Genomic DNA, 144,179 nt, shown 5'->3' with positions numbered 1-144,179 from the left:
GAACTGAATCCTCCAGCCTACTGTCTAGCCAACATAATGTCAAAATTTCAGCAATGGGTCTCTCGACAAATAGTGCACTATGGCATAGGTCCTGTTCTTAGCATGCATTTATTGTAATTTCCTGCTTAATACAAAGTCCTAAGCAATTGGAAAAAGCACGGTAATTCCTGTATATAAGAAGAGTAAAAAAATGGACCCACAACATTACAAACCAATATCCTTAACATTGGTTTGCTGCAGAATTCTTGAATGTATTTTCACTTTGATTTCCACGAGACAGAAAAGCTTCTGTTCACAAATCAGCACAGATTTAGAAATCATCGTTCGTGTGAAACTTGACTTGCCCCTTTCTCACAAGATATCCTGCAAATCACGGATGAAGGGAACAGGCAGATTCCACATTGTTATTTCCAGAAAGTGTTTGCCACAGTGCGCCACTGCAGACTGTTGATGAAGGTCTGAAATTACAGATTAGGTTTCAAGATATGTGAATGGCTCGAGATGGCTTCTTGTGTAGTAGAAGCCAGAATGTCGTCCTTGATGGTGAGTGTTCATCAGAGGCAGGGGTATTGGGGTTCTTCTCAGGAGTGCCCCGGGGAAGTATGATAGGACCACTCTCATTCCCTATACAGGGTGTTACAAAAAGGTACGGCCAAACTTTCAGGAAACATTCCTCACACACAAATAAAGAAAATACGTTATGTGGACATGTGTCCAGAAATGCTTAATTTCCATGTTAGAGCTCATTTTAGTTTCGTCAGTATGTACTATACTTCCTCGATTCACCGCCAGTTGGCCCAATTGAAGGAAGGTAATGTTTACTTCGGTGCTTGTGTTGACATGCGACCCATTGCTCTACAGTAATAGCATCAAGCACATCAGTACGCAGCATCAACAGGTTAGTGTTTGTCAGGAACATGGTTTTGCAGTCGGTGCAATGTTTACAAATGCAGAGTTGGCAGATGCCCATTTGATGTATGGATTAGCACGGGGCAATAGCCATGGCGTGGTACGTTTGTATCGTGACAAATTTCCAGAACGAAGGTGTCCCGACAGCAAGACGTTCGAAGACGGCTAAGCGACTGGGGAAGACCTAGAACGACGAGGACACCTGCAATGGACGAGGCAATTCTTCGTGCAGTTGACGATAACCCTGATGTCAGCATCAGAGAAGTTGCTGCTGTACAAGGTAACGTAGACCACGTCACTGTATGGAGAGTGCTACGGGAGAACCAGTTGTTTCCGTACCATGTACAGCGTGTGCAGGCACTATCAGCAGCTGATTGGCCTCCACGGGTACACTTCTGCGAATGGTTCTCCAACATTGTGTCAATCCTCATTACAGTGCAAATGTTCTCTTTACAGATGAGGCTTCATTCCAACGTGATCAAATTGTAAATTTTCACAGTCAACATGAATGAGCTGACGAGAATCTGCACGCAATTGTGCAATCACGTTATCGACACATATTTTCTGTGAACGTTTGGGCAGGCATTGTTGGTGATGTGTTGATTGGTCCCCATGTTCTTCCACCTACGCTCTATGGAGCTTGTTATCATGATTTCATACCTGTGCAGCTAGAACATGTGCCTTTACAAGTACAACACAACATGTGGTTCATGCACGATGGAGCTCCTGCACATTTCAGTCGAAGTGTTCGTATGCTTCTCAACAACAGATTTGGTGACCGATGGATTGGTAGAGGCATACCAATTCCATGGCCTCCACACTCTCCCGACCTCAACCCTCTTGACTTTCATTTATGGGGGCATTTGAATGCTCTTGTCTACGCAACCCCGGTACCAAATGTGGAGACTCTTCGTGCTCATATTGTGGACGGCTGTGATACAATACGCCATTCTCCAGGGCTGCATCAGCGCATCAGGGATTCCATGCGATGGAGGGTGGATGCATGTATCCTCGCTAACGGAGGACATTTTGAACATTTCCTGTAACAAAGTGTTTGAAGTCATGCTGGTACATTCTGTTGCTGTGTGTTTCCGTTCCATGATTAATGTGATTTGAAGAAAAGTAATAAAATACGCTCTAACATGGAAAGTAAGCGTTTTCGGACACATCCACATAACATATTTTCTTTCTTTGCGTGTGAGGAATGTTTCCTGAAAGTTTGGCCGTACCTTTTTGTAACATCCTGTATAGACTGGTGGTCCAAGATATTATGACCTGCTTAATAGCTTGTTTGTCCATCTTTGGGACAAAATACATCACTGATTTTGCGTATGAGGGATCAGACGGCTTGTTGTTAGGTTTGAGGAGGTATGAAACATTAGATGTCTGCACACAGGTCTTGTAATTCACGTAAATAACATTTCACTGATTTGCATACGTGGTAATGATGCTCAATAGCGATCCAGATGGGTTCTTTAGGTTTACATCAGGCAAATTTGGCCACCAAGACATCAATGTGACGTCACTATAATGCTTTTCAAACCTGTGTAGCATGATTCTGGCTCTGAGACACAGACATTTACACTGCTGAAAGATGACATCGCTGTCGGGGAAGACATCAAGCATGAAGGGACATAGGTGATTCACAGCTGTCGGCATGTCTTCGATTACTACATGCAAGTGCAGGAGAATGTCTCCCAAGCATAATGCTGCTCCCACCAGCCGGCATCCATGGTGTGCTGCACATTTGGAGCCGCCATTCTCCTCAATGATGGTTTTTGTGGAGACACCTATCAACCTGGTGTAGCAAAGAGCCAACAATTCCATTGATTGATGGTTTAATCCGAATGGTCCTGTGCCCACTGCAATCACAACTGATGATGTTGTTGGGTAGACATGTGAACATGTAGGAGTGGTCTGCTGTGGAGCTCCGTGTTCCAGAATTTACAATGAACAGTGTGCTATGGAACACTTGTGCGTGCACCAGCATTGTGCTCTTTCAGCAGAGTTGCTACAAATCACCGTCTATCCTACATTGCAGACAGACATGCCCTCAAACCCCAAGTACTGTGAAGCGTCATGGATGTCTAACCATTTAGCACCTAGTGATAGATAGCACATGAACATTTGACCAGCATTGCTGCTTTTGAGATGTGTGTCACAGGCTCAGCATAATAATAATCTGCCATTTATCATAATCACTTATCTCAACTGATTTCCCCATTTGCAGCCCATATCTTCCCTAAAGTGAGCCCCCATCTGTGTCTGCTCTATTTACATATTTTTGTTACCGCATCACATGCCCGCAATGCCACCAGGCAGCATCCAACTCGCAGTGGGCAGTGGTCATAATGTTTTGGCTAATAAGTGTACATTAAGGATCTGACAGCCAACGTGGCCAGCACTATGAGGCTGTTTGCTGATGACGCTATTGTGTATGAGCAAATGTCGCCATTGAGTGACTATAGGAGGATATAAGATGAATATAATGGAAGGAAACATTCCACGTGGGAAAAATTATATATAAAAACAAAGATGAGGTGACTTACCGAACAAAAGCGCTGGCAGGTCGATAGACACACAAACAAACACAAACACACACACAAAATTCAAGCTTTCGCAACAAACTGTTGCCTCATCAGGAAAGAGGGAAGGAGAGGGGAAGACAAAAGGAAGTGGGTTTTAAGGGAGAGGGTAAGGAGTCATTCCAATCCTGGGAGCGGAAAGACTTACCTTAGGGGGAAAAAAGGACAGGTATACACACGCACATATCCATCCACACATACAGACATGGATATGTGCGTGTGTGCGAGTGTATGCCTGTCCTTTTTTCCCCCTAAGGTAAGTCTTTCCGCTCCCGGGATTGGAATGACTCCTTACCCTCTCCCTTAAAACCCACTTCCTTTCGTCTTCCCCTCTCCTTCCCTCTTTCCTGATGAGGCAACAGTTTGTTGCGAAAGCTTGAATTTTGTGTGTGTGTTTGTGTTTGTTTGTGTGTCTATCGACCTGCCAGCGCTTTTGTTCGGTAAGTCACCTCATCTTTGTTTTTATATATAAGGATATAAGATGAATATATCTAAAAAGAAAGATGATGAAACTTACCAAACAAAAGCGCTGGCAGGTCGATAGACACACAAACAAACACAAACATACACACAAAATTCTAGCTTTCGCAACCAATGGTTGCCTCGTCAGGAAAGAGGGAAGGAGAAGGAAAGACAAAAGGATATGGGTTTTAAGGGAGAGGGTAAGGAGTCATTCCAATCCCGGGAGCGGAAAGACTTACCTTAGGGGGAAAAAAGGACAGGTATACACTCGCACACACACACACATATCCATCCACACATACACAGACACAAGCAGACATTTGTAAAGCAGACAAATGTCTGCTTGTGTCTGTGTATGTGTGGATGGATATGTGTGTGTGTGTGTGCGAGTGTATACCTGTCCTTTTTTCCCCCTAAGGTAAGTCCTTCCGCTCCCGGGATTGGAATGACTCCTTACCCTCTCCCTTAAAACCCATATCCTTTTGTCTTTCCTTCTCCTTCCCTCTTTCCTGACGAGGCAACCATTGGTTGCGAAAGCTAGAATTTTGTGTGTATGTTTGTGTTTGTTTGTGTGTCTATCGACCTGCCAGCGCTTTGGTTTGGTAAGTTTCATCATCTTTCTTTTTAGATATATTTTTCCCACGTGGAATGTTTCCCTCTATTATATTCATAGGATATAAGATGACTTAGACAAAATTTGTGATTGGTGAGATGAATGGAAGCTTATTGTAATTATAAAAAAAAAATGTAGCTTAATGCAGATGAGAAGGAAAAAAAATCCCATGATGTTTGAATACAGCATCAGTAGTATGCTGCTTGACAGTCATGTCAATTAAATACCTAGGCATAATGTTGCAAAGCAGTAAGACATGAAACAAGCAAATTTGGTTGTAGGGAAGGCAAATGGCCAAACTGGTTTATTGCAAGAATTTTAGGAAAGTGTAGCTTATCTGTAAAGGACACAACACTAGTGTGACCCATTCTTTAGCATTGCTTGAGTGTTTGGGATCTGCATGACATTGGATTAAAGGAAGACATTGAACCAATTCAGAGATTTATCACCAGTAAGTTTGACCAGCACATAAGTATTATAGAGATGCTTCATGAACTCAAATAGTAACCCCTGGAGGGAAGATGATATTCTTTTCACAAAACACTATTAAACTATTTAGGTACCTCGTACTTGAAGCTGACTGCAGGACGATCCTACAGCCACCAATTTACAATTCATTTAAAGGCCACAAAGACAAGAGAAATTAGGGCTTGTACAGAGGCATATAGACTGTCGTTTTTCCTAGCACTATTTGTCAGTGGAACAGGACAAGAAATTACTAAGGTGGCTTGTGGGGTATGTACGTAATTTTAATCAGCACGATAGATACATTTTTGTACATGTTTACTTTCAAGGAACTTTGTTGTGCTGTTCTTTTTTAATAAAAACAAATACAAAGCTCGTGTGGGGTATGTACATAATTTTAATCAGCATGATAGATACATTTTTGTACATGTTTACTTTCAAGGAACTTTGTTGTGCTGTTCTTTTTTAATAAAAACAAATACGAAGCTCGTGCTTATTCACTCCATTCCTGGCTGATGAAAGTGTCTATTGTAATTATCATCTTTCTCATGTTCCCAGTACCTCGGAAGCTCTCTGTCAATTGTATTTCTTTTTATTTGGCATTTATGGTGTAGACATCTTGGAATTCACGAGCATCTATTCTGTTATCAGAAACATTACATTCTCTTCAGACCATTATGCTGCTCAAAGATCTTGAGTTGAAGACAAAAGTTCGCTGATGAAACACCAGAATTTAGCTCTTTCTCTCCTGCTCTCACCAATGCAGAGATAATGGAGACTTCATTTGACAGTTCATCGAAAGACTGATAATGGGCAGAACACGAGTGAACACCTGTGAATGCTAACCAAATGCAACAGAATGGTGTCTGCTTGTGCTCAGCTACTGTTCAGAGCCACAGAGAATTCTTGTTCATTTGTGTCCGCTCCAGTGAAAAATGAGTTTCAGACCTGCAGTCCAGTCTTTTAAGTTTAGCAGACAGATGGATCGGTCATATTTTGGGCCAGTATGGTATACAGATGTCTGACACATCTCATTTCGAATGAGGCTATTTGAGGGCTGTGCAATGTGATGATAGGATCCTCGAACCTACTGTCCTGTCATATAGTCGACGTTTGGATGATCATTGGTTGTGTTACAAGATGACAATGCACAAGTACACCATGGGATACGAATGATGGAGGAAATCAAAGTCAAAATGAGGGCAGCTCAGTCTGTATTATTGTAAAATATTAGGAGAGAGAGAGTCACGGACATGATATGCAAGTTGAGATGGTAATCACAATAAGAAATACTTTTTTGCTGTGGCAAGATGTTTTCACAAAATTCCAGTCTCCAACCTCATCCTCCAAATGCAAAAACATTTTCATTTTCATAGCACTCACCTTCATAGGGAAATATGATTGTTATAATAAAACACAACAAATCAGAGATCACACAGAGCAATTAAAGTGTTCCTTTTCCCCACACATTGTTCAAGAGTGGAACGGTGGAGAAAAAGTATGAAAGTGGTTTGATAAATCCTCTGTCAGGCACTGAGCTGTGAAATGCAGAGTAGTCATATAGATGCAGACATTTCATATCCCATAAGCACGGTGGTTGTGGTGGTCTAGTGGGTAGCGCACTAGACTCCAATCAGGGGGTCCTGGGCTCAATTCCCAATAAAACATAAAAGGTGGGGATTTTTCCTTGTTCCAGTGACTGCAGGGTGGCCCCAGGTGACGCCAACCTGTTATCAGATGACTCCTGGGGATATTTCCCAGGGGTAAAAGGAAGCTGGGGTGATAGGCCATAACCCTCTCCCTCCTAGTGCCACGGTGAACAAAGGCTGCACCCTACCTGCTGTCAGGACAACAGCCCAGTCACTGCCTGCCATCATAGACCTTACTTTAACTTCTATGTTGTATGCATCTGAACAATTACTTTAACACAGAACAAATACGGAATGAACAAGACCAGAATAATTAACATATTCTGTTGGATTTTCTGTTGCGGCTATATCATAAATTAAACAACAACAGAAAGACATCTTCAATCAATTTTCTAAAATTCATGACATAAAAGTATTGTATAAATCATTAAAATTCTACTGTACTCTATCGAAATTGTAATACTCCTGGGTAGATGCCAACGTTAGCATGCAGCTAGAGCCAGTGTGGACATAGTTTTTAGGCTGTTGTCCACATCCGACTAGATGAATAGCAGACTGGTATGCACACCCCACATCAGTTACATGATCCTCAAACATTTTGAAAACATTCTCACACTTTCACACACGATAATATTAGATACATACAGATACAGGGTACATAACTTTCATCCTGGTGTGGGTTGGAAGGGAGGGGGGGGGGTGGGGAGGTGGCACGGAAAGGGCATCTGGCCACAATTTACCACTAATACTACCAAATCCACATTAACATGCTGAGACTGTGATAGCAGGGGATAAAGACTAAGAAAAAGAAAAAGTAAAATGTATCAAAGTTGTGAGGTAAAAGTCTGTGCCCACTGCCAGAAGAAAATTCACTCCAGATTTAATGTTGTAACAGTGCATATGGAGTACATGAAATGATCACATTTACAGATCAATACTGCAAATGCTTCTCAGCTAGCATGTATCGACCCGTGCTAAAACACACACATTAGTATGTGGTGTAGCCCTCACTGGTGACAATGCAGGCACTGACTGTGGCATGCAGTCGATAGTACAGATGGCAAATACTGTCCTGAGATAAATTATGTCACACATGCTCAATCTGTTCACATAGTTATGTAAGAGTTGTTGGTTGACAAGTTGCACGAGTCACTTCTCATCCCATGTTCCCACATGTGCTCGGTTGGAGACAAACTCGTAGAACATGCTGGCCCAGGAAGTCACTGCTCATCTTTCGGAGAACACTGAGATTCGTGATCAGCGTGTGGGTCAGCACTGTACTGTTGGAACAGTACATTACCTTCCAGTTGCAAGAATGCAAAAATAACGGGTGTAACATCATTCTGCATGTACCAAGTGCAGAAACACAACAGACGAATGAGAGTTGTAGTTTATCGCACCCCAGACCATAAGGCCTGGGGTGGGGCCACTGTATCTTGGACGAATGCACTCTACAAGAGAGTGCTCACCAGATTTATGTCATTTGCTGATACGACCATCACTTGTGTGGGAGCAGAATCTGCTTTCATCACTTACGACCATGGCGTGCCATGGCATCCTCAGAGAGATCCTCTGATGGCACCACTCGAGCCATGCATGTCAGTGCTGAGGCACGATTGGAAGACGGGATAGATGTGTGCACGTCCGTAACGCAACTGGCAATAACTGCTTCGCAACAGTTTGTGTTGACACATCTGGGGCTCACAAGACCTTTTATCTGTGCTGTGGTAGCCGTACGATCTGCAACTGCTGCCCTTTCAGTACAACAATCCTAGTGAGCATCTGTGCTGTGTGGATGTCCAGAACCTCGACTACGTGTGTGAGAATGTTCACGTGACTACTGATACTAGCAATGTTGCATAACTGACGCAGCACATCCAACTTGTGTGGCAATTCCCCCGAAAGGACCATCCTGCCACTCGGAAGCCCACAATTTGACCCCTTTTTAAACTCACTCGTTGGCTATAAGAATCACAAGTGTGCCTTCCTGGCATGGTTGCCTGCTTGCTTCACATGTCTGCATCACACTGGCTGTGAGCATTTCCTATTAAAGGGTAGACACATATAGCACTCTGATAGCTATGCCATTACACTATCTGTTGGCGGATGACACTGAAACCATTGCCAGTACATCTACTATTCCCAGGTGACATGTGTTGTCATCAGAACAAAATTGACATTGTATTGCCAGGTGTACAATATAAGCTGTATCAGCAGAAACATGTGACTAAAAAGATGCTAGCCTTACATTATTCTTGCAGATTATCATTATCTTTGATGTTAATATGACAAGAAACATGATAAATGCAATATCGAAAGTGAAGTTCATGGGAGAGATCTATGAACCGTTCAAAGTAAAGACAGGAGTGAGGCATGAGGAGAAAATAATCAGGACATGGGACAAAAGAGACAGATGGGTGAAGACTGAACCGTCGCCCTCCGAGTGCCGTGCCAAACAAAGACTGCACTCTACGTGTAGTCAGATCATGTCACACACCACACCATGGCTTGCGGAATATATATGCACATGTAGATAAAATGTCTGGCCTTTGCTGATGATATAGCCATCATAACAAATAACAGAAAAGAAGACAAAAAAGCTCTACAAACTATTTATCAAATCTCAGTCAAAACGCGACTACAAATCTTACATGAAAAAAACTTGTACATTGACACAATGTGAAGAGACAGACACCCACTAGTAACAAAGTATGGAACGATATCACATGAAGAAAGTTTCCAGTGCCTGGAAGAGATTACACAGAAAATGGGACTGAACTCAACATCCAATGAAAAAAGAATCACAAAACTACATAAGGTATTCAGACTTATATGGAACAATTATAACAAAAGAAGTTTTTCCATCAATGCCAAATTAAGACACTGTAGTACAGTAGTTACCACAGGCCTTGTACACCTCAGAACAACAGCCATGAAGGTAAGAACAAAAATCAAAGAGATGGAAAAACAGAAGGAAAGATCTACAGGCCAGTTCAGAGAGAGGGGATCTGGATAGACATATTGACAAAAGAACTGTACAAATACAAACAGAGGATTAAAAACAACACCAGGTAAAGAAGGACAAAGTTCTAGAGACACATACAAATTATGCACAAAAACAGACTTACCAAGAATATTTTTAATATAGTTATGACTAATAAAGTGAAAACCAACTGGGTATAGGAAACCGTGGAGGACCTCAAGAAACTAAACATCTCCGCAGAAGACATCACAGACAGGAAAAAATACAGAGTAAATAACTGGAAAACAGAAATTTCAGCAGATATTGAAAGAAGGAAACGGGGAAGAACGGTACAGAAGAGAGGAAGAAGAATCACAATGAATATATGAGAAGTTTTTGAAAGACAAATGAAAGAGACAGAAAAAAACCTTGAAAATTGATGGTGCTTTACTGCTCTCCTAAAGGGGGTATTAATTAACAATAATTCAATATAATAATAATAATATTTGTTGTACTTTAGAAAACATCAAACAACAAGTACAAAAAATACTGGAACAAAATAATGTGCAATCAGCAGAAGAAGAAAAAAAAACAGTAATGGACTCAAACATCCCAGAGCAAACAAACAAAGAACAACACGCATCAATTAAACAATCAGAGGAAAACGAAATCTTAAGACAGCCAACAGAACAAGCACAAATAGAACATGAAGTGACACACATGTTAGATATAGAAGAAAAATTTCAGCTGACATATATAGAATACAAAGACACAAATACAGACATTAGACCATTCTTGCAAAGACCGCCAAATAACCTACAAGTCGAAACAACGTTAAAAACTATCAACACAATCATACACAACAAAATAAATGAAAACACAACTATGGAAGAGTTACAACTACTGGTTTATACAGGAGCACTCACTACACTAAATATACACACTAGGCAGAGATCAGAACCAACCAACACACACAAGAAACCCACAAAACCAGCATGGCAACACAGGCTACAGATCAAAATAGAAAAACTGAGAAAAGACATCGGACAGCTAACACAATTTATAAGAAATGAAATCTCGGAAAGAAAATGAAAAAGGTTGGGTAAAATCTCACAACAAGAAGCGACAGAGCAATTAGACGAAAAGAAGCAGAAATTACAAGCATTAGCCAAATGACTCAGAAGATACAAAAAAAGTGAAAATAGAAGGAAACAAAACCAAACATTCAACACAAACCAAAAGAAATTTTACCAGACAATAGATAACAAACACACTAAAATAGACAATCCACCAAACATAACAGACATGGAACACTTCTGGAGCAACATATGGTCAAACCCGGTACAACATAACAGGCATGCACGGTGGATACAAGCAGAAACAGACACATACAAGATGATACCACAAATGCCTGAAGTGATAATTTTGCAACATGAAGTCACCCAAGCAATTAATTCTACTCACAATTGGAAAGCCCCTGGAAAAGATAAAATAGCAAATTTCTGGCTAAAGAAGTTCACCTCAACACATTCACATCTAACTAAATTATTTAACAGTGACATTGCAGACCCATACACATTCCCTGATACACTTACACGTGGAATAACTTGTCTGAAACCTAAAGATCAAGCAAACACAGCAAAATATCGCCCCATAACATGCCTACCAACAATATACAAAATATTAACTTCAGTCATTACACAGAAATTAATGACACATACAACACAGAACAAACTTATAAATGAAGAACAAAAAGGCTGTTGCAAAGGAGCACGAGGATGTAAAGAGCAACTGATAATAGATGCAGAGGTGACATATCAAGCTAAAACTAAACAAAGGTCGCTACACTACGCATACATTGATTACCAAAAAGCTTTTGATAGTGTACCCCACTCATGGTTACTACAAATATTGGAAATATACAAAGTAGATCCTAAATTGATACAGTTCCTGAACATAGTAATGGAAAATTGGAAAACCACACTTAATATCCAAACAAATTCAAATAATATCACATCACAGCCAATATAGATTAAGCGTGGAATATACCAAGGAGACTCATTAAGTCCTTTCTGGTTCTGCCTTGCCCTGAACCCACTATCCAACATCCTAAATAATACAAATTGTGGATACAATATTACTGGAACATACCCACACAAAATCACACATTTGCTATACATGGATGATCTAAAACTACTGGCAGCAACAAATCAAGAACTCAACCAATTACTAAAGATTACAGAAGTATTCAGCAATGATATAAATATGGCTTTTGGAACAGACAAATGTAAGAAAAATAGCATAGTCAAGGGAAAACACACTAAACAAGAAGATTACATACTGCATAACCACAGCGACTGCATAGAAGCGATGGAAAAAACAGATGCCTATAAATATCTAGGATACAGACAAAAAATAGGAATAGATAATACAAATATTAAAGAAGAACTAAAAGAAAAATATAGACAAAGACTAACAAAAATACTGAAAACAGAATTGACAGCAAGAAACAAGACAAAAGATATAAATACTTATGCTATACCAATATTGATCTAGTCATTTGGAGTAGTGAAATGGAGTAACACAGACCTAGAAGCGCTCAATACACTTACACGATCACAATGCCACAAATATAGAATACATCACATACATTCAGCAACAGAAAGATTCACATTAAGCAGAAAGGAAGGAGGAAGGGGATTTATCGACATAAAAAACCTGCATTATGGACAGGTAGACAATTTAAGAAAATTCTTTATAGAACGAGCAGAAACTAGCAAAATACACAAAGTAATCACTCATATAAATACATCGGCTACACCATTGCAATTTCATAACCACTTCTACAACCCCTTAGATCACATAACATCAACAGACACGAAGAAAATAAATTGGAAAAAGAAAACACTACATGGCAAGCACCCGTATCATTTAACACAGCCACACATCGATCAAGACGCATCCAACACATGGCTAAGAAAAGGCAATATATACAGTGAGATGGAAGGATTCGAGATTGCAATACAGGATCAAACAAAAAACACCAGATATTACAGCAAGCATATTATTAAAGATCCCAATACCACAACAGATAAATGCAGACTTTGCAAACAACAAATAGAAACATTAGATCACATCTCAAGCAGATGTACAATACTAGCAAATACAGAATACCCCAGAAGACATGACACTGTAGCAAAAATAATACATCAACAGCTTGCCTTACAACATAAAGTTATAAAACAACACAGTCCCACATACAAGTATGCACCACAAAATGTACTGGAGAACGATGAATACAAATTATACTGGAACAGAACCATTATAACAGATAAAACAACACCACATAACAAACCTGACATCATACTCACCAATAAAAAGAAGAAATTAACACAACTAATCGAAATATCCATATCCAATACAACAAATATACAGAAGAAAACAGGAGAAAAATTGAAAAATACATCCAACTGGCTGAGGAAGTCAAGGATATGTGGCATCAGGATAAAGTTGACATTATACCAATTATACTATCAACTACAGGAGTCATACCACACAATATCCACCAGTACATCAATGCAATACAGCTACATCCAAACATATATATACAACTACAGAAATCAGTAATTATTGATACATGTTCAATTACCCGAAAGTTCCAAAATGCAATATAACACATACCATACAGTTGAAAGGAAGTGACGCTTTATCAAGGTCCACGTCACTTTCCATTTTTAACCAGACTTAACGTCTGAGGAAGTAAAGAATAACAATAATAATAATGACACTGTCTCTGTCTCAAGAAATTGATCTTCGAAGATCAGCTGAAGTTATCTCCCATGTCTTACTCTGCCTCTGTCCATGTGAATAACAGTAAAATTTAGGCTTATTTGGGAAAACAGCATCAAAGAAATTGTTTATTACAAATGGAACAACAGTATTATAGATTGCACATGACAAAGATTTATTGTCACAAATTGATGTTATCACCACTCTTGATAAATCCTGTTAATACAGTCCAATAAAAAATAACAACACCCGATAAATCTCTGTACACACGCCACATTACCACAAGTGAAAACTACATGGAGTGGAAACAGAGGGAGATACTACGACGCAAAATTGTTTCCATCTTATGACCTTCTTGTTGTTGCTGTGGTAGTCTGAAGATTGGTTTGCTGTAGCTCTCAATACTAATCTATCCTGTGCAAGCCTCATCACCTCCACCTCTACGTATCTATTACAACACCCACCCATTTAAACCTGCTAGTTGTCGTGAAGTCTTGATCTATTTCTACAGTTTTTATACCCCTTCCCTTCCAACACACACACACACACACACACACACACACACATACAAGCCACCAAGGAAGAGCCTACAGCTTTGATTCAACCTCCCCCCAGTCATACCCTCATACCTCCCTAACTATGCTTTGTTCATTACTCCATCTTCCACAATCACTATGAATTCCTCCATCCTCCACGAGATATATACATCCTAAGCACCAATCCTGTAAAACTGTTGTCAACCTTTCTGCCACAACTCTTAGCCCTGCAGAAGTCTTGGTACTTTCTAAAGGCCTCACCTTTAGCCCAAAACCTAAATTCAAGTGTGCTGGACTTGTAAAGGACCTTCTTTCCTTACCTAATCTCTGCAGCTGAAATTTCTTCAATGTGCATTAGAGAGGTATGAGGGTATGACTGGAAGAGGGGGGGGGGGGGGGGGTGAATCAAAGCTGTAGGCTCTTCCTTGGTGGCTAGTGTGTGTGTGTTGGAAGGGAAGGGGTATAAAAACTGTTGAAATAGATCAAGACTATGCTCCAGACTGAACGCGGAAAGGCATAATCAGTCTTAAATGATGATGATGATGCATCCCACTAATAACAGCCAACAAAAACCTCACATAGAACCTTGCTTAAAACAGTTCCAGCCTCCCTCCCATCCTGAACCTCCCATTCCAGCCAGTCATCTCTTGGTTATCTTTCAGGAATTCGTCACTTCTAACCCGGCCTTACTTTCCTTTCCTAAATTCTCCCTAGTGAGACCAACATCACTCCTATGTAACACACACCTACCCATATCCTGAAAATCAATCCGTGCCTTATCATCTTCCCTACAGATAAAAGCTTCATCACAGTGTTCATGAATCATAGTGACTATGTGGCTGAGAGTCTTCACCAACTTTCTAACACCTCTGCATACAAACCTTACAACCATGATCACATCCTTGAATTCCAACAAGACTCCAGCAGCTCTCCAAGACCTTATGTCCATCCCATAACCTGACTCCTGGATCTATCTCCCTCCTCACACCACTCCTTCCTTTTTACCTATTCGCCAAACTACACAAACCCAACTACACAGGTCTCTCCACTTGTCCAACTGTGGCTGGGTACAATCCTCCCACTGAACATCACATGCAAACCATTGTCTGTAACCTCCCATCCTACAGTGAAGACAATGCTCACTTCCTTCACCGCCTTTCTGCATTTCCTGTTTTGCTACCACATGACTCCTTGCTGGTTACTATGGATGCAACATCATTTTACAACATCCCCCATGCCCGTAGCCTCACTTTCCAAACATCCTCCTGATACCAAACCCACCACCTCTTTCCTAATCCCCCTACCCAATCTCATCCTGACCCACAATTATTTCACTTTTGAAGACCAAGTCACAGGGTGAAATGCCTAAAGCTCGCACCACAAGTATGAAGTGCTATTGATTTGCAGCTTTGACAGAATGGATTGGTTGTCAGGGACTCATTATTGTTACCCAATCAACAGATTGTAAAAATTCTTTCTTGTGCAGATGTACACTTTTTAAATGAAACTGTGCTTACTGACATTAACAAACTAAAAATATGGTAAATCAGAATGTCAGTGGGGTTTGTTGCAGGATTCTAGTACAAGTTGTCAATGAGATACAATATTTTTAAAAGTTTCCACACCAATACTAGTTTGTGCCACTCAATCTGGGTAGTTGCTAGGTATGATGTTATCAACCTCTTCAACCAGTTATGTGGAAGTCATAGCCTAACTCTTAGCAACATAACAGATGAAACAAGTAGTTGATCCACATGTTACCTCTTGCACAATCGCATGTGGAAATGGCATTAATCGGGCAAGTGTCCTATGCATTCTCCATTGATATAGGTTTATCCCTTTCTATAAAGAGCTGCATGGAATTGATCAAAAGAATTGTGTTAACTTCCATACATGGCCATTAAGACAGGATACTCCAGATGTATCATGTATCTTGTTTAGTGGTGAAGGAAATTTTAACAATCGTGGCCTGGTAAAATGCTGAAATAAGCACAATTGGTCTGTTAAAAATTCTCTTTGGCTGTGACAGGTGGAATGTCAGCATCCTTGGAGTGTAAACGTGTGGTGTGGGGCAGTGAACCATCAGCTCATAGGCCCGTTTTTCTTAGAAAGAACACTGGATGCGCACAAGTATCACAGCCTCCTAACAAATCATCTTCCACGGATGCTAGAAGAGATTCCTCTGCAGACAAGGAGCAACTTGTGGTACCAATACGATGGCTGTACAACCCACAGTGCATGAAGTACAACATGGCTTCACAAACTGTTTACAAATCATTAGATTGGATGTAGAGTACCTGTATCTCGATTGATCCATTCGCCAAATTTCATGCCTGCAGACTTTTTTTCTATGGGGAAAGCTGAAAGACTGTCTACAAGGGCATACCAACTACATCTGATGATATGCAATGATGTATTACTACAGCCTGTCGGATTGTCCCTGCTGAAATACTGGTTTGTGTGCAGCAGTCTTTCCATACCAGAATGGGAGCATATACTGGTGCTGCCAGTGGTCGTTTTGAACACAGCCTGTGATGGTCAATTGTCTCATTACTGGTCACAATCCACATAACTAGTGTATGGACTTGGACTGTTCTTTGGTGTGTGCTACCGCAGTACATTGTTGTACCACACATTATGGTTTTTCCCCATTCAATGCTCATGTGGAGTGTGGGAAGAATGATTCTTTAAATGGTTCTGTGCATGCTGTAATTAATCTTGCCTTCATGGTCCCTATAGGAGTGATACATATGCGGTTATTGTATAATCCCTAAATACCTCACTTAATACAGGTTCCTGAAATTTCATAAGTTAGGTTTTGTCATATATTTGGCGTCTATCTTCACTTGTCTGGCATTTCCAATTTTTAGTAGCTTCTTGATGCTCTCCCATGCATCAAATAAATCTATGATCAATCATGCTACACTATTTTGTATACATTCAATGTCTGCCATTAGCCTTATTTGTTATGGGTCATACTTAAGCAATATTCTAGAATGGGCCACACAAGTATTTTGTAAGCAATGTCCTCTATAGACTGATTGCATTTTCCAGTATCTTACCAATGAATTGAAGTCTGCATTCTGCTTAGCCTACAAGTGAGTCTATGTCACCATTTCATTTCATCCTGATATTTGAATGAGTTGACCAATTAAAACTGTGATTATTTGATAATGTAGTCATACAATACTGTCTTTTATTTGTTTTGTGATGTGCTCCAATTTACATATCTTTGGATGTTATGATCTGACTCAAATTTGTGCAGATATTTTTTGGGTAATAATTCATTATAGACAACTCTATCATCCAGGAAAAGTATGAGGTTCCTTATAATATCGTCTTCCAGAACATTAAGGTACAACATTAATGTAATGGTATAAATTACTATAACGTATAAATAAGTTCATAAGTGTGTAAAATACATTGAACTATTTGTTACAACAAAATATTGTACCGGTATACTCAGCAAGATGTTAAATCAGCAGATAGCTACATTTTATGTTCAACATTTTGTGTACAGCATATATGCTGGAAAGGATTTATACCCAAATTAAATAAATCTGAAGAAATGGTAGTGTGTATCTGGAAAAAAAATCCGTAAAAAACCATACAGTCCAATTTGCTATTATGTCACTGTTACTGAAATATAATACAAAGTAACTGAATTCGATGAACATTCTCAGAGTGCAATATGCCTCAGAGTGAAATGCACAGTAATGTCAACATTGTTTTTCAAGGCTATGTTTGTGAAAATGGATGAAAGCAAACCACACATTTTGTTCTCAATCTGCGGAAGCATTATGCACTGTGAAACACTGTACTGCTGTTATACATAAAAGCTGTCTCATTGTCAACATCTTTCCCCTGCTGGCTGTTCTACACTTCTCATCACTGATTCAACACATTGTAAGATATTTTATGCTGTATGACACCACAGTCCAGTCTGGTTAGGACAGCATAAAAATAATATATGAATTTCAGTATTGAAACTGGAACAGCAGAACAGCTCTCATCACACTGGATATCAAATCGAGGTTGGATTACAGCCGTGGGTACATCATTTCATGCTACTCAACTGTATGTCATATGTCAGAGTTCATCAACTGTAGTGGCTGGCGACTGGTGGCATACCCATCTCTTGGCATCCTGTGAACAGACGTTCTCCACAGGTGACAGATTTGAAGAAAATGCTGGATACGGCAACAGTGGAACACTCTCTGTATCGAGGTAGCTCAGGTGATGTGTAGTCTTGCATTATCTTGTTAAAAGATAACATCACGGAGCCCTTGAAAATAGGGCACAGCGATAGGCCTTAACAAAACACAAATGCAATGGCTGCTGTCCAAATTTCTGGCTATGTGAACCAGAGGTTGTGACATGAATCCAGTTGCACCCCATACCATCACATCACGTGCTGGACTCACATGAGAATGACAGATACAATCTGGCCAGGTCTGTTGGCATCAGAGCCTACACACACATGTACATCAATTGTGACGATGTTGCAGAACCGAGACTCATCCGATACGATGACACAGTGCCATTCCTGTGCCTGGCATTGTTGTCAGTTGCACCGCTGTCAGTTCACCTCTCTCTAGAGCTCCATTAAGGGCTTGACAGTCTGTGCTGCTCCAGATGCCATCACATTGTCTGTGTGGATACTTGTCTCACTGTATACAAGCCCACTTCCTGACTAAATGTACACAACTTCACTGCAGGATCACGTACGCATGAGCGAACACTTGTCTGCCCTCTCAGGTGCTAGTTGGGTGGCACTACTGAGGCCCTGCAAGGCATTTAGCATGGCCCTCCTGAACCTACCAATTCTATGTTGGCACAAAATGAGATTCTGAGCAATGCAAGCAGCAATATAGTGAAACAATAAACCAGATTCTCAGCAGACAATGAGCCTGCCACTGCCAAATCTGGAATGCTGATAAACATTTCTCCTTCTTCCATTATGCTTAACACGGTCTTCGTGTAAACAACCAACACTGAAATAGAATTTCTGAATGAGAAACCTGCTCCATATGCTTTTCTTGCATACAGAATATGCATGGGAGTGCTGAAAAGTAATGCCTCTGAATTTTTTATTCTGTTCTCAATATCGGTCGAGGTATGACACGTCACACATATTACTTGGTTAGCTTTTCCACTTCACTGACTCGTGGCACACCCCCCTCCCGCAAACAGATGGTGTCGCAATAGGCAGCCCACTCTGACCAGAGATTGTGAATATGTTTACGGTGCACTTCGAGGAAGAGGCCCTGATGTCATCCAAATGGAAATCCATCTTCTTCTTCTTCTTCTTCTTCTTCTTCTTCTTCTGTTATGTGGATAACACACTTGTCATCTGGCCTCATGGAAGAGACAAACTTCTTGACTTCTTTGTACATCTGAACTCCACACGCCACAAAATCAAATTCACTATGGAGACCAAAGAAGAAGGAAGACTACCATTCCTGGACATCATAGTCAGGAGAATAACGGACAGCACCCTGTGCCACAGCGTGTATCTGACTCTATAAAACACATAAACTCAGTTCTCCCTATGGCACTGTGAATAATTTCAATAACAAAAAGTGAGATGAATGTTGCAGCGGATATTTAATTTCCTCTGTGGCCTTGCATTCAAGATCAGTCTTACCTGAGAGTGCAACATTACATCTTTGGTTAATTTAATTATATGTTCATTAGATTTTGGTTATAAGGCACGTTTTGCTTCCTAATGTTTCATCTCCAAATGCTGGAAACAATCCATGGAGGAAGAGGAGTATGTAAGACATTGGTGGACCAGGTTGGAAGAATCTGTGAATTTCAATACTCTGTAGAAGAGCTCAATCATTTGAAAATAACTTTCAGACCTTGTGGCTATTCTAACAGATATACATAGGGCACTACATTCTAAAATATTTGCATCTGTCACTGAAAAACAAGCATCTAGAGGAAAAGTTCTCTTGCCATTTGTAAAAACTGTCGCAGATCATGACCTCCGAGTGCTATGAAGAGAAGGTATTGACGCAGTGCTTAAACCAAACTGAAGACCACAACAGCAGCCATACTCAAGTAAATTGCTATGCAGTAGTTTCAGTGAATTTGACAATGATGTGGCTGCTTTCATGGTGGCCCAGTCATATTGTGGGGTAGGGAATGCCAGTGACAGGGCTGGAATTGTAGGTGACAGATGGATTTTTGGCAAAGCCTTGTATCAATACCTCCTTAATTATTGAGCTGAAAAACTGTAAAAAACATTCATACAGTAAAATCACACAAAAAAATTTCCTATTTCTGCAGGTATTGTGCCTTCTGGTTCTTTTTCATTACAAAAACATATTGATTCATGTTTATAAAGTCACAACTATGTCACTGTGATTTGTGTAACACACATTCTAGAACATGTTCCAGGAATGTCATGAAACAGACAGCTTTAAATAATTACTCTAGCTCAGCTTTCAAGACTTGCATGCCAACAACAACACCATCTATCCAATCTGTTTTTATTTTACTTTCATGTAAAGATTTCTCCACAAAGGATATCATCTGCCATGTAGGCAGTGCAAGAGGAAATTCCACACTAACATTTGGGTAATCAAGTGGATTCTGTGTCTTGTCAGAACCAAGTACAATCAACCCAATTTCATCTTTACCACTGGTAAATATCTGGAAACATATTAAATGGTAAAAATAAGTTTTGTTTATAACAAGTTGTATACCAATAAAAACATCACACACAGATACTCTTTATAAAATTATTTAATTGGATAGATAAAAAATCTACTCACCAAGCAGTGGCAGAATACACACATAAAAGACTGTTGTGATAGGCATGCGTTTGGAGCCAGTGACTCCTTCTTCTGGCTGAAGGGTTGCAGGGGAAGCAAGAAGGGTGAAGGAAAAGGACTGGAGAGGTCTAAGAAAAGGGGTAGATTTTGAGAAAGTTACCCAGAACCGTGAACCGTGGGTCATGGGTGACTTACCGTACAGGATGAGAAGGAAAGACTAATTGTTAGGGACTGCATCGGGCAAGATTCGGAAACCTGAGAGCTTAAAGGTGGAAGACAGGGTAATATGCAAGACAGAGATTACTACTAAAACTGTACATGAGTTCATAAGAGTGAGAAGCTAAGTGTATTGTATGCAATAGCTGTGGGAGGGGGCAGTGAAAATAGACGATAAAGACAATGACATATGTAAAAAGCTAAAACGGAGTGAAGCAAAGAGTAATTACAGTGAAGAAAAGCTGAGACAGGAGAAATTAACGTAAATTAAGGCGAGGTGGGTGGTGAGAACCAAGGACACGTTGTAGTGCTAGTTCCCAGATGCGGAGTTCTGAGAAACTGGTGTCTGGCGGAAGAATCCAGGTGGCATGTGTGGTGAAACAAGTGCCGAGGTCACGTATGCCATGTTGTAGAGCATGCTCTGCAACAGGATATTGCGAGTTTCCAGTATATACACTATGCCTATGCCCATTTATCCTAACTGATAATTTGGTGGTAGTCATGCAGATGTAGAAAGCTGAACAGTGTTTACATAATAGCTGGTATATGACATGTGTCATTTCTATTTTTCGCCTGATCCGCAGTTCTGGGTGACTTTTCCAAAATCTACACCTTTTCCTGGAACTCTCCAGGCCTTTTCCTTTACCCTTCTTCCTTCCCCTTCAACGCTTCTGTCTGGAGGAGCCATTGGCTCCGAAAGCTTGCCAATCACAACAGTCTTTTATGTGTATGTTCTGCTGCCGCTTGGTGAGTAGATTTTTTATCTATTCAATTAAATAATTTTATCAATAATTTATTGTTTTTGTAAAAAACAAAGATGAGGTGACTTACCGAACAAAAGCGCTGGCAGGTCGATAGACACACAAACAAACACAAACATACACACAAAATTCAAGCTTTCGCAACAAACTGTTGCCTCGTCAGGAAAGAGGGAAGGAGAGGGGAAGACGAAAGGAAGTGGGTTTTAAGGGAGAGGGTAAGGAGTCATTCGAATCCCGGGAGCGGAAAGACTTACCTTAGGGGGAAAAAAGGACAGGTATACACTCGCACACACGCACATATCCATCCACACATACAGACACAAGCAGATATATATATGTCTGCTTGTGTCTTTATGTGTGGATGGGTATGTGCATGTGTGCGAGTGTATACCTGTCCTTTTTTCCCCCTAAGGTAAGTCTTTCCGCTCCCGGGATTGGAATGACTCCTTACCCTCTCCCTTAAAACCCACTTCCTTTCGTCTTCCCCTCTCCTTCCCTCTTTCCTGACGAGGCAACAGTTTGTCACGAAAGCTTGAATTTTGTGTGTATGTTTGTGTTTGTTTGTGTGTCTATCGACCTGCCAGCGCTTTTGTTCGGTAAGTCACCTCATCTTTGTTTTTTACATATAATTTTTCCCACGTGGAATGTTTCCTTCCATTATATTTATTGTTTTTGTTGTTATAGTTACTCATTATAACCTACTTAAAGTACATCATGTACCCTCCTCTCCACAATTCTTCGAACACATAGTTTTGCCTTTTGCAAAAAATCACTGCGTTTCTATATAACATACTTGGAGTCAAAGTGTCCAACATCTATTACAATTATAAACAGAAGAAAGAAAGTCATTGTATTTATTGGCAGTATTACGCAATCAAATATTTTGAAAGAGTTCCAGTGGTATAAATTTACAAAATCTTACAAATAAATATATACGTTTATTCTTTAAATCAATTCTTAGCAATAACATAATAGTATAAATTGCAGAATCAATATAGCCAATTTTAATGTAATGAATGCAATACATATACAATATAACAGTGGTAAGTTATAACAAATGAGAGAGAGAGAGAGAGAGAGAGAGAGAGAGAGAGAGAGGCATTTAGACAATGTTTCATTACAGTGTGAAACTTATTAGAATTAAAATGAAGCCATAGTGAATTATTACATTCCAAAAATAATAATTATTGTGTTCTTTCACCCCAAAATATAACATTCATTAGGTAATATATACTTTTAATTTCAGAAATTTTTACAGCTCTGAACTTCACTGCTTCGATGAATTTATTACATGTGTCAATGAATGAGGGTTGATAACACTGCTTTAGTCATTCAATTGTTCGTCATGTGATATTCGCAATGTTCTTAATAACTTCTTATGTAAAGTTCTATCATCAAAAAGATAATCTACATAAGTTTTAAAAGTTGCGAATCTTTAAACAACAACTTGAAAATGGGTGTATCAGTATTTTGTATACATTCTAGCATTGCTAGATTTACTTTTAAATTTTAAAGTATATGAGCAGATTGAGCGACTTTCCATCCAGAAAATTTACTGTTGGCAAGACCTCACTACAAAGAAAAATGGCCTTTCCGGAGTCAAATGCTAAAAAATTCATAAATACCAGCATTGTAAGTGATACAAACAGGTATTAAGCAATGGGCATAAATATCGTTCTGCTTGATGAGAAAAAAAGTAGGTACATGAAAAAGTAAATTGGGTGCAAGGATTGAACATAAACTGCAAAGGTTAAAAAAAAAAAAAAAAAAAAAGAGGGTCACTGCTCAAGAATTGAGAACTGTCCCCCCCCCTCCCCCACCCCTTCCTTTTACAGGCTTACTTTCACTTTTCAGATGAGACCATGTCCCCCATATGTGAAGAAAATAGCCAATATGTAAAGAGAATTACAGATAAAGAGTTTTCTAGAATGAGATTTTCCCTCTGCAGCATAGTGTACACTGATATGAAACTTCCTGGCAGATTAAAACTGTGTGCTGGACCAAGACTCAAACTTGGTGATCGTAACCCCAGACCTGTGTTGCCGTTTTGGGAGGTAGATCTTGTATCTGGAAAGAGGAGATGACAGATAGGATACTATGGGCGAGCAGCTGCCATCAGTTTTTGATGGTGCAGAACCCACAATAGTGGAACTGCTGCCCAGTCCAAAGGCACCTATTACCAGTCTTACCCCACAATAGTGTATCGAATCCAGAAGTAATGTCGAAGCTGATAAAAAGTCATATGAGAGATTCCTGTAATCTAGGTGTGACTGCACCAATGCTGCATACAGCCGTATCAAAGTAGAGTGGACCACACCGCTGAGGCATAGAAGAGCATTCAGGTGCGACCTACATGTCTGCTTTAGTTGACAAAGACGGGGAAGCCATGTCAACTAGGCATCAAAGACCAGTCCTAAAAAACACAATGACAGAAATGCATAACGTAGGTCATGGCAGCCAAAAAATGGATGCTATGAGTGAAAGCCCAGGATTGTGCTTGGTGTATTGCTCCCTGCATTCTGCCTCCAGCAATAGCCGTCACGGATGAACAAAAACGATGGGGACACCATATGTCATGCAGCTGCCGCCAGATCATTGATAGCCACAAAAAGGAGAGTGACACTCAAAACAGAACCTTGTGCAAGCCCCTTCTCCTGCAGGGGGAGATGCTACAGGAGGCACCAACCTGTACCCAAAAAGTGTGACATGGAAGAAAGTTCTGGATAAAAATCAGGAGTGGGCCATGGAGGCCCCACTCCTTTAAGGTGGCAAGGACGTTATGGCACCATGTGGTATCATAAGATATACACGCAGATCAATGAAAACTGCAACAAGGAACTGACGCTGAGCAAAAGCTGTTCAGATAGCACACTTCAAGTGGACTAAATTATCTTCAGTAGAGCGCCCTTGGCGAAAAGCACCCTGGATCGAAGCCAAAAGATCCGGGGATTCAAGGACACAATACAGCCTTCGACTAACCATATGTTCAAGTAACTTGCAGAACACTGAGTAAACAAGCTGGACGACAGCTGTCCGTTTGAAGAGGCAATTTATCTGATTTCAAAATTGGAATAACAGCATTTTCTCGCTACTGGGAAGAGAATTCTGCATTGCACCAAGGATGGTTAAAGAAAGGCCAGGTACACTGATGGAAAAATTTGCAACACCAAAAAGTAATTAATGTAGAGTAATGAAATACCAGGAATATATTTGTTGAGACAACGTATGTAAAGTGATTAATGTTGCAGGATCAATGTGAGTGTGAGATAAGCCACTGCAAGACATTGCTGAAGATGCCACTAAGTGAGACAAGTTCATAGAGAATTGCAATAGAAGGCAAAATCGTCAAAAAAAAGGGAGCCGGAGATGCCCAGTGGGAGACAGGCCATTATAGGGTTTATGGTGATAGCAAAGAGAATGACACTCAGAATGGAACCCTGAGACACACCATTTTCCTGGATAAAGGTGTCCGACAAGGCAGACCCTTCATGCACCTCGAAAACTCGGTCTTTTAAAAATGTCTGAAGGAAACAGGGTAGGTGGCCACGGAAGCTCCACATGTGAAGAGTATGGAGGGTACTAGCTCTCTAGCAGGTGTCATAGGCCTTTTCCAAATCGAAAAACACAGCGACAATCTGGGATTTCTGCAGAAAACCATTCATGACATGGGTGGGCAAAATAATGAGACGGTCCACTGCAGAATGCCCTGTTGAAGGCCACACTGTGCATTCATCAAAAATTGTGAGACTCGAGCCACCATATCATCCGGGCATGAATCATATGTCCCATCACCTTGCGAACACACTGGTAAGAGAGATGGAGTGGTAGCTAGTAGGAAGAGTGTGTGTGTGTGTGTGTGTGTTTTTGTGTGTGTGTGTGTGTGTGTGTGTGTGTGCGTGTGTCAGAGAGAGAGAGAGAGCTAATTTCAGCAAGAGCTGGATTTCCATCAATAAACTGAGTTGAAGTCTGCTGTTGTGGTCTTCATCCAACTACTGCTTTGGTGCATCTCACCAGCCTATTCCAGCCTTTGTAAGCCTCTTCATCTCTGCATAGTATTTCAACCTAAATCCACTTAGAATGGTGAACCACCATTCAGAGAATAACTTTTTAACAACACAGTTTGACTTCTGTAAAGGCTTCTATACTGAGAATCCAACATAATGTCTCACAAATTCAATTCCAGTAGAATTAAATAGTGGAAATTATCCCCTCTGTCATCTTGCCAAAGCCTTTGACTGTTTAGAAACCAAAAATTCTGTGACGGGGAGCAAAAAAAGTATGGCATTAAAAGTCTTCCCCTTACATGGATTGAGTTGTACTTTAACTACAGAAAATGGAAGGCCACATTAACAAATGATAAGACAGGAATAAGATTAAACTCAAAAAAGGAGAACATAAAATATGGTGTGGCACACAGTGTTTGCTGCCAAGTCCACAAAAATGATTTACTTGGGGCACTGGAGGGCTTTGGAAAAACTCTAATGTTTTGCAGTGTCACAAACTTATTGATGCAAGATCTAAACTCATCCATACCAGAAACATCCAGGAGAATAACAGAACAGGCTTGTACTGATCAACAGATACCAGCTTAATGCCTAAAAACTTGTATTGTGCAGTTCTAAAGAAATAAAAGTGACTTACAGATACGAATATCAAAAGTAGGGATAAATGGGTAACTAGGCTCCCGTGTTCTAAGTTCCTGGAAATGCAGATACCACTCACATGTGAGACCAGCATGTGAGTCAGTTAACCGAGAAGCTCAGTTCTGCCCATTTTGTGCTTAGAAATCTCTTACTGTATCAAACTGGACAAAGGATTGCTAACACACTTTCACTCAGTTTACTCATATGGCATAATCTTCTGAGGTACTTCAGCTAAGCGGAAAAAAATATTTATTCTACATCTTGAAAAAGCTTCTTCAGGGACCCATGGATTCTCACACTTACATGCCTATAGAAGTTATATTCCCTAATGGTATATGTGATTAATAACAAGATTTAGTTTAAGATGAACTCAGCAATTCAGAACTGCAATACTAGAAGCAAAAATAATTTCCATATATAAAAACCTAAAATCAGGTTTGCCACAAGTTTCTCCAATTGAAATTCCCTGATATTTCTCTGATTCCACAGACACGTTTTAGAATTTTTCCCCGACAAATTTTGAGGTCTCAAGGGGAGGTAAAGACATAAGTCGACAAAAGAATGTATTTGTGATTAATAACAAGAGTAATTTTTAGATGAACTCAGCAATTCAGAACTGCAATACTAGAAAGAAAAATAATTTCCATATATAAAAACCTAAAATCAGGGTTGCCACAAGTTTCTCCAAGTGAAATTCCCTGATATTTCTCTGATTCCACAGACACGTTTTAGAATTTTTCCCCGACAAATTTTGAGGTCTCAAAGGGAGGTAAAGACATAAGTCGACAAAAGAATGTAAGGGCTTTGTATTTCTCCCCCATTTTGTTTTAGGGCGCAAAAACAACTAGGGTCATATGTGTCCATGCCAAAACTGTGAAACACAAAGATGAAATGAGGAGTTAAAAATGATTACATGTCAATGTTTAATGACAGAAGATAGGACAGCTACAAACAGGGACGTGGAGAAAGCTCTATGAAGTACGCAATAGGGAAATGGAGGCCCAGAACTAAATATTAAATGGCCTTCACTATATTGCTACAACTGATAAAAAGTAAAACACGGTCGACAGCCCACGGATTGTTCACTAAAATGGCCAATAACTCAGATGGCAAACCCAAACGGGAATGTAAACGGTAAAAAAAAAAGGGCATCCCTTCAGGAAACGGCAGACAGTTAAAAGTTGGGTGCAATGTGCACAAAGTAGTAGGGGAGCACCACTTAACAAATGGTGATGGCTAAAAAAGCAGTGCCCAATATGCAACCTAGTTAAAATGACCTCCTTGCCGCAGGAGGACTGAGAGGAGGTTGTCCAAGCCACTGGGAGAGGCATAATAACCCAGAGCTTATTCCTATGAATGGAGGACCAGTGGCGATGCCAAAGTGACACCACCTCCTGACAGAAAGCAACAAGAGATCATCAGAGGGAATGCAAGAATTATTGGGCTGAAGTACAAGGAATGCAGCTTTGGCAGCAGTGTCAGCAACCTCTTGGACCGATATGACCTGGAACCCACATAAACATCACAGTGGCTCCATAAAAAGTGAGCAAGTGGAAGCTTTCCTGGAACGGGTGCACTAAGGGATGGCCATGTCATAGGCTTTCTCCAAATTGAAAAACACAGCCAGCCTGGGATTTCCACAGAAAACCATTCATGACATGGGTAAACAAAGTGGGTGATAGCCAGAAGGAAGTTGTTTGTCCTTACCGGGCTTTGGTGTGGGTATGACAGTGGCTTCACGACAGTGGCTGGGAAACATGCCCTCTGCCCAGATCCGGTTGTACGTATTAAGCAAAAAGTGTTTGCCCACAAGAGAAAGGTGCTGCAACTTTTGAAAGTTAACAGTGTCTGGTCCAGGGCGGAGGATTGAGATGATGTGAGAGCATGATCTAGCTTCCTCATAGTAAAGGCAGCACAGTAACACTCACGATTCTGAGAAGAGAAAGGCATTGTTCGAGTCTTCTCTGCTCATTTCCAATAGAGGTAGGCAGGACGATAGTGGGAGGATCTCAAAATTTCTGCAAAATGGCGACCGAAGGTGTTGGAGATAGCAATAGGGTACACGATGATAGTGTCTGCTACTGTCAGGTCGAAAATTGGGGAATGTATCTTGCACCCAGAGAACCGTCGGAGGTTGGTGCACACGATGGAAGAGGGGGGTGTAACTGTTAAAAGAACTAGTGAATGAAGTTCAGCTGCCTTTTTGGTTATCCCGAAGAATGCGAATTGCATTGCAGCTGGCTTCAGTCCACCAAAGGACTGGGACACAGCATGGTAAAGAGGAAGTGTGAGGAATGGAATGTTCTGTGATGGTAAGAATAATGTTTGTAAGAAATTCCACCTGGTCATGACAACTGCGGAAATCGTGTTCGTTGAAGGTCACCAGGGAGGAGTAAAGTCTCCAGTCAGCCTTAGTGAGCTGCCATTTCGATGTGCACGGAGGTGGGGTAGGAGTTAGCAAATGGATAGCACACAGTAAATGGTCGCTCGAGTAGGTGTCAGAAAGAACGGACCGTTCAAGATGATGTGCAGGACGGGCAGTGAAGAAGGAAAGGTCCAAATGGGAATAGGTGTGTGACGAGTCTGAAAGCAACATGGGTGCTTCTGTGCTAAAGAAGAAAAAGTTAAGTTGATTAAGAATGGCAGCGAAGAGGGCACCTCTCGGATAGGTTCTGGAAGAGCCCCAAATGTGATGGTGTGCATTAAAGTCCCCAAGCAGCAGAAATCGGCAAGGAAGCTGTCCAATAAGCTGGAGGAAGTCGAACCTGGTGACATCGAATGACGGAGGGATGTAAATGGTAGAAGGGGAAAAGCTCAAGTGAGGAAGGAAAAGACAAACTGCAACAGCTTGATGACAGGTAGTCAGGGAGATGGATGGGTTGACTATGAATGTCATCCCATAAGAGCAGCATGACTCCCCCATGAGACAGAATGCCAACCTCGAGCGGAAGGTCAAAACAGACTAGGAAGAAATGTGAAAGCTCAAAGCAGTCATGAGGATGAATTTTGTTTCCTGAAGACAGAGTACAAATAGAAGCTGCGATTCTAAAAGCAGTCATAAATCCTCTTTGTTGGATCAAAGGCTGCAAAAGTTCCATTGGAGGACAGTCACGATGAGGACAATAGGAAGGGGTGTCACCTCGGCAGCTGCCGAGTGCCAGTCTGCGAAAACTCGCTGCTACAGGGCACAGAGGCAAGAGGATCCTGCTCCATGTGGTCCTACAGAAGTGTCGGCTTTCTTCTGCTGTCGACATGAGGAATCCAGGGCATGTTGTCTGTAGTTCAACAATGCCTAGATGATCAATACTGCAGTTCGATTACATCTGCATTATTACACTGTGCCAAGAAGGGCTCTCAACAAGGGTAGTGTCCAGGCATCGTGGAGTGAACCATGGCAATGTTGTTCAGACATGGAGGAGAAACAGAGAGACAGGAACTGTCAGTGACATACCTTGCTCAGGCCACCCGAGGGCTACTACTGCAGTGGGTGACGCTACCAACGGATTATGGCTCTGAGGAATCCTGACGGCAATGCCGCTGTGTCGAATAATGCTTTTTGTGCAGCCACCTTACATCACATTACGACTCAAACTGTGTGCAATGGGCTGCATTATGTGCAGTTTCACTCCACACATCCATGGCTAGGTCCATCTTTGCAACTGCAACACCGTGCAGCACGGTACAGATGAACCCAATAACAAGCTGAATTGGACTGTTCAGGATTGGCATCACGTTCTCTGCACCAATGAGTGTCACATATGCCTTCCGACGATTGTCAGAGATGTGTTTGGAGGCAACCCGGTCACGTTGAACTCTTAGACACACTGTCAAATGAGTGAAGCAAGGTGGAGGTTCCCTGCTGTTTTGGGTGGGATTATGGGGGGCTGATGCACACTGTTGGTGGTCATGGTAGGCACCATAACAGCTGTGCTATAAGTGAATACCATCCTTATATTAGAACAAATAAGCCCTCGGTCACAAATATTAAGTCAAAATTGACCAGGTTTCGATGCTACTATGAGCGTCGTCTTCAGAATTACACTAACTGTTCTAGAACATATTATGTATATAATACATTAATAAAATTAAAGTTTGTACTGACTGGAAAAGATGAAGTACAAACTTTAATTTTATGAATGTATTATATACCTAATATGTTTTAGAACAGTCAGGCTAATTCTGAAGACGACGCTCATAGTAGCATCGAAACCTGGTCAATTTTGACTTAATATTTGTGACCGAGGGCTTATTTGTTCTAATATAATTCTGACACGGGCACTGAACCTTAGCAGCTATGTTCAAAGTTTTATGAATGCCATGCTCCGACCAATAGTGCAGTCATATTGGCAACATATTGGCGAGGCATTCGTCTTTGTGGATGACATTTCGCATCCCCATTGTGCACATCTTGTGAATGACTTCCTTCAAGATAATTACATCACTCGACTAGAGTGGCCAGCATGTTCTCCAGACATGAACCCTATCGACCATGCCTGGGATAGATTGAAAAGGGCTGTTTATGGGCATGTGACTTGCCAACCACTCTGAGGGATCTACGCCGAATCGCCGTTGAGGAGTGGGACAATCAGGACTGACAGTGCCTTGATGAACTTGTGGATAGTATGGCACGACGAACACAGGCATGCATCAATCCATGAGGACGTGCTACTGGGTATCAGAGGTACCCGTGTGTACAGCAGTCTGGACCAACACCTCTGAGAGTCTCGCTGTATGGTGGTACAACATGCACTGTGTGGTTTTCATGATCAATAGAAAGGGCGGAAATGATGTTGATCTCTATTGCAAATTTCTGCACAGGTTCAGGAACCGAGGGGATGCAAAACGTTTTTTGATGTGTGTATGTATGTATGTATGTATGTATGGGATGGGCATCAGTTGTTTGGTAAGTGGTGCTTAGGTGTGTGTGTGTGTGTGTGTGTGTGTGTGTGTGTGTGTGTGTGAGAGAGAGAGAGAGAGAGAGAGAGAGAGAGAGAGAGAGAGAGTGGAGGGGGGGAAACTGTGGTTGGTAAGACCTTTTTCCTTTTTGTAATGTAGTGGATTTGTTTACGGTTCATTGAGGTAATTTATGTTTGATTAATTTGGTATTATTTTTTGGGGGTATTTATTTGCTTATATCGGTGGGTTTTATGGAGTGTGGTCTGGTGTTGTTGATTTGTGGCAGTTGGTAGTATTGTGCACCTTGGTTGAGCTATATAGGTCAAGTGAAATTTGCAGTACCAGGTTTTTGTGTCTGGTTTCATGGTATCTCTGGCTATGTTTGAGCCGTATAGACCAAGTGAAAGTTTCAGTGTATGTGTGGGTTTCTAGTATCACTGTCTTCATTGGAGCTGTTTAGTTCAGGCAAAATGTATGATACCAATAGCTGTTATTCGCAGTTTTGGGGTGGGATGATTGTTGAGGGTTTGTTGAGGATTTTGTGTGCATAATTTTTGGTTTGATATTTATTTTGGAATGGTGTCATCATCCTTATTGTTGTGTGTGGTGATTGACACTGCCCAAAACCCCTACTTTGAGCGGTTCCCCCATTAGTTTCACTTTATTTCTGGTGTTAAATATTCCACTTGTTAGGGCCTGTTTATGTTTGTTCATGGGTGTAGTGATAGATGTCGTGGTCTCCATATTGAAAACGCTTGAAATAGGACTGTCACCATCTTGAAGATGCCACGGGTTAAAGCAAATAAGAGAACAAGAACTTTTGGTAATCCCCTGCTGCCTATGTCTGTAAAATATGCTAACAACAAATTATGGCTAGTGCTACTCTGCTCGAATTGATAATTATGAAATTACTTGTAGATTTGTTATGTCAGGGGTAAAACAGCGATTTTGAAAATATCCACTGCTCGTCCTATACTATTTAGCTGCTATTTTTATATAATACTTCAAACAAAACATTCATGTAATGGGACGCAGACTACTGTCAGCTCTCTATATATGGGTAAAGTCAGGATCTATATAATAGTATTAGTATGCAGAATTTACGTTCTGGAGCCCAGGTATTCTTATAAATTATGGACACCTTGTCTCATGGGGTATTTTTTTACTTCATTTTTAAGGATTTGGGGATTTTTGTTTGCCTGTCCGTCTCTTGTCATACTGTTACACTTTTCTAGCAGAATATAAAGCTGTAATCTGAACCGTACGGAGAGGTGCACAGTCTACATGGAAATATGCCATTGGTACTTGAGGGAACATAGATATATTAATGCTTAAATTCACATCATTGATTTTCCACAATAGTATTTGTTTTATAGTCAGTTATAAACCAGCTTTTGGCATTCTGTGTCATCCTCAGACAATTTCTGATGATGTCCAAAAAAGCCAAAATCTGATTCATAACGAACTGTAAAATAAATGACTTTGATCATGCTGAGCACCACAGCTGAGACCAATATTAATGATTATATGTGTTATTACATATTTATCATGTTGCAGTTGGTTTCATTGATTGAACATCTTCAAATTGCCCATTTGTGTCATGACTTTACACATGTAGGCCACCTGAATATGTTTAGTGAACAAATCTGGTCATAACACAATAAATGTGTAATAATACAGCTTAGATGGTTATTAATATGAAATAAATATTATTATGGCACATCAATCATGTGTATTTCCAGGGTTGCCACATGTTCTGGAAATCAGGGAATTTCAAATGTATCAGGGAATTTTGAAAAGAGCACTGGAAAAATCTTGTTTTTGTCTCAGTAGATGAAATGGTTTGTTTACTGAGATGTCATGTGTCATCACTGGCTGGGTGCAGCTGAGTACGTGCGTAACTTCCGTACTCCCTTATTCTTACTGCTTCTCCCCTTTATACCACTCCCCTCGAATTGCAATCAGTACCACCACCACTTCTTGCCACTAGCCTAGCAGCTATCGACAAGAGACAGGGAGGCAGGAGGAGTGGTTATTTGAATCTGATTCTCAGAGATTGTTGACGCAGCAGCCAGAGGTGGTGATCACGTATACACGAGTTGTGTCTGGGTGACTGTCTGAATATCTGTGTGCTCTTGTTTTCTGACAAAGGGTATGGCGGAAGTTTAGTTGTGAGAATGTTATTGTCTTTTTTACATGCCTGGATGTGGCTCAGCAATCATCTTTACCGTGAGTTGCTACTATCCTCATTAGCGTTGATTCTCAGAGTATTTGTGCAACTCACCAGCTACACAACCGGCAGGCCGGAAAGGACAGAAGGAAGAGTCCCTTGAAGACTTGCTACATCCCTCCAGCCAATCAACACATGAGTCTCCCTCTGCCAACTGGAAAGGCTCGAAAAAGTCCACCAAAGGCAAATGGTCTTCTGTTTCGCTGACCCAAAGATCCTCTTTGACGGTGTCGCCATGTGATACCTTCTCCTGGCCGGCCACCATTTCGCCAGTGTGCCCCACCAACCTTTCTTGTGCCCTGGATTCCTCATGTCGACAGCAGAAGAAAGCCGACACTTCTGTAGGACCACATGGAGCAGGATCCTCTTGCCTCTGTGCCCTGTAGCAGTGAGTTTTCGCAGACTGGCACTCGGCAGCTGCCGAGGTGACACCCCTTCCTATTGTCCTCATCGTGACTGTCCTCCAATGGAACTTTTGCAGCCTTTGATCCAACAAAGAGGATTTATGACTGCTTTTAGAATCGCAGCTTCTATTTGTACTCTGCCTTCAGGAAACAAAATTCATCCTCACGACTGCTTTGAGCTTTCACATTTCTTCCTGGTCTGTTTTGACCTTCCGCTCGAGGTTGGCATTCTGTCTCATGGGGGAGTCATGCTGCTCTTATGGGATGACATTCATAGTCAACCCATCCATCTCCCTGACTACCTGTCATCAAGCTGTTGCAGTTTGTCTATTCCTTCCTCACTTGAGCTTTTCCCTTTCTACCATTTACATCCCTCCGTCATTCGATGTCACCAGGTTCGACTTCCTCCAGCTTATTGGACAGCTTCCTTGCTGATTTCTGCTGCTTGGGGACTTTAATGCACACCATCCCATTTGGGTCTCTTCCAGAACCTATCTGAGAAGTGCCCTCTTCGCTGCCATTCTTAATCAACTTAACCTTTTCTTCTTTAGCACAGAAGCACCCATGTTGCTTTCAGACTCGTCACACACCTATTCCCATTTGGACCTTTCCTTCTTCACTGCCTGTCCTGCACATCATCTTGAACGGTCCGTTCTTTCTGACACCTACTCGAGCGACCATTTCCTGTGTGCTATCCATTTGCTAACTCCTACCCCACCTCCGTGCACATCGAAATGGCAGCTCACTAAGGCTGACTGGAGACTTTACTCCTCCCTGGCGACCTTCAACGAACACGATTTCCGCAGTTGTCATGACCAGGTGGAATTTCTTACAAACATTATCCTTACCGTCAGAACATTCCATTCCTCACACTTCCTCTTTACCATGCTGTGTCCCAGTCCTTTGGTGGACTGAAGCCTGCTGTGATGTAATTCGCATTCTTTGGGATAACCAAACAGGCAGCTGAACTTCATTCACTAGTTCTTTTAACAGTTTCACCCCCCTCTTCCATCGTGTGCACCAACCTCCGACGGTTCTCTGGGAGCAAGATCCATTCCCCAATTTTCACACTGACAGTAGCAGACAATATCATCGTGTACCCTATTGCTATCTCCAACACCTTGGGTCGCCATTTTGCAGAAATTTTGAGCTCCTCCCACTATCATCCTGCCTACCTCTATAGGAGATGAGCAGAGAAGACTCGGGCAATAACATCTCTTCTCAGAATCCTGAGTGTTACTGTGCTGCCTTTACTATGAGGATGCTAGACCACGCTCTCACTTCATCTCAATCCTCCGCCCTGGACCAGACACTGTTAACTTTCAAGTGTTGCAGCACCTTTCTCTTGTGGGCAAGCACTTTTTGCTTAATACATACAACCGGACCTGGGCAGAGGGCATGTTTTCCAGCCACTGTTGTGAAGGCACTGTCATACCCACACCTAAGCCCGGTAAGGACAAACAACTTCCTTCTGGCTATCACCCACTTTGTTTACCCATGTCATGAATGGTTTTCTGTGGAAATCCCAGACTGGCTTTGTTTTTCAATTTGGAGAAAGCCTACGACATTTGTTGGAGGACTGGTATCGTTTGTACTCTCTACACATGTGGCCAACTGCGCCATCTCCTTGAGGAATTTTTAAAAGACGAGTTTTCTATGTACGTATGGGGTCTGCCTCCTCGGTCACCTTTATCCAGGAAAATGGTGTACCTCAGGGTTCTGTCCTGAGTGTCGTCGTCTTTGCTGTCACCATTAACCCTACAATGGCCTGTCTCCTGCCGGGCATCTCCGGCTCTCTTTTTGTTGATAATTTTGCCATCTACTGCTGCTCTTCATGAACCTGTCTCATTGAGTGGTGTCTTCAGCAATGTCTTGATCGTCTTTACTTATGGAGCATGGACAGTGGCTTAAGTTTTTCTACTGACAAAAACATTTGTATGAATTTCTGGTAGCACAGCTGGTTTCTCCCACCATTTTTACATCTTGGGCCTGTTGCTCTTCCATTCATTGAAACTACAAAATTCCTGAGGCTCCTGCTTTATACAAAACTATCTTGGTCCTCCCACTTCATGCTCCCTGCAGCTTTTTCGATGGGTGTGAACCCTTCACCATCTTGGCTTCGTGCGGCAGCCCATCTTCACCTTGACCTTCATTCACTTTCTAAAGACACTGCACCAGGCTCGGTCTATTGCCTTCAGTTTCACGACCTATGCATGGAATTTTGCAGTACTATCTTTGTGTACACTGATGGCTCTTGGACTGACCATGGTGTCAGGTGTGCCTTCAACGTCAACCAACATTTTTTGGTACTGACGTCCGGCACATTGCTCAGTATTTACAGCAGAGCTCTTCACCCTGTATCAGATCATCGAGTACATCTGCTGACATACTCTTTTCACTGTGTCACTGCTCAGACTCTCTTGGCACCCTTCAAAGCCTCTGTGCAGTGTAGACTGTCCATCCCTTAGTGCACCGGTTCCAGGAAAGCTTCCACTTGCTCACTTTTTATGGAGCCACTGTGATGTTTATGTGTGTTCCAGGTCATATCGGTCCAAGAGGTTGCTGACACTGCTGCCAAAGCTGCATTCCTTGTACTTCAGCCCAATAATTCTTGCATTCCCTCTGATGATCTCTTGTTACTTTCTGTCAGGAGGTGGTGTCACTTTGGCATCGCCACTGGTCCTCCATTCATAGGAATAAGCTCTGGGTTATTATGCCTCTCCCAGTGGCTTGGACAACCTCCTCTCAGTCCTCCTGTGGTGAGGAGGTCATTTTAAGTAGGTTGCATATTGGGCACTGCCTTTTTAGCCATCACCATTTGTTAAGTGGTGCTCCCCTACTACTTTGTGCACATTGCACCCAACTTTTAACTGTCTGCCGTTTCCTGAGGGGATGCCCTTTTTTTTTTTTAGAGTTTACATTCCCTTTTGGGTTTGCCATCTGAGTTATTGGCCATTTTAGTGAACAATGCGTGGGCTGTCGACTCTGTTTTACTTTTTATCAGTTGTAGCAATATAGTGAAGGCCATTTAATTTTTAGTTCTGGGCCTCCATTTCACTATTGCGTACTTCATAGACCTTTCTCCACGTCCCTGTTTCTAGCTGTCCTATCTTCCGTCATTAAACGTTGACATGTAATCATTTTTAACTCCTCTCTTCATCTTTGTGTTTCACAGTTTTGGCATGGACACATATGACCCTAGTTGTTTTTGCACCCTAAAACAAAATGGGGGAGAAATACAAAGCCCTTACATTCTTTTGTCGACTTATGTCTTTACCTCCCCTTGAGACCTCAAAATTTGTCGGGGAAAAATTCTAAAACGTGTCTGTGGAATCAGAGAAATATCAGGGAATTTCACTTGGAGAAACTTGTGGCAAACCTGATTTTAGGTTTTTATATATGGAAATTATTTTTGCTTCTAGTATTGCAGTTCTGAATTGCTGAGTTCATCTTAAACTAAATCTTGTTATTAATCACATATACCATTAGGGAATATAACTTCTATAGGCATGTAAGTGTGAGAATCCATGGGTCCCTGAAGAAGCTTTTTCAAGATGTAGAATAAATAATTTTTTCCGCTTAGCTGAAGTACCTCAGAAGATTAAGCCATATGAGTAAACTGAGTGAAAGTGTGTTAGCAATCCTTTGTCCAGTTTGATACAGTAAGAGATTTCTAAGCACAAAATGGGCGGAACTGAGCTTCTCGGTTAACTGACTCACATGCTGGTCTCACATGTGAGTGGTATCTGCATTTCCAGGAACTTAGAACACGGGAGCCTAGTTACCCATTTATCCCTACTTTTGATATTCGTATCTGTAAGTCACTTTTATTTCTTTAGAACTGCACAATACAAGTTTTTAGGCATTAAGCTGGTACCTGTGGATCTATACAAGCCTGTTCTGTTATTATCCTGGATGTTTCTGGTATGGATGAGTTTAGATCTTGCATCAATAAGTTTGTGACACTGCAAACATTAGAGTTTTTCCAAAGCCCTCCAGTGCCCCAAGTAAATCATTTTTGCGGACTTGGCAGCAAACACTGTGTGCCACACCATATTTTATGTTCTCCCTTTTTGAGTTTAATCTTATTCCTGTCTTATCATTTGTTAATGTGACCTTCCATTTTCTGTAGTTAAAGTACAACTCAATCCATGCAAGGGGAAGACTTTTAATGCCATACTATTTTAGCTTCCCCTCTCAGAATTTTTTAATCTAAACAGTCAAAGGCTTTGGCAAGATGACAGAGGGGATAATTTCCACTATTTAATTCTACTGGAATTGAATTTGTGAGATATTATGTTGGATTCTCAGTATAGAAGCCTTTACAGAAGTCAAACTGTGTTGTTAAAAAGTTATTCTCTGAATGGTGGTTCACCATTCTAAGTGGATTTAGGTTGAAATACTATGCAGAGATGAAGAGGCTTACAAAGGCAGGAATAGGCTGGTGAGTTGCACCAAAGCAGTAGTTGGATGATGACCACAACAGCAGCTTCAACTCAGTTTATTGATGAAAATCTAGCTCTTGCCGAAATTAGCTCTCTCTCTCTCTCTCTCTCTCTCTCTCTCTCTCTCTCTCTGACACACACACACACACACACACACACACACACACACACACACACTCTTCCTTCTAGCTACCACTCCATCTCTCTTACCAGTGTGTTCTCAAGGTGATGGGACATATGATTCATGCCCGGATGATATGGTGGCTCGAGTCTCACAACTTTTTATGAATGCACAGTGTGGCTTTCAACACGGCATTCTGCAGTGGACCATCTCATTATTTTGCCCACCCATGTCATGAATGGTTTTCTGCAGAAATCCCAGATTGTCGCTGTGTTTTTTGATTTGGAAAAGGCCTATGACACCTGCTAGAGAGCTAGTAACGTCCATACTCTTCACATGTGGGGCTTCCGTGGCCACCTACCCTGTTTCCTTCAGACATTTTTAAAAGACCGAGTTTTCGAGGTGCATGAAGGGTCTGCCTTGTCGGACACCTTTATCCAGGAAAATGGTGTGTCTCAGCGTCCCATTCTGAGTGTCATTCTCTTTGCTATCACCATAAACCCTATAATGGCCTGTCTCCCACTGGGCATCTCCGGCTCTCTTTTTTTTTGACGATTTTGCCTTCTATTGCAATTCTCTATGAACCTGTCTCACTTAGTGGCATCTTCAGCAATGTCTTGATTGTCTTTACTCGTGGAGCATCAACAATGGCTTTCGCTTTTCCACTGACAAAACTGTCTGTATGAATCCCACGAACGCTGACTGCAAATTTGTATGTCCGTCTGGTTATTTGACCTGTTGTGCTGCCATTCACAAACAGCATTCCAGGAGGTGTTTTCCTACAGGATAACACTTGCTCACATACTGCTGTTGTAAGCCAACATGCTATAGTGTGTCAACATATTGCCTTGGCTTGCTCGATAACCAGCTCTACCTCCCATCGAGCACGTATTGGACAACATCTGATGACAGCTTCAACCCATCCACAAACATCATTAACTGTCCTTATATTGGCCAACCAAGTGCAACAGGCATGGAACTCCATCCCACAAACTGACACATGACACGTGTACAATAGCGTACCAGCATTTGCATTTACATTTGCAGTGGCTTGTCTCACACTCCCATTGATCCTGCAACGTTAATCACTTTACATACGTTGTCTCAACAAATATATTCCTGGTATTTCATTACTCTACATTAATTATTTTTTGGTGTTGCAAATTTTTCCATCAGTGTACCTGGCCTTTCTTTAACCATCCCTGGGGCAATGCAGAATTATCTTCCCAGTAGCGAGAAAATGCCGTTATTCCAATTTTGAAATCACATAAATTGCCTCTTCAAACGGACAGCTGTCGTCCAGATTGTTTACTCAGTGTCCTGCAAGTTACTTGAACATATGGTTAGTTGAAGGCTGTATTGTGTCCTTGAATCCCCGGATCTTTTGGCTTCGATCCAGGGTGCTTTTCGCCAAGGGCGCTCTACTGAAGATAATTTAGTCCACTTGAAGTGTGCTATCTGAACAGCTTTTGCTCAGCATCAGTTCCTTGTTGCAGTTTTCATTGATCTGCGTGTATATCTTATGATACCACATGGTGCCATAACGTCCTTGCCACCTTAAAGGAGTGGGGCCTCCATGGCCCACTCCTGATTTTTATCCAGAACTTTCTTCCATGTCACACTTTTTGGGTACAGGTTGGTGCCTCCTGTAGCATCCCCCCCCTGCAGGAGAAGGGGCTTGCACAAGGTTCTGTTTTGAGTGTCACTCTCCTTTTTGTGGCTATCAATGATCTGGCGGCAGCTGCATGACATATTTTGTCCCCATCATTTTTGTTCGTCCGCGACGGCTATTGCTGGAGGCAGAATGCAGGGAGCAATACACCAAGCACAATCCTGGGCTTTCACTCATAGCATCCATTTTTTGGCTGCCATGACCTACGTTATGCATTTCTGTCATCGTGTTTTTTAGGTCCGGTCTTTGATGCCTTGTTGACATGGCTTCCCCGTCTTTGCCAACTAAAGCAGACATGTAGGTCGCACCTGAATGCTCTTCTATGCCTCAGCGGTGTGGTCCACTCTACTTTGATATGGCTGTATGCAGCATTGGTGCAGTCACACCTAGATTACAGGAATCTCTCATATGACTTTTTATCAGCTTCGACATTACGTCTGGATTCGATACACTATTGTGGGGTAAGACTGGTAACAGGTGCCTTTGGACTAGGCAGCAGTTCCACTATTGTGGGTTCTGCACCATCAAAAATTGATGGCAGCTGCTCACCCATAGTACCCTAACTGTCATCTCCTCTTTCCAGATATGAGATCTACCTCCCAAAACGGCAACACAGGTCTGGGGCTACGATCACCAAGTTTGAGTCTTGGTCAAGCACGCAGTTTTAATCTGCCAGGAAGTTTCATATCAGTGCACACTATGCTGCAGAGTGAAAATCTCATTCTAGAAAACTCTTTATCTGTAATTCTCTTTACATATTGGCTATTTTCTTCACATATGGGGGACATGGTCTCATCTGAAAAGTGAAAGTAAGCCTGTAAAAGGAAGGGTCGGGGGAGGGGGGGGGGGCAGTGCTCAATTCTTGACCAGTGACCCTCATGTTTTTTTTTTTGTGCAATTTGGGTTAGTTTATGTTCAATCCTTGCACCCAATTTACTCTTTCATCTACCTACTTTTTTTCTCGTCAAGCAGAATGATATTTATGCCCGGTGCTTAATACCTGTTTGTATCACTTACAATGCTGGTATTTATGAATTTTTTAGCATTTGACTCCGGAAAGGCCATTTTTCTTTGTAGTGAGGTCTTGCCAACAGCAAATTTTCTGGATGGAAAGTCGCTCAATCTGCTCATATACTTTAAAATTTAAAAGTAAATCTAGCAATGCTAGAATGTATACAAAATACTGATATACCCATTTTCAAGTTGTTGTTTAAAGATTTGCGACTTTTAAAACTTACGTAGATTATCTTTTTGATGATAGAACTTTACATAAGAAGTTATTAAGAACATTGCGAATATCACATGACGAACAATTGAATGACTAAAGCAGTGTTATCAACCCTCATTCATTGACACATGTAATAAATTCATCGAAGCAGTGAAGTTCAGAGCTGTAAAAATTTCTGAAATTAAAAGTATACATTGCCTAATGAATGTATTATTTTGGGGTGAAAGAACACAATAATTGTTAGTTTTGGAATGTAATAATTCACTATGGCTTCATTTTAATTCTAATAAGTTTCACACTGTAATGAATCATTGTCTAAATGCCTCTCTCTCTCTCTCTCTCTCTCTCTCTCTCTCTCTCTCTCTCTCTCTCTCTCTCTCTCTCTCATTTGTTATAACTTACCGCTGTTATATTGTATTTGTATTGCAGTCATTACATTAAAATTGGCTATATTGATTCTGCAATTTATACTATTATGTTATTGCTAAGAATTGATTTAAAGAATAAACGTATATATTTATTTGTAAGATTTTGTAAATTTATACCACTGGAACTCTTTCAAAATATTTGATTGCGTAATACTGCCAATAAATACAATGACTTTCTTTCTTCTGTTTATAATTGTAATAGATGTTGGACACTTTGACTCCAAGTATGTTATACAGAAACGCAGTGATTTTTTGCAAAAGGCAAAACTATGTGTTCGAAGAATTGTGGAGAGGAAGGTACGTGATGTATTTTAAGTGGGTTATAAAGAGGAACTATAACAACAAAAACAATAAATTATTTGTGATTGGCAAGCTTTCGGAGCCAATGGCTCCTCCAGACAGAAGCGTTGAAGGGGAAGGAAGAAGGGTAAAGGAAAAGGCCTGTAGAGTTCCAGGAAAAGGTGTAGATTTTGGAAAAGTCACCCAGAATTTCGGATTAGGCGAAAAATAGAAACGACACATGTCATATACCAGCTATTATGTAAACACTGTTCAGCTTTCTACATCTGCATGACTACCACCAAATTATCAGTTAGGATAAGTGGGCATAGGCATAGTGTATATACTGGAAACTCACAATATCCTGTTGCAGAGCATGCTCTACAACATGGCATACGTGACCTCGGCACTTGTTTCACCACACATGCCACCTGGATTCTTCCGCCAGACACCAGTTTCTCAGAACTCCGCAGGTGGGAACTAGCACTACAACGTGTCCTTGGTTCTCACCACCCACCTCGCCTTAATTTACGTTAATTTCTCCTGTCTCAGCTTTTCTTCACTGTAATTACTCTTTGCTTCACTCCGTTTTAGCTTTCTACATCTTTCATTGTCTTTCCCGTCTGTTTTCACTGCCCCCTCCCACAACTGTTGCATACAATACACTTACCTTCTCACTCTTATTAACCATATACAGTTTTAGTAGTAATCTCTGTCTTGCATATTACCCTGTCTTCCACCTTTAAGCTCTCAGGTTTCCGAATCTTGCCCGATGCAGTCCCCAACAATTAGTCTTTCCTTCTCATCCTGTACCGTAAGTCACCCATGACCCATGGTTCTGGGTGACTTTCCCAAAATCTACCCCTTTTCTTAGACCTCTCCAGTCCTTTTCCTTCATCCTTCTTGCTTCCCCTGCAACCCTTCAGCCTGAAGAAGGAGTCACTGGCTCCAAACGCTTGCCTATCACAACAGTCTTTTATGTGTGTGTTCTGCCACTGCTTGGTGAGTAGATTTTTTATCTATCCAATTAAATAATATTATAAAGAGTATCTGTGTGTGATGTTTTTATTGGTATACAACTTGTTATAAACAAAACTTATTTTTACCATTTAATATGTTTCCAGATATTTACCAGTGGTAAAGATGAAATTGGGTTGATTGTACTTGGTTCTGACAAGACACAGAATCCACTTGATTACCCAAATGTTAGTGTGGAATTTCCTCTTGCACTACCTACATGGCAGATGATATCCTTTGTGGAGAAATCTTTTCATGAAAGTGAAATAAAAAGAGATTGGATAGATGGTGTTGTTGTTGGCATGCAAGTCTTGAAAGATGAGCTAGAGTAATTATTTAAAGCTGTCTGTTTCATGACATTCCTGGAACATGTTCCAGAATGTGTGTTACACAAATCACAGTGACATAGTTGTGACTTTATAAACTTGAATCAATATGTTTTTGTAATGAAAAAGAAACAGAAGGCACAATACCTGCAGAAATAGGAAATTTTTTTGTGTGATTTTACTGCATGAATGTTTTTTACAGTTTTTCAGCTCAATAATTAAGGAGGTATTGATACAAGGCTTTGCCAAAAACCCATCTGTCACCTACAATTCCAGCCCTGTCACTGGCATTCCGTACCCCACAATATGACTGGGCCACTATGAGAGCAGCCACATCATTGTCAAATTCACTGAAACTACTGCATAGCAATTTGCTTGAGTATGGCTGCAGTTGTGGTCTTCAGTTTGGTTTAAGCACTGCGTCAATACCTTCTCTTTATAGCACTCAGAGGTCGCGATCTGCGACTGTTTTTACAAGTGGCAAGAGAACTTTTCCTCTAGTTGCTTGTTTTTCACTGAAAGATGCAAATATTTTAGAATGTAGTGCCCTATGTATATCTGTTAGAATAGCCACAAGGTCTGAAAGTTATTTTCAAATGATTGAGCTCTTCTACAGAGTATTGAAATTCACAGATTCTTCCAACCTGGTCCAACAATGTCTTACATACTCCTCTTCTTCCATGGATTGTTTCCAGTGTTTGGAGACAAAACATTAGGCAGCAAAACGTGCCTTATAACCAAAATCTAATGAACATATAATTAAATTAACTAAAGATGTAATGTTGCACTCTCAGGTAAGACTGATCTTGAATACAAAGCCAAAGTGGAAATTAATTGTAAGCTGCAACATTCATCTCACTTTTTGTTATTGAAATTATTCACAGTGCCATAGGGAGAACTGAGTTTGTGTTTTATAGAGTCAGATACACGCTGTGGCACAGGGTGCTGTCCATTATTCTCCTGACTATGATGTCCAGCTATGGTAGTCTTCCTTCTTCTTTGGTCTCCATAGTGAATTTGATTTTGTGGCGTGTGGAGTTCAGATGTACAAAGAAGTCAAGAAGTTTGTCTCTTCCATGAGGCCAGATGACAAGTGTGTTATCCACACAACAGAAGAAGAAGAAGAAGAAGAAGAAGAAAAGAAGAAGATGGATTTCCATTTGGTTGACATCAGGGCCTCTTCCTCGAAGTGCACCGTAAACATATTCACAATCTCTGGTCAGAGTGGGCTGCCTATGCCGACTCCATCTGTTTGCGGGAGGTGGGTGTGCCATGAGTCAGTGAAGTGGGAAAGTTGACCAAGTAATATGCGTGACGTGTCATACCTCGACCGATATTGAGAACAGAATAAAAAATTCAGAGGCATTACTTTTCAGCACTCCCATGCATATTCTGCATGCAAGAAAAGCTTATGGAGCGGGTTTCTCATTCAGAAATTCTATTTCAGTGTTGGTTGTTTACACGAAGACCGTGTTAAGCATAATGGAAGAAGGAGAAATGTTTATCAGCATTCCAGATTTGGCAGTGGCAGGCTCATGGTCTGCTGAGACTCTGGTTTATTGTTTCACTATATTGCTGCTTGCATTGCTCAGAATCTCATTTTGTGCCAACATAGAATTGGTAGGTTCAGGAGGGCCATGCTAAATGCCTTGCAGGGCCTCAGTAGTGCCACCCAACTAGCACCTGAGAGGGCAGACAAGTGTTCGCTCATGCGTACGTGATCCTGCAGTGAAGTTGTGTACATTTAGTCAGGAAGTGGGCTTGTATACAGTGAGACAGATATCCACACAGACAATGTGATGGCATCTGGAGCAGCACAGACTGTCAAGCCCTTATTGCAGCTCTAGAGAGAGGTGAACTGACAGCGGTGCAACTGACAACAATGCCAGACACAGGAATGGCACTGTGTCATCATGTCAGACGAGTCTCGGTTCTGCAACATCGTCACAATTGATGTACTTGTGTTTGGAGGCTCTGATGCCAACAGACCTGGCCAGATTGTACCTGTCATTCTCATGCGGGTCCAGCATGTGATGTGATGGTATGGGGTGCAACTGGATACATGTCACAACTTCTGGTTCACATATCCAGTAATTTGGACATCAGTCATTGCATTTGTGTTTTGTTAAGGCCTATCGCTGTGCCCTGTTTTCAAGGGCTCCGTGATTGTAGATTGTATTTTATTGGTCCTGTTGTCTACATAGCAGCTTATGCATAAGACATTGGACAAGTCAAGTTATAAATATACAGGCTGAAAGTAATTTCAAAGCATACATATTTAAGCTTACAATAATACACTTTACACACAAGTATTTATATAACACATTTCATAAATTTAAATATTCTTCAATGGAATAAAAGCAGTGATGCTGTAAATATGACTTTAGAGATTTTCCAAATGTATTGACCTCAGTGATAGCTTTTATGTTTTCAGGAAGTTTGTTATAAAGCTTAACTCCCATGTGAAAAGTACCTTTTTGGCACAGTGCTATGCTGATTTGAGTCATATGTAAGTTCCTGTTTTGTCTGGTAAAGTGCTCATGTATATCACAGTTTTTTTTAGCCTCTGGTCCTTGCCTATTACATTTAATTTAAAGAACAAAAGGGTTTCCATAATGTATACACACGGTAATGGGAGAATACCAGATTTCTTAAACAGGGGTTTACAAGAGTCTCTAGGCTTGCACCCAAACAAGATTCTAATGGCCCTTTTTTTGTAGTTTAAAAGTGCTATTAGCTATTTTAGAGTTTCCCCAGAAGGTGACCCCATATCTAAGACGAGAATGAAAGTACGCATGATATGCATTCAATACTGTTTTCTCACTACAGCATGATTTTAATGAACAAAGAAGATAACGTGTTTTGGTCAGTTCTGCATTGAGACATTCAATATGCTTGTTCCATCTGATGTCACTCTGCAGCCAAAGTCCTAAGAATTTGGTTTCAGTACTGTTACCAACTGGTTCGTCATTGATAGAGACTGATGGGATAAACATGTCCTTGTTAGGAACATTGTGGAATTTAAGAGCAACGGTTTTCTTACTGTTTATTACAAGCCGATTACTCTGTGCCCAGCTGCTAAGTTGTTTCGTGACTGTGTTTACTGTCTGCTGTAACTGTTCATCGTCATCTCCTTTTAGTAGAATCGTGGTGTCATCTGCAAATATGATTGATTTGTGTGCATCAATATTTAAGCTTAGATCATTTATGTACAGAAGAAACAGAAGGGGTCCCAATACGGATCCTTGGGGTACACCACATTTTATTTGTTTATAGTCAGATAAGTGATTAGATATAGTTTTTAGTTCAATATTTGTGTGCTTGACGCACACTGCCTGCATACGATTTGTCAGGAAGGAACTGATCCACTTGTTGGACAGACCTCGAATACCATATCTTTCTAGCTTTGATAGCAGAATTTTATGGTCCACCATGTCAAAAGCTTTTGACAAGTCAATAAAGACTCCTATTGTTTCCTGTTTTTTGTCCATCAGGTTTAGGATGAAATTGATGCACTCATAGACAGCAGTTGTCGTTGACCTCTTATTTCTGAATCCATGTTGTTCATTACATAGGATGCTGTTTTTATTTATAAATTTCATAAGTTTCTCATACATAACTTTTTCCAGTACTTTAGAGATGCAGGAGGAAATTGTGATGGGTCTGTAGTTATTTACATTGTCTTTATCCCCTTTTTTATATACAGGAATAACTTTTGATGTTTTTAACACATCAGGGAAAGTGCCTGCCTGAAGTGAGCAGTCGCATAAATGTGTGAGTACTTCAGTTAGGTTTGATGCGCTCTTCTTTAACACTGTTGCAGGTATACCATCAATACCTGCCGATTTGGAATTTTTTAGTCCTTTTATTGCTTTAGCTACTTCATCTTGTGAAACAGAACCGATGTACATTGATCCTCTACATGTACTTATTTTATATTCATTTGCCTGGATGCTCTTAAAGTTTGATTGTAACATATTTTCAGCAACACCTGTGAAAAAGTTGTTAAATGTGTTAGCTACTTCTAAGGGGTTTGTTACTTTTTTATTTTTATGTGATAGTGTTATATTTTTCCAAGGTTGTTTGTATTCTCCACATTCTTTTTTTATAACACTCCACATAGCCTTTGATTTATTAGCTGAATTATAAATGATTTCATCATTATGCATTATTTTTGCTGCTTTTATTACTTTTCTTAATATTTTGGAGTATTTTTTATAGTATGCGCGTACTACAGGTGAGGAATTTTTCGAGTTACATATTTCATGAAGTAGTCTTCTCTTCTGGCATGAAACCCTTATTCCCTTTGTGATCCAGCTGTTTGTTCTAGAGTTTCCCCGTATGGTTAATGTTTTCAGTGGGAATGCAAGTTCAAAGAAATGGGTTAATGTATCAATGAAAGTGTCGAATTTTTCATTAATATCATTCATTTTGTACACTCCTAGCCATTTTTCTTTGTGTAATAAGTTGTTGAAGTAGTTCACATTATGCTGATTATAGCTTCGATATGCTGTTCTAAAAGACATGTTGTTAATAATACTGCCTTGTACTTTTATGCTTAATATTTGAGCAAGATGATCACTAAAACCTGCATTGAAAATTTTTAGTGAGGTGTTGTGTAAACTCTTATTTACTAGAAACTGATCAAGAGCTGTTTGACAAGTTTCTGATACTCGGGTAGCTGCTTTTACTTCAGCCTTTAAATTGAAGGACGTTGCAAGGTTCAAAATGGTCTCCCTATTTCCACTATTCATGAGGAAGTCAATATTGAAGTCACCACAGATTATAAATTCACAATCCATTTTATTTACTTTATTTAGCAATGACTCCATTTTGTTTAAGAAAAGTTCAAAATTCCCAGACGGTGATCGGTAAACTGTAGCAATAACCAGGTTGAACTGAGTAATTTTTATAGCTGCAATTTCATAATCCTTTTCGACATTTGCCCTAGTTAAGTCAGGTAGTGTAATAAAATCTACATTATCCTTTGTGTAAATTGCTACCCCACACTGTTTGCTGTTTTTCCTGCAGTAGTAAGCAGCCAAGACAAATTTGTTTATTTTAGTATTCTGGATTAATTCTGGGTTAAGCCAGTGCTCAGAAATGCATAACACTGAGATATCATTAAGTTCATGTGTTAATAGAACGTTAATTTCATCGATCTTATTACGCAGGGATTGCACATTATGGTGATAAATTTTTAAATCGGGCGTATTCACAATTTGGTAATTGGGAATCATATTTACAGCATCACATACCTCTAGTTTAAATTAGGAATGTCAGCAGCGTTGTATTTTTGTTCTTCTTTCTTGTTTATTTTGTTTTCCTCGCTGTTGGAAGGATGTTCAGGAAGCTGATAAATTGTTCTATCCCTTACAAGTCTTTCTTTGATGTTATCTTTTAACAAGATAATGCAAGACTACACATCACCTGAGCTGTACTGAGCTACCTCGATACAGAGAGTGTTCCACTGTTGCCGTATCCAGCATTTTCTTCAAATCTGTCACCTGTGGAGAACGTCTGTTCACAGGATGCCAAGAGATGGGTATGCCACCAGCCGCCAGCCACCAGTCGCCAGCCACTACAGTTGAAGAACTCTGACATATGACATTCAGTTGAGTAGCATGAAATGATGTACCCATGGCTGTAATCCAACCTCGATTTGATATCCAGTGTGATGAGAGCTGTTCTGCTTTTCCAGTTTCAATACTGAAATTCATATATTATTTTTATGCTATCCTAACCAGATTGGACTGTGGTGTCATACAGCATAAAATATCTTACAACGTGTTGAATTAGTTATGAGAAGTGTAGAACAGCCAGCAGGGGAAAGATGTTGGCAATGAGACAGCTTTTATGTATAACAGCAGTACAGTGTTTCACAGTGCATAATGCTTCCGCAGATTGAGAACAAAATGTGTGGTTTGCTTTCATCCATTTTCACAAACATAGCCTAAAAAATAATGTTGACATTACTGTGCATTTCACTCTGAGGCATATTGCACTCTGAGAATGTTCATCGAATTCAGTTACTTTGTATTATATTTCAGTAACAGTGACATAATAGCAAATTGGACTGTATGAGTTTTTACGGATTTTTTTTCCAGACACACACTACCATTTCTTCAGATTTATTTAATTTGGGTATAATTCCTTTCCAGCATATATGCTGTACACAAAATGTTGAACATAAAATGTAGCTATCTGCTGATTTAACATCTTGCTGAGTATACCGGTACAATATTTTGTTGTAACAAATAGTTCAATGTATTTTACACACTTATAAACTTATTTATACAGTTATAGTAATTTATACCATTACATTAATGTTGTACCTTAATGTTCTGGAAGACGATATTATAAGGAACCTCATACTTTTCCTGGATGATAATGAATTATTGCCTGAAAAAAATCTGCACAAATTTGAGTCAGATCATAACATTTCAATTTGGTCCAAAGATAGGCAACTGAGTTTAAGTTTTCAGAAATGTAAATTGGAGCACATCACAAAACAAAAAAAGACAGTATTGTATGACTACATTATCAAATAATCACAGTTTTAATTGGTCAACTCATACAAATATCTGGATGAAATGAAATGGTGACATAGACTCACTTGTAGGCAAAGCAGAATGCAGACTTCAATTCATTGGTAAGATACTGGAAAATGCAATCAGTCTATAGAGGACATTGCTTACAAAATACTTGTGTGGCCCATTCTAGAATATTGCTTAAGTATGACCCATAACAAATAAGGCTGATGGCAGACATTGAATGTATACAAAATAGTGTAGCATGATTGATCATAGATTATTTGATGCATGGGAGAGCATCAAGAAGCTACTAAAAATTGGAAATGCCAGACAAGTGAAGATAGACGCCAAATATATGACAAAACCTAACTTATGAAATTTCAGGAACCTGTATTAAGTGAGGTATTTAGGGATTATACAATAACCGCATATGTATCACTCCTATAGGGACCATGAAGGCAAGATTAATTACAGCATGCACAGAACCATTTAAAGAATCATTCTTCCCACACTCCACATGAGCATTGAATGGGGAAAAACCATAATGTGTGGTACAACAATGTACTTTGTCGGACAAACCCACAGTGGTTTATACAGTGTGCATGGAGACATGGAATCAGTTGACAGTAGCTGGGTAATGGTTCATATTGATTCCCATTTCCCTGTTGCAGTAGGTGATCTTATGCCTCTAATTATTTTTTCATTGCTATCTTAACTTGCATTCTTCAATTCAGTTTATTAACCCTTCTTATCTCTTTGTATTAGGGCAAATGTACAGTTAACTTTTGAGGAATTTGTATTTTCAATTTATCAACTGGAGTTTTGTTTCATATGCAGCAGCAATGTTACAAATTATTTGTTTCAGTTTCTTTAGAATAATTTGCTGTTTCACGGGTGCTTTGAAGGAAATAAAAGATCTCGAAAGTGTCTTAATGACAACCGATGGCCTCATGTTGACAAGACAGCTGGTTGCCTTGCAGAGGGCAGGGCTTGACGGTCTGAACATCAGCTTAGACACCCTGCAGTCCCAACGCTACAACCAGATCACGAGGAGGAAAGGCTGGGAGCGTGTCATGGTTGGCATAGATCTAGCCTTGCAACTTGAATACGACCCTGTGAAGGTATTACTAGTGCAGCTGTCATCGCATGCAGACTTTCATAAACAAAAGATATAAATCTGTTGTTAAGAATATCAATACAAGAATCACCATTTTAAAGCAGTATGCCCACACCCTCGCCCCCATCCCCGCTCCCACCCTCACCGCTGTCTCCACACTGCAGCTGTAAGTGAAGGAAGGTATATTAAGACAGAAGAAGTAAATTTTAGCTGACAATGCTAACAGTTTCGTAGTTTATACAACATAAAAAGGATGCCTTGCAAGTTTACCAATTAAAAATCTTATATTTTCCTCCCAAGAGAGTCTTATGAGACTCAAGATCTTTACAGTTTCTCTTTTTTTCTTTTGTGTCTTTAGTTTAAAATAAGTTTCCACTATTGTGGTGTTGTTTTGGTAAAAATACTCGATTGTTTGGAAAAATTATTCTTAATTCTGTAGTCACATTTTTGTTGTGTCTAAGTACTACTGGTTTCAGTAGCAAGTGCCAGCATCAGTTCATCTTATTATCAAACATTTCTGTGCAAAATAAAAGCTGACCACTGTGGCCGAGCAGTTCTAGGCACTTCAGTCCAGAACCGTGCTGCTGCTATGGTCGCGGGTTCGAATCCTGCCTCAGGCAGGGATGTCCTTAGGTTAGTTAGGTTTAAGTAGTTCTAAGTCTGGGGGACTGATGACCTCAGATGTTAAGTCCCATAGTGCTTAGAGCCATTTGAACCATTTTGCAAAATAAAAAGCTTCTGTACAACTGCAAACTAGACATACCATTTTCAGGGTGCAGTTCACATCTATTGAAAGCACAACAGTGACCTTTACTTTTAGTAGATAAGACACCTACTGAGGTAAGTGACTTGATGACTGCACACAAGAAGTTGTCATTTATTCCATATGTAGCTACCATGCAGACTCATATTTTGTATTAGTTTGTCCTTACTCTTCCAAAAGGTTAAACCTTGTCTCTGCAGCCACAGCTTCCTCTCTTCAGCAGTTGTCTTCATCTCCATGTGTGAAGAAAATCCCATTCATTGATCATATTGTTTAAGTAGGATGTTCTCAGTCATCCCCTTGTTTTCTTACCTACGATCTTGCCTTCAGAAATGTTTTTTAAAAGATTATCGTCTCCAGTTTAGTGTCCAGTGTATTTTGCTTTGCCCTGGCCTATAACTTTCAGTGGTTCTTTCTTCTCTCCTATTTCCTTTAATTTTTCTGTCAATGCAGATAGTTCTTGTACTTCTCCTCCAGAACCACATTTCAGCAGGTCTGAGGCGAGCTTCCTTTGGCTATTCTAATGTACAGATTTTGCATCTGTGTGTCAGAACACTCCACACAAAGGTCTTTACAAATATTTTCTTAATGTGGAAGCTGATATGTTTATTCAGTTGCAGCTTCTTCTTATTTTGGAAGGAACTCTTCACCTGTGCTATTCTTTTCTTGAATGCCTTGAAATATTGATTGTTTTCTTGCAAAATGCTACTGAGATATTGAATTTCAGTTCCTTTCTTGAGTTGCTCATTGCCTGTTCTTGTGTCAGTCCTACCTCCTCCTCCTTTCTTGTCTGTAGCCATAACTTTTGTCTTCTTTGTATTCATTTTTAGCTTTAGTTTTACCACTTCTTGATTTAAGGCCTGAAACATTTTATTTAGTTCCTACTCTGATTTACTATTGTGATGTCATCAATCTGCAGTGTATATGCATGCAATTAAGTTTCCATATCGACATCATGCTCCAAAAACCACCTAACTGTGTGTGGCAGGGGGTACGTCTCATGCCACCAACTGATCCCCTCTGCCTTGTTCCACTTGTGAACAGTGCTTGGGAAGAATGACTGTCAGTACGCTTCTGTATTATCTCTAACTTCTCAAATTTTCTTCTCGTGATCATTTCGTGAATTGTATATGAGAGAAACTATTATGTTGTCAGACTCTTCTCGGAAACTACTCTCTCGAAATTTGGGTAGTAAATCTTTCCGTGATGCACAACTGCTCTCTTATGGCATCTACCACTGGAGTTGCTGAGCATCTCTGTAATGATCTCACAGCGACTAAATGATCCTGTGACAAAACACTCCGCACTTCATTGGATCTTCTTTCTCTCTTCTGTCAGTCTTACTGGGTAAGGACACAGGGGTAATTTACATTCACTTAAGATTCTTCCTGTGAATCTTAGTCTGGCATCTGCTTTTCTATTGCTGTTTTATGTGGTCATTCCACTTTAAGGTTGCTCTGGATAGTTACTTCTAGATATTTTATGGTAGATTCTGTTTCCAGCAATTTGTCATTAATAGTGTAGTTGTACAGTATTGGATTTCTTTTCCTGTGTGTGTGTGTGTGTGTGTGTGTGTGATATGTTACATTTATTTATGTGCAGGGTCAACTGCCAGAGCCCACATCATTCACCAATCCTCTGCAGGTCATTGTGCAAATTGATACTGTCTTCTGTTATTGCTACTTTCTGATGGACAAGTGTAGTACCTGTGAACAATATTAAGGAGCCTCTGACACTTTCTACTGGATCATTTATATACATTGTAAATGTAATGGTCCTATCACATTTCCATGGCGTATTCCAGAAATTACCTTTTGATTCTGGTCATCTTTTCTTTGTTGTTGTTATTACTTCCTTGATGAACATATTAAGGAAGTAAGGTGATAGAAGGCACCCGTCTCTCACTGCCCTTCTGGTTTTCCTTCTTTCATATCCGGTTCAGTACTCTGACTTTAGTATATACTCAAAATTAATCATCTGTCCTTCCACTTTGGACATTACTTTAAGGAATGATGATATAATGGTAATCTGTTTATTAAACAATATTTTAACGATACACTATGCTTTCTGATCATATAGTGGCTTGATGATGGAATTTGATACTGAAATTAGTAATCATTAGACAAAATAAAAGTGAAGCTATAATAAAAGAAAGTAATATTTTGGATCATGTCAGTTGTTGTTCCAAACAACAGCACGTCAGGAATAGGTTCAAATGGCTCTGAGCACTATGCGACTTAACTTCTGAGGTCATCAGTCGCCTAGAACTTAGAACTAATTAAACCTAACTAACCTAAGGACATCACACACATCCATGCCCGAGGCAGGATTAGAACCTGCGAACGTAGCGGTCATTCGGTTCCAGACTGTAGCGCCTAGAACCACATGGCCACTCTGGCTGTCCAGGAATAGGTACTAAATTATTTGTCCGCTGATAACCTCACAGCCTAGAACACTAAAACACAAATGTTAATTGTTTGTTATGTGCCCTGGTAGAGTTTACAGCTGTTTACAGTTCACGATTGGTTGTTGGAGATTGGACATTACTCACATAGTGTATTTAGTGCACAGTGCAGAAAAAGGCAGTGTCCAGAAAAGTAAACAAGTGTAAAGGCAAAAGTTTCATGACAGGATGTTGTGTCACCATACTTGGAAGACAATTATAGCCAAAGACAGAAATTTAAAAGAAACTGGCTCATTTGAGCTGCGGAGACCTAGTCGAGGATTCTCAGTAGATAATTGTTAGCACAGTAGAATTTATAAAGAGACAATGTCAGTTCTTGTCAGGGAAGGTTGATTGGTAAGTATCTATCAGCTTTCTCGTAAAACTCACAATTTGAAGAATACACATCAAGGAAAAGGTAGAAGTCCAACAGTGTCAAATCTAGACAATAATATCGATCATCCAACAGTTTTGCAAAATCCCCAGTTGTACTTTACTTACTTACTTACTTACTAACTTACTCAGATTTGCTGTGTACCATACAAGGAACTGGTTTCCACTAGTTGACTTGATCAGCTGCCAAGTTCTCACCTTCCTCCAAGTTTGTGTCCATGGATTGAAGATTCATTGCAAAAGTTCCAGGTGTTAAAAGGTCTTCCTGTACATCTGTATCTGTCCATTGATTTCAACAACAGTGTTGATTTTGGGATTCTTCCACCTTACATGCGTAGAACATAACCTGCAATCCTCAGTCTTCTTTCAACAATAATTTTGTGCAGGCTGTGTAGACCTCTTATTCTCAGCACTTCATCGTTTGTAACTTGGTTGGGTTAACATCTTCAGAATTCATCTCTAGCATTGTTGGTGAAAAACATGGAGACTGTGTGCTGATTTTACTGACATTTTCCAAGTCTCACACATATAAACGATAAAGGAGTGTAGTCAAAGCTTTGTTGGCATATTACAGACCTAATTGCCATATGGACTGATTTTCCAGTTCTGCTGGTGATTTCTGCATCTGTGACCTCATTATTACATATAAAGCTACCGAGATATGGCAATCTGTCAACATCTTGTATTATCTTCTATTGCACTGTAATCGGGGAAGAGACGAGTAATTTCCACTTACTTTGCACATTCTGTTTACCTTATCCCTATTAATTTTCAGCCCTACACAATAGGGCATTTAATGAGAAAGCATATAAAAATTAACTTAATGCCTTCCAAGGAGACGGTCTCTACTTAGTCTCTACTCCTTCAAGCCTGACTTTGTAAGTGTAGACCAGACATGGCTTAAATTCAGAGAAATAGTATCGACAACAATTAAGAGATATATACCAAATAAATTGAAAGGATACCAAATAAATTAAAAGGGTGGTGCACAAAATATGTCAAAACTCAGCTGCAGAAGCAATGAAAAAAAGCATGTCAAAATTTAAAAGAATGCAAAATCTCCAAGATTAGCGATGTTTTACTGAAGCTCGAAACTTAGGGTGGGTTTCAGTGCAAGATGTGTTTAACACTCTAAGCGCCAAGCCCGTAAAATTTACGGGCCTGGGATCGCGCGAAAATCACCAAGCCCGTAAAATTTACGGGCCGCTACATTTAATTTCATTCAAAACACTGCAACGTTATTTCTACGGGTTTGGCCAGCGCTATACGTTTTTCAGATGTTTATTAACAAAATGCGTCCATAGATGTCACGGCAGCGCTGTAATTCATGTTAAAACTTATCTTTGCGTTCTCAGTCTGTATATCATTCAGTTGTTTGTCATCATGTTTCGGCGCGGTTTATCAGACGCAGAAATTGCGGATTTGATCAATCATAGCGACACTCTGGATAATGTAGAGAGTGATTCAGACGATTCTGAATGCAATGGTGTGTTTGAAGGTACGTATTTCCGAATTTTCCACGTAATTGTGCAGTACGCACATATCTGTTGAACATGTGTAAACGATGTATGTAGTTACACATAATGTGATATTCTTTTTAGAAGACGAGATTGATGACAGTTTGTCTTCAGATGAAGACGAGAATGATGTTGAAGGTGTTGCTTCAAATCCAGCAGCTGTGCCGTATCCGAAAGACAGTGAGTGGACTGCAGTTGACACCTACCGACCTCTGCCTGTCAACACGACACCCAGGCAGATACTAGTGGATATTGATGAGTCGAGTTCTGTACTGGATTGCAGTAAAGTGTTCCTTACTGACAGTGACGTAAATGAACTCAAGAGACAGACAAATTTGTATGCATCACAGACAATACAGAAGAAAAGAAGAGGAAATAATCTGAAGCCCCATTCAGTTTTGAGTTCGTGGAAGCCAGTGACTATAAGTGAGATGAGGCGTTTCTTGGGTATTATTTTCCACATGTGTGTTTCGAAAAAGCCAAAAATTGCGGACCATTGGAGCACTAATCCTGTTCTTAGTTGTAACTTTTGTCCCCATGTCATGAGCCGTTTGCGTTTCACTCAGATACTGTCATGCTTGCATCTTGTTGACAATTCAAATCAGAAAAAACCAGGCGAAGATGGATTTCATCCACTTTACAAAGTTTTGCCATATTATAATAATTTGAAGGAGCGATGTATCCAGGCATATCGTCCCTCAGAAAAAGTGACAATTGATGAAGGAATTTGCCCATTTCGAGGTCGTGTGAGTTTCCGTGTTTACATGCAAAATAAGCCTCATAAGTATGGACTGAAAGTATATGCTGTTGCTGAAGCCAGTAGTGGCTATGTTGTAAATTTTGAAGTTTATGCTGGTAAGCATATTGTTGACAATTCTTCGTCTGCGGTTATTTTGCGATTGTTGTCTGACAGCAGCTTGCTGAACAAAGGCCACACTGTGTATTTAGATCGATTTTATTCCAGTCCAGAGCTATTTCAGCAACTGGCAGAGAAAGGCACTGGAGCTGTTGGTACTGTGAACAAATCCAGGAAAGGATTGCCTAAAGATTTAGTATCTGCTAAGCTGAAAAAGGGCGAAATGTCTTTTCGGCGTAAAGATAATGTATTGGCAATGAAGTGGAAAGATAAGAGAGATGTGTATACATTGTCTACAAGGCATCAAGCAACATTTGGTACGCATACTAAGAGAAATGGGTCTGTAGTATTGAAACCACTTCAGGTACTTGATTACAACCTCAATAAAATTGGAGTGGATATTGGAGACCAACGCCTGCAGTACAATCCGTTCCAGCACAGAACTGTGAAATGGTGGCGAAAATTATATTTCCATTTGCTGCTTATGGGAGTATCAAATGCATTTTGGCTGTACAATGCAGTGCACAGGAAGAAAATTACAATAACAGACTTTATAACAGTGCTTGCAGTTCAGCTTGTTGAAGACGACACACTTGAATTCATTCCAAGAAATGAAGGAACTGTAGGTCGGCTAACAAAGAGACATTTTTTGCAGCACATACCTGCAACTACTAAGAAGTATGCTGCTCGTGTGTGTCACGTGTGCAGTTCCAGGAGCAAGAAACAGAGTGGCAAGGCTTCTCGCAAAGAGACACGATACGAATGTGAACAGTGTGGCGTTGCACTCTGCCTGGAACCTTGCTTTAAAATTTTCCACACTAAAAAACAATATGATTCTGTGTGAAATTTATATGTAATACTGTATACTATCAGAAACATGTAATGTAGTGCCACAATTTTGGTTAAAAATAAATCACAATTGTATTCCCTTATTCGTATGACTTTTTCTAAATTCTTAAAACATCTAAGTGATTTCTATAACTGTACCTTAAAGCTGTGCATTGTAAAGTAGTTTCTTTCACTCAGAATTAAAGTAGAAATGTGCAGCTTCAAGATGGTACCAAATTTGCCACAATCCAAACAGTAGATTTGATGCAGTAATTTTTTTAATATTGGTAAAATTGCCCGGTTTCTAGGGACGGGTGCATAAAATAGGCCTGGTACAGAGAGTGTTAATAGTTCCCATAGTGAAACTTCGTTTTGAAATCTGGAAGAAAATCCAAAGAGGTTCTGGTTGCATGTGTAGTACACCAATGGCAAGACACAACCAATACCTTCACTGCGCAATAGCTGTGGTAATATTACTGATGACAGTGCTACTAAAGCAGGGTTACTAAACACGGATTTCTGAAATTTCTTCACCAAAGACAACAAAGTTATTATTGCAGTATTCAAATCAAGAACAACTGCAACTGTGAGTAACTTAGTAGTAGCTCTCCTCAGTGTCATAAAGCAGTTATGTTTCTTTCAGAGAATGCTGATACAATAGCTCCATTAGAAATCATATATAGCCCTGGAGATTCTAAAAGGTATCAGATAGATTATATAATGGTAAGACAGAGATTTAGGAACCAGGTTTTAAATTGTAAGACATTTCCAGGGGCAGATGTGGACTCTGACCACAATCTATTGGTTATGACCTGTAGATTAAAACTGAAGAAACTGCAAAAAGGTGGGAATTTAAGGAGATGGGACCTGGATAAACTGAAAGAATCAGAGGTTGTACAGAGCTTCAGGGAGAGCATAAGGGAACAATTGACAGGAATGGGGGAAAGAAATGCAGTAGAAGAATAATGGGTAGCTTTGATGGATGAAGTAGTGAAGGCAGCAGAGAATCAAGTAGGTAAAAAGACGAGGGCTAGTAGAAATCCTTGGGTAACAGAAGAAATATTGAATTTAATTGATGAAAGGAGAAAATATAAAAATGCAGTAAATGAAGCAGGCAAAAAGGAATACAAATGTCTCAAAAATGAGATCGACAGGAAGTGCAAAATGGCTAAGCAGGGAGGGCTAGAGTACAAATGTAGGGATGTAGAGGCTTATCTCACTAGGGGTAAGATAGGTACTGCCTACAGGAAAATTAGAGAGACCTTTGGAGATAAGAGAACCACTTGCATGAACATCAAGAGCTCAGATGGAAACCCAGTTCTAAGCAAAGAAGGGAAAGCAGAAAGGTGGAAGGAGTATATAGAGGGTCTATACAAGGGCGATTCACTTGAGGACAATATTATGGAAATGGAAGAGGATGTAGATGAAGATGAAATGGGAGATACAATACTGCGTGAAGAGTTTGACAGAGCACTGAAAGACCTGAGTCGAAACAAGGCCCCTGGAGAAGACAACATTCCATTGGAACTACTGACGGCCTTGGGAGAGCCAGTCCAGACAAAACTCTACCATCTGGTGAGCAAGATGTATGAAACAGGCGAAATACCATCAGACTTCAAGAAGAATATAATAATTCCAATCCCAAAGAAAGCAGGTGTTGACAGATGTGAAAATTACCGAACAATCAGTTTAATAAGCCACAGCTGCAAAATACTAACACGAATTCTTTACAGACGAATGGAAAAACTAGTAGAAGCCGACCTCAGGGAAGATCAGTTTGGATTCTGTAGAAATACTGGAACATGTGAGGCATTACTGACCTTACGACTTATCTTGGAAGAAAGATTAAGGAAAGGCAAACCTACGTTTCTAGCATTTGTAGACTTAGGGAAATCTTTTAACAATGTTGACTGGAATACTCTCTTTCAAATTCTAAGGGTGGCAGGGGTAAAATACAGGGAGCGAAAGGCTATTTACAATTTGTACAGAAACCAGATGGCAGTTATAAGAGTCGAGGGACATGAAAGGGAAGCAGTGGTTGGGAAGGGAGTAAGACAGGGTTATAGCCTCTCCCCGATGATATTCAATCTGTATATTGAGCAAGCAGTAAAAGAAATAAAAGAAAAATTCGGAGTAGGTATTAAAATCCATGGAGAAGAAATAAAAACGTTGAGGTTCGCCGATGACATTGTAATTCTGTCAGAGACAGCAAAGGACTTGGAAGAGCAGTTGAACGGAATGGATGGTGTCTTGAAGGGAGGATATAAGATGAACATCAACAAAAGCAAAACAAGTGATATGGAATGTAGTCGAATGAAGTAAGGTGATGCTGAGGGAATTAGGTTAGGAAATGAGACACTTAAAGTAGTAAAGGAGTTTTGCTATTTGGGGAGCAAAATAACTGATGTTGGTTGAAGTAGAGAGGATATAAAATGTAGACTGGCAATGGCAAGGAAAGCGTTTCTGAAGAAGAGAAATTTGTTAACATCGAGCATAGATGTAAGTGTCAGGAAGTCATTTCTGAAAGTATTTGTATGGAGTGTAGCCATGTATGGAAGTGAAACATGGATGGTAAATAGTTTGGACAAGAAGAGAATAGAAGCTTTCGAAATGTGGTGCTACAGAAGAATGCTAAAGATTAGATGGGTAGATCACATAACTAATGAGGAAGTATTGAATAGGATTGGGGAGAAAAGAAGTTTGTGGCACAACTTGACCAGAAGAAGGGATCGGTTGGTAGGACATGTTCTGAGGCATCAAGGGATCACCAATTTAGTATTGGAGGGCAGCGTGGAGGGTAAAAATAGTAGGGGGAGACCAAGAGATGAATACACTAAGCAGATTCAGAAGGATGTAGGTTGCAGTAGGTACTGGGAGATGAAGAAGCTTGCACTGGATAGAGTAGCATGGAGAGCTGCATCAAACCAGTCTCAGGACTGAAGACCACAACAACAACATATAGCCACTCATTTGATAAAGATCCATACCTAGAGACTGAAAAGTTGCTCAGGTCACACCAATGCTCAAGAAAGAAAAGAGGAGTAATCTGCTAAATAACAGACTCATATCACTAATGTTGATTTGCATTAGGATTTTGGAACATATATTGTGTTTGAATATTATGAATTATCTCAAAGATAATGATTCATTGATAAATAGCCAAGATAGATTCAGAAATATTGACCTTTTAAAACACAGCTAGCTCTTTAGTCACGCAAAGTAATAAGTACTGCCGACTGGGGCTCTCAAATTGATTCCATATTTGTAGATTTCCAGAAGACTTTTTGAAACAGTTCCTCACAAGTATTTTCTAATCATATTGTGTGCCTATGGTGTATTGTCTCTGTTGTGCAACTGGATGTGTGGTTTCCTGTCAGAAAGGTCACAGTTTATAGTAATTGATGGAAAATCGTCAAGTAAAACAAAAGTGATATCTGACATTCCTCAAGGAAGTGTTATAGACCACCTGCTGTTGCCGATCTACATTAACAATTTAAGAAAGAATCTGAGCAGTCCTCTTAGATGATGCTATCATTTACAGTCTTGCATATCATTTACTGTCTTGTAAAGTGATCAGATGATCAAAACGAACTGCAAAATGATTTAGGCTACCTATCCATATGATGCAAAAAGTGGTAACTGACCTTAAATAATAAAAATTGTTATGTCATCCGCATGAGTAGTAGAAGGCATCTACTAAATTTTGGTTACATGATAATTCACGCAGGTCTAAAGGCTGTGAAGTCTATTGAATACTTAGGAATTACATTTACAAATAACTTAAATTGGAATGCTCACATAGATAACGCGGTGGGAAAGCAAACAAAGGACTGTGATTTAATAGTAAAACATTTAGAAGATTAGGATTACTAAAGAGACTATCTACAACTATACTTGTCTGTCCTCTTTTGGAGTATTCTGCATGGTGTGAGATCCTTACCAGATAGGACTGACAAAGGACATCATTTAAAAGTTCAAAGAAGGGCAGCTCATTTTGTATTATTGGGAAACAGGAAAGTGCATGCCACAGATATCGCATGTGAATTGGGGTGGCAGTCATTAAAGCAAAAGCATTTTGCTGGAGCAGGTTCTTAAAATTTCAATCATCAATTTTCTCCTCCGAATGTGAAAATATTTTGTTAGAGCCCTCTTACATAGGGAGAAATGATCATTGTAATAAAATAAGAGAAATCAGAGCTTGTACGGAAATATTGAAGTGTTTGGTTTTCCTCAAATGCTGTAGGGGAGTGGAATGGTAGATAAATAGGTTGAGGGTGGTTCTCTGAACCCTCTGCCAGCAATTAATTGTGAATTACAGACTAGTCATGCAGATATAGATAATGTAGATAGGCTTTCAATATTGTGCACTGATTCTCTAATTTTATACATTGCTCAAATACTTTCGTGGCGCTTTGGAGTGACCCCTTCAAAATAACACTTTACCAGTGTTCTTAATATGTATTTTGGTAACCAGGTTGATAAGAAGTTACAACAATACTCTCTTATTACTCCCCAGTTTTGGGTTTTATTAATGAACAAAATCGCCGCAGTGTTCCATAACAATTACGGGCTGAAGTTTCCTGCTGATGGAACCAATATGATTTTCTGTGTTTCTGAGCATACAGGTTGTGTATGCTGTTTGGAGCCTGTTGTATGCTGAATCAAATGTTTTTATTGTTGTGATCTTCCATCTGAAGATTGGTTTCATGGAGTTGCCCATGCTAGCTTATTCTCTGTGACCCTCTTCACCTCTGGGTAACTACTGCAGCGTACAATAACTTGAACTTGCTTACTGCAGTCAGTTTTTGGTCTCCTACAGTTGTTACCCCCATTATATTCACAGATGACCACATATTGTGGAAATTGCATATTGTAATGTAGGATGCAACAATAAGGTACAGAAAGTTTCTGTTGAAAATTACGAATTATTTAGGAATAAAGGAGATGGCTCACCAAAAGGCAGAAGCACTGTCTCATCGATAGGCACACGAACAAAAGGTATGTAGAATGAGATTTTCACCGTGCAGTGGAGTGTGCACTGATATGAAACTTCCTGGCAGATTAAAACTGTGTGCCGGACCAAGAGTCAAACTTGGGACCTTTGCCTTTCGTGGCCAAGTGCTGAGCTATCCTTGCACGACTCACGACCCGTCCTCACAGCTTTACTTCCACCAGTACCTCGTCTTCTACCTTCCAAACTAAAAGGTACGTTACTTGGTGAGCTTCCAGAATGCACTTTCTTTTTCTAGCTGTAGGGAAAACATGTGCGCGCGCCCACACACACGCACACACACACACACACACACACACACACACACACACACACACACACACACACACACACTCTCTCACATGCGCATGCATGTCTCCTTATGCTGTGGTCGCTCAACTGCCAGCTCTTTACTGGCCCATGGTGAGTGTTCTGGAGTGAGGTGGGGCTTTAGAGTGGGGTAGGATGGGGTGGGTTGAGGCAATGTGAGAGATGGAGAGAGATGGGAGGGGTTTGGAGGGAAGCATTTAGTGGCTCGTGGGAGAGTGGGGAGCCATCTGTGGGCTAGCTAGGGGTGCAGGTAGGGGGGTCAGGTGCCAGACAGCTGGGCACTCATAGACTAGGGTGTGACGTGAGATAACACCACACAACTAGCTGATTTGCGAGGGGGGGAGAGAGGGGTGTGTGTGTGTGGGGGGGGGGGGGGGGCTGGGAGTTAACTTGGATTTAGGCCAGGAAGCAAAGGATGTGCTGTAAGTATGGCTACGAAAGTTGAGTATTCTTAAATAAGATCAGCTGGTGCCAATGTATTGGAAAGTAACTGGCACACAAAGTGCAATTGTGGCTCCTTTTTCTTCAAAAGTTTTAAATAGTCTGCAGAGCAAATTGAATTAGGAGGATCAGGCATTTGTGTGGGTCTAGGAAAGTAAATTGTAGAGCCAGATAAAAGGCGCACAAGACAGGAGGGGTACTACTACTCATCACTGCTGTATCGTGCTACTAGTACATGTCAGTGTGAGTGCACCGAGAGTGGTGTTGCCGTACATGCGTCTTTAAATTGGTCACCGACTGATCATTGCAGGCTGGCTGCTGGAGGCCGTCTCTGGGAGCCAAGCGTGCTGTGCGGTCCCTGCCGTGCCATCTGCTGGTGACTCGCACATATATTAGTGTGGAACAGTGCTGACTGACTCTCTGTGTGATTCTAGTTTGTAATGTGCACATCAGTGTTCTGTGTCTTGTTGAGTCCTTAGAGGCATATTGTTTGGAGGTTATTATTAAAGCCATATTTGTGCGACTTGGATCACACTTCAGTATTTATTTATTTATTTATTTCTTGTTCCATAGATCCAGTTAGTGAGTCAATCACAAGGATATGGAACGTGTCAAATTGTACAGGTTTCAATTTAAACTATACAAGGGCAATTCAATGGCAAATTGTACATAGTTTAAGTAAGACATACTATAAATACGGTAACAGATACAATATCAGCTAGATAACATAACAACCATTTGACAGAAAAAGGAGTTTCAAATAAAGGTTAAAGGCAAGAGCACAAAGTTAAATCAGATATTAGGCCTACAAGAGTAAATACATGTACAGCCAATCTGTTGTTACAAAAAGTGAGCTAATTCCCAAATGCACAATTAAATCAATTGAACTACTTCTAGACACAATAAGTTTAGTGATGGTATACATTTTCTTTCAGGTATTCATCCACAGTATAATAAGATTTCTCTGTCAGGTAATCTTTGAGAACTCGTTTAAATTTTGGCAGTTCTGTATGAACACATTTGATATGTAGTGGTAGAGCATTGAACAGCTTAATGCTGGAGTAGTAAACTCCTTTTTGTACCAGAGTGAGACGTTTCATTTCTAAATGTAGATTGTTTTTGTTTCTGGTGTTATAACCATGGAATTTACTGTTGTCTTGGTAGATGGAATAATTTTTGCACACAAAGGTCAGCAAGGAAAAAATATACTGTGAGGCAGTTGTTAGGATACCTGCAAGAGTGTCTTTGATTAACCCCACACGTTATTCTGATTGCTTTTTTTTTTGGATGGTGAAAACTTGTTTTGCAAGCGGTTGGTTCCCCCAGAATATGATAGCATATGACATCAATGAGTGGAAGTAGCGAAAGTAGGCAACCTTAATAGTGTCAACTTCAGCCACTGAAGAAATTACCCGTAGTGAAAATGTTGCCGAGCTAAGTTTTTTACATAGATGAAGAATGTGAACTGACCAATTACATTTACTGTCTATGTAAGCACCCAGGAATTTTGTTTCTTCAACTTTCTGTATTGGTTGATCTCTACATTTTATGTCAATTTCATTGGGATTACTTTGTGATGTATGGAACCTCATATAATGAGTTTTATCTGCATTGAGTGAGAGACCATTTGAGGAGAAACAATTTAAGATGTCATTAAAAACAGTAGTTGTAGTTTTTTCAAGATCATGATCAGTCAAATCGTCAATTAGAATTGTGGTATCATCGGCAAACAGGGTAAATTTGCTGTTTGTCTCAGAACAAAGAGGAAGATCATTAATAAAGATGAGGAAAATCAGTGGGCCCAAAACGGAGCCTTGAGGCACACCACACGTTATCATGCCCCATTCAGACGAGGCAATTTCTCCAGAAGAGCCATTTAGCATTACAGTCTGCTTCTGATCCTGTAGATATGATTGTAGCCACAAGCCAACAGTACCACCTAAACCATAGTATTCTGCCTTTTTCCAAAGAATTTGGTGGTTTACACAGTCAAAGGCTTTCGTAAGATCGCAAAAAATACCCACTGGAGACATTTTTTTGTTAATGGCTTCCAAAACTTGGTTGCTGAAAGAGAATATTGCCTGTTCAGTACAAAGACCGGCACGAAAACCAAACTGATTTTTGCTTAAGATACTATGGAATTTGCGATGGTCTACAATCCTCCTGTGCATGAGTTTTTCTAGAATTTTCGAGAAGGTAGTTAATAGGGATATTGGGCGATAGTTTGTAACAATGCTTTTATCCCCTTTTTTAAAGAGAGGAATCACTACAGCCAACTTAAGTCTGTCAGGGACAATCCCATCTTGTAGGGATGCATTGTATATGTTGCATAAGGCGGGACTAACAAATTTATAACAGTGTTTCAGTATTTTACTAGAAATATTGTCCACACCAGCAGAATTTTTGTTTTTTAATGATCTAATTACTCTTATGACTTCGCTTACAGTAAATGGAGATAAGGATAACTGTGGGATTCTGTTGCTAATAGCTTTCTGTAGGAGGGACAATGATTCTTCCATAGAACCATTACAGCTTGTCTTCTCTGCTGCTCTCAAAAAGTGGTTATTAAATATTTCTGCAACCAACTCAGGTTTCTTTATGATACTGTCCCCTGTTTTAATCTCTACCTGAGACATGTTCCCTGTTGTCCTGCCAGTTTCCCTCTTTATTACATTCCTTATAGTTTTAATTTTATTTTCTGAGCTTTCAATTTCTGATTTTATGCACATACTTTTAGATTTATTTATAACCTTCTTGAGAATGCTACAGTAAAGTTTGTAGTGTTGTCATTTCTTTGGATCATTACAAGTCCTGAGAGAACTGTATAACATCCTTTTTGTTCTACAAGATGTTGTTATCCCTGTAGTGATCCAAGACTTCTTGGCATTGCCTATATGACTATTTCTAACTACTTTTTTTGGGAAAGATGGACTCAAATACAGACATGAATTCATTTAAAAATGAATTGTACTTTTTGTTTACATCTGTTTCCCTATCAACTCGGCTCCAGTCTATCTCTTTTAGGCTATCACTGAATTTTTTAAGGCCCTGTTCATTTATTATCCTAAAAGATTTCCAAGAATGCTCGGAACTGTTGCACACACTGATGTAATTGAGCCTAAGCAAGTGACCACCATGATCAGAAAGGCCAAGGATTGGATGTACAGTGATCTCATTCCATGTAGACTTATCTATAAATATATTATCTATCAGACTTTTACTGTTAACAGCAACCCTAGTTGGGAAATCTACTATTGTCATCAGATTATAAGACTCCATTAAATGTACTAAATCAGCTTTACTATTGCTCTCATTTAGGAAATCAACATTAAAGTCACCAGTAATTATCAAGTTCTTGGACTTTGAGTACAGTATGGATAATAAAGAATCTAAGTGCTTAAGAAATACATTCAAATTCCCTGAGGGAGATCTATACAGTGCTAACACTACAGCCGTGAAGTCATTTACAGTAATCTCAACACCACATACTTCAATTTGTTGCTCTATACAATGGCTCTTTAAATCTAATGCATTGTAAAATATGTTGTTTTTTACATAAATTACCACTCCACCTTTTTCCATGATGGTTCTTGAGTAATGCGCTGCCTGACACACAGTATTACTTGGTTAGTACATCACCACAAACATATGGACCGGGACTGTACATGCTTTGACAGTTTGCTACGTCTCTCTCTTCTAGGACTGACATGGTAGCTGCCTTGCATTTCTTAATGACTCTGACCTTGTCAACCACAAACCGAATCTTAGTACAGTCATGATTTCCCTGAAGAGATTACATGACAGCAGAGACTTGTAAAATTGTGTTACCCATTTCTCTAGCCAGTGAAGATTCATTCTATACCTTCAGATACAGTGTCATTTAGGAGTAGAACAGCAAGAAATACGTAGCTCCTCTAACAGTAATGACAGTTTATCACCTCCCAACACTACATGTGCCAATGTTTCAGTGCATTTTTGAATATGTTTGTTAACAGATTCATCAACACAACAAAAATTTACGATCTCAGTAGCATCTTATTTTTTAACTCATACTTTACTATTCATCAGAATCTTCATCGCTGCTCTTTGATTTGTCAGAGCTCCCTGCTGTACTTTGTTTTATTTCATAGTCAGAATTAGTTGAAATACCACCTACCGTATTTACCCAAATCTAAGCCGCACTCAAACCTGAAAAATGAGACTCGAAATAAAGGAAAGAAAAAAAAAAAAATTCTCGAATCTAAGCCACACCTGAAATTTGAGACTCGAAGTTCAAGGGGAGAGAAAAGTTTTAGGCCGCACCTCCAAATCGAAACAAAGTCGGTCCATTGTAATATGAGACACAATTTAGGTCGAATGAATGACGATACAGCTACAGTAGTTTGGTTCGAGTCGTAAGCTTAGCAGTTAAGCTTTACCAGGTAGCCTTTGCTATGCGTCAGGCGCTCCATCCGTATTTATACTGGTACCCTTCCTTTTTCATGTGCTTCATCTGGTTTGAATCAATCGCTTATTTTGCTTTGATCTGATAAGTGCCGTTTTCCTTGTTATAGGCGTTTATGTCACTCTAAGCTGAAAATGCATTACTGTACTGTGTCATGCATTGTTTGTCGCATTCTGATAGTGCGTGTTTGCGGCCTGTCATCACTCGTGGCATGGCTTGCTTTTGTGCACGCTACCGCTGCCTACAATTTAAAAAAAAAAAAAAAAAAAAAAAGAAGAGAGAGAAATCATCTCATTAGCAAAACAATGGCAAGAGACTACTATTTGTTGTTCCTTACACTGCTGCTTTCTTTGATAACGATCAACAAGAACCAAATAATAGACTGCGTATGATAGAACATGTTCTGAACGAGAGTTAGGTGAAAATTTTTCTCCATTTGAAAATCTTTGCGGCCGCTTCTTTAGTACATCAAATTCTGCACAGAAATTAGAGTCATCTTGGATATAAAAATCTAGTCAGTTGCCGTGCTTCATTTCTGACTGTATCACTATTAGGCATAAGAATAATATGAATATAAACATGACACGATACGTATATTCTTCCGCGTTTGCTGTTGTCTCACTCTAGTTTCGTAGTTTATTAGGCAGACAGGATTTAAATAAGATAGCAGCAAACACGAAAGAATACGTGGCAAAATGTTTATATTCGTATTACTCTTATGATGAAGAGAATACTGCATGTGATTCACATTTCATCAGGTTCCTATTAGCAACCGTCTCTTCTCACAGGTAGGAAAAAATTCAGAACATTGAGTTGGCCATATTGACAAACATCCCAAACAGTCTTGCCGGTCGGATTTTCGTAATACATTGAAGTTCTGCTACATTCGAAGATGAACAATACGGAATTTGTATTTACTTCGTTGGATAATGTATGAAAATTGTCTTCCACCTTTTTTTTTTTAATTTATTTACTGACGCAGAGGTTTTGGCGCCAGTATTTATTTTTGTGCCTACGAAGCATGCCTGTGTAGCGCTACATATATTCCACGGCAGAAATTAGTTGTTTCAGCACCTACTGACATTTTTCAGAACTTCCACTTGCTTTGCACTCGATTCCAAGCCGCATGCGGTTTTTTGGATTACAAAAACCAGAAAAAAAGTGCGGCTTAGATTTGAGTAAATACGGTACATCCTCTCCTTTGGATTCAACTTCTTAAGTATTATATTTCAAGTCAACACCTGCTAATCTGTGAGACCGAAATGATGAGCCATACTACTCTATTTCACTGTACCTGTATGTTTCATTTGTATAACATTTTATTCCATCATAGATGCTGCACTTATAGTTTCATATATGCATTGCAGCAGCAGACACAATAAAAGTAGCAATCAGCAGTCCTTAGTTTGTTGAATGGGTAACAAATATGCCATTGTCCCAGTTCCACATATCCCCAAAATTTGATTCTGCCAAATTCTGTACTCTCTGAAATCGAATGTTTAATCCAAAGATGAAAGTGAACAAGTTTGATGCAGTATTGCTAATATTGTTTATTACTCATCTTGCTGAATGAAGTGCATACCGTATCCTTTCTGAAAGGTTTGGAGAAGTAATGCACATACCAGTTTTCTAAAAACTTACATTGAGATTGTGCTCTCCTTCCTCTTGTACAAATTAGTAGAGCCCTTCAGATTACTCCACAATATGCCTCTTGGCAAGGTGGTAACGACAGTATTATGAAAAGGATAGATTGGCACTCACTGTATAGTGTAGATGTGTTGCTGGCAGGGGGGGGGGGGGGTGGGGGTGGGGGGTGGGGGGGAAAAGGAACACCACCTATTATTAAACACGTAAGCTTTTGGTGCAAACCCCTCCCCCCCTTTCCCTCACACACACACACACACACACACACACACACACACACGCACACGCACACACATGTGCGCAAATGCAGATCACACATACATGACCACTGTCTCCGGCTGCTAGGGCCAGACTGGGAGCAACTGTGCATCATGGGAGAAACAACGGTCGGGTGTGTGTGTGTGTGTGTGTGTGTGTGTGTGTGTGTGTTTTTTGTCCACTTTGGAAGAAGACTTTCTGATGGAAAGCTTACGTGTTTAGTAGTCTTTTTGTTGTGCTTGTCTGTGACCTAACATCTCCTGTATACAGTGAATAGCAGTGTATCTTTTTTATAATATGGTCATTACTCCAGCCTAGATTTCTATTGTTTGTTTCCTTTTAAGACCTTATAAAGACAGTTACTGACAATTTCTTTTTTCTTATTGGAGAAAAGTAAAACCATATGGGGGCCAGACGTAGATTGTAAATGAATATGGAATAGAGTATTTTTATTCTCCCTGTATGCAGTGTCAATAACGTCACCTCACACACTTCATTTCTGGCAGCACCTCCTTCTCAACACATGACTGTCCCCCGCCACCTCACCATAGTCTTCAAGTTATATCCTATAGCACTTCTGGGTGGACAAATAGATGAAGGATGTAGTTTAAAACAGTATAACTAAACTTAAAAGTCAAACTGCCCTTTTATAGAGACTGCCATCATTATTTAAACATACTAAACAACATCAAAACAGTCAAAAGAAATTTTTTTTCAAAAGAGCGGAAAATTGTAGTGAAATTCATGAGAGGATTGTTTTAAATTGTTATATCTTAAATCAATAAGTATGTCAGCATTTCCCAGGATTTTCTGGCTTAATTAAGACTAGGTCATGCCACCACAGTGGTCAGACAGTGGACTTGACTTCCAGAGGACAACGGACCCGAATCCCATCGGGCCATCAAAATTTGGGTTTTCCTTGATTTCCCTAAATGATTTAAGACAAATGCTGGGATGGTTCTTTTGAAAAAGATGACATTCGGCTGAGGAAGCTAATTTCTGTGGCATGTCTGATGACACAGTGCTGGTGGAAGCACGAGTATTTCAGAGCACACCATTCATTGCACATTGTTAAACATAGGGCTCTGCTGCAGACAACCCCTGTATGTTCCCATGTTGACAACACAGTTGAATTACAATTTCTGTGGCTCAGGAGCATTGAGATTGGGCAGTGAATCAATAGAAATGTGTCATCTGGTTGAATCATTCGAGTTTCGCATTACACCTACTTGACGGTTTTGTGCACATACACTGTCAACAGAGTGAATTGGTGCTTGCAAGGTGCACTTTGCTACAGACTTAGGCCAGTGGGAGCAATATTATGCTATGGAGGACATTCACCTGGTCTTCTATGGGTCCTGTGGTAGTAACTGAAGGCTCCATAACAGCTTTGTTCTGTGTGAACGTTATTGTGCACTGTCCGCACCCTGTCCCTAATGAAGGTGACATGTTTCAACAATATGACTTTCAGTGTCACGAGGCCAGAATCAAATTCACCCCTTCTGAATCTGATGGAATACATCTGCGATGCTATCAGATACCAGTTCTGCACCCAGAAACCACTGATCTCCAATTTATGGGAATTACATGACCTGTGCTTAGACATGCGGTGCTGCATAATGCTGGGAACATACCTCACATAATGCTGGGAACATACCTGAAATTTGTTGAACTTGTCCCACACAAAATCACTGCTGTATTGTGTTCCAACAGTGGACAAACACATTATCAAACAGGAGGTCATAGTGTTTTGTCTCATCAGTTTATATATTCAATGCTTGAATGAAAGGTGTGCTCTTTTCCTTTTTTCTGCCATTGCGTGTATGTGTAAAGCAGGATGTTCTACCATTTGGGCTTGTTTATATGATGGCTGTCAGTATTACCACCTGCAGAGATACTAAATGCTCCTTTTGTGAAGACCTTTTATCTTGAGAACACTTTCAACTTTGTTTCACAAATGGCAGCACAGTTTCATGTAATTGTTAAAATAATACTTTCAGCAAAAGATGTGTGCGTTGGAGTGGGGAAAAAGATTGGAGATGTATGTAGTTTAATTTTCATAAATTGTTAAGAAGGTTAACAGCTTGGCATGCTAAGATAAATTCAGACATTCTCTAAAAAGAGAGAAAAAGATTAATATAACAGAATCAGTGAGGTATACAAATATAACAACAGACTTGTAGAACCATTATTTTGTAGGTTAGATTAGATTAGATTCAGCTTTTGTTCCAAGACCCAAAACATGAGACGATTCTCATGGGTGAGTAACATGCCAGAAAGTATAACATAAAAAATATAAAACATTTGAATACCCTGATCATTTGTCAGGAGATTGTCAAACTAGGTGAATACAATACAAACTGGAACAGCTAATATTTTCAGAATTGATACGCTGTCAGACTGAAACATTGTTATGCACTATTAATAAATTTATCAAACAAAAAGTACATAATCTTGACTGTTATGACAAAGTGCTCTCAGAACTGAAATCTAACAGACATTCTTATTTAAGCTGGCCTAACAGCCACTGTTAAGATATTCATCTATTGAGTAGGATGAGTTACCTATCAAAAAGTCTTTCAAACTCTGTTTAAACCATGCTTTATCTGATACCAAGTTTTTAATGGTGTCTTTCTTCAACAGATAAATTGTGTTGTAATGCGAGGTTTTAATGAAGATGAAGTGTGCAGTTTTGTGGAGTTAACAAAAGAGAAAAATGTTGATGTAAGATTTATCGAGTACATGCCTTTCAGCGGCAACAAATGGAATGATGGGAAGATGGTCTCATTTAGTGAAATGGTCCAAATAATTAGAAAGCAGTGGCCTAATTTTGATCCTCTGCCCAATGGGCCCAATGATACCTCAAAGGTACGTGCAGTATTACATATGAACATACATTGAAAATAATTTAATGTTTATGACTTACTACCAATCACAATAATACTTCACATCTGCTGGTGGTATGAGAGATGGACTGGTTTAGTTACATATTTCTCATCCCATTCAGTAAGTCTGTCCTGGCCTGGGTTTCTCTGCAGCTTTTCTACAACTCTTCCCATTTCCTAAACCTTGACAATCCTTTTCTTTCTTCCCTTTTCCATCCCCTTATTGTTTCTGCCAGAAGAAGAAGCCACTGGCTCCGAAAGCTTGCACATTTCCATAACTTTAAGGGGAGTTAGAAGCGGAAAACATTCTTTTTCACTTTTTCGGGTTTTTACCTGATTATAAAATTTGCAATTTTCCAAATAAAATGATATGTATATTACTTATAAACTTGCGTGGGAAGTATTTTATTTTATTTTCTAAAATATAATCTACACTAGTTGAAAATGTTAAAATTTTTACACGCATTACTTCAAGACCTAATAAAATCTGTAATTTTTTATATACAGGGTAGTCCATTGATCGTGACCGGGCCATATATCTCACGAAATAAGTGTCAAACGAAAAAACTACAAAGAACGAAATTTGTCTAGCTCGAAGGGGGAAACCAGCTGGCGCAATGGTTGGCCTGCTATAAGGCGCTGCCATAGCTCAAACTGATATCAACTGTGTTTTTTTAAATAGGAACCCCATTTTTTATTGCATATTCATGTAATACGTAAAGAAATGTGAATGTTTTAGTTGGACCACTTTTTTCGCTTTGTGATAGATGGCGCTGTAATAGTCACAAACATATGTCTCATAATTTTAGACGAACAGTTGGTAACAGGAAGGTTTTTTAAATTAAAATACAGAACGTAGGTACATTTGAACATTTTATTTTGGTTGTTCCATATGTGATACATGTACCTTTGTGAACTTATCATTTCTGAGAACGCATGCTGTTACGGCGTGATTACCTGTGAATACCACATTAATGCAATAAATGCTCAAAATGATGTCTGTCAACCTCAATGCCTTTGGCAATACGTGTAACGACATTCCTCTCAACAGTGAGTAGTTCGCCTTCCGTAATGTTCGCACATGCATTGACAATGCACTGACGCATGTTGTCAGGCATTGTCGGTGGATCACGATAGCAAATATCCTTCAACTTTCCCCACAGAAAGAAATCCGGGGACGTCGGATCCGGTGAACGTGCGGGCCATGGTATGGTGCTTTGACAACCAATCCACCTGTCATGAAATATGCTATTCAATACTGCTTCAACCGCACGCAAACTATTTGCCGGACATCCATCATGTTGGAAGTACATCGCCATTCTGTCATGCAGTGAAACATCTAGTAGTAACATTGGTAGAACATTATGCAGGAAATCAGCATACATTGCACCATTTAGATTGCCATCGATAAAATGGGGGCCAATTATCCTTCCTCCCTTAATGCCACACCATACATTAACCTGCCTAGGTCGCTGCTGTTCCACTTGTTGCTGCCATCATAGATTTTCCGTTGCCCAATAGTGCATATTATGGCGGTTTAGGTTACCGCTGTTGGTGAATGATGCCTCATCGCTAAATAGAATGCATGCAAAAAATCTTTCATCGTCCTGTAATTTCTCTTGTGCCCAGTGGCAGAACTGTACATGACGTTTAAAGTCATCGCCATGCAATTCCTGGTGCATAGAAATATGGTACGGGTGCAATCGATGTTGATGTAGCATTCTAAACACCGACGTTTTTGAGATTCCCAATTCTCACGCTTTTTGTCTGCTACTGATGTGTGGATTAGCTGCCCCAGCAGCTAAAACACCTACTAGGGCATCATCATTTGTTGCAGGTCGTGGTTGATGTTTCACATGTGGCTGGACACTTCCTGTTTCCTTAAATAATGTAACTATCCGGCGAATGGTCTGGACACTTCAATGATATCGTCCAGGATACCAAGCAGCATACATAGCACACGCCCCTTGGGCATTTTGATCACAATAGCCATACATCAACACGATATCGACCTTTTCCGCAATTGGTAAATGGTCCATTTTAACACAGGTAATGTATCACGAAGCAAATACCGTCCGCACTGGCGGAATGTTATGTGATACCACATACTTATATGTTTGTGACTATTACAGCAGCTGGCTGGAGTGGCCGAGCAGTGCTAGGCGCTACAGTCTGGAAACGCGCGACCGCTACGGTCGCAGGTTCGATCCTGCCTCGGGCATGGATGTGTGTGATGTCCTTAGGTTAGTTAGATTTAAGTAGTTCTAAGTTCTAGGGGACTGATGACCTCAGAAGTTAAGTCCCATAGTGCTCAGAGCCATTTGAACCATTTTTGACTATTACAGCCCCATCTATCACAAAGCGAAAAAAGTGGTCCAGCTAAAACATTCATATTTCTTTATGTACTACATGAATATGTAATAAAAATGGGGGTTCCTATTTTAAAAAAATGCAGTTGATATGAGTTTGACCCATGGCAGTGCCATCTACCAGGCCAACCATAGCGCCATCTGGTTTCTCCCTTCAAGCTAGACGAATTTCGTTCTTTGTAGTTTTTTCATTTGATGCTTATTATGTGAGATATTTGGCCCGGTCACTATCAATGGACCACCCTGTAGAAAGCTGTGGATTGCTGTGTTATAAAGGTTAAATTATGTGTTTGTATTGGTAGCACTGTCAAAAATAGTATCGTATCTTTTCATAGTATAAACATGCTTTGTACATCGAAGTGTTAACATTTTTCTGAGGAATAGTGACGAATAGACTGGTAAATCTCTCAAAAAGTATGACTCCAAAATGAAGTGTTTTTAAGAAATGTGGGTTTCATGGTAATAAATTTTTGAATAAAGAGAAACATTGTGTTCAGCATGTGGTGTGTGAAGTTACAGACAATGAAATACTCGCAAACTCATGAGTATCTAGAGAAACACCCATTAGTGCTTCGAAGATTAAAATAAAACATAGTGATAACACAGTTATCTCAAAACAAAACTCATGTAAATGGTAGGTTAGGTTATATTCTGATACATCTACACATCGTAACAGGGGTGTTATGTGAATGTGTGTGCTGTATGTATGTGGAGGGCCAGTTAGTTTACATGAAGACATTGAGGTATCAAATGGACTAGCCAGGAAACTTATCATTAATTCTGCCAGTTGTAAATATACTCATTCATTTTGGAGTTCTGATAAGTGTAAAGATAATTATTTTGAAATAAATGTTAGGTGGTTTTATGGATTGAGAGCTATTGGCAAAGGACACACTGCAGCAGAAACAATGTGTGTCGTGATGTATATGCCACGCCCACTTTGTAAAATGGACAAGTATGCAGGATTTATTGGAGCTGCTGTGAAATCCACTGCATGTGAGTCAATTAAGGGTGCTGCAAATGAAGCTGCTGAAATAAACGATGGTATGATTGACATATCAGTAGCTTTTGGGGCACTTGGTAGAAGCGCAGCTGAAGTTCTAAGAATTCTGTTGCTACAGTGACCAGTGGTGGATACTGGAAAGCTAATAGATTTCCAGATTTTAACCAAACATTCTTATAAGTATAAATCAGGGAATGAAGAAGGGCATATCTGTGACAGAAATTATGAAGGACAACTAGTCGTACGGAGGCCTGTGCAGCTGTTGAAATTTATAATCGATCTGTAAACTAAAGGGGAGTGTGTTACACTAAGTTCTTAGGTTGTGCAGACTCAAATGCATATAACAGTGTAGTAGCCACTCAGCCTTATGGTGACAAGCTTATCACAGAACTGGAATGTGTTGGTCATGCCCTCCTGGATCTGGTTCATGGTGCAATTACCGCAATGCCCAGTACTCAAACAGGTCATACAGCCATAAACATTATATCCCAGCAGCAGTTGTGGATATCATAAAACCTGTTTACAGAGACCTGGCAATCCTGAATTATTGAAGAAGTGTCTGCATTGTCAGACTCAAAATCCCAATGAGTCGTTCAATAATCTTATAGCGTCAGTGTCGTCGTAACTGCTGTCTGCGTCACGTCTGCTGTGCAGCGAACTATGCTGATTTAAGTATTAACTCTATTTTTCTTACTTGTAACTTCTTCTTCCGTGTGTTTTTGCTTTTAGGAAGCTTTAATTGTCGAGTGCTAGTAATAGTGTTCCATAGATTTTGTGTTTGTTTTGAATACAGTCAGAGAAAGTCCGTTTAGTCAGCCATAGTACCAGTAGTGCTAGTGTTTGTTTTCAATACAGTCCAGAGACAGGTAGTGCTATTTTCATTGTTTTCTACAGGAAGTGTCTAGTAACCACAGTTTAGTCAACTATCAGCCGCCTTTAGTGAATTAGCAGTCTAGTTATAAGTTGATTAACTCTCTACAGTAAATTGATTTCTTAAGATGGATAGGATGTGAGACTGCTGTGTACGGACACAGGAGGAGCTGGCCACTGTTCGCAAACAGCTGAACGTGTTGATGGCCGCGGTTAGCCGTCTTCAGGCAGTGGTGAGTCTGGTGCGTTGCATGGTACACCCCAGGTGTTACATGCTTCACCCACTGACCCTGCTGTCGACACATCTTTGCGGATACCGGGCGCGGTTGTGCCACCCTCTTCCCAAGGGGAGTGGCGGGTTCAGCGGCATTCGCGGCGCACAAGGTGGAGGGTCAGTGTGGAGGCTGGCCGTGTGGCATCGCCCGTTCTGCCTGTGAGTGGACATGTGGCCACTCCTTCAGCAAGGTCCGAGCAGGCACATGGGGGGAGGGGTTTATTAGTTATTGGGAGCTCCAACGTTAGGCGGGTGATGGAGCCGCTTAGGGAAATGGCGGAAAGGTCGGGGAAGAAGGTCAGTGTTCACTCTGTCTGCTTGCCGGGGGTCTCATCCGAGATGTGGAGGAGACCGCGCCGGCAGTGATAGAGAGCACTGGGTGCACCCGACTGCAAATTGTTGCTCATGTCGGCACCAATGACTCCTGCCGTCTGGGTTCAGAGGTCATCCTCAGTTCGTTCAGGCGGTTAGCGGAGTTGGTGAAGGCGGAAAGCCTCGCGGGGTGGAATCTGAGCTAGCTATTTGTAGTATCGTTCCCAGAACCGATAGTGATCCTCTGGTTTGGAGCCGAGTGGAAGGCTTAAACCAGGGACTCAGACGATTCTACGGAGATCTGGGGTGCAAATTTCTCGACCTCCGCTATCGGGTGGAGAAATGTAGGGTCCCCCTGAATAGGTCACGCATGCACTACATGCAGGAAGTGGCTACAAGGGTAGCGGAGTATATGTGGAGTGCACATGTGGGTTTTTTAGGTTAGAGAATTCCCTCCCTAGGCCCGACAAGACACCTCCTGAGATGCGGCAAGGTAAGAGTAGACAAAATGCAACAGGGAATAACAATATTAATGTGCTAATAGTAAACTGCAGGAGCGTCTATAGAAAGGTCCCAGAACTGCTCTCATTAATAAGCGGTCACAATGCCCACATAGTACTAGGGACAGAAAGTTGGCTGAAACCAGATGTAAACAGTAATGAAATTCTAAACTCAGATTGGAGTGTATACCGCAGAGACAGGCTGGACAGTGAAGGGGGAGGCATGTTTAAAGCAATAAGAAGTGCAATAGTATCGAAGGAAATTGACGGAGATCCGAAATGTGAAATAATTTAGGTGAAGGTCACGGTTAAAGCAGGCTCAGACATGGTAATGGGATGTCTCTATAGGCCCCCTGGCTCAGCAGCTGTTGTGGCTGAGCATCTGAAGGATAATTTGGAAAATATTTCGAGTAGATTTGCCCAACATGTTATAGTTCTGGGTGGAGATTTTAATTTGCCAGATATAGACTGGGAGACTCAAACTTTCATAACGGGTGGCAGGGACAAAGAATCCAGTGAAATTTTTTAAGAGCTTTATCTGAAAACTACCTTGAGCAGTTAAACAGAGAACCGACTCGTGGCGATAACATATTAGACCTTCTAGTGACAAACAGACCTGAACTATTTGAAACAGTTAACGCAGAACAGGGAATCAGTGATCATAAAACGGTTACTGCATCGATGATTTCAGCCGTAAATAGAAATATTAAAAAAGGTACGAAGATTTTTCTGGTTAGCAAAAGTGACAAAAATCAGATTTCAGAGTACCTGACGGCTCAACACAAAAGTTTTGTTTTAAGTACAGATAGTGTTGAGGATCAGTGGACAAAGTTCAAAACCATCGTACAATATGCGTCAGATGAGTATGTGCCAAGCAAGATCGTAAGAGATGGAAAAGAGCCAGCGTGGTACAACAACCAAGTTAGAAAACTGCTGCGGAAGCAAAGGGAACTTCACAGCAAACATAAACATAGCCAACACCTTGCAGACAAACAAAAATTACGCGAAGCGAAATGTAATGTGAGGAGGGCCATGCGAGAGGCGTTAAATGAATTCGAAAGTAAAGTTCTATGTACTGACTTGGCAGAAAATCCTAAGAAATTTTGCTCCTATGTCAAAGCGGTAGGTGAATCAGAACAAAATGTCCAGACACTCTGTGACCAAAAAGGTACTGAAACAGAGGATGATGGACTAAAGGCCGAAATACTAAATGTCTTTTTCCAAAGCTGTTTCACAGAGGAAGACTGCACTGTAGTTCCTTCTCTAGATTGTCGCACAGATGACAAAATGGTAGATATTGAAATAGATGACAGAGGGATAGAGAAACAATTAAAATCACTCAAAAGAGGAAAGGCCGCTGGACCTGATGGGATACCAGTTCAATATTACACAGAGTATGCGAAGGAACTTGCCCCCATTATTGCAGCAGTGTACCGTAGGCCTCTACAAGATCGTAGCGTTCCAAATAATTGGAAAAGGGCACAGGTCATCCCCGTTTTCAAGAAGGGATGTCGAACATATGTGCAGAACTATAGACCTATATCTCTAACGTCGATCAGTTGTAGAATTTTAGAACATGTATTATGTTCGAGTATTATGACTTTTCTGTAAACTAGAAATCTACTCTGTAGGAATCAGCATGGGTTTCGAAAAAGACGATCGTGTGAAACCCAGCTCGCGCTATTCGTCCACGAGACTCAGAGGGCCTTAGACACGGGTTCCCAGGTAGATGCTGTGTTTCTTGACTTCCGCAAGGCATTCGATACAGTTCCCCACAATCGTTTAATGAACAATTTAAGAGCATATGGACTGTCAGACCAATTATGTGATTGGATTGAAGAGTTGCTAGATAACAGAATGCAGCATGTCATTCTCAATGGAGAGAAGTCTTCCGAAGTAAGAGTAATTTCAGGTGTACTGCAGGGGAGTGTCGTAGGACTGTTGCTATTCACAATATACATAAATGACATTGTGAATGAAATCGGAAGTTCACTGAGGCTTTTTGCGGATGATGCTGTGGTATATCAAGTGGTTGCAACAATGGTAAATTGTACTGAAATGCAGGATGATCTGCAGCGAATTGATGCATGGTGCAGGGAATGGCAATTGAATCTCAATGTAGACAAGTGTAATGTGCTGCGAATACATAGAAAGAAAGATCCCATATCATTTAGCTACAATATAACAGGTCAGCAATTGGAAGCAGTTAATTCCATAAATTATCTGGGAGTATGCATTAGGAGTGATTTAAAATGGAATGATCATATAAAGTTGATCGTCGGTAAATCAGATGCCAGACTGAGGTTCATTGGAAGAATCCTAAGGAAATGCAATCCGAAAACAAAGGAATTAGGTTACAGTACACTTGTTCGCTCACTGTTTGAATACTGCTCAGCAGTGTGGGATCCGTACCAGATAGGGTTGATAGAAGAGATAGAGAAGATCCAACAAAGAGCAGCATGCTTCGTTATAGGATCATTTAGTAATCATGAAAGCATTACGGAGATGTTAGATAAACTCCAGTGGAAGACTCTGCGGGAGAGACGCTCAGTAGCTCTGTACGGGCTTTTGTTGAAGTTTCGAGAACATACCTTCACCGAGGAGTCAAGCAGTATATTGCTCCCTCCTACGTATATCTCGCGAAGAGACGATGAGAATAAAATGAGAGAGATTAGAGCCCGCACATAGGCATACCAACAATCCTTCTTTCCACGAACAATACGAGACTGGAATAGAAGGGAGAACTAATAGAGGTACTCAAGGTAGCCTACACCGTCAGGTGGCTTGAGGAGTATGGATGTAGATGTAGATGTAGACCAAAAAATGTTTTTCTTGTAATGAAGACACTAAAGTGGGGGTCAGTCATGCTGTTATTGCTTTTAATGATGGCAACATTGGTAGCGTGAAAGTGCTACAACATATGGGAATTAATTCTGGAGCAAACTGCATCAGAGAATTTGAATGGATGGACAAGGTTTGCAATGGTAAAGCACTGTATGCAGCACAGTTGGCCACTACGGAGTCCAGAAAGAAGAAAACAAGAAAAAACTTAAAAAAGGTCAAGAGGATGATATACAGTATGGTGCAGGGTGCTTCTGAGTGACTAAAAATAAAATGTTAAGCATATATTGAGTTACAGTCTATTAAAACTTTAAAAACTCTTCTTGAAAATTTAGATTTTCTCTTGCATTTTCCCTAAATCTCAGAAACTACTTCGAGTAGCGAATTAAAATTTTCAGGGAGTAATAACATACGTATTCTGAGTCTTCTGAACTAAAAGAAGAACATAATATTATGCATAAATAAAATTATTTAGAATAACATACAAAAAAGTACACAAAATTTTAACTGTGTAATTAAAAAATTGCATTTCCAAAAGCAGTGGCTGAAATGCAATTATTGTAAGACTCAGAACATATAGTTTAATGTCCTGTAAAAGTTTCTTGTCAATGGCTACAGTTGTTCCTGAAATACGGGGAAGTTAAGTCACCAAATTTAACATTGTCAGGATAGGGCGTTCAAACTCCCCTTAATGCACATTTTCTCCTTCCTCCACTTGGTGAGCAACACATTTATAGTATTTACACAACAGCAGTAGCTATTTTCTTCCAATTTCTTTTTGCAGGCATACCATGTCCCGGGCTTCAAGGGACGTGTGGGATTTATAACCTCAATGAGTGAACACTTCTGTGGCACGTGCAACCGTTTACAGATAACAGCTGATGGCAATTTGGAGGTGTGTCTCTTTGGGTATTCAGAGATATCTCTCAGGTGAGTGATGAAACATAGAATAATCATGTCCAAGTGAAAATTCATGCGAGGAAACCATAAAATTACTAGAAGACTGACAGAGTGATCAGTATTTTACCTTCAGGAGGTGAAATTCCAAAACTTCTTATAGACACATTCGTTCCTCTTGTCCTCACATTAGTCACGGAGTCCGAGTGACCTTTGAGACCTTCAGAAACTTATCCCTCTTTCCTCTCTCATGAAGGAACTGATATTTCCAAATGCTGAGTATAGAATAATACTTTCAAACTGTTTGCCATGCACATTAGGTATGTGGTTGGTATATGGAAGAGATAAACTGCAGTTAAATCCAGCAGGTATGAAATGAGTAATCTTTTCTTGAAGTTTTCAGCTTGCACCCTCCTCCCTCCCAGACATACAAACCAGATACCTCTAGCTAAATAATTTGTGAGTATATATAATTTGCCTCTGTCAGCATCATGTTACACTAACCTATTTGTGAGATTAAATTAAAGGAAAGTAATCAGAACTGGAAATTATGTAAAGACATTTTTGGCTATGTCCCTGTGTTGTATTAAAGTTAACACAGTATTTCTGTCCATGTGATGGTAACTATGATTCGCCAGCCACCGTTGCCGAGCGGTTCTAGGTGCTTCAGTCCAGAACTGCGCGACTGCTACGGTCGCAGGTTTGAATCCTGCCTTGGCTCAGATGTTAAGTCCCATAGTGCCCAGAGCCATTTCAACTGTGATTCATGATTATCAGAGTCTATATGTTCCAAATAAAAATTGGAACTTCATGTGTATAAATGTACAAATTATTAGACAATGGGACCAACAACTGACACTTTTAAATTGATGACTAGACTAAGACTTGGCGATAAGTTTGTTTCAGGACATGGTAAGGGGGGTGAGGGGTGGGAAGAATCAGCTCTCTCTTTGTGAGCATACCAGAAATCCTTTATCAACTGAAGGTAAAATAAGATATAAAAATACAGGGTCAAACAATTAATTTAAGTATCTTAAAAACCAAATGACTAATAAAATTGGAAGCTAAGAAAAGTAAGTTCATAGTAAGTAGGGTGAAACACAGGGGGCTGCAACATATTGCCATTGTTGTTTGACTTGTCTATCAAAGAAAAAAGAAATGGATCAAAACAAAATAAAAGTGAGAATGGAAATGTATCAGAAGCAAATAGGAGTAAGCAAGGAACATATTCTTTAATTAAAAAAAAAAAAAAAAGACATGTGAGGCAGATGTTCCTACAATTTTATGTTCAAAGCACAGCAGCCTGTGAAAGCAAAATATTTATGACATTGAAAAAAGAAAATCAGTGAGTGAAAAGTGTGTGTAGGTGAATTGTGGTGAAAGACTGGATATTGGAACTTCTGTTATGCTGCCCAGTATTAGTTGACTTGGTAGTAAAGGAGCAAGTTTGCAAGGGCGGATAACTGTTTGGCTACGTAAAATAGAGTGGGAGTATGGAAAAGCTAGTCCAAGATAGGATGAAAAAGATAACAGCAACTTAAAAAATGAACCCCATGAACCCCATTCCCATCTAGTGAATGCAGTGGTTGACAATATCTTGTGACATTCACCTATAAGGCTCAAACAATAATTGCTAAATAAAAATACAAAATGTTGACAAGACTGTATCTAAGCTGTCACTCTCTTTTGAAACAAGGGTGTTTAAACCAACAAACACGCAGGAAAGCAGGGACAACTCACACACTAGAGAAGGATGGGCAGTATCATTGAAGGAGTGAGCATGAACCGTGTGGAATATGTGTGGTAAAAAAAAAAAAAAAAAAAAAAAAAAAAAAAAAAAAAGAAGTAATGATAGTAAAATTCCAATCCCGGGAGCGGAAAGACTTACCTTAGGGGGAAAAAGGACAGGTATACACTCGCACACACGCACATATCCATCCACACATACAGACACAAGCAGATATATATATGTCTGCTTGTGTCTTTATGTGTGGATGGGTATGTGCGTGTGTGCGAGTGTATACCTGTCCTTTTTTCCCCTTAAGGTAAGTCTTTCCACTCCCGGGATTGGAATGACTCCTTACCCTCTCCCTTAAAACCCACTTCCTTTCGTCTTCCCCTCTCCTTCCCTCTTTCCTGATGAGGCAACAGTTTGTTGCGAAAGCTTGAATTTTGTGTGTATGTTTGTGTTTGTTTGTGTGTCTATCGACCTGCCAGCGCTTTCGTTCGGTAAGTCACCTCATCTTTATTTTTATATATAGAAGTTTATTATTTTATTTACCGGTCTTGCAGTTTCCTTGATTTCTTGCAAAGTACAGTACAATGAAAACCTACCATATTGCATAACAAGTAGATGAGTATAAACTTCAGAATAGCATCATCGCCATTAAATGACCTATGTTTTCTTTACTAACAAGAGAAGGGACAGAAGCAATAAACACAAAATCAGAACTGCTTTTGCTTGATTACAGCAGGGACAATAATTTTTAACATCTACATTTACAACAGATCATATTTACAAAATGTTTTCGAAATTTGCTCTGTTTACTCAAATGAAAGTATTGCACTGCTCAATCATTCATTTACACTCAACCCCGACTGCTGCACATGCTGTGGGGTGTGTCATCTGGTTATGTCATATGTTCAGTGTTTCTCACCAATTTTTGGGGTATTTTGAAATGTACAAAAAGGAAAATGCAGAAAGTTATCACATTTTGCTGCACATTACCTGCGTCACAGAAAAATAGTGTATACAAATCTTCTCAGATTTGCCACTGAATAACTTTGTCCAAGCCTCACAATATTTCACCAACACAACTGTTCGTCATCTTCAGGTAGTGGTGGGTCCTGTCATCACTGCTGCAAGATGTGGCTGGTGATATTCGCACAGCAGAATTGAAATTTGTCAGGCTAGAAGCAGGAGTACGAATGTGTGGACAGGCACTCCCAGTTGGATGGAAATGCCATTCATAGTAGCCTTCTGCTTATGTGTTGTGGGCAATGACTGCACTTCTGGACACTCGTGTGGTTAAGAGCTGAATTAACTCTCTGCAAGGTACTGCATCAGGTCATACATCGGAGGATCTGGTTTCTACTGTTTTAATTTCATGGCAGTCAGTGCTGGATTCTGGGCAGTGCTTAGTCAAAATTCCATATTCCTGTTGGTAAGATTGCCCACCGTATGGATACATGCCTCATTCTTAAAAACACAGTCGTAGAGTGATGATGCTGAGGATACAATTTCAGTCCTCTTGGGAAACGTGTGGTGCCCTGTATTCAGGCAGTGCTCTGCTACCATTAATTTACTGGGTGGCATTTTTGTCAGCGCTGTTGAACACAGTGTTCTTGCACAATGTGAGGTGTCTGCCCTATATAAGGTTTCCCATAATGGCATCAGATCTTATATATGATCTGTGTTTTCTGAGGTCAAAATTGTCTTTAACTGAACACAAACGATTCCTTAGTTTTGCTGGTAGACGAAAAACACACTTGATTCTGTTTCTCTTAGCGATTCTTTTAATTTTGAAAACATGCCACTGAAATATGGCAAGAAAGCCATTTGCAGTGCTTGTCTAAGTATCTTCATTTACATCCCTACACTGAACTTGCTTTGCTCAGAACACATTGCAAATCTGTTTACAAGAATAAACATTCTGCTGGAACACTGTTCTTAGGTGTTACAGTTCACCAGGCAGACTGTCGGTATCTGAAATCACGTGTGCTCTATGTGCCAGGGAGTGTAAGACACTACCACATTGTGCAGGGTGACGGCAACTTTTGGACCTCAAATATAACTCTGCGTGTATCAGTTTGCAGTAGAGACTAAGCCCCAGTGCTATGTCAGCTTTTCTTCTAACCGTGACATCCAGGAATGGTAAGCTGCTATCTTTTTGTACTTCCACAGTGAACTGAATATTCAGATGGAGCGAGTGCAAATGCTGCAGGGACATAGGTAGTGTCTGTATTATGTGGGCCACACCACAAATGTCTCTTCAGCATTCTGCCAGAAGGAGGAATGTTGGATATTTACTAAGGGAAATAGAGGATCTCCCATGGGAACACTGTCCACTTGATTAAAGTAGTTGGTGTTACATAAGAAATAGGATGAGGTATGCACATGTTTAAACAGCATCACAATTTCTTTCTCAAACTTGCTGCTAATAACCTCTAATGAGGGCTGCAGGGGCACTTTTGTAAGTAATGATATAACATTTGAGCTAACTAAAAGATCTGAAAGTTCTAGTTTAAGCATCTTCAGGTATTCTATGAAATCCTCTGAATTCTAAATATGATGGTCATAGTCATCCACATGATAAATTTCAAAGCTGTCACGTGGAAATTGCCAGTTGCATCTTGCAGCAGTGATGGTGGAAATCACCACCACCTGAAGATGCCAAAACGTTGTGTCACTGAAATATTGAGGGAGGGACTTGCATAATGTTATCTGGTGGGGAACCCAAAGTGTTTTTGCAACAGATCTATTAGGCAAGCCTGAAAAGTCACATATACTCCAAGCAGTAAGTACCTGTTATAAAATGGTCACATTAGTGAGCTTGGCAATTAATTAAGAGTTTATCAATAAATTTGGCTTCATTTTGCAAGAAATTGTGCTGTGTTCCAGTACTCCCTCTTCAACAAAACTAATGTCAGTTTCTGCTCCACCTCTTCAGCCCGAGATCCTATGTATACTCTTGAGCATTTGTGTAAGATACCTGTTTATTTATAAAAATAAAAGTAACTTCTATCATGACTTTCCCATTCTTGTCCAGTGGGTTTGTTATCCTGCTGTTGCCTACTGCAGACTACAAGATTACTGTTGAAGATTTCTGCAAAGTTTTTCTTCCTTTTTAGTGTACCAACATTTCACTGTGTGGTAATTGCCTGGTACTGTTTAACGGGTGTTTTAACTGTTGTTTCAGAGATGCAATACGAAGCAAATGCAGTGAGGATGACTTGCTTTCCATGATTGGGGCAGCAGTGAGAAGAAAGAAGAAACAACATGGAGGTAAGATACATTACAGCAAATGTAACTCTGTAGATAGAAAGAAAATTTCTGCTTAACAAGTCATAGCAAACATAAGAGCAAAATAGAATGAAAAGCAACAGTGATAGAACCTGTGTTTTTTGTGTAAACTTGAATTTAATTTTTTATTTAGTATTCATTCTGATTAATGCCCATTGGTCAACAGTATATTTCAGCCCTAGAATTTGGTTCTGCAAGGTCCACCAGATAACCATATATGGCTGTTGTAACTCCTTTATTGGACTTCAGAAGTTTTCCAGCAACAAATCTTTTTTTTTTTTCTTTCTTTCTTTCTTTTTTTTTCTTTTTTAAAAAAAAGCTAAAATGCAGAAAACATCATAAAGCAAACACTCACAGAAAAGCATCAGTGTCCTTGAAACAATGGAAACTCCAGTAGGAATATCAACAATGTTGGAAAAGACAGATTACTACTTACTGATGAAGGCTGTGGCTGAAAGCTTTATGTAAGTGTCTTTTAATTCTTCCCATCTGCAGCCTAAGGTATCTTCTTTATGGTAAGTAACAGTCTGTCTTTTCCTTCATTATTCATTAGTGTTCTTTTTTTTTATTGCTGTTTAGCAAGCATCGTGTGGTATATAAGGGATGTGAATAGCGTCAGATGTTGAATCATCACTCTGGAGGATATGAAGGTGCTGCATATTGGTGTGAGACAGCATTATCTGATGAGAGTTTGAAAGAAACCTCATTGTGGATGTCCATTTGGTCCCCTGGTTAAACCTTGCAACATCTGTATTTTTGGAGTATTTGGATCTGACAGTGGCCTGATGTTGGAAAGTAAGGGCTTACTCATCATCAATGTTCCAGTTGACTACATCAGACCACTACAAGGGAGCATCACTGTGTAGTGTACTGAGTACATTGTAACCTGTTCACGTCTGTGACTGCCATCTGAGAACAAGTACAGTAAACTCTTGTGCAGCTACACTTTTGGCTAGCTAGATTGACACTTGACAAGTTTCAATTTGCGTGCACCTGGAGCCAAGCATTTGCTGGTGTTTTTTGGCAATCTACTGCTAATCAGTGCACTGGTGCGTGTCAAAAGTCCAAGTATCGTCAATTCGTGCGTGTGTTGGTTGAAGCTCTAGTGCGTTTCTTATTCGTATTGCATGGTTTCATGCCACTGCCATCTATTGGAACTCCTTGGAAGTACAGTACATACAGTATTGTTCTATGGAGCGCAACGTAGGCCTGTCGAAACTGACAATTAGAGTGCGCCGCCTAACTCTTTCCACTTGTTGTCGGTACATCAAAGCTGAGTGTTTAACAGTGAATGTACAACACCCTGTTGTGTTGCCACGTGGGCTTGGGTAGAACAGAGGAAATGGCATAGATGTATCGAATGCTTTCATTTGATGGCTGCCACAGCCTGGTTTCAAAAATCAAAAGTTTGTCTAGTGCATCTCGAGTGTTGTCAAGTTGTGCATTTGTGTGTGTCTGATTTGAGGTTTTGTGCTCCCACTATGTGCCTTAAAGTGTCCAGAGATAAAAGGGGCCAAAAACCATAAAGGACTCAGTCGAGTGTCTGTAAAAAGAACACTGAACGTGACTAAGGGCACATAACATAAAATGAATGTGATCTTGTTGGAAAAAGAGCATCACACTTTGCAGAGAATTGATGCTGGTGAGCCACCCACAAAAGTTGCTGCAGAGTAGGAGTACAATTACTGATCGGAAGACAAATCGATCAGGAATTGAAAAATTTTTGTTCCATCCAAGCATTGGGCAGCGCAGTGAAATCTTGAAAAACAATGAGAAAAGGTGCACATCCTCAGTTAGAAGAGGCATTATTTTTGTGGCACGAATAAATAAGAGCCAAAGGTGTGTCAGTTTCAGGTCCTCTAATTTGTCAAAATGAGCTAATGAGCTGATAGAAGGAAAGAAGCAAGAATTCCTCGGAAGTAATGGCTGGCAGGATCATTTCAAGAAGCAGCATGGCATCCATGAAATTGCCATCAGTGCCAAATCATTATCTGGGGATGAAGCTGCTATGCTGATTTTAAGAAGAAACTGCACACAATCATTGACAAAGGAGGTTATACTGACAATCAACTTTACAAATGTGATGAAACTGGGTTGAATTACAAAATGCTGCCAACGAAAACCCTTGCCTCTAAAGAAGAAGAAATGGCTTCCAGATACAAAAAAAATCAAAGAAAGATTTACTGTCCTCGCTTGCAGTAATGCCACTGGCAATCATAAACTGTGTCTTACTTTAATTGGCAAATCCAAAACACCAAGAGCATTTAGACACCAACCAACCAGCTTTCCCACTGAGGTACACGAATCAGTCTTAAGGCATGTATGAACAGTGCCGTGCCATCTTCAGAGAGTGGTTCCAGGCAGAGTTTGTTTCAGCTGTAGTAAATTACATGGAAGGAAAAGGACTTCCTTGAAAAGCGCTACTTCTTGTGGACAATGCTCCTTCTCACCCAGGTGATCTGCAAGATGGGGATATCAAAGTTGTATTTCTTCCACAAAATGTCACATCTCTATGTCAACCGATGGACCAAGGTATTCTTGAGGCGATGGAAAAACATTACAGACACAAGATGCTGGAATACTTAATAGGTGTGATTGATGCTGCAGATGATTTTGTGGAAGCTCTTAAAAAAATTGATGTTTTAAGTGTCATTCATTGATTGCTGAAGCTTGGAATCTAATTCCTCCAGTTCCTCTTGTTAGGTCCTGGAAAAACTCTTAGATCGTAAGGCAACCTAAGTGGTGGGAAGGAGGAGACAACACCGAAACTCAAGCTGACATAATTTTGGTGAATTTACTGGAGAAGCTGGTTGTAAAGACACACACTTCGAAGACATTGAAGAGTGGATGGAAAATGGCATTTTTTCATGTGACTGAGGATGAAATCGTCCAAATTGTGACCGATCATAAAGCGTTAGAAGACTATGTTTCTGATGATGAATCAGAGAAAAATATTCCTCACACATTCTGTTACGAAGTGATCCAAACTGCCCTGGAGTACATCAGCGAACAGGAGGAGACGATTTATCCTGAAATAGTTTGATTTCAACGTTGGAGATGTATTGTTGCAGCAATAGTTTCTCAAGCGAAAAAAAAAAAGAAAAAAAGGCATTCGTGACTTCGTTACCAAAAAATAAACTCTAATGAAGCATCCTAGAACTTCTATGTCCATAACTTAAAAAGTTTTTTTTTTTTTTTTTTTTTTTTACTTTTCTTGAAAGTTCCTCTGGACAGACATTTCGTTCCTTTGAGTAATCTCTAGATTTGTTTCATAATTTTGTTCAGTAGTTTATTTTTTATTCAAAAGAGTAGGTAATAAAATTAAAACTCCTGTTTTTTCCTGCTGCCAAATAAGGGAGATTTTTTCTGTAAGAATGCAAAATAAACGAGCTTTGTTATACAGTATTTAAAAACTTTGAGTTTTCAATCATAGTTTGGTGCCTTTTTAACATGTCAACACAATTTTTTCAGTAAAAAAGTGTAGGGTTATTTGCAACCATATCAGTAATGTTTTACATACCCTACGCACGTTTTACGATCGTATTTCGCAATATTGACGCAATTTGGAGTGTTCACATGTGAAAACAGGGGGACTTTGATTTATCTGGAATTTTCGTTATCGGAACTGACCACCGTCCTGATCATTTCGGATAAACAGGAGTTCACTGTAATAGTCTCCTTGCAACATGCTGTGTCATACAGCTAGGAGCAGCCAGACTATGGAATTGCCGTCCTGCGCATAGGCTGCCATTAACACCCAAGCAAATGACTGCATGTGAAGTGGTGCCATGATCAAGAAGTACGGACTGCTAATGAATGGCGTCACATTATGTTCACTGATGAGTCCCAGTCCTGCACTGCTCCAAATGACTATCGTGGAGAAGTTTGACAGTGACCCGGGGAGATGGGGAGAGGTCCCATTCTTCCACATTTTGGGGGGGGTGGGTCACAAAGGAATCCCATGGTGTGGGGAGCCATTGGGTATGACTTCAGGTCACGGCTTGTAATGGCCGTGGGAACTCTGATGGTACAGCAGTGTGTAATAGTATTGTGGTGCTATTTTTCAACAGGCCGGTGCTTGTCCACATGTAGTATGTGTCTCTTTAAATTGTCTGTGTGATGTTGATATACTCCTGTGGCCAGCAAAATCCCCATATCTGTCCCTGATATAACATTATGGGACCAACATGGACGTCAACTCCATCCCACTGCCTGTATCCATGATTGCAATGTCCAGTTACAACAGTTGTGGATCACCTTTCTCAGGAGGGTATGCAGCAGCTTTACGACATCCTCCCGCACTGTCCAGGCCAGACAGGGTGCATTGCTGTATTGATAAGTGGGCTCAAACTGATAAGTTCTGTGTAAATTTGACTCTGTTTTGTTATCACTGAAATAACATCACATACCCTCTAAATTAGCTATGTTTCAATTTGTTTTCTCCCCACCTTCTGAGTGTCTCACTTTTTTTCAAGCAGTGTAATTTAAGACAGACATAAGAATATGAAAATGGGATGGCATATCACATTGCTATTCAACTATGCCCCTAAGAAAATTGTAAGATAATGGAGAAGAGCAGGTGCACTATTACACTGACTAGAACGTAAACTTAAAGATAGAATTATATTGTGTAACCTATACCGATGACATAATACTAATTGACAAAGACATCACTGATATGCTAAAGCAATTTGAAATATTAAGGGAGCAAGCTAGGAAAATTGGACTACTAATTTCACCTGGAGAAAAAATTCTTGGCTGATACCAAAATGGCACTGGGTGAACTTATATAGGCAATGACATAGTATTCGGTGTTAAATAGTTTAAATAATTTGGTGAAAAAGACCACTGAACATCATAATGAAAAGAAGGCCATAGAATCCAGACTTCGGAAAGTACAAACTGTCTCTCAGTTAACTAAAAGTATTTTTCCTGGAACTCTAAAATCTAACATTGTACAACAGTGATCAAATTAGAATTTCTTTATGCATGAGAGAGACTCTTTGTCCAGCACAAGACATGAAAACAGCAAACTGAATTAGAAGAATGTAAAATTGTAGTAAAAATCTTAGGTCCAAGAATAAAGGATGGGATACATCACACAGAACCCAGTGTGAAATCTCCAGGCAAATTCCTAAAAGCTCTTGTTACAATGTGTCTCCAAGGAATCCAACTTGTGGGACATACAGAAAGAATGTATCCAAACAGGCAGCTCATTGGATTCCCACATACTTGAAAAATAAGATCCTACTGATGAAAACAAACAGGAAGAGACCTTAAGAAATTGGAATCGCCACATTTACAGTATTCTGATGTAGTGATGAGTCACACAGAGTGCAGTTTCGCAGTAGCTTGATCGATGCTTGTACTTGTGTATGTAGTATATGCAAGTGTGTACAGCGTCTCTTCTGGTGTACTCACGATATGCTAATTTAGTGGCCGAGCAGTAAACCGGATCCCTACTCGGTTCCAGTGTGCTGTGCTAATCATTCTTCTTCACTTGACATTTATGCTTGGAGCTGCAAGAGAGGCCATTTTCCAGATAATGCCACAAAAACAACAAATTCTCAGATATCAGTTTAACTTACACGCTTCAACATCATAGATAACATTTCACATTAATATGTTGCAGAACACTAGATTAGTGTTAAAATTGCCAGAGTAAACATTGTTCTCCATGTGACAGATTGTCAAAAGATGTCCAAAATCGATAAATTTTATATCTCTGCACAGAGAAGCAGCTGGTTGCTCATTGTCATCTGTGGTGCTAATCAATGGGTTGAGCTCGTTGCTGGCACAGCGCCACCTCAGAGTAAGTGGCCCCTCATCCCAGCAGGTGTCGATGTTTAAACACCCGTATAGCTCCCAAGACTTACTGCGTCTCTGGATAACTCCATCTCTGCACAGAACTTCCCACATTTCCCACACAGTGGGCCCTCGTGTCTCTTACACACAATAAATCTTCAAACTTATTTCATTGGCTAAGTTAAATTTCGAGTGTGATGTGCTATTTCGTAAAAAATAGCAAACGGTAGACATGGATGTTATTGTGACTCTTTCCTAAGGCAACATTTGTGTATTACACTTGTAGAAGTGCACTGCAACATAAAACAGTAGACCGTAAGTTCAAACAATGGAAACTCCAGGTTGGAATATCAGCAGTGTAGGAAAAGATAGAGTGCTAATTACCATAAAGATGGCACGTTAAAATGCAGACAGGCACAGTTAAGACACTTACACATAAGCTTTTGGCCACAACCTTCATCAGAAAAAGAAATAGAAATACACACCATTCATTCACACAAGCAAGCACACTGTAGGGAAGCAGCCTACTCACGCTGTAGTAAATTCACATCAGTTTCCATTGAGTGTCAGCTAGTCTGCTGTAACTAGCTCTGACGTCATAAATGTTGCGCAATACCTTAAAAATCAAGCAAATGAACTAAAACTTTTCTAGCATGTCAGAAATAATATTAAATTAATGTGTGTTAAATATCAGTTCGATAACTTCAGCCATTTCCGAGATTTGGACGTTTTTCTGGAAAAATCATTGGCGCAACAGAACAGAGCTAGAGACTTCAAAATTTATATTTAGATTCATCTTTCATAATTATTTAATAAAAACAGTACTTTGGATTTCACATATTAAGATTTTAGTGGAAATTCATGATTTTCTGGTTTTCGTCTCAAAACTGAAGGAAGCGAGATAGATTAAGTAGGTTAATAAATAAGGCTAGGTTGTTTAGATTTAAATAGGTTGGAGGTCCGCTATGATTATGAAGATGTGTAAAGTTTCTTTTTAATACCTATAAAATTATAGCGATAGCGGATCTCAACAGGGCCAGTTCAGAGCTCATCTAGTGCGTGCAGGGCAATTAAATTAATTCTCTCGCCTAAAGTATTTAACTTAGCCACGTCAAAATTTTATTATCAATACTTACCTGCGTGCTGAATGCACGTTTAAATTAAGAGCTTCTTCGGCCATCAGCCAAAGAAGCTATAAATTATTATGTAACTTGAAGTGGTGCGTTACTAGCCCAGCGGCTAGTCGGGATAGCGGATTTGATCAGGCGTTCCCTCAGCCGTCCGCACCGCGGCTTTATATATAAGAACACTGCGCGAGGAAGCAAGGCCCCAGTTCTCTCCAGACGCTGAATGACACGCCATCTGTGTCGGTAGTCGCGTCGCATCAGTGTATCTGCTACAAACAGCCTCGGGTGCCGTATTAAGTTACTAGAGATACGCGGAACCATGAGAACATTTCATGTGAAGTGTTAATTCTGGAATGATTTTCATTAACTAGCTTCAGTTTGCGTATTGTCGTATTTTCACGTGCCGTCGCGGGACAGACATTCTACCAAATATTTAGCGTGGCGTTTGATGAAATATTTTCATCAAATTATGGCGAGCATTCTTTTAACATTTAATTCGGACATTTATAGTTGCATCAGCGCATTAGACTCTGAACTGCTCTGTTAGTTAGGTTGTAGGGATACTTGTGGTTTTTCTTAGTGAATTTCAGAATATACTCAAATATTTTGGAAAACCGTTTTTGATTAGAAATCCCGGACAATCTCCTAATTCCTCAGAGCTATAAGCTGCAGCTATAAGAACATTCTCAGGCAAAGTGGGCACTAGGATATCTATTTACTGGCTCCAAGTTTTATTAAATCACTTTCTGGGGGTCACGGAGTAAATAGAGAGCCAGTGTTGAGAACGGCAAAAGACAGCAATAACAACATTCTAAAAGCTAGAAACTGATTCAACACGCAAGCATATATCCAGCAATCAGATTTTTTATTATTGTTACAAACTTATACATCCGCCGCCCCACATATGGTGCATCGGCCGGGAAACAACTAAGTGAAAGTGATTTTTAACTATTCGGATTCGCGAGTGAAATGCGACACGCAACTGAGTATAGAACAGTGAATGTGTTACGTGTGCATGTGGACGACGCAATTGGATTAACAACGCATCTGGATTGACGGAGCTGGCACTGAGTCTAGCGGTGCTGCCGGCATCGCGAGAAGCCAGTCTCGCCGCACCGCAGTCGTCCGCTGGAGCAGCCGACGCAGAGCCTGCAATTGCGGGCCACGCTAACACACAACAGCCGTCGGAGAGCCGTCTGCAGTTTAACGTGCCACGTCGCATCAGGAATCCTGGTACGCCGCGCCGGCAACGCCATACGTCGTGCAGAAGGAACTAAGTTAAGTGAAAAACTGTTAAAAATTTTACTAACCTGCACTAAAAGACTGTCGGCGATGGAACCGTCAAAAGAAACTGAGGTTAAACTTAAATCAGAACCTATGTCTGTTGAGGGAACTGTAAATCCAGACAACGGTTCGAGTGTAAATATGCATGAAAGTAGTAATGTTAAGGTGAAATATGAAGTATTGTCTCCTGGCAGTAGTGTGGGAAGGGGCAATGATTCAATAATAGAGACTCCTGTAGTAAAGCGGAAAGTAGAAATGATAAATTTAGTGGATGATAGTTTCTCTGATGAATTAAAAATGAAACAGTCATCAGAGATGGTAGAGTTTAAGAAGGAGAAGTTAGATATGACTAATCAATCAGAAGTTTCAGTTAGTTTTGATAATTCTGGTGTTGGAGCTAGTTTTTCGTCACCTGAGTGTGATAAAAAGCCAGCTCGTGAGCAACCCAAAGATGCTGGGGCTGTTGATTTAAATGTTATATTACAAGCAATAGCTGCCAGCAATGCTGAATTAAAGTCTGAAATGGTGGCCAGTCAAACAAATTTTAATAAACGGTTTGAGGCAATGGACAATAAATTAGAATCCAATAATGCTGAATTAAAGTATGAAATTGTGGCCAGCCAAACTAGTTTTAATAAACGATTGGAGGTAATGGACGATACCTTCAAGGCTGGTTGCAATAAGTTGAAAAGGATCTTGACAGTTTGAATTGTAAAATTGATTGCAATCATGAGGATATTAAGAAAAAGGTTGCTCAACAGTTTTCTGAAATGTATAAAACAGTTAAATCCGAAGTTGCTGAGGTTCGCAAAGACTTCCAAATGGAAGATGCGAAGCTGGAGCACAAGTTAACAGAAAAGATCGAGGCAGAATCTGAACTGTGCTCAGATAGATTTAAAGATGTTAATATAAAAGTAAACATATGTCAAGCAGAAGTAGAAGCAATCAAAACTGACACTACTCATATTGTACAAAGAGTAGATAATGTTGAAATGAAAGTAGAAAATATCAGTACTAACATTGCTAACATTGAAAGTAAAGTAGCTTCAGTAACTTCTGGTAATGGTAGTGTACAACAAGTTGTAGCTGCAAACGCTGCTTTTATCGGGTGTCGGCAGTTCTTGCAGTTCGATCCAGATAAAAATATCCACCCGCTAGATTTCTGGAACGATTTTGAAGATGTGATTCCACCAACTTGGTCTGAGCGAGAGAAAATCTCATTTATTAGAAGCCATTTAGCAGGTGACGCCATGCGTTGGTCAGCTGATGTTATGTTGAAATGTAAAACTTTAGCGGAATTTAAAACAGCTTTTATTAATGAATATTGGTCTAGCAATAAGCAAAATGAAGTGTTGAGAGAATTTTGGAGTGGAAAACGCTTCAATGCAGGCAAGGAATCTATTAAAGAGTTTGCTAGGTCATGGATTTCACGTTTGTCACATTTGGCGGAAAAGCTAAAACCAGAAATGATTATACTAGGTCTGGAAACCAAACTGCCATGGTACTGGCAAACTAGAATTATATCAGCCCCTAGAGACAATCTGGATCGTTTCATTGAATATTTGGAACGTGTAGAACGTGTTGCTGCCAATGAGGAGCAAGCACGTAATAACCGTAATGCCAATAATAATAATAGTAATTTTAGGAACGAGCAAAATGGCAATGTAAACATCAGAACAGTAGGTGTTCGTCATCCTAAGAGAGATAGGAATTGGGGAAATAATTATCAGAACCAACAATGGCGTCCAAGGGATAATAATTTTGTTCCAAACAGAAATATGCATGTAAACAACAGTACGGAAAGTAAGGCTATGCCAGCTAACTATAATGAAAATAAAGGAAACAGTAGTAGACCTAGGCAGGAAAACTAGTTCCCGTCTATGAGGACACTGGCGCTCACCAGGCGGTTACTTTTCCTAAGCCAGTAGTTAAGGGAATGGGTAAGACAGATCAGAATACTCAAACTGAACAGATGGATGAAATGTCGGTAGCACCTAAGGATACAACAGAAATATTAGATCACTCACAGTATTTGATAGATACCGTGTTAGAAACGCTTTCTAAGTGGGAAGAGAAAGAGAAGGCGCAGCAGTGTAACAGTAGGGATGAGCTACAAAATACTGAATTGACAGGTGAAGAAGCAGAAGAAATTCATGCTTATATTTACGATGAGGATGATGTGCTCTTATCTAAAGTGCCTGTGCAGGATGTTGATAATGTACTAATAGATTTAGGACAGGAGATAAGTAGGAATGTAGAGGGTAGGCTGTTTGGGGTCAATGAACCCAGTAGCTGTGACCAGTTGTCACTTGAGAAGGAAACCGACGATAATGGTGAAAGTGGTTTAGCTGTAACTAATGTTATGCCCGGTCTGGAGGCGCAGAATCGCTCAGACTATAGTAATTTGGGTCATGTTCAGCAAACTAAATGTAATGAAGTCGTGCGGTGTTTCGATTTAAAATTAATAGACAGACTGGAAAAGGCAGCTGAAAATGTAATTCAGGAAACCCCTACACACTGTGACCTAAATGTAATGAAGACAGATGTTGATCACTTTAGTTGGAGACAAATCCAAAAGGAACTACTAGATGAATGTGAGGAACCACCTGTACAACCTAGAATAAGCCACCCTATAATAATAGTGAATATGTTGGGTATCAATGTACGTTGTCTCTTAGACAGTGGAAGTGAGGTGAGTGCAATATCTCAGTCCTTCTTTGATGCATTACCTGGTAAAGACAAACTTACTGTAATGAGGGTATCAGGACTAAGAATAATTGGTGCTACTGGCAAGGTGTCAAAAACAGTAAAGCAAGAAGCTTTGCTACCCTTTAACATAAATGGTAATGTAATTGATCATCCATGTTTAATTGTAAACAATCTCAGTATTGAGGTTTTAATTGGCATAGATTTCTTGTCGAAATATCAGAGTGTTGTTGACTTTGAAAGAAGCCAGTTAAAAATGGTCTTGCCAATAACCGGAGTAATTATAGTACCTTTTAGTGATAAACATGTAGTAACTGATCATGAAACTTGGGAGCTGCCTATACGAGTTCTGAAAAACAGGAGGTATTGGGACGAGGATGTTAATCTTAATAACAATAAGTTGAACACAGAAGAAGAAGAAGAAGCAATTATTTTAGACAAAATAGAAGCTAAATTGCAGGAAATCGATAGGATTTCAGGCAATCAAAAGGAAGAACTGAGACAGGTTCTAAAAAGGCATCATAAAGTATTTTCAGATCGACCTGGCAGATTCATAGGTAGCCAATGAATGCTGTAGGGAGGAGGTTGTTCTGTAACCTCTACACAGTGTGGCAACTGTGCAGTCCCCGCTGTGTGAGATCTTTCCCTTTCAGGTCTCACTCACTCTTCATCTTTTCTATCCACCTAAAATTTCTAACTCTTCTTTACAGCATTAAACTAATGAATGCTGTAGGGAGGAGGTTGTTCTGTAACCTCTACACAGTGTGGCAGCTGTGCAGTCCCAGCTGTGTGAGATCTTCTTTCCCTTTCAGGTCTCACTCATTCTTCATCTTTCCTATCCTCAAAAATTTCGACATTTTCTTTCCAAATACTAAATTTTCCAGTATAATTATCAATACAGCATTAAGCTAATGAATGCTGTAGGGAGGAGGTTGTTCTGTAACCTCTACACAGTGTGGCAGCTGTGCAGTCCCAGCTGTGTGAGATCTTCTTTCCCTTTCAGGTCTCACTCATTCTTCCTCTTTCCTATCCACTAAAATTTTCGACCTTTTCTTTCCAGACATGAAAATTTTCTGTCATGGCTATCAAGCCACGAGTTATGCAACCATTCTATCTACCGATTAGTGAAGAAAAATACCTAATGTGACAAACCTAATAGTGACAAACAATAGGGAAGTATGACGTAATTAAGATACAAATGTATTTGAGTAACAATTATGTATAGTACCCTGGCAATATAGTAACTACAAAGTGTTCTTTTATTGGAAATGGTCCACCAACAGTAATTTAAAAAGATGTACGAATTCATGTACAAGCAGGATCTGAAGTGTCAATGAGACCTAGTGTATGCTTTAGAGCTGACTAATAAATAGTAAAAGAGATTGCTTAGTGGTATGAAATATATGCAGATAAGTTGTAAGGATAAACTCACCTTGTGTAGCAAGGAAAGGCAGTATAATAGAATTGAACAGTGTTTGTGGTTGAGACGTGAAGGACACGTCCCTGAAGTATTTATAAGGTTGGAGCTGGCCATTATTTTAGTGTAGTGTGTGACAGGATACACCTACACGTATTGAGGTTATGAGTTGGAGGCGTGAATGCGACCATAGGTACCCTTATGTTAAATGAGACAGAGCAGCTCATGGTGTCCTATAGGTTTAAGGAATATAGCATTACGCTCGTCCATAATTATTTGATGCAGTTTAGTGGTAGGTCTGAAAGAGACTACCTGTGGTTTCAGCGTCCGATTGAGTGGAAATGGATTGCCACGTGAGCAAACTAATCAGCTGCAATACACTATGAATATGAAATAAATGTGCTATCCTATGCTTTAAATATTAATAGAGTGAGTGTTAAATAAGTACATACACTAGCAAAATAAATAAATAACATACTGACAGACGTGAAACATTATTTTAACTCAGCATAAATACACTTCAAAGTAAGTAAGTACCTAATTGCAGATGTGGAACTGACAACAGCAGAGGACCAATAAGTGGATTTTGTAGTCAACTAAACGTAGTGTGTTTTGAACACTCAAAACTGTACTATTACCAAAAGTTACTCACATGTACAAAGAAGCTGAGAAAACAACCACTAATCATACTCATACTATCTCTAAGAATAAAGTAATCAAAGATGAGTCAGTTAAGTGCTTAAAATGCAAATGTATCAAGGATGTACCGAGCATTGGTTCAGTGTTCCGGCCCAGAAATAATAAATTCAGATTAAATATGATTCATCACTGTATGCCTTGAGCATAGATTTTCTCTAGTACATGACTAAAGGCGTTTTGAGCCATTTGTTTAACGATTTTATGACAGTTAAGTAACCACGAGAGTAAAATTGAAAAGGTTCTGTTAACTTTGTTCCAGAAAAATGTTGAAGGATAAAATGTATATATCCCCATTTCATTGTGACCCACCCACAGATATTAAGTGAACAGAGTCTGAGGCACTCTTTTTGTTTGTTCTACAGGACAAACCAGATAATGGCAGCCTGGTAGCTGCGTGAAAGCGTGGAGTGACTTGGACACAACTCACAGTGACCCCTCCCCTTTCCCCATGTAATTTAGAGAGAACGTGAAGGACGCACACCATAGCAACTTCCCCTCCTCTACCCTTGTGAATGGAAGTGTAGGACGCCAGCCAAAGCGGCTACAACCACGTGTGTAAAAATTATTTGTGAACTTTTTCTTTCAGGTTTAAAAAAGACTGCTAAGAGATAATCATCTGTTTATGTGTCATGTTATTTTCTTTGAATTTGTGTATGTAAAGATGTATTTAATGTATTTAATGGATCTAAGATTTTCATAATTTTTCAATTTGTATGTGTTTGTTTGTCTAAGGCAATATGTATGCCAAAATATTTCATGACTTTGCTTTAAAAATTTGAGTAATGACATTGTTTAAAAGGCAGTGAACATGCCTACAATTTAAATAATTAATTTAGGTAATCAGTTTTCTTTAATGTTTCTACAGGTTTATATTTCAATTTTGAATTTTCATAGGGAGTTAAACTGTACTCTTGCTTCCCTTTTTGTAATTAAATTTTTTTTCATTCATTAACATTCATAAGCAAAAAATTTAAGTAGAGGGTGATGTAGGGAAGCAGCCTACTCACGCTGTAGTAAATTCACATCAGTTTCCATTGAGTGTCAGCCAGTCTGCTGTAACTAGCTCTGACGTCATAAATGTTGCACAATACCTTAAAAATCAAGCAAATGAACTAAAACTTTTCTAGCATGTCAGAAATAATATTAAATTAATGTGTGTTAAATATCAGTTCGATAACTTCAGCCATTTCCGAGATTTGGACGTTTTTCTGGAAAAATCATTGGCACAACAGAACAGAGCTAGAGACTTCAAAATTTATATTTAGATTCATCTTTCATAATTATTTAATAAAAACAGTACTTTGGATTTCACATATTAAGATTTTAGTGGAAATTCATGATTTTCTGGTTTTCGTCTCAAAACTGAAGGAAGCGAGATAGATTAAGTAGGTTAATAAATAAGGCTAGGTTGTTTAGATTTAAATAGGTTGGAGGTCCGCTATGATTATGAAGATGTGTAAAGTTTCTTTTTAATACCTATAAAATTATAGCGATAGCGGATCTCAACAGGGCCAGTTCAGAGCTCATCTAGTGCGTGCAGGGCAATTAAATTAATTCTCTCGCCTAAAGTATTTAACTTAGCCACGTCAAAATTTTATTATCAATACTTACCTGCGTGCTGAATGCACGTTTAAATTAAGAGCTTCTTCGGCCATCAGCCAAAGAAGCTATAAATTATTATGTAACTTGAAGTGGTGCGTTACTAGCCCAGCGGCTAGTCGGGATAGCGGATTTGATCAGGCGTTCCCTCAGCCGTCCGCACCGCGGCTTTATATATAAGAACACTGCGCGAGGAAGCAAGGCCCCAGTTCTCTCCAGACGCTGAATGACACGCCATCTGTATCGGTAGTCGCGTCGCATCAGTGTATCTGCTACAAACAGCCTCGGGTGCCGTATTAAGTTACTAGAGATACGCGGAACCATGAGAACATTTCATGTGAAGTGTTAATTCTGGAATGATTTTCATTAACTAGCTTCAGTTTGCGTATTGTCGTATTTTCACGTGCCGTCGCGGGACAGACATTCTACCAAATATTTAGCGTGGCGTTTGATGAAATATTTTCATCAAATTATGGCGAGCATTCTTTTAACATTTAATTCGGACATTTATAGTTGCATCAGCGCATTAGACTCTGAACTGCTCTGTTAGTTAGGTTGTAGGGATACTTGTGGTTTTTATTAGTGAATTTCATAATATACTCAAATATTTTGGAAAACCGTTTTTGATTAGAAATCCCGGACAATCTCCTAATTCCTCAGAGCTATAAGCTGCAGCTATAAGAACATTCTCAGGCAAAGTGGGCACTAGGATATCTATTTACTGGCTCCAAGTTTTATTAAATCACTTTCTGGGGGTCACGGAGTAAATAGAGAGCCAGTGTTGAGAACGGCAAAAGACAGCAATAACAACATTCTAAAAGCTAGAAACTGATTCAACACGCAAGCATATATCCAGCAATCAGATTTTTTATTATTGTTACAAACTTATACATCCGCCGCCCCACAACACCTCACACACACATGACCGCCAACTCCGACAGCTCAGACCAGAATGCTAGTCTGTAAGTTTGCTACACAATAAAATAATTATTCTGAGCTACAAGAAAAATGGATTCAAAGAACTAAACAGCTTGAAGAAAAAAAAGGGAAGCTCCCTGAAGCAACGTAGTTTCACGAGTGTGCATACCAGTGGTAAATTATGAGAGTCGCAACTCTCTGAAATGGATACAAAGGCCACCAGATTGCATTAGCTTTGTTTGTGTCTCGGATTGTTACCAAGAATGGTAGGAGCTATAAGAGATGTGAAGAGTGTAAGATGTTGAGTGATCCCTGTGAAGGACACAGATGCCCTGTACTTCTGTGAGTCAGCATTATCAGCACGCAACAAAATTTGAAGGGGCCTAATTGGGTGTCTCCATTTGCCAGGCTGATTGAATTATGCAATATGCAGATTTGTGAGTCATTCAGATGTGGTAGTGGCCCCATGTTGGACTGCTTGGGAACGTAAGGGTGGTGTGCTTGTCAGCAAGCTTCCGGTTTACCATGTCTGACGAGCCCATGGGAGAATTGCTGTAATGTACGCCGAGCACATAGTAACCCTTTCACACCTGCACCTGTCATGTGACCAGCAGTGAGACATTCTGCAAGACCCGCGATGACAGTTGTCAGTGAGTATGACAACGACATAGGGAGAGGGCGTGTGGGGCAGCATCGGATATGACTTCAGGTCACTCTGACAGCACAGCAGTATGTCATGGACATCCTACATCCTCATTTGCTACCTCCATGTCCAACGGAGTTACAAGAGACAGACCAGTGAAAACATATCCAGTTGTTGACTCACAAAACGGTTTTGAGCTGTGACGCATGTAGTCTTAAGTGAATCATTCATACAAAAAGAAAAGAAGAAGAAGCTAAAGTCAGAATGTGAAAAAATTGGAGAATGGAATAGATATTTGAAGACTTCACACTTGAAACTCCCAGTTTTCCTATTGTGAAAGTGCCTTTGTGACCATATGCATTTCACTGACAATAAACTTTTTTTTTCCCCCTGGGTCTTGGCTCCATATTTTTTCATCCAGTTGAGTCAGAATACTTGCATTGTATTTGTGAGGTATTGTTTCAGTCTTGCAAGCTAATCTAAAATAGAAATCCCTTTTGCATCCTAGAAAACAATGACCACTCTTTCTCTCCGATTAAGTCACCTTGGCTATTTTTGTGCAACTGCTGTTTCATTTCATCCACGGGAACAGATTGGTGCATAGAATCAGTTGTGTGTCAGATTGTCCCAAATTGTTTTTCACATTAGGTTGTAGTCAGGCTTCAACAGACATGCCACTCACTTTCTGGTATGGCCACGGCATCAAATGTTTTGCACATCTTTTTAATTACTGATCTTGCAATATCACACTGTGTTCTTTCTCAGCATTTTCATATTTGATTGTAATTCTAGGAAGTTGTTCATGAGTCATCTTACAGAGACATATGCTACATATGAATTCAGCCACCCATTCCTTAACTGTTGACTATGGAGGAACTCCCCCCATGAACCATGGACCTTGCCATTGGTGGGGAGGCTTGCATGCCTCAGCGAGACAGATGGCCGTACCGTAGGTGCAACCACAACGGAGGGGTATCTGTTGAGAGGCCAGACAAACATGTGGTTCCTGAAGAGGGGCAGCAGCCTTTTCAGTAGTTGCAGGGGCAACAGTCTGGATGATTGACTGATCTGGCCTTGTAACATTAACCAAAATGGCCTTGCTGTGCTGGTACTGCGAACGGCTGAAAGCAAGGGGAAACTACAGCCGTAATTTTTCCCGAGTACATGCAGCTCTACAACTTGACTAGAAGAAGAGATCGGTTGGTAGGACATGTTTTGAGGCATCAAGGGATCACAAATTTAGCATTGGAGGGCAGCGTGGAGGGTAAAAATTGTAGAGGGAGTCCAAGAGATGAATACACTAAGCAGATTCAGAAGGATGTAGGTTGCAGTAGGTACTGGGAGATGAAGAAGCTTGCACAGGATAGAGTAGCATGGAGAGCTGCATCAAACCAGTCTCAGGACTGAAGACCACAACAACAACAACATGAAGGAACTGACTCCTAATAAGTAAGATGATGCCTGTAGAAAAGTACAACAAAACAGTAATCTCAAAAAAGGACAGGATAGACAGTACATTCTGTAGGACATATTAAAAGTGATTGGTAAAAGAGACTTGGCATGTTAAATGCAGCTTTTGATTACATGATAATTGAATTGGATAGATAAACAATCTACTTGCTAAGTGGCGGCAGAACACACACATAAAAGAAGATTATAATTAGGCAAGCTTTCAGAGCCAGTAGCTCATTCTTCAGGCAGAAGGGTTGAAGTGGAAGGAAGAGGGGTGAAGGATAGGTCTAGGAAAAATTGTAGATTTTGAGAAAGTTACCCAGAACTGCAGATCAGGGGAGACTTTCCAGATGGGATGAGAAGGAAAGACTGATTCCACATCTACATACATACTCCACTAGCCACCATATGGTGCATGGCAGAAGGTACCCTGTCTCACTACAATAGTCTGAATAAAATTACTTGATAGTTGACATCAATCACTTGCCGCAACAATGTTGCCACATTGGCTACCAGCTACCGTTTGGTTACAGTTGACAACAAACAAGCGGCTCACTTCACAAATTATGTTAAACGTTTAACACAGAGCAATTTTTCTAGTGACTGGTGCAAGGTATGTCAGAAATGTTGGATACTCTGTCGACTATTGATTTAAAGTGACCAGTGACTGAACTGGGGAAGACGACCCGTTTTGTATCCCTGACTGTAAACTTGTGTCCTAACCCAGCCGAGAAAATTGTGGTCAGCAGTCTGCAGCAGTACTAATATCATGATCGCTTTGTTCATGGCGATTAAAGCTAACGCTTAAGGGTAAACTCAAGACAACAAAAACTCAATTTCAGGGCTGAAAGCAAATTAAAATTTCTCCGTTTCATCTGTTACCTGTAACTATCCTTACTCTAGCTGCACATGCTGCCATGTTAGAAACCAGTGAACAGTCCATGTGGGCACTTGTTCGTGGATTATAGATGACTGAGGCAGATTCCAAATGAAGAAATAGTGACAGGAAGAAAAATAAGACCAAATAGAACAGTCAAAACAATGATGAAAAATGATGCAGCAAAGTATTAAAAATAAAAAAATACATTTAAACCAATTAATTGAATGAAAATAATAATCACACTCTTTTGGTTAGATTTAGAAATAAAAATTTTGCTACATTGATGAGATTCAAACCTACGACATGCTACACATTAGATTAATCTGCCAACCATTGTGCTATGCCACAGCACTGCATGAAGTATTTATATATGTGAATGTAGTGACCCAGTTGCAACTATGAACTGCAACCTTAAAAATTTCAGTTTCACACAATGTAGTGAAAAGCTTATCTAATGTAAGATGATCTCTGTGAATATGATAACTATATGTATGATACTGAATCACACCTTGTGCTGAGTTATTCAGTAGTGTTTGGTTAGTGCTATGAATGAAATGTGTGTCTTTCATTAGCATTGTTAATGTGTGTTGTTTTTGGTGTAGCTATCGCGTGTCATGAAATACATAATAAAAGTGTCGGGCTCGTAATTCGGGATACAAATACATCAAGAAAGAATGCTGAACCAGGAATTGGAAGTGACTGGCCAATTTTGGTGGAGTTTGGCAACAGCAGACAGTTCAAGTGTGACGCTGACTACTCTTATTGGCGTTTGAAGTGCCAACTATCAAGTAATTTTATTTCAACTGTAGTCAGTTCCTTTTCCGTTCCATCTGCCAATCGATTGAGGAAAAAGTGAATGTCTATATGCCTCTCTATGGGTCCTAATTTGTCGTCTCTTATCTTCGTGGTCCTTACGCATAATGTATGTTGGTGCAATCAGAATTGTTCTGCAGTCAGCACAGTGTTCCTCAAAATCCCTCCAGGGATTCCCATTTGAGTTCCAGAAACATCTCCATAATACTTGTATGTTGTTGTTTCGACCTACTGTTAACAAATCTAGTATCCTGCCTCTGAATTACCCCAATGTCTGCTTTAATTCGACCCCTTGTGGATCCCAGACACTAGCATCCTATATGTGATGTCCATCACAGCTGAGCCACACTGTAGTAAAATCCACCCAACAAACGAAAGATGATTATTCGCCCTCCCTACCATGACCCTCACAAGTTTGTTCCATTTCATATCACATTGCAACGTTATGTCCAGATATTGAAACAATGTGACTTCATTCATGACACTACTAATGCTGGATTCTGGCATTATGGATTAGTTTTTCCAACTCATCTGCAGTAACTTATATTTTTCTACATTTAGGGTTAGCTGTCATTTATCACACCAACTGGGAACTTTGCCCAAGTCATCTTTTATCCTCCTAAATCACTCAACGATGACACCTTCCATACACCACAACATCACCAGCAAACAACCACAGATTACTGTCCACTTTGTCCATCAGATCAGTTATGCACATAGAAAATATGAGTAATAGCGCTCCTATCACACATCCCTGGAATGATCCTAATGATACCCTAGTCACTGATGGACACTCACCGTCGGGATAATGTAGTGGGTTCTATTACTTCAGAAGTCTTTGAGCCACTCACATGTCTGGGAACCTATTCCATGTGCTTGTACCTTTGTTAAAAGTCTGCAGTGAGGCACTATGTCAAATGCTTCTCGGAAATCAAGAAATATGGAATCTGGGTTTGTGAATTTTGTGATGGCAAAGTTAGAGGAGCAATGCATCTGCATTAAATTTTGCGTGAAACTCAAGAAAACCTTTACACAGACACACCAAATGATGCTGGGAGCCTATAGCGATGAGTGCTTAAGCCATACTTGGTCTTATGTATTATTCACACGTTTTAAAATGGCTTTACAAAAGTCAAAAATAATCCTTGTTCAGGACGCTCTTAGATGTCCCCTGATGACGCTTGTGTCAGGAACGTCAAAGAAATTGTGTGTGGCAGTCGAAGATACACTGTCTGAGAGATTGTAGAAGTATGTAACATTTCAATTGGATCATGTTATGAAATGACACAGCATCTTGGAATGCATTGTGTTGCCGCCAAGTTCATTCCACGGCTCATGAGTCAAGACCAAAAAAACTTTTGGATCTCACAAATGAGAATGAGATGTTCCTTGCGAGAATAGTATGACCCCTGCAGACTTCTTTTTATTTCCAAAGTTGAAAAGGATGAAGTTCTGCAATGGTAGATGAGATAAAAGAAAATTCGCAGACGGCACTTTATGCGACCCAGCGAGAGGTGTGTCAAGACTGCTCCTGGAAGTGGAAATGATATTGGGAGCAGTGTATCAATTGTGGAGGAGAGTAATTCGAAGGAGACAATCCATAGTAATTAAAAGATAAGCATAGAAAATTTTGTGGACAAAGTTTTGGAATTTTTTGAACAGACGTCGTATGACAAAAGGGCATGCTGAGTTGCCCATGAGCGATGCTTTGTACTGATTTGTGGACATAAACTTACTGGTCTCTATGAAACTGATTAGATTCAAACCCAGAATATGTTCAAGAATTCTGCAGCAAACTGATGTTACGGGTATTGGTCTGTAATTTCGCGGGTCTGTTCTTTCGCCCTTCGTATATACAGGAGACGCCTCTGTATTTTTTTCCCCAGTTGCTAGGTCTTTCTGCTGGGTGAGAGATTCACAATAAATACAAGCTAAGTAAGGGTCCAGTGCCATATAGCACTCTTTGTAAAACCAAATTGAGATTCCATCTGCAACTGGCGACTTATTTGTTTTTAATTATTTCAGGCGTCGGGGATGCTTACGAGGGTGGTTTGAAAAGTTCTTGAAACAGAATAGAAAAAATGTACTTATGTCACTGAAACTTTTTTGTTTTTCAATGTACCCTGCTTGTAGATTAATTCACTTGGTCCAACAGTGTTCCAATACCTCGATCCCATCTCGACAATGATTTTCCTCCAGGCCTATAAAATAGTTGTCAACTCAGGCTATCAATTCTTCATTTAAGTGAATCTTCATCCACAAAGAAAAATTTTAAGTTTAGGGAAGAGGCACGTGTGGCAACAATTCATACCTTAATTTGTGTAATTTTACCATGGCGATGGTACATGCATGCGAGCGTGCATTTGCTTGATGCTAGACGACTTTCTTCCTTATTAAACCTGGCCTTTTTCGCATATCATTTGTTGCAATTTGTCCAGAAGGTTAGCATAGTATTCTCCAGTAATTGTTTGCCCAGTGGGGAGATAATGTACAAACAGAATCCCCTTCTCATCCCAGAACACTGATGCCATGCCCTTCCCCGCTGAAGGAATTTGGTGGCGCATCCCAGAACACTGACGCCATGTCCTTCCCCGCTGAAGGAGTTTGGCGGCGGAGATTCAGCATTATTTCTACTGCCTTGATTATTGCTTTGTCTCTGGGGTATAGTAGTAAACCAAAGTTTCCTCGTGGTCACAAACCAGGACAAAAGATCTTGTTTGTTTCTCCTAAAACAGGCCAAACATCGTTGTGATATGTCCATTCTCATGCGTTTTTGACACAGCGTCAAGAGTCGCGGCACCCATCTTGTGAATACCTTTCAGATGACATCTGGCAAGCGTGAGCAATTTCATGCACTCTAAATTGGTGATCCTCCTTGATCATTATGCGGACTTTTGCAATGATTTCTAGAGTAGTGACACGTTTTGGCTGACCTATTCATGGATGATCATCATCTAAGCTCTCCTGACCAAATTGAAATTCATTTATCCACTTAGCAACAGTTGAAGACAAAGGAGCAGAGTCCCCTGGTGTTTTCTGGAAATCGGCATGAATGTCCTTCACTTTCATACCTTTCTTTATGAAGTATTTAATCACTGCTTGAATCTCGACACGACCCCCCGTCCCGTACCGTCGCGTCTTTGCAGATCACTGCACAGGAACAACAACAGAGCCGTGTCACTGCCACAGCTCTCTTCCAAGAGCACTGACATGGGACGGGTTTACAGGCAACAGTCCAACGAATATCATGTGAACAACTTGTGCTAGTGCTGGCCTCTTGTGGTGATTGTTGTTAGGTGTCTTTGTGCTATTGTCAAATGACGGTATGTTTATATGATTCTCTTGCATGAATGATTTCTTAAATGCAAAATTTAAAACATTTATCTCCTACTGCCACACCAGACTGGTCAAGTGACTTGATGGAATTCTTTGACTCACTTAGTGATTTTACATAGGACAATAAATTCCCCTGCTTCTCAGCCAGATCTTTTGCTGAGGTATGACAGTGGTAGTAACCTTTCCTTGTTGCCATTTGGCATTCTCTTTTGAACCAAGAGTGCAGTAGCTTTTCCTTCCTCAGTATTTTCCAAATTTCATTGTTAAACCGCAGTGGCTCTTTTGCATCCTTAATTCGTTTACTAGGTACAGACTTGTTGAGAGTGCAATTCACGATCTGTTTAAGCTTTGACCATAATCTCTCTACGTCCATCTTAATGGAACTAAGTGATGTCAGTTCTGTCTAAGTAAGATGCTAACATCTGCTTATCTGCTCTTTCTGGCATGAACATTTTCCTAGCCTTCTTGACTGATTTATTAATTTTTGTAACCTTAGTTGTTATGATGTTATCATGATTATTAATCCCCATCTCTATGCTGAAGTCATTGATGATATCTGGCCTGTTTGTAACTACAAGGTCTAAGATATTTCCATTGCATGTGGCATGGCAAACTAGGTGCTCAAGACAATTTTCGAAAACCACATTCAAAAGTGCTTCACAAGATTGACTGCACCCCCTGCAATGAAGCCATAGGCTACCATCTATACTCAGTAGACTAAATTCACCTCCAACTAGTATTGCATGATCTAGGTATTTACGTGCTACTGTCTGTAGACTTTCTGTGAATGGCTCCAAAACTGTCATAGCAGAACTGGGTGGCTGATTATCCATTAATTAACGTGATTTCACCTAGACTTGTTATACGCAACCAGATAACTTCACTGTCACAATCAGCTTTGACCTCAATAGAGACAATGGACACTCCCTCTCCTACAGTGTCTAACCTGCCTTTCTGATATATATTCCATTAATCACTAAATATGTCAGAGCTTTCTGCTCTCGGTTTCAGCCATCTCTCAGTCTCTGAGAATAATTTGAGTGCGATACTTTCCTGGATGGCAGTAAATTCGGAAACTGTGTTACAAGTACATTGACAACTGATAAAATTTTGACAATCTACACTGGAGTGAATTCAAAAGATAAACCTCAACCAACATTGAATGTATCTTGGTGATAAAGAGCCCAAATAAATAAATTGATGATTTTATTCCATTTCATCTGATTGAATGAAACACACACAGCATAACTACTCAGAAAACAACTATAGTGCTGATTACATTTACTATCATACATGTAGCACTCTGAGAACATTTCACCTTGTCATAGTAGTCCTGTGTTTTGGAACTAGGCAGTGCTTCATTTCACAAAGTGAAAGGAATAGCTTGTGTAAAAAACAAAAGAAGGGGAAATAGTGGTTGCTGGTGTTTTTAACATTATCATTCAATTTAGTTCCTATTGTGAACTTTGCAGCTAGGATATGTAAATGCTCTGAGACTGCTATTGATAATATCTTTATGAACAAATCTAGGGGAAAGACGTCATATCACAAAACCAATAGTAAATGGACTATCTGATCACGACGTGCAGCATCTTGTGTTAAATGTTGAAACTTGTCAGGATAAAAAAATATTAAATCTGAGTACAGGAGGATAATAAATAAGCCAGAAATTGAGGAATTCAGGAAATTGCTCAAAGACATGAACTGGAGAGATGTTTACCTGACTCAAATGGAAAATGCAAAGCATTTATTAATAAAGTTACCTCCTCTTTTGAAAATTGTTTTCCCCTAAAGGTAACTCAGATCACACAGAAGTCAAAAGATAAACCATGGATTATACAAGGAATAAAGATATCATGTGGGGCAAAAAGGAGACTGTATCTACTATCTAGGAACGTTTCTGATATTAGAATTGTAATGCATTACAAAGAATACTGCAAAATATTGAATCAAGTAATCCAGAAATCGAAGTAGCTTTATTAAGAGAAAATGATAATTGTATCGGGCAACAAAATAAGAACTGTTTCAGATATAGTGAAGACAGAGAGAAGTGGGGCCAAAAAGGAAGTGGAACAGATAGCTCTAAAAGTAAATGAGACTTTGGTAACAAGTGCATGTAGTGTTGTAAATCTCTTAAGCAAGACTTAATTTTTGTTACTGACGGCTCGGGGTTATCAGGTTTGGTGAATGGTGCAATGGAGTATCTGGGACCAGTCTTTGAAGAACATCGTGTAGAACCTATTCGAGGAACTTTGAATTCCAACCATTGCTTCTCAGTATACTTACTCCTTAATGAAATTTGTTGCAAGTTATATATCTATATTTCCAACAAGTAGCTCAATACATATTATCAATACTAGGAATAAGAAAAATCTACATAAAGACCTAAAATCACTTATGTTGGTCCAAAAGGGGGTCCAATATTCAGGAACACACATTTTCAATAAATTACCAGCAACCATTAAAAACTTGGTTTCAGATAAAGCACAGTTTAAACAGAGTTTGAATGACTTTTTGATAGGCAATGCCTTCTACTCTATAGATGAATATCCTAACAGAGACTGTTAGGCCAGCTTAAGTAAAAATATGTTAGATATAAGTTTTGACAGCACTTGGTTGCAACAGTCAATATTAAGTATTTTGTGTATGATAAATTTATTAATAGTGCATAACAATGTTTCATTCTGACAGCGTATTAATTCTGTAAATATTAGCTTTTCCAGTTTATTGTATTGTATTCACCTATTTTGACAATCTCATGACAAATGATCAGGGTAGTATTCATTATATTAAAATGTTTTGTGTTATACATTCTGACATGTTCCACACCCTCGAGAATCATCTCATTTTTTCGGTGTATGTAATGAAAACTGAATCAAATCAAATCCAATCACCATCTCTCATCATGTAATAACTTCACTTCTTCTTCTTCCCTTGTCGTCTCCTGTTTTTCCAGTACTCGTCCATCTCCTCCTCATGTTTTTCCCCCTTTATTCTATTCGTGTTGTTCTCAATCCCCTATTTCTTCTGCATTGAAAGCCTTTTATTTTTATTTACTTATTTTTTTTATTGAGGTGAGTCTCTACGGACTGCGTGGTAACAACCGACTTCACTCTAGTGTCCAGGTCTTGTTCTTGCTCCAGCTTTGACTTCCTGCCAGTATCTTCTGAGCCCCTGCAAGAAGTGCCTTTTTATGCTCTTCAGATAATGGTCCTCACTGTCTTTCGGATGTTGATGCCATGTTAAAACCTTGGTAGTTGGTCACCAATCTTCTAAATTTGTTCCTTTCAGGAATTTCTCTCTGAGATACCAATCTGCTTAAGATCTTTTTCACATTCTTTGAACCATCTCGGCCTCGTTTTCTTAGATGGGATGAAACTCCATATTCTTTTTGTTAGTCGATCACCGTCCATTTTCATGAGATACCATAAAATAACAATCATTTCTTCGTAATGGATGCTGTGATAGGTTCTGTCTTGCTGCACGAGTCCTCATTTGCTCTCATTCGCCATTGTCCATCGACCCATCTATTACCTTAGGATTTTCCTTAATATCCTACACTCACGCTTTTCCAGCCGCTCAGCTTACCTTGTCTATTCGTGGTCAAAGATTTGGATGCTTATAAGCCCTCAGGTTTTACAACTGTATTATAATGTTGGAACTTGGCCCATATACTCATAGACTTTTTGTTATAAGTATTCTTTGTCAGTTGGTATGCTTGGTCTAACTTCCTCATCCCGACAATTGCTTCTTCTTTTAATCCATTCTCCAGGTGTATGACTTCACCGAGATACCTGAAATTCTTAACTCATCCAATTTTTTCCCAGGTTGGTTATCATCCATTCAGGTCCATCACAGATGTTCGTCATATGTTTTGTCTTTTGAATAGAGATCTGGAGTCTAACTTTTTTCAGCAATTTCTGACAGCCTATTTATCTTGTTGACTGCTGACTCTATGTTGTTAGCAAAAATGGCTAGGTCAGCCGCAAAATCTAAGCAGCCAATGCACACCCCTTTGTTCTTAGGACGAAGTCTGAACCACTCTTCATTTGTTTCTCCTTGGGCTAATAACTTTCTCCACTCTTGAATGACCTTTTCCAAGACACAATTGAAAAGGTTCAGGTACCTCACCCATAAATTTAATTTTTGACACTGTGTTAGTAAGAGTTTGTTTGATCAGCTTTCTTAATGTATTATCCACCCCAAACTTTTCCAAAATATTCATTACTGCCTGTCAGTCGATGGAGTCATATACTTTCTGAAAATCAACAAATATGACCACATAGTTATTTTTCCAATTTTTTTTGTACCTGATCATGTTCTTCAAGTTAAAGATCTGTTCTGCGCAAGAATCGCCCTTTCGGAAACCAGCTTGATAGTCCCCAATCAGTTGGTTACAATGATCTTCTATTCTATTCTGTATCACTTTGGAGAGAATCTTATATGGAACAGATACTAATGAGGTACCCTTATAGTTATTGACATTCTATTTATCACCTTTTTTGTGTATACGATGGATTAAAGCTGACTGCCATTCAGTTGGTATCATCCCAGCTCTCCAGATCTCCTCAAAAAGTTGGACTAGTATATCTAGAGTTTCATTATTTGCCAGCTTCAGTAGTTCCACCACTATTGAATCCTCTCCAGCTGCCTTATTATTCTTAAAGTTGTTGATGATCTCTTTGGTCTCCTCTTTACTAGATGGAGATGAGGGGTAGTTTGTGGATTGGGGCACATACAGGGAATCTTTCTTTCGGTTCATCACAATTAAGTAGGTTTTCAAAGTAACGAGACATTATCTTGCAGTTCTCTTTGTTGGTCAGGCCGAGTGTGGTGTGCGTACTGTAAGACCTTCAGTACACACACCATCAGATTATTTGACTTGTTGCTCTAACGAAGTAAGCGAGTGTCAGCAATATGTCTCGTGGTCTTATCATGGCATGTTTATCTTCTGCCATTAGGTCAGACGATAGAAATGCCACTTGCACACTTAGAGTAGCAGATTGATGGTGACCAACTTTAAATAGAACTTGATTAATTTTCACATACATTTATTAAAATAATAACAAATATAAAAATTATTTAACTTGGTTCTGGATGCTATTTACAATTGACAATCTGAAGTTCCTTTGGTATTGGTACGTTAATCTTATTCTTACATATATCTCGGATACTTGACAAAAGTGTCTATACATTTATCTTCATGGCTATGTACAGGAATATGGTAATCTTATTAGGCGCAGACTGGATCTTGACTATGGACTGGCACAGACAATTGTAGAACTCGTACAGACTGGTACAGACTAATGCAGACTGGTACAGACTAATGCAGACTGGTGCAGACAAATGCAGACTGACTGATCGAAGATCTTTACACCCGTTATAATACCTCGCACGTTCATGTATCACTGCGTGTGTGTGATGCGCGAGGAGAAAGTGTTCTATGTTAGCAGCAATCTCATTGGCTGCGTTACATATTAATACGCGGATCGGCGGAAGCAGAATTTGGTCCGTCTCTATGGCAGCGCCATCTCGTAGTGGGGAGATGGACGAGTGCTGCGCCTGCGCTGTTGTGCTTAGCGGGGCGCACTCTAGTGGGAAATTTGTGTACGCGCTGAATACGCGGAACTATGTACACAACACTGAGCTTTCCATTTTCGTCTCTAAAACAAAAACTAGGGGCTTGGTATCCTTTCAAATTCGATTTGAACGTCTGATAGAAGTCTCTGACATTGTTTATCTGGAAACGCTGATCGATCTGTTCTAACTGCTGTTTCTCATGCAGTAGAGTTCTGGCTGCATATTTTTGAACTTCATGGAATACATCAAAATCATCAGGTCTCCTGGTAGAGTTCCACTATTTCCATGCACTTGCTGTTTGGGCCACCACCTCACCACAAACCTCATTCCACCATGTATGATTCCTCTTTTTAGCTGTCAGGATTGTAGTATTAGCTGCTTGTTGGATCATGGAGGCAATGTCTGCCCATTTATGGGATTCAACTGTCAGTTACTGGTGGCATTGTTCCATTACGTTTTGATTGATTTTGAGCTTCGCAGTATCATATTTATGAAATTTATTTCCGGTTTTCACAGTCTTATTGAGAGGGATGAAATTAATTTTGATCTTGGAGAGGTGATGATCCTTTTACATTCAGTATGTTATCTGTAAAAAGGTTTCTTTCTATTATTTCTGATTGTTTGATGTTGTTTCTTTCTTATTTCTGTAATCCATGCTATCATTGATTCCTTCTTCCAGAACTACTCATTCAGTAGAGGTCTCTAAAAAAAGATTAATCTTCTTTTAGCCATTACTTCTGATATTTTCTCAAAATTTTTGTATATCTCCTCATTACTTCTCATTTTCCAGCCATCTGTAGCTTGTATTGCAACCATTATTTTCTAATAATGCTCCTTTGTGGAACCTCTGTTCTGTCCAGCATATAGTTCATCATTAGGCATCCTCATCCATGTAAACATCCTGGTCATACCACTGTGGGATAGTGTTTAAATTTGTTTTTTTTAGTTGTACATTTCTTGTTGTAAATATCCTTTGTCAAACGATTTGCTCTCTCCAGTTTGCTGACTCTTGCATCTACTGTTAATTCTTCTAGTCCATTTTGTTGTACAGTTTGTCCAATATATTTAAATTTACTTACTAATGCTATTTTACATTTTTGTTTTTCTAAGAATGTTGATGCATTGTTTGAAATTGTCATCAATGTTGTTTTTTTGGCTGAAATTTTGGGACCAGCTCTCTTTGCTATTTCTTCCAAAAGATTTGTTTTAATAACTGTCTGTCAGATTTTTTGAAAGTATATCAGAATCATCTGCAGAAGCCAGGCAGTTTACCTTAATTCCATTTGTTTTTCGTCCTAAAACTATTGGTTCAATTTTGTGATTTTTTTCTCCAAATTCCAATAACTTTCTATTTTTTCTAGAATGTAGTGTTACAGTAAAGGTGATAAACTGTCCCCTTGTCTAACACCAGTTTTTATTTCAAATGGTTGAGATACTTCTCCCATAAATTTAGCTTCAGTCACCCTATTTGCTAGTGTTTTGAGGATTATGTTTGCTTTAACACAAAATTCTTTGATGATTTTACCCATAATTTCTCTGCCTACCAAATCAAATGTTTTCTTGAAACCAATATGTGATACTATTATTGGTTTGGTGATTAACAGTCTGTGGAGAATTATCAATTTTCTAATAAACATCTGTTCTGTGCAGGGTCTTCCCTTTCTAGAGCTCCTTGAGATTCTCCCAGTAATTTGTCTAAAGTTTCTACAACTCTGTCCAGAGAATTTTTGATAATATTTTGTATACCACTGGCAGAAGTCAGGCATCTCTGCAATTGTTGACATTTTGTGTGTCCCCTTTTTTTCATAGCTGTGGATTAATGCTTTCAATAATCTCTTCAGCTTTCCAAATGTTCTCAAACAGCAGTTGTAGATCATTTGTGTGTTCTGACTATTTCAATAATTTTGCTGTAGTGGAGTCTTCATTTGTTGCTTTGAAGTTTTGGAATGATTTGATGGCTTCATGAATTTATTGTTCTGTTAGTGGAAAATCGTCCTCCAGATGTTGTGGGACTGCTATTATATATTGCTACAATGTGCTGTTATTGTTATTGTTGTTGTTGTTGTTTGGTTGCCTGTTCTTCAGCACTATCTTTCTGTTTCGTTTATCTATTTGCCGCCATTTTAGCCCATTTACCGGTATTTTCAGCTTGTTCTTCACTTATTTGACCTTTTGGTGGCTCCTCTTGAAGAGATCTTATTTCTCAGCATTTAAAATTACATCATCTGCTGCTCTTTCGCATCTGAATTTCATCATGTCCAGTCTAGTTTTTTCATTCATTTAACCATCCATCTTCCATGACTCAAGATCCTAAATTATCATCCTTATTTCTTGAACAGTCTCATTTCTCTTTTTACATTTTCCAGATGAAGAAACTTTTGGTCCTCAAAGCTAAGATTAGTATCAGTTTTTTTATTTGTTTCTGCCTATGGCTGCTATATCTCTTTAGTTAGAATATTTTCTCTCTCTGTATTTGATTATAGTCTAAGTCTGAATATTTTTATAAGTACATTTATTGCTGTAGCAATGAGTAAAATAAATTGTATTGCACTGCCTGTAGCATGTAGCACCATTTTGACTGTTAGTCCTCTTGCTGTACAAAAAGTAGCTTTGATGATTACTTAATGCAAGTATTTTGTAAGAGCTGTGGAATGGTTAGTATCTGTTTATATTTTTCTGATTAATTCAAGCTCATCAATGCACATCCTGTGTTAAGGAAATATTTGCACTGAATTTACTGTGTGTTAAATATAAGCAGTGGATCCATTGGGGTAGTCTGTTTGGTAGAAATATGTCAAGGTGAACAAAACAGGAGATGGTGAAGGAAGAGAGGGAAAAGATCAACATTTGCTTCTCATCAGCAATATAACTGGGTTGAAACATTCAGTGAAAATTATCTGTGACAGGAAGTTGTCAGAAATACATTTTTTGAAGAAACTTTATGTTTGTATAAGCATTTATTAAATTTAAAAATTGGATTTCATGTGCTAATACAAAAGGTAATGTTTTGCATTGCAGGCATGCTGAACCTGTCAAAGATGAAGAATCGGCCAATGATTCTTATTGGAGGATAACAGTATGTATAACTTAAACTTGAGATTCTTGAAAATAAAGCTAGTCAGTATTTCTTAACAGTACTGATTTAAATACATCTAAAAGATCGCTGTTACCTAAATGAAAGTTGACGAGCAAAGTCTTAGTGGACATTTGTATAAATTTGTCATAGGTGTTATTTACAAGAAGAGTAAATAGTTTCAATAGGAATGTGGTGAGACATTTAACAAATGTGATGACCACACATTAATAGGACCTTGTAACATTACCATTATGATATTAGTAAGCTTTTATGTAAATAACAGAAACCCTGTCTCTATGTTGCCACGTATAACCCTCTTACTAAAATTTTGTTTAGTTTCCAAATAAAATACACTGTGGACGGATAGTTCTGTTTATAGGAAAAGATAATCAATAGAGTTATCCTTCTTACAGGATTTACCGTGTGTTGCGTCTAATGGATAAGTAAATTGGACTATTCACTTCTTTTCCTAAGATCTTACCCAGTGGCTAGATAGAAACACAGTATGAATAATAATATACTGAAGCTAGGACAACTCATTTCCAAGTTCATTTAGTGGTTTAAAACATGTACTTAATGGTCACCAACCTATCCTGGCAATGAAATAGTGAAGTATTGGAGAAGCAGAAATGTGAATTTTGCCTACTTTCTTGCTACTGTTTAGTTTGGCTCTTCGAATAAATTACCCCACTTAAACAATTTTGGGCTACATCTTTATACATTATGATTTAAAAAAAGAAAAAGCCCAGTAGATAACTTCAAGGAAGGTAAAAAAAATTAGCCGGGGATGGGGGGAACAACCTTTAGAAAAGCACTTTCCATAATCAAGAAACTTAAATACTTAGACACTAAAGCACACACTTTTTAACTGAACATTTCACTTAAAGAAAACCTCTTTCTTGGTGGAATTTACTTTCAAAAGCTATTATTCTTTGAACTAATTCTGTATAGCCATCTAACAGGTTCTAGTAACTTGGCTTCACTCTGATTGAATTTTATGTAAGCAAACTATAACACTTTGCAATAGTTAAGAAAACATTTTTATTATTTACACTAAAGCAATTTAAATGGTGCCTCTTTATATTAACTTGGCACTTCACTCTGATTGAATTTTATGTAAGCAAACTATAACACTTTGCAATAGTTAAGAAAACATTTTTATTATTTACACTAAAGCAATTTAAATGGTTCCTCTTTATATTAACTTGGCACTTCATAAGTCTGTAAAACAGGACACTCGGATCAATCAAACACCAGGAAGGAACCCTATACGGATGTATGATTAGGATGAAATGACAGGGTGAGCCAGTTTCCGTAAATTTCAAGAATGATTATTAAATCACATTTTAAATTAATGGTTCATGCTGTACAAAGGTAAAAATAGAAAAAAATCTTATCTGGTGGCTATATGCTTGGGTTTGGCGAACAGTTATGACGGCTACACTACCCACACTATGGCCTGCAAGTTTCTTGCTGTATGGGCTCAATTTCTCTTCTTGGCTTCATTCAGTTTTACATACAGTAGCTCAACAACTCGCAGCTATGCTGTAAGCTGTTTGCAGTCTTCAACCAAGGCATTTTTATGGAAATTTGCAGGCAAAGCTTCGGCTCCACAAAGGAGTTACCTCAATCACTGCCGCCTACAGACTGTGTGACTTACTTCCCACACTTGCTCAAGGTAGCACGCCAATTCGCCTTTCGCACCTTTTCCACTCCCCACAGCTATTTTCGTTTCAAACAAAAGCACACTGGCTTTTACATAACACCTATTTCTTACATTGTTCCTAAGCATGACCATTTCTTAAATTGTCAAATTTACATCAACATGAACAATTTATACACACAAATATTTTTAAATACAAAATGTTATCAAAACATTATTTAGACCCTTGGTATCCTTTGTAGAGGACTTGGGCAGGTTTGTCCCATCCTAGTACACATTATTTTGTTACCTCCCTTCAGATATTCCATTTAGCTACATCTACAATAATTCCCAATGTTCTGCCTTTTGAGGTGTCCAGTGCGGGTTGTTTTTATTTTTTATTTGATATGCGTATTCCATAGATCCGTACATGCGAGTGATTCGCCTGAATGTAGAACATGTCAATACAATTGTACAAATACAATTAATGCTACAGAATAGTAATATAATTCAATGATATAGATATTACAAGCTGTCATTAAACTAGTATAGCAATTCTCAACATAACATTATAACTATAACATTAACACTATAACATTAACATAATATTGTATCATCCATCTAATAACTAAATACATCTATTATTAAGGGAGGGCATTACTTCTGGAAAAGAATTCATCTAACGAGTACAGTGGATGGTCGAGCAGGTATTTTTTTAACATACCTTTGAACAGCGTTTCATTTTCTATTGTACATTTAATATAATTAGGCAATGCATTAAAAGTCTTTATAGCCGCATACTTTACTCCCTTCTGTACAAGTGTTAAATTTTTTAGTTCAACATGTAGATCATCTTTACCTCTAGTATTGTAGTTATAGTATGAACAATTTGTTTCATACTGAGCATAGTCTTTATTAACTACATTCATCAGAGAGTATATGTACTGACATGTTGTGGTCAGAATACCTAACTGTATAAAAAGTTTTCTACATGAGGTTCGTGGAGGAACCCCACACATGATTCTGACTGCTCTCTTCTGAGCATTTAAGATTTTTTTTGAGGCTGGTGAATTACCCCAGAATATTATTCCGTAACTCATTAATGAGTGAAAGTACCCAAAGTAAGACGATTTTAAAATGTTGATGTCCCCAAAATGAGTAATTATTCTTAGAGCAAAAGTTGCTGATGAAAGCCTTTTTAGAGTAAGGGACACATGCTGTTCCCAGTTGAGCCTACTGTCAATGTGAACCCCCAGGAATTTAGTGGATTGCACCTGTTCTAGTTCCTGGTTGTCATGAGCAATTACTATACTTTCTAGAGTTTTATTTTTGTGTGGAACTGTATAAAAATAGTTTTTTTAATATTAACTGAAAGAGAATTAATTGAAAACCAAGCTGTAACTTCTCTGAGTATATCATTAACATCAGTCTCCATATCAGCAGTAGACTGACCATCAACGACAATGCTTGTATCATCAGCAAACATTGTGAATTCACAATTTTTACTAATGGACAGGGGTAAATCATTAACATATATTAAAAACAGCAAGGGTCCAAGGACAGATCCCTGGGGAACTCCATGCTGAATTTTGCCCCATTCAGAATCCACTAGATTAGGAGATCCTTTGTTGCAGCCATGTAGAACCACCTTTTGTTTCCTGTCTTGAAGATATGATTTTAGCCAGTTACCTATAGGCCCTTTGATTCCGTAATGATAGACCTTCTCCAAGAGTATCTTGTGGTTTACACAATCAAAGGCCTTGGAAATATCACAGAAGACACTAACTGGTGACTTCTTACTATTAATAGACTCCAAGACATCATTTGTGAGTGAATATATGGCACACTCTGTGGAAACCCCTTTTTGAAAACCAAACTGTCTGTGGTTAATAATATTAAGTTTATCAAGATGTGCCACAATCCTGTTATACACTGCCTTTTCAAGAACCTTTGAGAATGTTGTTAAGAGAGAGACAGGACGATAATTTTTTACATCTGTAGCATCGCCAGACTTGAAAAGAGGTCTCACAGTGGCATATTTCATTCTCTCTGGAACAACTCCCTCATAAAGAGACATGTTGCAAATGTGAGCAAGTACTACACTTACATCATTACTGCAGGCTTTCAACAGTTTATTAGAGATGTTATCTATACCTGAAGATCCTTTACTTTTCAATGAGTGAATTATTTTTTTTATTTCATTAACAGTTATGGGTGTTACATTTATATCATTAAAACATTGTGGGAGGTTAAGTTTCAGAATATCTAAAGCTTCTCTTAGGTCACCACTGAACCTATTTGAGAGGTGACACTTAGAAAGTGGTTGTTAAATGTGTCTGCTATCTGTTTACTATCAGTTATTTCCAAATCGTTAATTTTTAGGACAGCAGATTTTTCATTGTCAGATGGTGAAGTACCTGTTTCCCTCTTTATTACATTCCAAATTGTTCTGATTTTATTGTTTGAACAGTTAATTTTAGATTGCATGCACATACTTTTAGATTTTTTAATGACTTTAGTTAAGATTTTGCAGTATGTCCTATAATATTTCATCTGCAGGGGATTATTGGATTGTCTAGATATTATATACAGTTCCCTTTTTCTCTGGCATGATATTTTTATGCCCTTGGTGAGCCATGGTTTTTTGCTTGATTGCCTGTTCTGTAGTCTACAGACCTTTTTTGGAAAGACATTTTCAAATATATCTGATAATTCATCAGTAAATAAATTATATTTTGTATTAACATCATTTGCAAGATAAACATACCTCCAGTCAGTCTCCCGAATGCATAATTTGAATTTTTGGATATTTTCCTCATTCATGTTTCTAATGGTTTTCCACTGTGCACTAGCTTTGTTCTGATTTGTATTAAAGTTGTCAATTGTGAGTATTTGCCCATCATGATCAGAGAGTCCATTTATGACTTTTTCAACTTTGATGTGATTAGTTTTACTCATATCTACAAAGATATTGTCTATTAGAGTGCTGGAAGTGGCAGTAGTTCTTGTGGGAAAACTGACAGTGGAGACAAGGTTGTAGGTATGCATTAAGTTTGCAAACTCTGTCTTAGAAGATGAGCTTCCTAGGAAATCTATATTAAAATCTCCAGTCACTATAATGTCCCTATTTTTTCTTGTGAGATACAATAGCACAGAATCTAATTGTTTCATGAATACTTTAAAATTACCAGATGGAGCCCTGTATACTGCTACGATTACCAGTTTCTTGTTACCTTCTACTATTTCTGTGACACATGCCTCAAAGTCTTTCTCTACACAATATTTCTCTACATCTATTGTATCAAAGGACAGGCTGTTTTTCACATAAATAACTGCCCCACCTTTGCACATATGCTTTCTACAAAATGAGGTAGCTAAACCATAATTTGGTATATTGAGCATTTCAATGCCAAAAGTGATATGGTGTTCTGTCAGACAGAGAATATGAGCACAATTTGCGCCTGTTGGTTCATCAATATTTACAATAAATTGGTCTAACTTACAGAGCAGGCTTTTGAATATTTTGGTGAAAAATTTTGAGCTCATTTTTAATTACATGATTAGTTGTGGTGTTACCATTGCTAGGACTGAGTTTTATTACTTTTGATATACCAGTATTACAGGAACAGTTTTCTGCAGGGAAGAGGGAGCTGTTGTGCTGGTAACACCCACATTTGTTGTTATTAACTATATTACTTACATTCTGATTGGAACCTTCCCCCTTCTGCCCCAGTACCATAAAAAATCCCCATTTGCAGCTGAGGACTTTCTTGATCTCAGGCACATCCTATGTGGAGCAGCTGCAGTCACTACTGTGCTCCTTTTTGCCATAGAGGGTGGATCTCCTGTTGGTGAGGTTTCTACACTGTCGGCTTGTACACTTGATCCTGTGGGGGTTGGTGTTGCTGTTTCTGCTATTGATGACTGTTCTTCCTCCTTAAATGCTGCTGCTTCACAAGTTGGCGGTGGACTAACGTTTCCCACTTGAGTTGTAACTGCTGGTGCTGTCTTGCTTTTGTATAAAAGACCTGTTTGTGTTGGTTCACATACAGGTGCTGCTGCATATGAAGTCTTCCCTTCAGCTGTTCCATTAGGTTTGAAGGAGTATTTTGACGACACTGTATGTATTTCTTCCAATGGTACAGTTTCAATGGGCACAGGTGCTTTTAGAATGATTGGAGGAGTGGTGTTTTCAAATAGTTTGAATGTTTCTGCTAATAATGCTTTAGCGAGTACACGTTTTCCTAGCCAGTTCCTGTCCATTCCATGCCGAGTAAAATGGTTTCTCTCTTCGGAATTACTGTCCAAAAACTTCACGTCCTTGAATGCTTTGCATACCTTTTGAAACATTCTGTTTGTGAATTTGATTTCATTATTTACACATGAACTGTTTATTAGGTCATGTCTATATGGGATGCTAACGATGATTGTTTTTCTTGGCGAGATTCTTTCCAGTGCATTTCGCAATGCTGTGATTGCATTTTTCGACTCATTTTTATAAACATCGTTAGCTCCAGCAATAATTACACAAACATCGTTTGGTTGAGGGCTTAAATCTTTAATTATTTGCTGGAAAGGAGCCCCGGGTTTTACTGTGGCAGTAACGGAAAATTTAGATTGCATATTCGTAAGAATAGTGGCTAAATCTCGTCCATGGCTGTCTGCAAAGATATAAACTTTTGGTTTTGTCTCGTCTTCTCTCAATAATTTCATTTGTCGGTGTTTCTATTGTGCAATGGGCGCAAACGAGTTTTTCGTAACTATAGCAGATATTGGAGCACTTTGAATTTCAGTAACGGTTTCTTTGAGAGTGTTGTAGTTTTCACTTTGTACATTTTTCACAAAAGGATTAAAATCGACATTCAAAGAATTAATTAACGATTCGATGTCATTCATATATTTTTTAGCTATTGCGAGTTCTTCTTTCAGCACATCAGAGATGAGTTCTTCAGTACCAGCATTATACATCTTGACTGCACTTTTTCGACCACTGCACTTAACAAAGCCACATACACAATTCGGATTTATCACTTTTCTGTTGTTCATACACGATAGATGGATCCATATATGTGGAAAAGAGCACAAACAAATACCGCTATGAATACTGTTTTGGCAGACTATGCACTTTAAACTAAATGTAATACGATTTTCTACGGCACGATTTACTACTGCTTGCATACTCAACGCCACTTCCTGGGTGTATTGTATCGAGTTAGCTTTTTCAAATTTCCATGTGGGTTTATCAATGTATTTTGTAACTGATATTTCAGCACCAATGATAACTTTTGTGAGCCAATGTACACTCCTTGAAAAATGTTTCAGTACTACTATTGAGTGATTCAGTGGTAATTTGTTCTCATCAGTGGAAAAGATGGATGGGTAAGGTTTTGTATCAGTTTCCATCTGCCTGCCCAAAACGTTTTAAATTCCTTGGCATCAAACTTAGATAATTTCTTGTGTGTTGATCCATTCGAACAATGGTTCTCTATTTTTGTCTCTATTTATGTATCTCCGGGTTGTGTTTTGGAATTAAAATCTTAAACATATACGTGCTGTCTAGTTGCTGTGTGTAAGACTAGTGTCAGACACTTTCCGTTAGGTGATTTGTGGACTGATGTAATAACCAGGCCTTTGAGTTTTATTCTAATTACTTCTACATCACTAATTTTCTGACAGCTTAAGCCAGCATAATCCAAGAGCTGTTTCTTTTTTCATTTATTGTGGTAGCACCTAACAATTGAGAGGAGTATTGATATTGCTTTATATTGCGTAATCTTGCATGTAGCTTCTGAATTATCACCTAAATGCATTTCCTATAGAGCTATAATACTGACGGCATGCTCATCATCTAATTTGCTTTGGTAACTGCATTTGTCACTTGTTAATCCTACATTAATTTGCATAATATGGACACCTTGCCTGATAATTTTTGACTGTAAGCTCTGAGAAGTGCTGGACCATCTTTTGTGTAGAGTTTTTGCTGTATGCTCCTGCAGTCACACTGCCTTGGTGGACCATCTCGGGGGTTGTCTACATGCCACACAACAGTCTTTTTGGTGTCCCGTGTGAATGATTCACTGGTAAATATCCTGTCCCATACACTTTTGTTTGTAGACAATACTTCTGTGTTAGCTGAAAATAGAGCCAGGAAGCAGTAGTCTCAGTACCTCAGAGAATTAGTTTCAGGTAAAGTATATGGATCTAACATATCTAAAATGCACATGGTTTAGTTTGGAAACCACACAAACACCCAAATGTACACACCCGCAGTAGCTGCACGGGGTGGGGTGGGGGGGTTGGGGGGTGGGGGTGGGGGGGAGGGGGGGGCAGAGTGATTGGAGAAGACAGTACATTGTCTGAATGGGAAAAGATTGGTGGGTACAGAAGAGAGAAGGGAAAAGGTGAAGTGATACAGTGGGAAACAAATTAGCAGAGGTTTAGGTCAGGTGGATGGCACTAGATGTGCTGGAGAGACAATTTCCACCTGCGTAGGTCAGAGAAACTTGCACTGGAAGGGAATATCCAAATGGTATGTCTAGTGAAGCAGTTGTTGAAGTGGTGTACAGCCTCTTGGCAACTGCAATGTCAAGTCTGTGGTTTACCACAGTTTGGTGCTGGACATTACTGCGAGTGAACAGTTGGTTACTTGTCATCCCTACATGGAAAATTGTATGGTAATTGCAGCATAGCTGATTTTTAACAGGTTGCTTTTGCACATGATCGTGCCTTTTATATGGTGGGAGATTCCTGCGACTGGACTGCTGTAGGAGGTGGTGGGTGGATCTGTGGGACAGGTCTTGCACCTGGGTCACTCACAGGATTAGGGGCGGACAAGGATGTTCTCTAGATTGTGTGGGCAGTGGAACATTACTTTGCAGGAATAGGGTAGTATCTTGAGTACAGTATACCCCATCTGAGATAGCCAAAGCCCCAGTGAAGGATGTGGTTGAGCTTTTCAAGGCCTGGGTGATTAGATGAGTGCTGACCATTGTCTGGTTAGCAGGGTTACAGGTGTGAAATGAGGAGATGGCACGGGAGATCTATTTATGAATGAGACGGATAGGATACTGTGGCTCTGGTAGTGCTATTGCCATATTTAGACAACTCCTGCTTTCCACTGGGGATAGGGAGTCCACGTGTGACAAGGCTGCATGGAAGAGCCTTTTTGACATGGAATGGGTGACGGCTGTCAAAGTGGAGGGAGGTACTGTTGGTGGTTGGTCCACTTGACATGTATTTATGGATATCGATGTCTAGTGATATGGCGCATTGAGTTGAGAATAATCAGGTTAAGATGATTTGGGAGTAGGTTTTTAGGTTATGGAAGAAGCAGTCTATACCATGAGTCCAGATCATGAAAATGTCTCAATTACTCTGAATCAGACAATGGGTTTTAGGTGTTGACAGGATAGGAAGGACTTCTCCTGATGGCCAATATAAAAGCTGGTATAGGATGGCACCATGCGAGTACCCATGGCAGTACTACAGATTTGTTTATACAGGGATAATCACTTAAAACCTGCACCACAAACATTGCAGAAATGGAAAGTGCTATTGACGTGTGGTTTTCACAGAATGGATTGGTAGTTGGGGGCTTATGCTAGTAACCAACCAACAGGTTGTAGTGATATTAGAAAGTGCATTTTTTGTGCAAACATAAACTTTTTTAAATGAAACTATGCCTATCGGTATTAACTAAAAGTAGGGTAAATTAGTCTATCAGCGGTGTTTGTTGCAGGAGTCTAGTGTGAGCCATTCATGAGATATCATATTTTGAAAAGGTCCCACGCCAACACTTGTACATTAGCTGTAAAGTTCCCACACCAACACTTGTACATTAGCTGCGGTAGCACAAACCAAAGAACAGTCCAAGTCCATACACTAGTTATGTGGATTGTGACCAGTAATGAGACAATTGACCATCACAGGCTGTGTTCAAAATGACCACTGGCAGCACCAGTATATGCTCCCATTCTGGTATGGAAAGACTGCTGCACACATACCAGTATTTCAGCAGGGACAATCTGACAGGCTGCAGTAATACATCATTGCATATCATCAGATGTAGTTGGTATGCCCTTGTAGACAGTCTTTCAGCTTTCCCCATAGAAAAAAAGGCTCCAGGCATGAAATTTGGCGAATGGATCAACCGAGATACAGGTCCTCTGCATCCAATCTAATGATTTGTAAACAGTTTGTGAAGCCATGTTGTACATCGTGCACTGTGGGTTGTACAGCCATCGTATTGGTACCACAAGTTGCTCCTAGTCTGCAGAGGAATCTCTTCTAGCATCCGTGGAAGATGATTTGTTAGGAGGCTGTGATACTTGTGCGCATTCAGTGTTCTTTCTAAGAAAAACGGGCCTATGAGCTGATGGTTCACTGCCTCACACCACACATTTACACTCCAAGGATGCTGAGATTCCACCTGCCACAGCCAAAGACAATTGTTAACAGACCAATTGTGCTTATTTCAGCACTTTACGAGGCCACGATTGTTAAAATTTCCTTCACCGCTAAACAAGATACATGATACATCTGGAGTATCCTGTCTTAATGCCCATGTATGGAAGTTAACACAATTCTCTTGATCAATTCCATGCAGCTCTTTATAGAAAGGGATACACCTACATCAATGGAGAATGCATAGGACACTTGCCCGATTAATGCCATTTCCACATGCGATTGTGCAAGAGGTAACATGTGGATCAACTACTTGTTTCATCTGTTATGTTGCTAAGAGTTAGGCTATGACTTCCACATAACTGGTTGAAGAGGTTGCCTAGCAACTACCCACACACACAAACACACTGTAAGCAAACAACATCATACCTAGCAACTACCCACACACACACACAAACACACTGTAAGCAAACAACATCATACCTAGCAACTACCCAGATTGAGTGGCACAAACTAGTATTGGTGTGGAAACTTTTAAAAATACTGTATCTCATTGACAACCTGTACTAGAATCCTGCAACAAACCCCACTGACATTCTGATTTACCATATTTTTAGTTTGTTAATGTCAGTAAGCACAGTTTCATTTAAAAAGTGTACATCTGCACAAGAAAGGATTTTTACAATCTGTTGATTGGGTAACAGTAATGAGTCCCTGTCTACCAATCCATTCAGTCAAAGCCGCAAATCAATAGCACTTCATACTTGTGGTGCGAGCTTTAGGCATTTCACCCTGTGACTTGGTCTTCGAAAGTGAAATAATTGTGAGTCAGGATGTGTTTGGGGAAGGGGATTTGGAAAGAGGTGGTGGGTTTGGTATCAGGAGGATGTTTGGAAAGTGAGGCCATGGGCATGGGGGATGTTGTAAAATGATGTTGCATCCATAGTAACCAGCAAGGAGTCATGTGGTAGCAAAACAGGAACTGCAGAAAGGCGGTGAAGGAAGTAAGCATTGTCTTCACTGTAGGATGGGAGGTTACAGACAATGGTTTGCATGTGATCTTCAGTGGGAGGATTGTACCCAGCCACAGTTGGGCAAGTGGAGAGACCTGTGTAGTTGGGTTGGCGAATAGGTAAAAAGGAAGGAGTGGTGTGAGGGAGGAGATAGATCCAGGAGTCAGGTTATGGGATGGACTTAAGGTCTTGGAGAGCTGCTGGAGTCTTGTTGGAATTCACGGATGTGATCATGGTTGTAAGGTTTGTATGCAGAGGTGTTAGAAAGTTGGTGAAGACTCTCAGCCACATAGTCACTATGATTCATGAACACTGTGATGAAGCTTTTATCTGTAGGAAAGATGATAAGGCACGGATTGATTTTAAGGATATGGGTAGCTGTGTGTTAGATAGGAGTGATGTTGGTCTCACTAGGGAGGATTTAGGAAAGGAAAGTAAGGCCGGGTTAGAAGTGATGAATTCCTGAAAGATAACCAAGAGATGACTGGCTGGAATGGGAGGTTCAGGATGGGAGGGAGGCTGGAACTGTTTTAAGCAAGGTTCTATGTGAGGTTTTTGTTGGCTGTTATTAGTGGGATGCATCATCATCATCATTTAAGACTGATTATGCCTTTCCGCGTTCAGTCTGGAGCATAGTCTTGATCTATTTCAACAGTTTTTATACCCCTTCCCTTCCAACACACACACACTAGCCACCAAGGAAGAGCCTACAGCTTTGATTCAACCCCCCCCCCCCCCCCCCGCCTCTTCCAGTCATACCCTCATACCTCCATAACGCACATTGAAGAAATTTCAGCTGCAGAGATTAGGTAAGGAAAGAAGGTCCTTTACAAGTCCAGCACACTTGAATTTAGGTTTTGGGCTAAAGGTGAGGCCTTTAGAAAGTACCAAGACGTCTGCAGGGCTAAGAGTTGTGGCAGAAAGGTTGACAACAGTTTTACAGGATTGGTGCTTAGGATGCATATATCTCATGGAGGATGGAGGAATTCGTTGCGATTGTGGAAGATGGAGTATCGAACAAAGCATAGTTAGGGAGGTATGAGGGTACGACTGGGGGGGGGTGGGGGGGGGGGGAGGGGGTTGAATCAAAGCTGTAGGCTCTTCCTTGGTGGCTAGTGTGTGTGTGTGTGTGTGTGTGTGTGTGTGTGTGTTGGAAGGGAAGGGGTATAAAAACTGTAGAAATAGATCAAGACTTCACGACAACTAGCAGGTTTAAACGGGTGGGTGTTGTAATAGATATGTAGAGGTGGAGGTGATGAGGCTTGCACAGGATAGATTAGTATTGAGAGCTGCAGCAATCCAATCTTCAGACTACCACAGCAACAACAAAAAGGTCATAAGATGGAAACAATTTTGCATCGTAGTATCTCCCTGTTTCCACTCCATGTAGTTTTCACTTGTGGTAATGTGGCGTGTGTACAGAGATTTATCGGGTGTTGTTATTTTTATTGTACTGTATTAACAGGATTTATCAAGAGTGGTGATAACATCAATTTGTGACAATAAATCTTTGTCATGTGCAATCTATAATACTGTTGTTCCATTTGTAATAAACAACTTCTTTGATGCTGTTTTCCCAAATAAGCCTAAATTTTACTGTTATTCACATGGACAGAGGCAGAGTAAGACATGGGAGATAACTTCAGCTGATCTTCGAAGATCAATTTCTTGAGACAGAGACAGTGTCATTATTATTATTGTTATTCTTTACTTCCTCAGACGTTAAGTCTGGTTAAAAATGGAAAGTGACGTGGACCTTGATAAAGCGTCACTTCCTTTCAACTGTATGGTATGTGTTATATTGCATTTAGGAACTTTCGGGTAATTGAACATGTGTCAATAATTACTGATTTCTGTAGTTGTATATATATGTTTGGATGTAGCTGTATTGCGTTGATGTACTGGTGGATATTGTGTGGTATGACTCCTGTAGTTGATAGTATAATTGGTATAATGTCAACTTTATCCTGATGCCACATGTCTTTGACTTCCTCAGCCAGTTGGATGTATTTTTCAATTTTTTCTCCTATTTTCTTTTGTATATTTGTTGTATTGGGTATGGATATTTCGATTAGTTGTGTTAATTTCTTCTTTTTATTGGTGAGTATGATGTCAGGTTTGTTATGTGGCGTTGTTTTATCTGTTATAATGGTTCTGTTCCAGTATAATTTGTATTCATCATTCTACAGTACATTTTGTGGTGTATACTTGTATGTAGGAACATGTTGTTTTAAAAGTTTATGTTGTAAGGCAAGCCGTTGATGTATTATTTTTGCGACATTGTCATGTCTTCTGGGGTATTCTGTATTTGCTAGTATTGTACATCTGCTTGTGATGTGATCTACTGTTTCTATTTGTTGTTTACAAAGTCTGCATTTATCCGTTGTGGTATTGGGATCTTTAATAATATGCTTGCTGTAATACCTGGTGTTTATTGTTTGATCCTGTATTGCAATCATGAATCCTTCTGTCTCACTGTATATATTGCCTTTTCTTAGCCATGTGTTGGATGCGTCTTGATCGATGTGTGGCTGTGTTAGATGATACGGGTGCTTGCCATGAAGTGTTTTCTTTTTCCAATTTACTTTCTTCGTATCTGTTGATGTTATGTGATCTAAAGGGTTGTAGAAGTGGTTATGAAGTTGCAGTGGTGTAGCCGATGTATTTATATGAGTGATTGCTTTGTGTATTTTGCTAGTTTCTGCTCATTCTAGAAAGAATTTTCTTAAATTGTCTACCTGTCCATAATGTAGTTTTTTTCTGTCGATAAATCCCCTTCCTGCTTTCTTTCTGCTTAATGTGAATCTTTCTGTTGCTGAATGTATGTGATGTATTCTATATTTGTGGCATTGTGATCGTGTAAGTGTATTGAGTGCTTCTAGGTCTGTGTTACTCCATTTCACTACTCCAAATGAGTAGGTCAATATTGGTATGGCATAAGTATTTATAGCTTTTGTCTTGTTTCTTGCTGTCAATTCTGTTTTCAGTATTTCTGTTAGTCTTTGTCTATATTTTTCTTTTAGTTCTTCTTATTATTGTTATTGTTATTATTATTATTATTATTATTATTATTATATTGAATTATTGTTAATTAATACCCCCTTAAGGAGAGCACCATCAATTTTCAAGGCTTTTTTTCTGTCTATTTCATTTGTCTTTCAAAAACTTCTCATATATTCATTGTGATTCCTCTTCCTCTCTTCTGTACCGTTCTTCCCCATTTTCTTCTCTTTCAATATCTGCTGAAATTTCTGTTTTCCAGTTTTTTACTCTGTATTTTTTCCTGTCTGTGATGTCTTCTGTGGAGATGTTTTGTTTCTTGAGGTCCTCCATGGTTTCCTATACCCAGTTGGTTTTCACTTTATTAGTCATAACTATATAAAAAATATTCTTGGTAAGTCTGTTTTTGTGCATAATTTGTATGTGTCTCTAGAACCTTGTCCTTCTTTACCTGGTGCTGTTTTTAATCCTCTGTTTGTATTTGTACAGTTCTTTTGTCAATATGTTTATCCAGATCCCCTCTCTCTGAACTGGCCTGTAGATCTTTCCTTCTGTTTTTCCATCTCTTTGATTTTTGTTTTTCCCTTCATGGCTGTTGTTCTGAGGTGTACAAGGCCTGTGGTAACTACTGTACTACAGTGTCTTAATTTGGCATTGATGGAAAAACTTCTTTTGTTATAATTGTTCCATATAAGTCTGAATACCTTATGTAGTTTTGTGATTCTTTTTTCATTGGATGTTGAGTTCAGTCTTATTTTCTGTGTAATCTCTTCCAGGCACTGGAAACTTTCTTCATGTGATATCTTCCCATACTTTGTTACCAGTGGGTGTCTGTCTCTTTACATTGTGTCAATGTACAAGTTTTTTTCATTTGAGATTTGTAGTCCCGTTTTGATTGAGATTTGATAAAGAGTTTGTAGAGCTTTTTTGTCTTCTTTTCTGTTATTTGTTATGATGGCTATATCATCAGCAAAGGCCAGACATTTTATCTACATGTGCATATATATTTCGAAAGTCATGGTGTGGTGTGTGACATGATCTGACTACACGTAGAGTGCAGTCTTTGTTTGGCACGGCACTTGGAGGGCGACAGTTCAGTCTTCACCCATCTGTCTCTTTTGTCCCATGTCCTGATTATTTTCTCCAAAACTGAGTTAAATAGAGTGGGTGATGGCCATCCTCATGCCTCACTCCTGTCTTTACTTTGAACGGTTCATAGATCTCTCCCATGAACTTCACTTTCAATATTGCATTTTTCATGTTTCTTGTCATATTAACATCAAAGATAATGATAATGTGCAAGAATAATGTAAGGCTAGCATCTTTTTAGTCACATGTTTCTGCTGATACAGCTTATATTGTACACCTGGAAACACAATGTCAATTTTGTTCTGATGACAACACATGTCACCTGGGAATAGTAGATGTACTGGCGATGGTTTCAGTGTCATCCGCCAACAGATAGTGTAATGGCATAGCTATCAGAGTGCTATATGTGTCTACCCTTTAATAGGAAATGCTCACAGCCAGTGTGATGCAGACATGTGAAGCAAGCAGGCAACCATGCCAGGAAGGCACACTCGTGATTCTTATAGCCAACGAGTGAGTTTAAAAAGGGGTCAAATTGTGGGCTTCCGAGTGGCAGGATGGTCCTTTCGGGGGAATTGCCACACAAGTTGGATGTGCTGCGTCAGTTATGCAACATTGCTAGTATCAGTAGTCACGTGAACATTCTCACACACGTAGTCGAGGTTCTGGACATCCACACAGCACAGATGCTCACTAGGATTGTTGTACTGAAAGGGCAGCAGTTGCAGATCGTACGGCTACCACAGCACAGATAAAAGGTCTTGTGAGGCCCAGATGTGTCAACACAAACTGTTGCGAAGCAGTTATTGCCAGTTGCGTTACGGACGTGCACACATCTATCCCGTCTTCCAATCGTGCCTCAGCACTGACATGCATGGTTCGAGTGGTGCCATCAGAGGATCTCTTTGAGGATGGCATGGCACGCCATGGTTGTAAGTGATGAAAGCAGATTCCGCTTGCAGACAAGTGATGGTCGTATCAGCAAATGACATAAATCTGGTGAGCACTCTCTTGTAGAGTGCATTAGTCCAAGATACAGTGGCCCTACCCCAGGCGATAAACTACAACTCTCATTCGTCTGTGGTGTTTCTGCACTTGGTACATACAGAATGATGTTACACCCGTTATTTTTGCATTCTTGCAACTGGAAGGTAATGTACTGTTCCAACAGTACAGTGTTGACCCACACAATGCCCACAAAACTCAGTGTTCTCAGAAAGATGAACAGTGACTTCCCGGGCCACCATGTTCTACGAGTTTGTCTCCAACCGAGCACATGTGGGAACATGGGATGAGAAGTGACTCGTGCAACTTGTCAACCAACAACTCTTACATAACTATCTGAACAGATTGAGCATGTGTGACATAATTTATCTCAGGACAGTTTTTGCCATCTGTACTATCGACTGAATGCTATAGTCAGTGCCTGCATTGTCAACAGTGAGGGCTACACCACATACTAATGTGTGTGTTTTGGCATGGGTCGATACATGCTAGCTGAGAAGCATTTGCAGTATTGATCTGTAAATGTGATCATTTCATGTACTCCATATGCACTGTTGCAACATTAAATCTGGAGTGAATTTTCTTCTGGCAGTGGGCACAAACTTTTACCTCACAACTTTGATACATTTTACTTTTTCTTTTTCTTAGTCTTTATCCCCTGCTATCACAGTCTCAGCATGTTAATGTGGATTTGGCAGTATTAGTGGTAAATTGTGGCCAGATGCCCTTTCCATGCCACCTCCCCCCCAACCTTCCAACCCACACCAGGGTGAAAGGTATGTACCCTGTATCTGTATGTATCTAATATTATCGTGTGTGAAAGTGTGAGAATGTTTTCAAAATGTTTGAGGATCATGTAACTGATGTGGGGTGTGCATACCAGTCTGCTATTCATCTAGTTGGATGTGGACAACAGCCTAAAAATCATGTCAACACTGGCTCTAGCTGCATGCTAACGTTGGCATCTACCCAGGAGTATTACAATTTCGATAGAGTACAGTAGAGTTTTAATGATTTATACAATACTTTTATGTCATGAATTTTAGAAAATTGATTGAAGATGTCTTTCTGTTGTTGTTTAATTTATGATATAGCCGCAACAGAAAATCCAACAGAATATGTTAATTATTCTGGTCTTGTTCATTTCTGTATTTGTTCTGTGTTAAAGTAATTGTTCAGACGCATACAACATAAAAGTTAAAGTAAGGTCTATGATGGCAGGCAGTGACTGGGCTGTTGTCCTGACAGCAGGTAGGGTGCAGCCTTTGTTCACCGTGGCACTAGGAGGGAGAGGGTTATGGCCTATCACCCCAGCTTCCTTTTACCCCTGGGAAACATCCCCAGGAGTCATCTGATAGCAGGTTGGTGTCACCTGGGGCGATCCTGCAGTCACTGGAACAAGGAAAAATCCCCACGTTTATGTTTTATGGGGAATCGAGCCCAGGACCTCCTGATTGGAGTCTAGTGCGCTACCCACTAGACCTCCACAACCACCGTGCTTATGGGATATGAAATGTCTGCATCTATATGACTACTCTGCATTTCACAAATCAGTGCCTGACAGAGGATTTATCAAACCACTTTCATACTGTTTCTCTACCGTTCCACTCTTGAACAATGTGTGGGGAAAAGTAACACTTAAATTGCTCTGTGTGATCTCTGATTTGTTGTGTTTTATTATAACGATCATTTTTCCCTATGAAGGTGAGTGCTATGAAAATTAAAATGTTTTTGCATTTGGAGGATGAAGTTGGAGACTGGAATTTTGTGAAAAGATCTTGCCACAGCAAAAAAGTATTTCTTTTTGTGATTACTATCTCAACTCGCATATCATGTCCGTGACTCTCTCTCTCCTAATATTTTACAATAATACAGACTGAGCTGCCCTCATTTTGACTTTGATTTCCTCCATCATTCATATCCCATGGTGTACTTGTGCATTGGCATCTTGAAACACAACCAATGATCATCCAAATGTCGACTATATGACAGGTCAGTAGTTTCGAGGATCCTGTCATCAAATTGCACAGCCCTCAAATAGCCTCATTAGAAATGATATGTGTCAGACATCTGTATACCATACTGGCCCAAAACATGACTGATCCATCTGCCTGCTAAACTTAAAAGACTGGACTGCAGGTCTGAAACTCATTTTTCACTGGAGCGGACACAAATGAACAAGAATTCTCTGTGGCTCTGAACAGTAGCTGAGCACAAGCAGACACCATTCTGTTGCATTTGGTTAGCATTCACAGGTGTTCACTCATGTTCTGCCCATTATCAGTCCTTCGATGAACTGTCAAACGAAGTCTCCATCATCTCTGCATTGGTGAGAGCAGGAGAGAAAGAGCTAAATTTTGGTGTTTCATCAGTGAACTTTTGTCTTCAACTCAAGATCTTTGAGCAGCAGAATGGTCTGAAGAGAATGTAATGTTTCTGATAACAGAATAGATGCTCGTGAATTCCAAGATGTCCACACCATAAATGCCAAATAAAAAGAAATGGAATTGACAGAGAGTTTCCGAGGTACTGGGAACATGAGAAAGATGATAATTACAATAGATACTTTCATCAGCCAGGAATGGAGTGAATAAGCACGAGCTTCGTATTTGTTTTTATTAAAAAAGAACAGCACAACAAAGTTCCTTGAAAGTAAACATGTACAAAAATGTATCCATCATTCTGATTAAAATTACGTACATACCCCACACGAGCTTTGTATTTGTTTTTATTAAAAAAGAACAGCACAACAAAGTTCCTTGAAAGTAAACATGTACAAAAATGTATCTATCATGCTGATTAAAATTACGTACATACCCCACAAGCCACCTTAGTAATTTCTTGCCCTGTTCCACTGACAAATAGTGCTAGGAAAAATGATAGTCTATATACCTCTGTACAAGCCCTAATTTCTCTTGTCTTTGTGGCCTTTACATGAATTGTAAATTGGTCACTGTAGGATCGACCTAAAGTCAGCTTCAAGTACGAGGTACCTAAATAGTTTAATAGTGTTTTGTGAAAAGAATATCATCTTCCCTCCAGGGGTTGCTATTTGAGTTCATGAAGCATCTCTATAATACTTATGTGCTGGTCAAACTTACTGGTGACAAATCTCTGAATTGGTTCAATGTCTTCCTTTAATCCAATGTCGTGCAGATTCCAAACACTCAAGCAATGCTAAAGAATGGGTCACACTAGTGTTGTGTCCTTTAGAGATAAGCTACACTTTCCTAAAATTCTTGCAATAAACCAATTTGTCCATTTGCCTTCCCTACAACCAATTTTGCTTGTTTCATGTTTTACTGCTTTGGAACATTATGCCTAGGTATTTAATTGACATGACTGTCAAGCAGCATACTACTGATGCTGTATTCAAACATCATGGGATTTTTTTTTTCCTTCTCATCTGCATTAACCTACATTTTTTTATATTTACAGTAAGCTTCCATTCATCTCACCAATCACAAATTTTGTCCAAGTCATCTTATATCCTCCTATAGTCACTCAATGGCGACATTTGCTCATACACAATAGCGTCATCAGCAAACAGCCTCATAGTGCTGGCCACGTTGGCTGTCAGATCCTTAATGTACACTTATTAGCCAAAACATTATGACCACTGCCCACTGCGAGTTGAATGCTGCCTGGTGGCATTGGGGGCATGTGATGCAGTAACAAAAATATGTAAATAGAGCAGACGCAGATGGGGGCTCACTTTAGGGAAGATATGGGCTGCAAATGGGGAAATCAGTTGAGATAAGTGATTTTGATAAATGGCAGATTATTATTATGCTGAGCCTGTGACACACATCTCAAAAGCGGCAGTGCTGGTCAAATGTTCATGAGCTATCTATCACTAGGTGCTAAATGGTTAGACATCCATGACTCTTCACAGTACTTGGGGTTTGGAGGCATGTCTGACTGCAATGTGGATAGATGGTGATTTGTAGCACAATGCTGGTGCACGCACAAGTGTTCCATAGCACACTGTTCATTGTAAATTCTGGAACACGGAGCTCCGCAGCAGACCACTCCTACATGTTCACATGTCTACCCAACAACATCATCAGTTGTGATTGCAATGGGCACAGGACCATTCGGATAAACCATCAATCAATGGAAATGTTGGCTCTTTGGGTGAATCCCATTTTTGCTACACTAGGTTGGTAGGTGTCTCCACAAAAACCATCATTGAGGTGAATGGCAGCTCCAAATGTGCAGCACACCGTGGATGCTGGCTGGTGGGAGCAGCATTATGCTTGGGAGACATTCTCCTGCACTTGCATGTAGTAATCGAAGACATGCTGACAGCTGTGAATCACCTATGTCCCTTCATGCTTGATGTCTTCCCCGACAGCGATGTCATCTTTCAGCAGTGTAAATGTCTGTGTCTCAGAGCCAGAATCATGCTACAGAGGTTTGAAAAGCATTATAGTGACGTCATGTTGATGTCTTGGTGGCCAAATTTGCCTGATGTAAACCTAAAGAACCCATCTGGATCGCTATCAAGCATCATTACCACGTATGCAAATCAGTGATATGTTATTTACGTGAATTACAAGACCTGTGTGTAGACATCTAATGTTTCATACCTCCTCAAACCTAACAACAAGCTGTCTGATCCCTGATATGCAGAATCAGTTATGTATTTTGTCCCAAAGATGGACAAACAAGCTATTAAGCAGGTCATAATGTTTTGGACCACCAGTCTAAACAGGATATTACAAAAAGGTACAGCCAAACTTTCAGGAAACATTCCTCACACACAAAGAAAGAAAATATGTTATGTGGTCATGTGTCCGAAAACGCTTACTTTCCATGTTAGAGCTTATTTTATTACTTTTCTTCAAATCACATTAATCATGGAATGGAAACACACAGCAACAGAATGTACCAGCATGACTTCAAACACTTTGTTACAGGAAATGTTCAAAATGTCTTCCATTAGTGAGGATACATGCATCCACCCTCCGTCGCATGGAATCCCTGATGCGCTGATGCAGCCCTGGAGAATGGCGTATTGTATCACAGCCGTCCACAATATGAGCATGAAGAGTCTCTACATTTGGTACCGGGGTTACGTAGACAAGAGTATTCAAATGCCCCCATAAATGAAAGTCAAGAGGGTTGAGGTTGGGAGTGTGTGGAGGCCATGCTATTGGTCGGCCTCTACCAATCCATCGGTCACTGAATCTGTTGTTTAGAAGCGTACGAACACTTCGACTGAAATGTGCAGGAGCTCCATCGTGCATGAACCACATGTTGTGTTGTACTTGTAAAGGCACATGTTCTAGCAGCACAGGTATGAAATCATGATAACATTCTCCATAGAGTGTAGGTGGAAGAACATGGGGCCCAATCAAGACATCACCAACAATGCCTGCCCAAACGTTCACTGAAAATATGTGTCGATGACGTGATTGCACAATTGCGTGCAGATTCTCGTCAGCCCACTCAAGTTGACTGTGAAAATTTACAATTTGATCACGTTGGAATGAAACCTCATCCATAAAGAGAACATTTGCACTGAAATGAGGATTGACACAATGTTGGAGAACCATTCGCACAAGTGTACCCGTGGAGGCCAATCAGCTGCTGATAGTGCCTGCACACGCTGTACATGGTATGGAAACAACTGGTTCTCCCGTAGCACTCTCCATACAGTGACGTGGTCAATGTTATCTTGTACAGCAGTAACTTCTCTGACACTGACATTAGGGTTATCGTCAACTGCATGAAGAATTGCCTCGTCCATTCAGGTGTCCTTGTCGTTCTAGGTCTTCCCAGTCGCTTAGTCATAGGCTGGAATGTTCCGTGCTCCATAAGATGCCGATCAATTTCTTCGAACGTCTTCCTGTCGGGACACCTTCGTTCTGGAAATTTGTCTCGCTACAAACGTACCGCGCCATGGCTATTGCCCAGTGCTAATCCATACATCAAATGGGCATCTGCCAACTCTGCATTTGTAAACATTGCACTGACTGCAAAACCACGTTCCTGACAAACACTAACCTGTTGATGCTACGTATTGATGTGCTTGATGCTGTTACTGTAGAGCAATGAGTCGCATGTCAACACAAGCACCGAAGTCAACATTACCTTCCTTCAATTGGGCCAACTGGCGGTGAATCGAGGAAGTACAGTACATACTGACGAAACTAAAATGAGCTCTAACATGGAAATTAAGCATTTCCAGACACATGTCCACATAACGTATTTTCTTTATTTGTGTGTGAGGAATGTTTCCTGAAAGTTTGGCCGTACCTTTTTGTAACACCCTGTATAGAGAATGAGAGTGATCCTATCATACTTCCCCGGAGCACTCCTGAGAATAACCCCAATACCCCTGCCTCTGATGAACACTCACCATCAAGGACAACATTCTGGCTTCTACTACACAAGAAGTCATCTCGAGCCATTCACATATCTTGAAACCTAATCTGTAATTTCAGACCTTCATCAACAGTCTGCAGTGGCGCACTGTGGCAAACACTTTCTGGAAACAGCAATGTGGAATCTGCCTGTTCCCTTCATCGCTGATTTGCAGGATATCTTGTGAGAAAGGAGCAAGTCGAGTTTCACACGAACGATGATTTCTAAATCTGTGCTGATTTGTGAACAGAAGCTTTTCTGTCTCGTGGAAATCAAAGTGAAAATACATTCAAGAATTCTGCAGCAAACCATTGTTAAGGATATTGGATTGTAATGTTGTGGGTCCATTTTTTTACTCTTCTTATATACAGGAATTACCGTGCTTTTTTCCAATTGCTTAGGACTTTGCATTAAGCAGGAAATTACAATAAATGCATGCTAAGAACAGGACCTATGCCATAGTGCACTATTAGTCGAGAGACCCATTGCTGAAATTTTGACATTATGTTGGCTAGACAGTAGGTTGGAGGATTCAGTTCTGATACTGCACAGCTCTCAAATTATACTTACTAGGTGTTAGAGGCATTTGATATCCATAGGTGACACCAGACCAAAACCAGACTGACTCAACTATGTGCTGAATCTGTGGGTCTTCACACTTGAGACATGCATTGGTACCTGGCCATTTCCGCACCCTTCTACAAGGATCATCAGGTATCAAAGAAATGCTTCACTTATTGTGAAAGGAATACAATACCACTGATCCAAGTTCCGCTGGAGGACACCCTGTATCACCACTAGTAATTTCCTTTCCTGTTGCACCACAAACAGAGTGAGGGCAAAATGACTTGTCTATATGCCTATTAGTCGCAGTAGATTGTTCTGCAGTCAGCGTCAACAGCCATTTCTCTAAATTTTCTCACTAGTGCTCCTTAAAAAGATTGTCGCTTGCCATCCACCGGTTTCCATGTACACCACGATTCTTTGTGCACTACATTCCTCGGGGGTTTGTACTGTAGTACATAATGGACACCTAGAGACCCCACTGAATGTGTCGAGATGGTTGTGTACCGTGTGAGTCAACACAGCTCTCCCCATTATCTGCAAAAAAAGTCACAGTGCAGTTACAGTAAGTTCCCGAGGTATTACCTGGCAGCTATAATTTGAAGTTAGCAGTCATCAGTTGTTGTTGGCTCTGAGCAATCTCTGTAGTGCTGATTTTTAACATTTTGTTACTGCAAAGGCTGTGGAATGTTCATTTGATGTCGCTGTAGCGTTTGCCAATTGTGTGGTAACTTTCCATGCTGACAAGCATTCTTACTGTAAAGTAACAATGCCTGGGCAGTCTTTAAGCATTAACGCTTTAATCCCTTTGCAACATCAAATTTTTTGATGTTATATTGGACATGTGATCAGTTTGTTTATTTATTTATTTTTGTAATTTTATTTTTGTGGTTTAGTACAAAAACTGTAGTGGTAGTGTATTTCTCCTAGAGCCCTTTTGTGAGCTGCTATTTTCCTCTGTGAAAATGAGGCAATTTTTTTTTCCAACTACACAAGTGACGATAGTAGTGATCTGACAATAAACAAAAACTGTTTGTTGTAGCAATTTTTATGCATCTGGTACAGTGTACTATCACAAGATACCAGGTACATCTACAGATGGTAATATATATTCCCAAAAGCTTTGTAAAACCACTAAGTGGTTGGCAAGTATGCTTCCCGAGATTCACAAAAGACATAATTGTGTTTACTCGAATCTAAGCTGCACTTTTTTCCGGTTTTTGTAATCCAAAACACTGCCTGCGGCTTAGAATCAAGTGCAAAGTAAGCGGAAGTTCTGAAAAATGTTGGTAGGTGCTGCCACAACTAACTTCTGCCGTCGAATATATGTAGCACTACACAGGCATGCTTTGCAGGCACAAAGATAAATACTGGCGCCAAAACCTATGCGTCAGTAAACAAACTAAAAAAAAAACAGGGGTGGGGGTGGAAGACGAGCTTTTTTCTCTGCCCCAACGTTCAACCACTGCATTTCCATACTTTATCCAACGAAGTAAATACAAATTCCGTATTCTTCATCTCCGAATGTTGCAGCCTTTCAATGTACTATGAAAATCTGACTGGAAGACTGTTTGGGATGTTTGTCAATATGGCCAAGTCTACGTTCTGAATTTTTGTCCTACCTGTGACAAGAGATGGTTGTTAATAGCAACTTTTATGAATTGTGAATCACATCCAGTATTCTCTTCACCATAAGAATAATTCGAATGTAAACATTTTGCCATGTATTCCTACATGTTTCCTGCTATCTCATTTAAATCCTGTCTTCCTAATAAACTATGAAACTAAAGTGAGACAACAGCAAACGCGGAAGAATATATATATCATGTCATGTTTATATTCGTATTATTCCTATGCTGAATAGTGATACAGTCAGAAGTGAAGCACGGCAACTGACTAGATTTTTAAATCTAAGATGGCTCTAATTTCTGTGCAGAATGTAATGCACTAAAGAGGCGTCTGCAAAAATTTTCAAACGGAGAAAATTTTTCGCTTAACTTTCGTTTGGAACATCTATCATATGCAGTCTATTATATGGTTCTTGTTGATCATTATCAAAGAAACCAGCAGTGTAAGTAACAACAAATAGCAGTCTCTTGCCATTGTTTCACTGATGACATGATTCCTCTCTCTTTTTTTTTTTTTTTTAATTGTAAGCGGCAGTAGCATGCGCAAAAGCAAGCCATCCCGCGAGCGGCGACAGGCCGTAAACACGCATAATCAGAATGCGACAAACAATGCATGGCACAGTATGATAATGCGTTTTGAGCTTAGAGTGACGGAAACACCTATAACAAAGAGAACGGCACTTATCAGATCAAAGAAAAATAAGCAATCAATTCAAACCAGACGACGCACGTGAAAAATGCTCTCTAGTATAAATATGGATGGAGAGCCTGACGCATAGCAATGACTATGTGGTAAAGCTTAACTGCTAAGTTTACCACACGCACCAAACTACTGTAGCTGTATCGTCATTCATTCGACCTACATTGTCTCAGGTTGAAAGGGCTACTCTGAGATGAACAGGTTGCCACAGGAGAGTAATGCATGGACTTTAACTGTTAGTTGCCCTGAATGTGAGTCCAGTGAGCTCACCACTGTGCCACCTCGCTCGATATATTTTGAGAGAAGTTCCTGATTTAACCATTTCACAGGATGTGGGAAGTGTACTTACCATCAACTGTATTTCTTTACTGTATTCCTGAGAACACATCATACGAGCTCTGTATGCACCTGGCACCTGATGTTAGTTTGCTGCACCAGCTGAACTTTCTGTCTGTTATGAAATGTAGCTTTTAATTGTC

At 39.7% G+C, this 144,179-nt stretch overlaps 1 protein-coding gene across 1 annotated transcript; it reads left to right on the top strand.

Annotated features, from left to right (window-relative positions):
* Positions 1-50,561: 50,561 nt before the first annotated feature.
* On the top strand, positions 50,562-118,282 carry LOC124580702 (molybdenum cofactor biosynthesis protein 1-like). The gene is made up of 7 exons (XM_047131280.1): positions 50,562-50,585; positions 50,686-50,723; positions 50,817-51,072; positions 72,619-72,843; positions 81,814-81,959; positions 86,846-86,931; positions 118,227-118,282. Exons 1-7 carry the CDS (start codon positions 50,562-50,564, stop codon positions 118,280-118,282), a joined length of 831 nt encoding a protein of 276 aa, XP_046987236.1.
* The last annotated feature ends 25,897 nt before the right edge of the window (positions 118,283-144,179 follow it).

This window comes from Schistocerca americana, unplaced genomic scaffold, assembly GCF_021461395.2.
Source record: "Schistocerca americana isolate TAMUIC-IGC-003095 unplaced genomic scaffold, iqSchAmer2.1 HiC_scaffold_35, whole genome shotgun sequence".
Classification (NCBI taxonomy): Eukaryota; Metazoa; Arthropoda; class Insecta; order Orthoptera; family Acrididae; genus Schistocerca; species Schistocerca americana.
This window is presented reverse-complemented; position numbering and strand designations above follow the sequence as displayed.

Excerpts from the sequence above, each read along its gene's own strand:
- LOC124580702 (XM_047131280.1), top strand. The coding sequence starts at position 50,562 with ATGGAATCAGTTGACAGTAGCTGG. Across the intron at positions 50,586-50,685 it reads AATCAGTTGACAGTAGCTGG|TTTATTAACCCTTCTTATCT; the intron begins GTAATGGTTCAT and ends TCTTCAATTCAG. Across the intron at positions 72,844-81,813 it reads GGCCCAATGATACCTCAAAG|GCATACCATGTCCCGGGCTT; the intron begins GTACGTGCAGTA and ends TTCTTTTTGCAG.